The 101,770-nt window shown below is 51.9% G+C and overlaps 3 protein-coding genes across 3 annotated transcripts; 2 read left to right on the top strand and 1 right to left on the bottom strand.

Annotated features, from left to right (window-relative positions):
- The first annotated feature begins 18,606 nt into the window (after positions 1–18,606).
- ERBB2 (erb-b2 receptor tyrosine kinase 2) lies at positions 18,607–57,229 on the top strand. Its single transcript, XM_038753677.1, is given in 33 exon segments — positions 18,607–18,769; positions 30,441–30,592; positions 32,137–32,338; positions 34,653–34,787; positions 35,890–35,958; positions 36,132–36,247; positions 37,432–37,573; positions 38,738–38,857; positions 40,941–41,067; positions 41,272–41,345; positions 41,893–41,983; positions 42,718–42,917; positions 43,259–43,391; positions 43,580–43,670; positions 43,854–44,014; positions 44,132–44,179; positions 44,330–44,468; positions 45,141–45,263; positions 45,746–45,844; positions 46,090–46,275; positions 50,120–50,275; positions 51,918–51,993; positions 52,092–52,238; positions 54,879–54,976; positions 55,724–55,747; positions 55,750–55,812; positions 55,814–55,870; positions 55,872–55,907; positions 56,315–56,338; positions 56,341–56,437; positions 56,440–56,574; positions 56,804–56,943; positions 56,946–57,229. Coding segments are annotated over 33 exon segments (3,792 nt in total). The 5' UTR covers positions 18,607–18,672; the 3' UTR covers positions 57,180–57,229.
- A 2,147-nt stretch (positions 57,230–59,376) lies between these two features.
- MIEN1 (migration and invasion enhancer 1) lies at positions 59,377–80,545 on the bottom strand. Its single transcript, XM_038754400.1, is given in 7 exon segments — positions 59,377–59,706; positions 59,840–59,916; positions 60,954–60,996; positions 60,998–61,042; positions 61,044–61,056; positions 64,185–64,488; positions 80,413–80,545. Coding segments are annotated over 6 exon segments (336 nt in total). The 5' UTR covers positions 64,259–64,488; positions 80,413–80,545; the 3' UTR covers positions 59,377–59,622.
- A 3,976-nt stretch (positions 80,546–84,521) lies between these two features.
- Positions 84,522–97,159, top strand: GRB7 (growth factor receptor bound protein 7). Its single transcript, XM_038753738.1, is given in 16 exon segments — positions 84,522–84,569; positions 86,162–86,330; positions 86,472–86,580; positions 86,582–86,623; positions 86,989–87,145; positions 87,295–87,416; positions 87,516–87,593; positions 88,593–88,730; positions 89,867–89,977; positions 91,997–92,095; positions 92,576–92,656; positions 93,042–93,158; positions 94,152–94,212; positions 94,326–94,413; positions 95,369–95,462; positions 96,313–97,159. Coding segments are annotated over 16 exon segments (1,644 nt in total). The 5' UTR covers positions 84,522–84,538; the 3' UTR covers positions 96,460–97,159.
- The last annotated feature ends 4,611 nt before the right edge of the window (positions 97,160–101,770 follow it).

The following is a 101,770-nucleotide window of genomic DNA, read 5'->3' on the forward strand; positions in this document are numbered from 1 at the left end:
CGCATTTATTGAGCGCTTACCGTGTGCAGAGCACTGTACTAAGCGCTTGGGAAGGACAAGTTGGCAACATAGACGGTCCCTACCCAACAGTGGGCTCACTGGGAACAAATAAACACCATCCCTACCCAACAACGGGCCCAATCAATCAATCAATCGTATTGATTGAGCGCTTACTGTGTGCAGAGCACTGTACTAAGCGCTTGGGAAGTACAAATTGGCAACATCTAGAGACAGTCCCTACCCAACAGTGGGCTCACAGTCTAAAAGGGGGAGACAGAGAACAAAACCAAACATACTAACAAAATAAAATCAATCAATCGCATTTATTGAGCGCTTACCGTGTGCAGAGCAGTGTATTAAGCGCTTGGGAAGGACAAGTTGGCAACATAGACGGTCCCTACCCAACAGTGGGCTCACTGGGAACAAATAAACACCATCCCTACCCAACAACGGGCCCAATCAACCAATCAATCAATCGTATTGATTGAGCGCTTACTGTGTGCAGAGCACTGGACTAAGCGCTTGGGAAGGACAAGTTGGCCCACAGACTAGAAGTGGGGGGAGACAGGCAACAAAAAGCAAAACAAGTAGACAGGTGCCAATACCATCAGAGCAAATAATAATGACATTTATTAGGCGCTTACTATGTGCAAAGCACTGTTGTAAGCGCTGGGGAGGTTACAAGGGGATCAGGTTGTCCCACAAGGGGCTCACAGTCTTCATCCCCATTTAATAATAATGGCATTTATTAAGCGCTTACTATGTGCAAAGCAATCAGTCAATCAATCAATCGTATTTATTGAGCGCTTACTGTGTGCAGAGCACTGCACTAAGCGCTTGGGAAGTCCAAGTTGGCAACATATAGAGACGGTCCCTACCCAACAGTGGGCTCACAGTCTAAAAGGGGGAGACGGAGAACAAAACCAAACATACTAACAAAGTAAAATAAATAGGATAGATATGTACGAGTAAAATAAATAAATCAATAAGTAGAGTAATAAATATGTACACACATATATACATATATACAGGTGCTGTGGAGAAGGGAAGGAGGTAAGATGGGGGGGGTGGAGAGGGGGACGAGGGGGAGAGGAAGGAAGGGGCTCAGTCTGGGAAGGCCTCCTGGAGGAGGTGAGCTCTCAGTAGGGCCTTGAAGGGAGGAAGAGAGCTAGCTCGGCGGATGGGCAGAGGGAGGGCATTCCAGGCCCGGGGAATGATAATAATAATAACAATAATAATGGCATTTATTAAGCATTTACTATCAATCAATCAATCAATCAATCAATCGTATTTATTGAGCGCTTACTATGTGCAGAGCACTGTACTAAGCGCTTGGGAAGTACAAATTGGCATCACATAGAGACAGTCCCTACCCAACAGTGGGCTCACAGTCTAAAAGGGGGAGACAGAGAACAGAACCAAACATACCAACAAAATAAAATAAGTAGGATAGAAATGTACAAGTAAAATAAATAAATAAATAGATAAATAGAGTAATAAATATGTACAACCATATATACATATATATATATATATATATACATATATACTATGTGCAAAGCACTGTTCTAAGCGCTGGTGAGGTTACAAGGGGGTCGGTTGTCCCACAAGGGGCTCACAGTCTTCATCCCCATTTAACAATAATGGCATTTATTAAGCGCTTACTATGTGCAAAGCACTGTTCTAAGCACTGGGGAGGTTATAAGGGGATCAGGTTGTCCCACAAGGGGCGCTCAGCCTTCATCCCCATATAATAATAATAATAATAATGACATTTATTAAGCGCTTACTATGTGCAAAGCACTGTTCTAAGCGCTGGGGAGGTTACAAGGGGATCAGGTTGTCCCACGGGGGGGGTCACAGTCTTCATCCCCATTTTACAGATGAGGTAACTGAGGCCCAGAGAAGTGAAGTGACTTGCCCAAAGTCACACAGCTGACAATTGGTGGAGCTTGGATTTGAACCCCTGACCTCTGACTCCACAGTCTGGGCTGTTCCCACTGAGCCATGCTGTACTTCCCATTTGACAGATGAGGTAACTGAGGCATAGAGAAGTCAAGTGAGGTATAACAAATAATAATGACATTTATTGAGCGCTTACTATGTGCAAAGCACTGTTCTAAGCGCTGGGGAGGTTACAAGGTGATCAGGTTGTCCCACTGGGGGCTCACAGTCTTCATCCCCATTTGACAGATGAGGGAACTGAGACACAGAGAAGTCAAGTGTTAAAACAAATAATAATAATAATGGCATTTATTGAGTGCTTACTATGTGCATAGCACTGTTCTAAGCACTGGGGAGGTTACAATGTGATCCCAGGTTGTCCCACAAGGGTCTCACAGTCCTCATCCCCATTTGACAGATGAGGTAACTGAGGCACAGAGAAATCAAGTGCGTTATAGCTATATACACCTCATTAATAAGAGTGGTAAATATGTACAAATAACAGAGTAATAATAGACCGACTCTATATGTCTATATGTACTTCCCAAGCGCTTAGTACAGTGCTCTGCACACAGTAAGCGCTCAAATACGATTGAATGAATGAGTAGTAAATATGTACAAATAATAGAGTAAATATGTACAAATAATAGAGTAGTAATATGTATATGTATGAGTAGTAAATATGTATTATATGTATAGTAATAGAGTAGTAAATATGTGTAATATGTACACATTATTTGTACAAATAATAGCCTTTTTGAAGGCCTACCTCCTCCAAGAGGCCTTCCCAGAATAAACCCCACTTCTCCTCACCTCCCACTCCCTTCTGCATCGCCCTGACTTGCTCCCTTCGCTCTTCCCCGCTCCCAGCCCCACAGCACTTACGTAATTATATCTAATTTTATGTATTTGTATCGATTTCTGCCTCACCTCAAGACTGTGAGCCCATTATGGGCAGGGAATGTCACCTTTTATTGCTGTATTGTCCACCCCCAAGCGCTTAGTACAGTGCTCTGCACACAGAGAGCGCTCAATAAATGTGATTGAATGAATAAATGAAAGTAAATTAATTAATGATGGCATTTGTTAAGCACTTACTGTGTGCCAAGCACTGTTCTAAGCGTTAGGGTAAATGCAAAGTTATCAGGTTGTCCCACATGGAGCTCACAGTCTTAATCCCCATTTTACAGATGAGGTAACTGAGGCACAGAGAGCGCTCAATAAATATGATTGAGTGAATAAATGAAACTAAATAAATTAATGATGGCATTTGTTAAGCACTTACTATGTGCCAAGCACTGTTTTAAGCACTGGGGTAAATACAAGGTTATCAGGTTGTCCCACATGGAGCTCACAGTCTTAATCCCCATTTTACAGATGAGGTAACTGAGGCACAGAGAGAGCTCAATAAATATGATTGAGTGAATGAATAAATGAAAGTAAATAAATTAATGATGGTGTTTGTTAAGCAATTACTATGTGCTAAGCACTGTTTTAAGCGCTAGGGTAAATACAAGGTTATCAGGTTGTCCCACATGGAGCTCACAGTCTTAATCCCCACTTTACAGATGAGGTAACTGAGGCACAGAGAGAGCTCAATAAATATGATTGAGTGAATGAATAAATGAAAGTAAATAAATTAATGATGGCATTTGTTAAGCACTTACTATGTGCCAAGCACTGTTTTAAGCACTGGGGTAAATACAAGGTTATCAGGTTGTCCCACATGGAGCTCATAGTCTTAATCCCCATTTTACAGATGAGGTAACAGGCACAGAGAGCGCTCAATAAATATGATTGAGTGAATGAATAAATGAAAGTAAATAAATTAATGATGGCATTTGTTAAGCACTTACTATGTGCCAAGCACTGTTTTAAGCACTGGGGTAAATACAAGGTTATCAGGTTGTCCCACATGGAGCTCACAGTCTTAATCCCTGTTTTACAGATGAGGTAACTGAGGCACAGAGAGCGCTCAATAAATATGATTGAGTGAATAAATGAAAGTAAATAAATTAATGATGGCATTTGTTAAGCACTTACTATGTGCCAAGCACTGTTTTAAGCACTGGGGTAAATACAAGGTTATCAGGTTGTCCCACATGGAGCTCACAGTCTTAATCCCCACTTTACAGATGAGGTAACTGAGGCACAGAGAAGTGAAGTTGGGTAGGGACCATCTATATGTTGCCGATTTGTACTTCCCAAGCACTTAGTACAGTGCATTCAATAAATACAATTGAATGAATGACTTGCCCAAAGTCACACAGCTGACAAGTGGCGGAGCCGGGATTAGAACTCAAGACCTCTGACTCCCAAGCCCGGGCTCTTTCCACTAGAAGCAGCGTGGCTCAGTGGAAAGAGCCCGGGCTTTGGAGTCAGAGGTCATGGGTTCGAATCCCAGCTCTGCCACATGTCTGCTGTGTGACCTTGGGCAAGTCACTTCACTTCTCTGAGCCTCAGTTCCCTCATCTGTAAATGGGGATGAAGACTGGGAGCCCCTCGTGGGACAACCTGATCACTTTGTATCCCCCCAAGCGCTTAGAACAGCGCTTTGCACATAGTAAGCGCTTAACAAATGCCAACACTATTATTATTATTAAGCCATGCTGTTTCTCTAAGTGTTTACTACGAGGCAAGCACAATCTCTGTCTCACGGTCCGCATCTTTTAGACTGTGAGCCCACTGTTGGGTAGGGACTGTATATGTTGCCAACTTGGACTTCCCAAGCGTTTAGTACAGTGCTCTGCACACAGTAAGCGCTCAATAAATACGATTGATTGATTGATTGATAGTAAGCGCTTAACAAATGCCAACACTATTATTATTATTAAGCCATGCTGTTTCTCTAAGTGTTTACTACGAGGCAAGCACAATCCCTGTCTCACGGTCCGCATCTTTTAGACTGTGAGCCCACTGTTGGGTAGGGACTGTATATGTTGCCAACTTGTACTTCCCAAGCGCTTAGCACAGTGCTCTGCACACAGTAAGCGCTCAATAAATACGATTGATTGATTGATCAAACAGGACCTCTTCGCTTTCCCCCAATAGACCGTGAGCTCCTCGGGGGCGGGGAATATGTCGTTTGTTGTTGAATTTTGCTCTCCCAGGTGCTTCGCTCAGTGCTTTGCACACGGTAAGTGCTCAGTAAATACGATTGAATGAATGATTTGGATTGAAAGGCCTCCTCAATCACCTTACTCTGCTACTACAACGCAGCCCACACTCTTGGCTCCTCTAATGCCAACCTTCTCACTGTCCCTCGATCTCGTCCATCTCGCCACCGGCCTCTCGCCCACATCCCTCCTCAAATCCGACAGACAGTGATTCTCCTCCCCTTCAAAGCCTTATTGAAGGCCCACCTCCTCCAAGGGGCCCTCCCTGACTAAGCCCTCCATTCCTCTTCTCCCACTCCCGTCTGCGTCGCCCTGATTTGCTCCCTTTATTCGTCCCCCCCCCATCCCAGCCCCACGGCACTTAGGTTCATATCTGTCATTTATTTATTTATATTAATGCCCATCCCAGCCCCACGGCACTTACGTTCATATCTGTCATTTATTTATTTATATTAATGCTCATCCCAGCCCCACGGCACTTACGTTCATATCTGTCACTTATTTATTTTTATTAATGCCTGTCTCCCCCCTTTAATAATAATAATAATGGCGTTTGTTAAGTGCTTACTATGTGCAAAGCACTGTTCTAAGCACTGGGGGAGATACAATGTGATCAAGTTGTCCCACGTGGGGCTCACAGTCTTAATCCCCATTTTTACAGATGAGCGAACTGAGGCTCAGAGAAGTTAAGTGACTTGCCCAAGGTCACACAGCAGACTTGTGGTGGAGCCGGGATTCGAACCCACGACCTCTGACTCCAAAGCCCGTGCTCTTTCCACTGAGCCACGCTGCTTCTTTAGGCTATGAGCTCACCGTGGGCAGGGAATTTGTCTGTTTTTTGTTATATTGTACTCTCCCAAGTGCTTAGTACTCTGCTCCGGACACCATAAGGGCTCAATAAATATGACTGACTGAGTGAGGCACAAATAATAATACTTATGGCACTTAAGTGCTTACTATGTGCCAAGCACTGGGATAGATACAAGTGAATCATCAATCGTATTTATTGAGCGCTTACTGTGTGCAGAGCACTGTACTAAGCGCTTGGGAAGTCCAAGTTGGCAACATCTAGAGACAGTCCCTACCCAACAGTGGGCTCACAGTCTAAAAGGGGGAGACAGAGAACAAAACCAAACATACTAACAAAATAAAATAAATAGAATAGATATGTACAAGTAAAATAAATAAATAGAGCAATAAATATGCACAAACATATATACACACACACAGGTGCTGTGGGGAAGGGAAGGAGGCAAGATGGGGGGGATGGAGAGGGGGACGAGGGGGAGAGGAAGGAAGGGGCCCAGTCTGGGAAGGCCTCCCGGAGGAGGTGAGTCAGGTTAAACACAGTCCCTGTCCATCATAGGGCTCACACTCCTAATTCCCATTTTAAAGACAAGGTCACTGAGGCCCAGAGAAGTTCAGTGATTGTGTCCAACCCAATTATCTTGTATCTACCCTGGTGCTTAATACAGTACTTGGCCCGCAATACGCGTTTAACAAATTCCACAATTATTATCACTCCATGCCCAAGGTCACACAGCAGACGTGTGAGACATAGGAGAAGCAGCGTGGCTTGGAAAGAGTCCAGGCTTGGGAGTCAGAGATCAATCAATCAATAAATCGTATTTATTGAGCGCTTACTGTGTGCAGAGCACTGTACTAAGCGCTTGGGAAGTACAAGTTGGCAACCTAACTTGGTTGTGGGTTCTAATCCCGGCTACGCCATATGTCAGCTGCGTGACTCTGGGCAAGTCACTTCTCTGTGCCTCAGTTGCCTCATCTGTGAAATGGGAATTAAGACCGCGAGCCCCACTTGGGACAACCTGATTAGCTTGTATCTGCCCCAGTGCTTAGATCAGTGCTTGGCACATAGAAAGCGCTTAACAAATACCACCGTTATTGTTATGTGGCAGAGCCAGGTCCTTCTGACTCCCAAGCCTGTGCTCTCTCCACTAGGCCAGACTGCTTCTCTACCATTAAAGAAGCAGCGTGGCTCACTGGAAAAGGTCCGGGCTTTGGAGTCAGAGGTCATGGGTTCGAATCCCGGCTCTGCCAATTGTCAGCTGTGTGACTTTAGGCAAGTCACTTCACTTCTCGGGGCCTCAGTTCCCTCATCTGTAAAATGGGGATTAAGACTGTGAGCCCCCTGTGGGACAACCTGATCTCCTTGTAACCCCCCAGCGCTTAGAACAGTGCTTTGCACATAGTAAGCGCTTAATAAATGCCATTATTATTACTGTTAAAGAAAAAAAAGGGCTGTGGGGCTGAGGGTAGGGGGAATAAAAGGTGAAAATCCAAGTACCTGAAGAAGATGCCATTGACAGAGAAATTCCCCTGATGGTTTGTGCATGGCTGGAAAGCCCCATTGGGAACTACAGTTGCATGTGAACCCATCGTTGTTGGGATATCGTGCTTGCCGTTTGCAGCACTTGGGCAGTTTTCACTTTTGCCTCCTTGTCTCACAATCCCTGTGAAGCTCTAGCTTGGGAAGAGCCAATCCCTTCTTGATATTTTCATCATTATTAATAACAATAATAATAATAATTGTTTTGCACTTACTATACGGCAAGCACTGTTCTAGTCACTGGGGAAGATACAAGCTAATCAGGTTGGGCAAGGTCCACATTCCACATGGAGCTCGGTCTTAATCCCTATTTTACGGATGAGGTAACTGAGGCACAGAGAAGTTGTGACCTGCCCAAGGTCACACAGCAGACAAGTAGCAAAGCCGAGATTAGCCCCCAGGTCCTTCTGATTCCCAGGACTGTGCTCTAACCACTAGGCCATTACTTCTACTGGAGAAGTACTAAGTACGAAGAAGCACTTATTACAGTGCTCTGCACACAGTAAGCGCTCAGTAAATACAATTGAATGAATGAATGAGAAAGTACAGAGGCTGTGAGCCCACTGATGGGTAGGGACTGTCTCTATATGTTGCCGACTTGTACTTCCCAAGCGCTTAGTACAGTGCTCTGCACACAGTAAGCGCTCAATAAATACGATTGATTGATTGATTCAGGCCATTGGAATGATTGAAAAAGCTTCTGGGATAGGATAGATTGAAAAGGCTGGGGCAGGGTTGGAAATTTACAGATCCCCGACGAGTGTGGACAGAGCGAATACGGAATTGTTATTTTCCGTATAACGTATCAACAGAGTGAGGGCCACCAGCTGAAGCTTGAGGGCGGCAGGCTGGAGATGAGGAAAAGGAAAAAGCTTCTTTTCTTTTCCTCCGGAAGTTAGGGAGCTAAAAAATATCACCAGATTTGAGGGAGGTTGGGGTAGATCTGTGGGCGAGTGGTCCAAAGCAGGTCACCGGGGAAGGGTCTGGGGTGGACGGGGGAGAGTTAGGAGCGTTGAATGGTCCATTCTGGTCAATGACGGGACGGTCAGGGATCGACTAGCGGGTGATGGATGGTCCTGGATGGAGAGGAGAGGGTTAAAGAAGCAGCAGGCCCAGGAGTCAGAAAGTCATGGGTTCTAATCCCGGCTCCGCCACTTAATAATAATAATAATGGTATTTATTAAGCGCTTACTATGTGCAAAGCACTGTTCTAAGCGCTGGGGAGGTGACAAGGTGATCAGGCTGCCCCCGCGGGGCTCACAGTTTTAATCCCCATTTTACAGATCAGGGAACTGAGGCCCAGAGAAGTGAAGTGACTTGCCCGAAGTCACCCAGCTGCCAGTTGGCGGAGCCGGGATTTGAACCCATGACCTCTGGCTCCAAAGCCGGGGCTCTTTCCACTGAGCCACGCTGCTTCTCTTGCCTGCTTGACTTGCTCTTGACTTGCCTGCTGTGTGGCCTTGGGCAAGTCACTTCACTTCTCTGTGCCTCGGTTACCTTATCTGCAAAATGGGGATTAAGACTGTGAGCCCTATGTGGGACAGGGACTGTATCCAACTTGATTATCTTGTATCTCCCCCACCTCTTAGAACAGTGCCTGGCACATAGTAAGTGCTTAACGAATACCATAATTATGATTATTATTATTATTATTAATAAGGGTTTGGAAGAGACAAGCTGATTCCCGGGGGAGAGTTGGGAATGGAAAAGGGCATTAGGGCTAGAGGTAGTAGTAGTAGTAGTAGTAATAATAATAATAATGGCATTTATTAAGCGCTTACTGTGTGCAAGCACTGGAGAGATTACAAGGTGATCAGGTTGTCCTATGTGGGGCTCACAATCTTCATTCCCCATTTTACAGATGAGGGAACTGAGGCCCAGAGAAGTGAAGTGACTTGCCCAAAGTCACCCAGCTGACAGTTGGCGGAGCTGGGATTTGAACCCATGACCTCTGACTCCAAAGCCCGGGCTCTTTCCACTGAGCCACGCTGCTTCTCTTGCCTGCTTGACTTGCTCTTGACTTGCCTGCGGTGTGGCCTTGGGCAAGTCACTTCACTTCTCTGTGCCTCGGTTACCTTATCTGCAAAATGGGGATTAAGACTGTGAGCCCTATGTGGGACAGGGACTGTATCCAACTTGATTAGACTGTGAGCCCACTGTTGGGTAGGGACTGTCTCTATATGTTGCCAATTTGTACTTCCCAAGCGCTTAGTCCAGTGCTCTGCACACAGTAAGCGCTCAATAAATACGATTGATGATGATGATGATTATCTCGTATCTCCCCCACCTCTTAGAGCAGTGCCTGGCACATAGTAAGTGCTTAACAAATACCATAATTATGATGATGATGATTATTATTATTAATAAGGGTGTTGGAAGAGACAAGCTGGTTCCCGGGGGAGAGTTGGGGATGGAAAGGGGTATTAGGGCTAGAGGTGGTAGTAGTAGTAGTAGTAGTAGTAGTAATAATAATAATGGGATTTATTAAGCGCTTACTGTGTGCAAAGCACTAAGCACTGGAGAGATTACAAGGTGATCAGGTTGTCCCACGTGGGGCTCACAATCTTCATTCCCCATTTCCCAGATGAGGGAACTGAGGCCCAGAGAAGTGACGTGACTTGCCCAAAGTCCCCCAGCTGACAGTTGGCAGAGCTGGGATTTGAACCCATGACCTCTGACTCCAAAGCCCGGGCTCTTTCCACTGAGCCACGCTGCTTCTCTAGTAGCATATATTAAGTACCTAGTGATGGAGCGGCAGCGTGGCTCAGTGGAAAGAGCCCGGGCTTTGGAGTCAGAGGTCTGTGGGTTCGAATCCCGGCTCTGCCACACGCCTGCTGTGTGATCTTGGACAAGTCACTTAACTTCTCGGAGCCTCAGTTACCTCATCTGTAAAATGGGGATGATGACTTGTATCCCCCCCCACCCCCAGCGCTTAGAACAGTGCTTTTCACATAGTAAGCGCTTAACAAATGCCATCGTTATTATTATTATTATGGAGTGCACTGTACTAGGGCCTTGGGAAGCACAGAATAAAGAAGTGACATGTCTCCTGTCCACAAGGAGCTTGCATTCTCATTTGCGGGGGACAAGCACAAAGGCATTTAAAACTACAGCGATCAAATTAAATAAATTGAGAGGACACGTACAAATAGGTTTGCCGCGAGTAGGGAACATGTCTGCCGACTCTGATATACAGTACTCTCCCAAGCGCTTAGTACAGTAAAAGTTTAATGAATATTACTGATTGAGTGATATAGGGGAAGTGGCATGGCAGAGTGGCAGAGCACTGGTCTAAGGACCTGGAAGATCTGGTTTTGCGTGTGAGTCGTGCCGCTAACCTGCCGGGTGACCGTGGGCAAATGGCTTAACTACTTCATACCTCAGTTTCCTCATCTAGAGAAGCAGCGTGGCTCAGTGGACAAGATCCCGGGCTTTGGAGTCAGAGGTCATGGGTTCAAATCCCGGCGCCGCCAATTGTCAGCTGTGTGACTTTGGGCAAGTCACTTCTCTGGGCCTCAGTTACCTCATCTGTAAACCTGGGGATGAAGGCTGTGATCCCCAGGTGGGACAACCTAATCACCTTGTATCCGCCCCAGCGCTTAGAACAGTGCTTTGCACATAGTAAGCGCTTAATAAATGCCATTATTATTATTATTATCTACAAAATGGGGGTAATAATACCTACTTTTCCTACCTACCTCACAGGGTTGTTGTGAGGCTTAAAAAATGAGCTAACACAGGGGAACTGGGTGGCCTAGTGAAAAGAGCACAGCCTGGTTAGTCAGAAGACCTGAGTTCTAATCCCAGCTCTGCCACTTGTCTGCTGTGTGACCTTGGGCAAGTACTTCATTTTTCTGTGCCTCAGTTTCCTTGTCTGTAAAATGGGGACTCAATCCCTGTTCTCCCTCCTACTTAAACTGTGAGCCCCATGATGATGATGATGCTAGTATTTGTTAAGCGCTTACCATGTGCCAAGCACTGTTCTAAGCACTGGGGAGATACAAGGTTATCAGCTTGTCCCAGGTGGGGCTCACAGTCTTAATCCCCATTTTACAGATGAGGTAATGGAGGCACAGAGAAGTTGAGTGACTTGCCCAAAGTCACACAGCTGACAATTGGCGGAGCCGGGGTTAGAATACTAATACTAAGTACTTACTATGCCAAGCACTGTTCTAAGCACTGGGAGAGATAGAAGGTTATCAGGTTATCCCATTCTTAATCCCCATTTTACAGATGAGGGAACTGAGGCACAGAGAAGTTAAGCGACTTGAGCTGACAAGTGGCGGAGCCGGGATTAGAACCCACGACCTCTGACTCCTAAGCCCGTGCTCTTTCCACTAAGCCACGCTGTTTCTCATAATAAAAACAAAGATGGTATTTGTTAAGCGTTTACTAGGTGCCAAGCACTGTTCTAAGCACTGGGGCAGATACAAGGTCATCAGGTTGTCCCATGTGGGGCTCACAGTCTTAATCCCCATTTCACAGATGAGGTCACTGAGGCACAGAGAAGTGAAGTGACTTGCCCAGAGTCATACAGCTGACAAGTGGTGGAGCCGGAATTAGAACCCACGACCTCTGACTCCCAAGCCCAGACTCTGTCCACCAAGCCACGCTTCTTCTCCCATGTGGAAGACTTCTAGACTGCTTCTAGAGAAGCAGCGTGGCTCAGTGGAAAGAGCATGGGCTTTGGAGTCAGAGGTCATGGGTTCGAATCCTGACTCCGCCACATGTCTGCTGTGTGACCTCGGGCAAGTCACTTAACTTCTCTGAGTCTCAGTTACCTCATCTGTAAAATGGGGATGAAGACTGTGAGCCCCATGTGGGACAACCTGATCACTTTGTACCCCCCCAGCGCTTAGAACAGTGCTTTGCACATAGTAAGCGCTTAACAAATGCCAACATTATTATTATTATTAGACTGTGAGCCCGTTGTTGGGTAGGGACCGTCTCTAAATGTTGCCAACTTGCACTTCCCAAACGCTTAGTACAGTGCTCTGCACACAGTAAGCGCTCGATAAATACGATTGAATGAATGTGGGGCAGGGACTTGCAATTTGTATCTACCCCAGCACTTAGAATAGCGCTTGACACATAGTAAGAGCTTAACTAATACCACAATTATTACATAGGCGTGAGTTTAGCTAGAGTATAAATAAGCCTTTAAGTGACAGAATTGTCTGAAGGGACGACCTCAGGGTCGTGTGAAATTAATCAGGGAAGGCTCACTAGAGGAGGTGGGATTTTAGGAGGAATTTGGGCATTGATGTGGAGAGGGAGGGAAGTCCAGGCTTGGGGAACAGTTTGAGCAAGAGGACAAAGGTGGGAAAGTTGAGAGGGAGAAGCGGTGTCACCTGGAGACACGGGCCTGGGAATCAGAAGGACCTGGGTTCTAATCCCTGCTCCACCCCTTGTCTGCCGGGTGACCTCGGGCAAGTCATTTAACTTCTCTGAGTCTCGGTTACCTCATCGGGATAACGGGGGTTAGGACTGTGAGCCCCATGGAGGACAGGGACCGCGTCCAACCCGATAAGCTTGTATCTACGCCGGTACTTAGTACAATGCCTGGCACAGAGTAAGCCCTTGACAAATACCGTATAAAAAAAAACACAACTAGGTTGGCTGGGGAGGAACGAAGTGAGTCGGGGTATAGCGGATGAGGAAAGCAAGTGTGTAAGGTGAGATGGTGGAGAGCCTTGAAGCCAAGTGCGAGGAGATTTTGATGAATGCGAAGAGACCCAGGAAGCCAGTTGAGGGTTTTGAGGAGAGGAGGGACTTCAGGAAGATTCCAGGCGTGGGTATGGAGGATGGATCGGAGGGAAGGCTGGAAGATGAAAGATCGCCTTGACGAGACCCGGGCTCGTGGCGGCAGACAAGGCCGGCACCGAGGCTGAAGGCTTCTGGCACGGAGCGGGTGGCGGCGGTATCGACTGATGTGGGAAAGTCGTGGGAGGAGTGGGTTTAAGGGGAAAGATGAAGAGTTCCGTTTTAGACCTGTTGAGTTCGAAGTGCTGGCGGGACACCCCAATGAAGATTTTCCGGAGGCAAATGAGGATGCGGGGTTTGAGAGCTTGATTTGAAAGTTATCTGCCTAATCAACCAATCAATGGTATTTATTGAGGGCTTGCTATGTCGGAACACTGCACAGAGGTGATAGCCGAAGCCATACGAGTAGTTGGGCTCCCTGAGAGAATGAGTACAAAGGGAGAAAGTGAGAAGCAGCGTGGCCTTAATGGAAAGAGCACAGGCTTGGGAGTCAGAGGACCTGGGTTCTAAGCCCAGCTCCCCCACTTGTCTGCTGTGTGATCTTGGGTAAGTCACTTAACATTTCTGTGCCTCAGCTGTCTCATCTGTAAAATGGAGATTAAGATTTCAAGTGCCCCTGTCAGAGACGGCATCCTGGGCTGGACAGACCACAGCGTTTGACCCAGTAATGGCGGGGGGGAGGCCTTTTTTAAACACGCTCACTTCTTGCCAATCACAGACACACTTCCACACTCACAGAGAAGCTCCCTCGGGCTCAGACACGCTCAGCTCACAAACCCACACTCACCGATACCCTGATGGCCTCACGGTCACGTTTGCCCTCACCGCCTCACATCTGTGCTCTCATTCCCAGCCTAGGGCCCAGTGACTCTGGGGGCAACAGGGGGTCGGGAGGGAGGATTGGCAGCTTTTCCAGAACTCCAGGGTCCCTGTGCTCCAAGTCTTCTCCGTCCTATCCTTGGGAAAGGATCCAAGTTGAGGAGTAGGCCGGGCTCCTTGGGGAGAGAGAGCAGGGTTGGGTGGAGCGGGGGGGCCCTAGGGGAGGTGAGACTCTCTTTATCTGTCTGTTACTATCTCTGGTCTCTGTTTCTCTCACTGACTCTCCCACTGACTCTCTCTGGTCTTTCCATCTCTCCTCCCCCTCCGCCAGTGCACAATGCCCTGTTGTGTCCTTGGTCCCAGGAACCCTGTCTGCCTCTCGGAGGCCCCCGGGTTGATGATTGACAACCCCCCCCCAGCCCCCCCCACACTTCTTCCCATTCCTTCCCAGGCTAATTGAAGCAGGTGGCCCCACTCGACCTTAGCAGTCGCCCTGGTGAGGAGCCCGGGGTCCCCATCTCCACAGGCCCCTAGGCGTCTAGGGGACAGGGCAGTGGGAGAGACACTGCCTCGCCCCCCGGGATCCTGTCTTTCGGACAGCCCAGAGGCAGGGTGGGAAGCGGGGCTGGACCCCCGATCAGTCCTAAAGATCCTAAAGGGATCTTTTCTCTGGGCAGCTCAGTCTTCCTTCCAGGATGGGAGCTGGGAGTCTGCTCCACTCCCTCCTCCTCGAGGCCCGTGTCCTTATTCCCTCTGGAGCTGGGCGGGCTGGGGGAGGGAGGGCAAGGGCCCTTCTTTCCCCATCCTGCTGCAGCCCCCTAGACCCCTCCTGTAGGGACCCTCCAGGTTGTTCCACCCAGGGAAGGGAGGGGCTGGGAGGCGGAGGGGGTGCCTAAAGGATTAAAATCCTTTAATTTTGGAGTGCTGAGCTGGCCCAGGCTGGGCAGCTCTGGCCAGAGGCTACCCGAGACCTTTCCAGTCGGTGGGAGGGCGAGAAGGGGCAGGGATGGGGCTTCCAGGGGCATGGAAGGGCACAAACTGGAGGCTTTGAGGGGGTGAGGGATCAGGCAGAGGAGGGGGGACAAGATATAGTTGCACGGAGTGAATTTGCGGGGAGGGGAACAGTCAATCAATCAATGGTATTTATTGAGCACTTACTATGTGCAGATCACTGTACTGAGCACTTGGGAGAGTATACTATAACAGTAGGTAATAATAATAATTGTGATATATGTTAAGCACTTACTACGTGCCAGGCTCCGTACGAAGCGCCGGGGTGGATACAAGCAAATGGGGTTGGACACAGTCCCTGTCCCACGTCGGTCTCATCATCATCATCATCATCAATCGTATTTATTGAGCGCTTACTATGTGCAGAGCACTGTACTAAGCGCTTGGGAAGTACAAATTGGCAACATATAGAGACAGTCCCTACCCAACAGTGGGCTCCCAAACCTCATTTTACAGATGAGGGAACTGAGGCCCAGAGAAGTGAAGTGACTTGTCCAAGGCCACACAGCAGACAAGCGGTGGAGCCGGGATTAGAAGCCATGACGTTCCAAGTTCCAGGCCTGTGGTCTATCCACTACGCCGTGGTAGACACATTCCCTGCCCACAACAAGCTTACAGTCTAGAAGGGGGGATAGGGGCAGCTGGGGGGATGGATAGGGTCTAAGAGCACTGGGTGGTAAGCATGGGGAGGGGTAATTGGGTAGAAGGGACAGGGTCTCGGGGTGAAGGGGAGGAAATGATGGCAGGGTCCGGGGGCACCTGCAGGGAAAGGGGCAATGTCTACAGGAAGCTGCTTGGCATAATGGGTACAACACAAGCTTGGGAGTCATTAATTCTATTTATTTATATTGAAGTCTGTCTCCCTCCTCTAGACTGTAAGCTCGCAGTGGGCAGGGAATGTGCCTGTTTATTGTATTGTACTCTCCCAAGCGCTTAGTACAGCGCTCTGCACGCAGTAAGCACTCAATATGAATGAATGAATGATTGAAACGTCATGGGTTCTAATCCCAGCTCTGCCACTTGTCTGCAGTGCGGCCTTGGACAAGTCACTTCCCTTCTCTGGGCCTCAGTTCCCTCATCTGTGAAACGGGGATTGAGACAGTGAGCCCCACGTGGGACAGGGACTGTGTCCGACTTGAAGGGCTCGTATCCGCCCTAGCGCTTAATACAGTGCCTGGCGCGTAGTAAGAGCTTAACAAATACCACAGTTATTATTATTATTATTATCAGGGGCAACTGGAGGGAGGAGACGGGATCGAAGGGCACCTGAGGGGAAAGGGAGGGCGGGGTCTAGGGGTTCCAGATGGTGGGGGGGATGGGGTCTAGGGGTACCTGGGGGGCACGGTGGAAAGGGGGCAGGATCTGGGGACATGGGGGTGAGGGAAGGATCTGGGACAGAGGGGTAGGAGCAGTAGGCCCTGCTGAGGAAAAGCACAAGCAAACACAAAACCGGTGCTCTCCCCGCCTCCCCTGACAATTACCCTCATTCTGATGGTGTCATCTGCTCTCCACAACCTCCCTTTCTCTTTCCTGGAAACCACCACACAGCTTACCGGCTCTGACAGTAACACCCTCAGGGAACTTGAATGGGTGCTGCCCCGTTTCCCCCTACACCCTCCCCCTAAAATCGGGGCACTCCTGGGCCGGAGATAACGAACCTCGGCAAAAACTGCCCCTCCGGTGGGAAGCACAACTGTGTGTGTTTGTGTGTTGGGGGGTGGGGAAGAGGAGAGAGGCGTGGCCCAGGCAGAGGGACAATTCCTAGTTTGGAATTCAGCCCTGGCCCTGGCTATGAGGGGTTAAAGTTGAATGTTCCTCGGGGTCTCTGAATAGAGGCCTTCCCTTTTCATATCTCAGACAGTCGCTCTCCCCTCTTTCAAAGCCTTATTTAAGGCACCTCTCCTCTGACAGGCCTTCTCTGATTAGGCCTTCACTTCCTCCTCTCCCACTCCCTTCTTTGTCGCCCTAATACTTAGATTTGCCCCCCTCTTTCAGCCCAACAACACTTATATACATATCTGTAATTTATTTATATTACTGTGTAGACTCTAAGACTTTAAAGCGCGTTTTGGGCAGGGGACGTGTCTACCAACGCCTATATTGTACTCTCCCAAGGGCTTAGTGCAGTGCTCTGCACACAGTAAGCACTCACTAAATGTGATCGATCGATTGAGGTACCCAGAGCCTCCTTCCCTCCCCCAAAAGTCCCTCTGTGGCCCAGGCCACAGAGAAAGGACCCCCTCAATCAGAGGAGGAGCCCAACCCATAGAGACTCTCAGAGATATCTAGCCCACAAAGACCCTCACAGCCTCAGAGACCCCCAGAGAGGTCCAGGCCATAGCAGTCCCCAGAGAAGTCCAGGCCTCAGAGACCACCCCCTGCAAGATGGCCCAGACCTCAGAGACCTCCAGAGAGACCGAGGCCACAGAAACCCTCAGAGCCACAGAGACCACCCCCCCCCCGAAGGTCCCTCACTACAGAGACCCTCAGAGCCCCCCCCCACCCCAGCCCTTCAGGGGCCCAGGCTTCAGAGACCCTCAGTGACTCAGAGACCCCCTCCAAGAGGGACCCAGGCTTGAGACCCTTGGAGACCCCCCAAAGGGGACCCAGGCTTCAGAGACACCCCCAAGAGGGGCCCAGGCTTCAGATATCCTCAGACCCCCAGAGACTCACCAGAGGGGCTCAGGCTTGAGACCCTCGGAGACCCCTCAAAGGGACCCAGGCTTCAGAGACCCTCAGAGACACCCCCAAGAGGGGCCCAGGCTTCAGAGACCCTCAGACCCTCACCAGAGGAGCCCAGACTTGAGACCCTAAGAGACCCCCCCAGAGGGGCCCAGACTTCAGGGACGCTCAGAGACTCCCTGGGGGAGGTTTCAGAGACAGGCAGAGCCTGAGACCCCACCCCCAGGGGCCCAGACTTGAGACCCTCAGAGACACCCCCCCCAAGAAAGGCCCAGGCTTCGTGGACACTCAGAGATCCCTCGAGAAGTCCAGCCCTGTTGTCCCTAGCCCCCCAACCCCTATCTCTCTAGTACAAATGGGGGCCGGAGGCCTCCCCAAAAGCCGGGAATAGGGAATTGGGGAGGTGAGAGCTATCCCAGAAAGGAAGGAGATCTGGGCTGCAGGGACAGGATGGGGAATGAGGGGGAAATAAAGTATAAAATAAAGTATCCATCCCCCTGGGTTCTGGGGGTGGGGTGGGGGCGTGGGAAACAGGTGTCTGGTGGGAAGGCGGGGAGCACAATGTCTACAATAGGGGTTGGAGAATCAGAATTCCAGGGAAAGGGGAATTGTGGAATCCCCCAGGCTAGCTCCCACCGGGATTTGGGGCTGGGGAGGCCGGAGAGAAAGTGGTTGGGAGCTATGGCTCCCAGAGCCGCGCTGGAATGTGGCCGGAGGGTGGGTGGGAGGGGGAAAAGGGGAGGGGAGGGGGTGCGTTTAGGAGGAAGGGAGGAGGAGGAGGAAAAGGAGGAGGACAAGGAGGAGGGCGGTGCGTTGAGGAAGTGCAGGAATGAAGTTGTGAAGCTGAGATTGCCCCCAGCCCGGCCAGAGAGGGAGGGCGGAACTCCCACCCCCCACCCCCACCGGAGCCAGAAAATTAAAGCCCCCCGCCCCACCTCGCCCCCCAACTCCGGCCGGACCAAGCCATGGGGCCGGGCCCGCGGTGAGATCATGGATCTGCCCGGCGGTGGTGGTCTCTGCCGCCGCTGCTGCTACTTTTGGGGGCTCCTCCTGACCCTGCTGACCCCGGCCGTGGGCTGCACGCAAGGTGGGTCCTTCCCGGGGGTCGCAGGGGGGGAAGAGCGGGGCGGAATCGCAGCCTGGGCCCCCCGGGGGCGGGACCCCGGCGAGGGCCCAGTGGGGAGGGGGTTGAACTTTCCCCGGGGGTCGGTGGGGGGCTGGATTGGGGGGCCTGGCCTCGACTGGAGAGGTGTCAGAAAGTTGGCCGGACTCCTGGCCCGTGGCGAGTGGGGACTGGCCACACTCGTGGACAGGTGGATTAGGGGCTGGGTCCTGGGGGTCCCTCGGGGCACGGGGTGGCCGAGGTGGGGGTCCCCTGCTTTGTCCCCCGACCCCATCCGCCCCGTCCCCCCGGGGGTAATTCGCGAGAGGGCCTGGCAACCAGTTGGGCCAGCCGGGGAGACTGGAGAGAGGTAGTCAAACTGGCTGGTGGGATTGCCACACTGGGCCTGGGAGTGGCGGGCGGACTTCTACTCCGTTGTTGTTTTGAAAGAAGTTTCTTTGGTGCCCTAGCCAGAGTTCCTGGGCCCTTGGGTTCCCCAGAAGGGAGCAGGGAGAGAGGGTGGCAGAGAGAAGCCGTCCTGGGCAACTACAACTGGCAGCCAAGACAGGGCACTGCCCCGCAAGAGGGATTTGGGGGGCGGGTAAGGGAGGTTGGGGTTTGATGGGTGGGTGGGTGCCCAGTGGGAATGTAGTCACTTAACTTCTCTGGGCCTCAGTTACCTCATCTGTAAAATGAGGATGAAGACTGTGAGCCCCCCGTGGGACAACCTGATCACCTTGTAACCTCCCCAGCGCTTAGAACAGTGCTTTGCACATAGTAAGCGCTTAATAAATGCCATTATTATTATTCAGAGAGGCAGTGTGGCCTAATGGAAAGAGCACGGGCTTGAGAGTCCGAGGACCTGGCTTCTAATCCCAGGCTCTGCCGCTGGTCTTCAGGGTGACCACGGGCGAGTCGCCCAACTTCTCTGTGCCTCACTTTCCTCCTCTGTAAAATGGGGATTAACTACCTCTACTCCCTTCTACTTAGGCTGGGCGTCGCGTGAGGGAAAGGGATAATGTCCGATCTGATTAGTTTAGATCAAATCCGGCCCTTGGTCCACAGTAGGAGCTAACAAACACCCCAGTTTTTTATATTGCCATTATTCTTGTCCCATCCTACAGGGGAGAGGAAGGACGGGTAGACCCAAAGAAGGGGTGGGAAGAGATGGAGGGCTTGGGGGATGCTAGTGGGTGATGGGAACACGAGGGTCTGCCTGTCCGTCTGTCCGTGCTGTGTCTCTCTGGGTAGATGCCCCGGCCTGGAGGCTACAGGGGGTGGAGAGAAAACCAGAATTACAGAGGCGGTATGCCTGTCCAGGTTTGAGTTGTCTTGCGTGGGTGGCGTTTGTGTTTGTGCGTGTCCATGTGTGCGCTGGGGTGGTCTTCCCCTTGGTGTGTCTGTTGAGTGTCCTTGTTTCTCTAGTGGCTAGTGGCTTGTTTCTCTAGTAGCAGCGTGGCCCAGTGGAAAGAGCCCGGGCTTTGGAGTCAGAAGTCATGGGTTCGAATCCCAGCTCCACCACTTGTCGGCTGTGTGACTTTGGGCAAGTCACTTCACTTCTCTGCGCCTCAGTGACCTCATCTGGAAAATAGGGATGAAGACTGTGAGCCCCCCGTGGGACAACCTGATCACCCTGTAACCTCCCCAGCGCTTAGAACAGTGCTTTGCACATAGTAAGCGCTTAATAAATGCCATCGTTATTATTAGTGTTGTGCACCCCTGGGGTTCCTGGGGTGTCTGTATGTTCCCATGTGGAGCCCCGTTCTCTGCGTCTGCCTGAAGGACAGCCCGTTCATGTGGGCTTATGAATCCATGTGGGCCTGCGTTTTGATGTGCGTGTTTGTGTCTGATGTTTGTGTGGCTGATGTTAGCCTTGTTTCCTGGGGTCCAGTGCGGATCCCCGGGCCACCACCCTGGCTGGAGGGAGCCGTGTTGGGCCAGTGGCCGCATTGGCCCAGGAGGTATTGAGCAAGGGACCCCTGGGGTCATCTCATCCCTCCCTCTGCCTCTGTGCCAGGTAAACCCTTCCCGTTCTCTCTGAGGAAGAAGGCATGCTGAGCTCCCCCCCTCCAGCCTCCTGCCTGGAGTCTCCCACCCCTGGGAGGGGAGTCCGGAGAGGATTGATCCCCACCTTTGAGATCCAGAGACAGACAGGGGTACCGTGGGGGAATTACAGGCAGCCTTCGGTTCAAGCGCTTAGTACAGTGCTCTGCACACAGTGAGTGCTCATTGATTGATTCCGGGGACAGTGGGAGGGCCTGGGTTGGAGTTGGACGGTACAGTTTCTAGTTATCTCCCCGGCTGGCCTCGCGAGGGGTAGGGGTGAGCATCACCCGTGCCTCAGTTTCCTTTATGGCCTTGTGGAGTATCTGACTTCTGATGAGGCCGTAGCTAGGAGAGGTTGAGGTGCAGCTGGGAGAGATTAGCCCAGGAGGTGGAAGGGGAGAGGGGTTTTGGCACGTTATAAACAGGACTTTCATCTTCCATCTCTGTAAAAATCAGCCTGGGGATGGCCCCGGATCTCAGTCAATCAGTGGTATTTATCGAACACTTACTGTGAGCGGAGCACTGTACTAAGCGCTGAGGAGAGTACGGTATAACAAGAGTTGATAGACACGTTCTCTTCCCACAAGCATCTCACCAGGACCTTGGCTCCTATCCACTCTGGAGCGATACGGGGTTGGTGGAGGGAGGTTTTTTGGGAAGAGAGGCAGACTTCCACAGGGATGGGGGAATCTACATCATACCCCTGCAGGTAACTTGTTATTTGATGGTTTGTTGACAATCTCCTATCTTGGTTTGGGTTCAGCCAGATGTCTCTGAAATTTACAGTCCTGGATGGGGTTGACGGATGGGGGTGGGAAAAGCTGGGAGTCTTGGCCTGTGGCTTCCCTCTGTGGCCTTGGTATCAGAACTTCCCCCACCGCTCCTCTTTCTGACGCTCCCAGCTTCCCATGAAGAGCCCTTCTCAGACATTTTTTTTATGGCATTTGTTAAGCGCTTACTATGTGACAGGCACTGCACTAAGCGCTGGGGAAGATACAAGCCCATCAGGTTGGACACAGTCCGTGTCCCACGTGGGGTTCAAAGCCTTAATCCCTATTTTACAGATGAGGCAGAAAGGAGTGAAGTGACTTGCCCGAGGTCACACAACAGACAAGTGGTGGAGCCGGAATTATTCATTCATTCATTCATTCAGTCGTATTTATTGAGTGCTTACTGTGTGCAGAGCACTGTACTAAGCGCTTGGGAAGTACAAGTTGGCAGCATAATTAGAACCCTAGGCCTCTGACTCTCAGGGCCGGGCTCTTTCCACTACGTCGGGCTTGTAGGTCTGCAACCTTGGACCCTCAGGTTGGACCGCGGACCAGGCGGGAAGGAGCAGACAGATCCCAAGGGAAATCCCAAGGGAGAAGTAGGGGTCAAGAGAAGCAGCACTCATTCATTCAGTCGTATTTATTGAGTGCAGAGCGCTGTACTAAGCGCTTGGAAAGTACAATTCGGCAGCAAATAGAGACCATCCCTACCCAACGACGGGCTCACAGTCTAGAAGTGGGGAGACAAACGACAAAACAGATACAAGATAGTGGATAAAACACAAACCCGGGAGTCAGAGGGTCGTGTGTTCTAATCTCAGCCCTGCCCCTTGTCTACTCTGTGAACTTAGGCAAGTCACTTCACTTCCCCGTGCCTCAGTTCCCTCATCTGTAAAGTGGGGATCGAGGTGGTGAGCCCCACGTGGTCCAACCCGATTTGCTTGCGTCCACCCCAGTGCTTAGTACAGTGCCTGGCACGTAGTAAGTGCGTAAGGGGCCTGGGCCCCAGTGCGGGCAGGAGCAGAGGGAAGCAGCGTGGCTCAGTGGAAAGAGCCCGGGCTTTGGAGTCAGAGGTCATGGGTTCAAATGCCGGCTCTGCCAGTTGCCAGCTGGGTGACTTTGGGCAAGTCACTTCACTTCTCTGGGCTTCAGTTCCCTCATCTGGAAAATGGGGATGAAGATTGTGACCCCCCCGTGGGACAACCTGATCACCTTGTAACCTCCCCAGTGCTTAGAACAGTACTTTGCACATAGTAAGCACTTAATAACTGCTATTATTATTATTATAATTATTATTATTAACAAATTCCATAATTATTATTATAATAGAGGACCTGTGTTCTAATCATTCATGCATTTTATTGAGCACTTACTGTGTGCAGAGCACTGTACTAAGCGCTTGGGCCACTTGGCTGCTGTGTGACCTCGGTCCAGTGACAGAACTTCCTTGGGCCTCAGTTTTCTCGTCTGTAGTATGGCGTTTCGGTACCTGTTCTCCCTTCTACTTAGACTGGTGAGCTCCATGTGGGGCTTAACAAATACCACCATTAGTATTATTTATTGTTAATGGGGGGAAAGATCTCGGCAGCCTGGGTTTCTCGGGGGAGCTGAGTCCTTCGGGTTGGGGGCGGGTGGCTCTCGGGCCGGGCTTTTCTGGGGTGAGTCTTTCTGTAGTAGAGGCCTCTTTGGGGGGAGCCTCCCTTCTAGGATCTTTCCCCTTCCTTCTCCCTGAATTTTCCCAGTCACCTAGTGGTTCCCAGCTTGGATGCCTTTAAGTGGAGGCTGTGTCTCTGGGGAGGGCCACCCCCTCCCTCTTAATTGTAATAATAAAAACAAAGATGGCATTTGTTAAGGGCTTACTATGTGCGAGGCACTGTACTAAGCACTGGGGTGGATACAAGCAAATTGGGTTGGACACAGCCCCTGTCCCACATGGGGCTCGCACTCTCAATCCCCATTTTACGGATGAGGTAACTGAGGTCCGGAGAAGTGAAGTGACCCACCCGAGGTCACTCAGCAGACAAATGGTGGAGCTGGGTTTAGAACCCATGACCTGCTTACTCTCGGGTGCTCTACACCAGGCTGCTTCTCATTGTATTGGAAAGGGCACGGGCTTTGGAGTCAGAGGTCGTGGGTTCAAATCCTGCCGCCGCCACTTGTCAGCTGGGTGACTTTGGGCAAGTCGCTTCACTTCTCTGAACATCTCAGATGTTCCCTCGTCTGTAAAATGGGGTTGAAGACTGTGAGCCCCCGGTGGGACAGCCTGATCGTCTTGTCACCTCCCCAGTGCTTAGAACGGTGCTTTGCGCATAGTGAGCGCTTAATAAATGCCGTCGTTATTATTGTAATTATTAAAAGTCCCTGCTGTGTGCAAAGCATTGCTCCAAGCACTGGGAAAAGAATGCCCCAGGTGAGAAATTGAGCTGATCCCTGACCCCTGAGGGGTGAGGAACAGCAGCCAGGCTGGCCACTGCTATGGGAAGCGGGAAGTGTGTGCCATGGGCGGCCCCTGGCACAGGGAGGGAAAACCAGGCCCGTCCTGGGCTGTGGGCGGGAGGGACAGCTGGGCGGAAATGGGTGGCCTGGAGGGGGGCACCTTGGCACTCCATCCGCCCACCTCCATCTTGCTGTGGTGGTGGGGTGCTCTGTGCTGGTGGGGGTAGAGAAGGAGGCGGGATGGGGGGCTACGGGGAATCCAGGCTGGAGAAGAGACAAGTCTCGGGGCCCCCCCGCACGGGACAACTGTCCCAGAGAGAACATAAGTGAGGGACGAGTCCTACCCCCCGGGGCGGCCAGGGGCTGGAGCTGAGGACAGATCGGACGGTTCTGACTTTGGGAGCGGACCCCCAGTTGCCCCCCCAGATCCAGAGCCGCGGCTGGTGAAGAGCAGGAGAGCCCAGGGCACAGTGGGAGGACTCAAGCGACCGGATTCCCAACCCTTTCTCCCTGCCCCAGCTGGGACTTGGAGTTGGGAAGGGGCGTTGGGTGGGCGGGGGACGGGGAGCTAGGGCAGGGTGGGTAAGGCCTACCGAAACAAAGCCGAGACAGGACCAGAGGGACCTGGTGCAATGGGAAGGATGGAGGTTAGACCTTCAGAGGGACTAACTGCTGTTGAGATCTGGGGAGGGGGCGACCCAGGGGGACGGACCCCCACCCCTGTGCCGAAGATGGCTGAGGGGCGGCGATCTGAGTGGGTGCGGGCAGGCAGGGGGATGGATCCGGTGACCCCTAGGAATCCGGGTTTGACTTGGGTGGGGAGGGAGGTTTGGGACGTGGGGCGTGTTGAGAGCAGGTTCAGTCGGTGTGGGGGCATTCTGTGTGAGGGGTGCGGGTGGGGGTTCATTAAAGTGGGGGGCAGTCATCCCTGCAGCCTGGCAACCCTGGAGAGCAGCAGGCCGGGGCACCCGGGAGAGGCTGGTTAATGATTGTGGGAGTGGAGGGGGGCTTGGCCCCCAGAGTGGGGCTCTGTGTGTGTGTGGATGTTTGTGTGTGTGTGTATGTGTGTGTGTGTGTGTGTGTGATTGACCTGCCCCCAGTCAGTTGTAAGGAGACCCACCCCAGCCCTGCCCTAAGTCTCCAGTCCTCGCCCTGGTTTTGTGGCCTTCCCTCCTTGGCCACCCTCCCCCTTGTTGTGCAAACAGTCAATCTGGACCTCTGATCAGCTCCCGGGTGGCAAATTGGCGGACAAAGACCGGGCCCAGTGGTTATTTACCCGGGGCATTGACTGAGGTGCTTGGGGGTGTGTCTGTGAGTTGGGGTGTAGGAGCCTGTTTGTGTATGAGGGAGCTCCCAGGGGTGTGACCCTAGATACAGGGTGGGTGTGTTTCATCTGGGTGCCCGTGAGTATGTGTGCAAGGGGGCGTGAGCAGGCGTGTAAGAGTGTGTGTGTGTGTGTCTGGGTCTTTGTGTGCACCTCTGTGCACCTGTCTGTGTGTGTTTGCGTCTGTGTGTGTCTGTGTGTTGGCAGGGAGGAGCAGTGTGGCTTAGTGGAAAGAGCACGGGCTTGGGAGCCATTCATTCATTCCTTCATTCATTCATTCAATCGTATTTATTGAGCGCCTACTGTGTGCAGAGCACTGGACTAAGCCCTTGGGAAGTCCAAGTTGGCAACATCTAGAGACGGTCCCTACCCAACAGCGGGCTCACAGTCTAGAAGGGGGAGACAGAGAACAAAGCATATTGACAGAATAAAATAAATAGAATAAATATGTACAAGTAAAATAAATGAAGAAATAGAGTAATATTCATTCAATCGCATTTATTGAGCGCTTACTGTGTGCAGAGCACTGGACTAAGCGCTTGGGAAGTACAAGTTGGCAACACATAGAGACGGTCCCTACCCAACAGTGGGCTCACAGTCTAGAAGGGGGAGACAGAGAACAAAGCATATTGACAGAATAAAATAAATAGAATAAATATGTACAAGTAAAATAAATGAAGAAATAGAGTCATATTCATTCAATCGCATTTATTGAGCGCTTACTGTGTGCAGAGCACTGTACTAAGCGCTTGGGAAGTACAAGTTGGCAACACATAGAGACGGTCCCTACCCAACAGTGGGCTGGGTTCTAATCCCGGCTCCGCTGCTTGTCAGCTGTGTGACTTTGAGCGAGTCACTTAAATTCTCTGGGCTTCACTCATTCATTCATTCAATCGTATTTATTGAGCGCTTACTGTGTGCAGAGCACTGGACTAAGCGCTTGGGAAGTGCCAGTTGGCAACATACAGAGACAGTCCCTACCCAACAGTGGGCTGGCTTCTAATCCCGGCTCCGCTGCTTGTCAGCTGTGTGACTTTGAGCGAGTCACTTAAGTTCTCTGGGCTTCATTCATTCATTCAGTCGTATTTATTGAGCGCTTACAGTGTGCAGAGCACTGTACTAAGCGCTTGGGAAGTACAAGTTGGCAACACATAGAGAGGGTCCCTACCCAACAGTGGGCTGGCTTCTAATCCCGGCTCCGCTGCTTGTCAGCCGTGTGACTTTGAGCGAGTCACGTCACTTCTCTGGGCTTCAGTTCCCTCATCTGGAAAACGGGGATTAAGACTGTGGGCCCCATGTGGGACAACCTGATCACCTTGTATCCCCCCTCCAGCGCTTAGAACAGTGCTTTGCACATAGTAAGCGCTAAACAAATGCCATCGTTATTATTATCTCTGTGGGTCTGGGTGCCAGTGTTTCTTTGGGCCCTTCGGGGAGTGCGTTTGTGAGTTTGTGTGCGCCTGTGCTGGCGTTACGACGGGGTCTGTGCGACCGGGTGTGTGTGTGCGTGTTTCGGTCCGTGTTTCCCGGGGTGACGGTCCAGCTGTCCACTGACCCCGAGACCGTCAGGGAGGAGGGAAGGAGGGGGAGAGGGAGGCTCCAGGGCCTGGGGTGGGATTTCTGCACCTGCCCTTGCCCTCCGGCCCCAGCGCCAGGCGAGGAGACGGGGGGTAAAGAGCAGCTGAGGCTGCTGGAGGAGGGGGCACTGGGGGTAGGGGGGTGAGGAGGAGGGTGGTGGCCCAGGGGATGTTATTTTGGGCTCCACAGTCCCTGTGCCTGAGCCCCCTGGATCTAGTTTCTCCCTCTCCAGGCCCTGGAGCCCAGGCCAGGGGAGGGGCCGGCCTGTCCAAGCCTCATTTCGGCCGGGAAGCAGGCTGCCTGGGTCCCCCCACCCCCTCACAAGCCCCTGCTCAATCAATCAATCAATCGTATTTATTGAGCGCTTACCGTGTGCAGAGCACTGGACTAAGCGCTTGGGAAGTCCAAGTTGGCAACATCTAGAGACGGTCCCTACCCGACAGCGGACTCACAGTCTAAGGGAGGGAAGGTCAGGGGAAGGGGAGGCGGCGGAGGGGCCCAGAGGAGACCCCGGGACTTCTGCCTGGTGTCAGCCCCTGGCACCGAGACCCAGTGGGGAGGATTCCGGGGTGGGTGGCATGGGTCCGTGGAAAGAGCCCGGGCTTTGGAGTCAGAGGTCGTGGGTTCAAATCCCGGCTCCGCCACTTGTCAGCTATGTGACTTTGGGTAAGTCACTTCACTTCTCTGCGCCTCAGTTACCTCATCTGGAAAACGGGGATGAAGACTGTGAGCCCCATGAGGGACAACCTGATCACCTTGTAACCTCCCCGGCGTTTAGTAAGCACATAGTACACGCTTAATTAATGCTGTCATCATCACTTAACTTCTCTGGGCCTCAGTTCCCTCATCTGGAAAATGGAGATTAAGACTGTGTGCCCCCCGTGGGACAACCTGATCACCTTGTATCCCCCCCCCAGCGCTTAGAACAGTGTTTTACACATAGTAAGCGCTTAACAAATGCCATCGTTATTATTATTATTATTCCCTAGTGTCCCTCCTCCGGCCTCGCCCTCCCTTCTACCCCCACCGCCTCCATACACACCCCCCAGGCCAGACGCAGCAGGTGTGATTCATCTCTCACTGGAGCAGTTAAACGGGTCTGTCCAGAGGACTGCCCAAGCTTATTAACCTCCTCCCTGTCAGTCCCCCCCATGCCCACCACTACCCGTCAGTGCCCCCGTGCCCGCCGCTGCTTCCCCTCCCTGCCATCCCCCCAAATTCCGGCCACCACCAGTCAGCCAGTCATATTTATTGAGCGCTTACTGTGTGCCCCCTTTTTCCCAGACTGAGCCCCCTTTATCCTCTCCTCCCCCCCGCCTTACCTCCTTCCCCTCCCCACAGCACCTGTATAGATGTTTGTACAGATTTATTACTCTCTTTATTTTACTTGTACATATTTGCTATTCTATTTATTTTGTTAAGGATGTGCACCTAGCCTTATTTCTGTTTATCCTGATGACTTGACACCTGTCCACATGTTTTGTTTTGTTCTCTGTCTCCCCCCTCTAGACTGTGAGCCCATTGTTGGGTAGGGACCGTCACTATATGTTGCCAACTTGGACTTCCCAAGCGCTTAGTCCAGTGCTCTGCACACAGGAAGCATTCAATAAATACAATTGAATGAATGAATGAATGAATGAATGAAAGCAGTGCACTGTACTAAGTACTTGGGAGAGTACAATATAACAATAAACGGACACATTCCCGGCCCGTAGTGAGCTTACATTGTCGAGGGTATGTTATGCCCCACGGCTTCCCATCTGTTTTCCCTCCCCTTCCAGTTGCCACTCTTGGGTACCGGGCACCTTTTCTCCTGGCACCTCAGGGTGCCATCATCATTAATCATCAATCGTATTTATTGAGCGCTTACTGTGTGCAGAGCACTGTACTAAGCGCTTGGGAAGTACAATGTGGCAACATATAGAGACAGTCCCTACCCAATAGTGGGCTCACAGTCTAAAAGGGGGAGACAGAGAAGGGTGCCAGCCCACCCCGGGGCCACTCTCGCCAGCCAAAGTCCCTAAGGTTTGTCCTCCGGGTGGCATCTTCATGGCAGGGGAGTTGGGAACCGGCTCTGGACTTTGCCCCGTGGCCCAGGTGGAGCCGGGCGGGATGGAGGCCGTAGGCCAGGCTGGGTGCCCAAGGAGCAGCTCACGTCATCTCCATCTCTTCCCCGGGCTCCTCTGGGGATCGGGCCACGGGCCACACGTCTGGGTCCGTGTGCCACTTGGCACCTACGGGACGAATGCCCTGAAGGCTGAGCGTGGCCCGGGCCCAGTGATACCCAGAGCCCTGCCCCTCTCCCAGCGGCTCCCAACTCTGACCCTTTGTCCTCCCTCCCTGCCCGCTGGTTGGGTGGCATCAGGGGTGGGTGAGGAGCTCCTGCCAGGAGTTTGGCGTGTGGGCGATCCTGGAATGTGGCTCCCCAAACCGGGGGCTGTGGGAGGGTTAACTGTGCCTTTGGGGGGAAGGAGTGGAGGCAGTGATTCATCCCCACCCCCTAAAGGGGATTTTTGCCCCCCTGGCATCCAGCCAGGGCCTCTGGGCACAGCGTCGCAGACAATTGGGGACTTTCTCTGCCCGTATGTGGTCATAGAGATCGTCTTCCATGGTGGTGAGCGGGGTTGGGGGGCAGGCACTCAGGGTCAGGACTTACCCCCCGCCCACCCGGTGCCCCCCACATCCGCTCCAGATGGGCCCTGCTCACGCGGAATTAAACCAGAGTCACTGCTCACCCCATCCCCCCGAACCTGCTCTCCCATCCACCCTCCAGAGGGATTAGATCTTACCTCCTTCCCTTCCCCACAGCACCTGTATATATATCTATATATATATATCTATAGATCTATATCTATATATATACCTATATATAGATATATATCTATATATGTCTATATATATAGATATATATTGATATATATCGATATATATAGATATGCTTGTACATATTTATTACTCTATTTATTTATTTATTTATTTTACTTGTACATATCTATTCTATTTATTTTATCTTGTTAGTGTGTTTAGTTTGGTTCTCCGTCTCCCCCTTTTAGACTGTGAGCCCGCCGTTGGGTAGGGACCGTCCCTATACGTTGCCAACCTGTACTTCCCAAGCGCTTAGCACGGTGCTTTGCACCCGGCTCCGCCAACTGTCAGCCGCGTGACTTCGGGCAAGTGACTTCACTTCTCTGGGCCTCAGTGACCTCATCTGTCAAATGGGGATTAAGGCTGTGAGCCCCCCGTGGGACAACCTGATCACTCTGTCACCTCCCCAGCGCTTAGAACAGTGCTTTGCACATAGTAAGCGCTTAATAAATGCCATCATCATCATCACACAGTAAACGCTCAATAACTATGATTGATTGATTAGGATGGAGGGGCAGGGCAGGGGCTTGGCGAGACCCCACGGGCCGGACCCTGCTCTGCGGGTGGGTGGGTCCCCTGTCCCCCTCGGCCTCCGCCGGGCAGTGCCAACGCTGACCGCCCCATGTTTCCTCCCCAGTCTGCACAGGAACTGACATGAAGCTGCAGGCTCCGGCCAGCCCGGAGACTCACGTGGAGATGCTCCGACAACTGTACCAGCACTGCCACGTGGTACAGGGCAACCTGGAGATCACGTACCTCCCTGCCCACACTGATCTCTCCTTCCTTCAGGTGAGACTCCCCATGCCCACCTCCCTCGCCCTCCCCACTCCCCCTTACACCCCATCTCCTCCTCCTGCCTAGTGAGGCCAGGCAGGCCTCGTGGAAAAATCACAGCCCCGGAAGTCCGAGGATGTGGGTTCTAATCCTGCCTCCGCCACTTGTCCGCTGTGTGACCAGGGCCAAATAATAATAATAATAATGATGGTATTTGTTAAGCACTTACTATGTGCAAAGCACTGTTCTAAGCACTGGGGGATACAAGATGATGAGACTGACCCATGAGGGGCTCGCGGTGTTAATCCCCGTTTTACAGGTACTCACTTACCGTCTCTGTGCTTCAGTCACCTCACCTGTAAAATGGGAATGAAAACTGGGAGCTCCATGCGGGACAGAGACAGTGTTTGACCCGATTACCTTGTAACTACTCCAGTGCTTATAACAGTACTTGGCACCTAGTAAGTGCTTAACAAATGCCAAGATTATTATTAATTATAATAATCATTATTATGCCCACCATCCCCCTCCCCCTGAGAGAATACCCTCAGTAATAATAATAATAATAATGGGATTTGTTAAAGCGCTTACTGTGTGCCAGCCACTGTTATAAGTACTGGTGTAGATACCAGATAATTGGATTGGACACAGTCCACAGTCCATAGGGCTCACGGGCAGTGTGGCTCAGTGGAAAGAGCACGAGCTTTGGAGTCAGAAATCAGAGGTTCAAATCCCGGCTCGGCCAAGTGTCAGCTGTGTGACTTTGGGCCAGTCACTTCCCTGGGCCTCAGTTACCTCATCTGTAAAATGGGGATGAAGACTGTGAGCCCCCCGTGGGTCAACCTGATCAACTTGTAACCTCCCCAGCGCTTAGAACAGCGCTTTGCACATAGTAACTGCTTAATAAATGCCATTATTCTTATTAAGAGAAGCAGCGTGGCTCAAGTAGAAAGGGGCTTGGGAGTCAGAGGTCATGGGTTCGAATTCCGGCCCCACCACTTGTCAGCTGTGTGACCTTGGGCAAGCCACTTCACTTCTCTGGGCCTCCGTCCCCTCATCTGTCAAATGGGGGTGAAGACTGTGAGCCCCACGTGGGACAACCTGATCACCTCGTATCCCCCCCAGCGCTTAGAACAGTGCTTTGCACGTAGTAAGCGCTCAACAAATACCATCATTATTATTATTAATCCCCATTTTACAGATAAGGTAAACAGGGTACAGAGAAGTTAAGTGACTTACCCAAGGTCACCAGGCAGACAAGTGGTGGAGCCGGGATTAGAACCCAGGACCTTCTGACTCTCAGGCTCATCTTCTATCCGCTTGGCCACGTTGCTTCTCAGTGAGGTGGTGGTGGTGGAGCATTCATTCATTCAGTCGTATTTATTGAGCGCTCACTGTGTGCAGAGCACTTACTAAGCGCTTGGGAGGTACAGGTTGGCAACATATAGAGACGGTCCCTACCCAACAGTGGGCTCACAGTCTAGAAGTTCCCTGCCTTCCGGGGTCCCGGCTTCCAAACCAGAGGGCCCCCCGTAGCTCCTGTTTTCCCACCCCGACAGACCATCGAGGAGGTGCATGGCTACGTGCTGATCGCCCACAGCCTGGTGAGCTTTGTGCCGCTGCAGCGGCTTCGGGTGGTGCGGGGCACACAACTGTACGAGGAACGCTACGCTCTGGCCGTGCTGGAGAACGGCCCCCGCGGCCTCCCTGGGGCCCCCGACCACGCCGGCCTCCGCGAACTGCAGCTCCGCAGCCTCACGGGTAAGGGCCGAGAGGCCGGAGGGGAGGGTCGGGCGGCCCCCCTCGGGGTGGGGTGCGGGGGAGATAGACCCCCGCAGGGAGGGAACCCCAGAAGAGACGGCAGAGTTACGGAGGGGGGGGGCATCCAGTCGGACCGACAGAGAGACAGACTCGCCCAGCGGGAAGAAGGTCGGGCCAGGGGCTGGTTAGGGAGGGAGGGCGGCTCAAAGTGCCAATTTCAGGGGGCTCCGGCCGTGGTGACGTCACTTTCAATCAATCAATCAATCAATCAATCGTATTTATTGAGCGCTTACTTTTAGACTGTGAGCCCACTGTTGGGTAGGGACTGTCTCTATATGTTGCCAACTTGTACTTCCCAAGCGCTTAGTACGGTGCTCTGCGCACAGTAAGCGCTCAATAAATACGATTGATGATGATGATGATGTGCAGAGCACTGTACTAGAGAAGCAGCGTGGCTCAGTGGAAAGAGCCCGGGCTTTGGAGTCAGAGGTCACGGGTTCAAATCCCGGCTCTGCCAACTGTCAGCTGGGTGACTCTGGGCAAGTCACTTAACTTCTCTGTGCCTCAGTTACCTCATCTGTAAGATGGGGGATTAAGACTGTGAACCCCCCATGGGACAACCTGATCACCTTGTAACCTCCCCAGCGCTTAGAACAGTGCTTTGCACATAGTAAGCGCTTAATAAATGCCATCATTATTATTATTATTATTATTACTAAGCGCTTGGGAAGTACAAGATGGCAACATATAGAGACAGTCCCTACCCAACAATCAATCAATCAATCAATCAGTCGTATTTATTGAGCGCTTACTGTGTGCAGAGCACTGTACTAAGCGCTTGGGAAGTCCAAGTTGGCCACGTATAGAGATGGTCCCTACCCAACAGTGGGCTCACAGGCTAAAAGGGGGAGACAGAGAACAAAACCAAACATACCAACAAAATAAAATAAATAGAATAGATATGTACGAGTAAAATAAATAAATAAATAGAGTAATAAATATGTACAAACATATATACATATATACAGGTGCTGTGGGGAAGGGAAGGAGGTAAGATGGGGGGGATGGAGAGGGGGACGAGGGGGAGAGGAAGGAAGGGGCTCAGTCTGGGAAGGCCTCCTGGAGGAGGTGAGCTCTCTGGGCACCCCCCAACCCCAAAGCCGTCCTTTTCCCCGACCTCCCTGGGAGCTTCCGACAGGCTGATGTGGACCCCCCCCCTCCCTCCTCATGTCCAACAAACAGTGGCCCTCCCCTGCTTCAAAGCTTTATTGAAGACACATCTCCTCCAAGAAGCCTTCCCAGACTAAGCCCTCCATTCCTCTTCGCCCCCTCCCTTCTGCGTCACCCTGACTTACTTCCTTTATTCATCCCCCTTCCCAACACCTCAGCAGTTATGTCCGTATCTATCATTAGAAATAATTAATAATAATAATGATGGCATTTGTTAAGCGCTTACCATGTGCAAAGCACTGTTCAAAGCCCTGGGGGGGATGCAACGTGATCAGGTTGTCCCACGTGGGGCTCACAGTCAATCCCCATTTTACAGATGAGGTAACTGAGGCTCAGAGAATTTAAGTGACTTGCCCAAGGTCACACAGCAGACATGTGGCGGAGCCGGGATTCGAACCCAAGACCTCCGACTCCAAAGCCCGGGCTCTTTCCACTGAGCCACGCTGCAATCTACCTATATGATATATATCTATAATCTATAATATAATAGAAATAATTAAAGTCTGTCCCCCCCACTCCAGACTGTAAATTTGTTATGGGCAGGGAATCAATCAGTCAATCAATCAACCGTATTTATTGAGCGCTTACTGTGCTCAGAGCACTGTACTAAGCGCTTGGGAAGTCCAAGTTGGCAACATAGAGAGACGGTCCCTACCCAACAGTGGGTTCACAGTCTAGAATTATGTACAAGGAATAGTAAATATGTGCAAGGTTGACAGGCTCACATTGGACTCTTCCAAGCGCTTAGTACAGTGCTCTGCACACAGTAAGTGCTCCAAAAATATCACCGACCAACTGAGTGATTGGGAACAGCCCAGGCTGACCGGGCCTGGTTGAGTGGCAGCTCGGTGGAGGCCCTCTCGCTCCCATTCAGTCATATTTATTGAGCGCTTACTGTGTGCAAAGCACTGTACTAAGCACTTGAAGACCACTTTTAAGAGCTCTCCTGCTCCCCCAGATCCCACTGAAAAGTGGCGTGGGTGGAGCAGGGGGAAGTGAGGCAGGGGTAAGTTGAGGAGGAGGCGACGGCTCCCGGCAGCAGCCCCTTCCCTGCTCACGCCCACCCCCCCGCCCTCACCCGCAGAGATCCTGAAAGGAGGGGTCCTGATCCAGGGGAACCCCCAGCTGTGCCACCAGGACACGGTGCTGTGGGAAGACGTGATCCACCGGCACAATGAGCCAGCCGTCTTCGACATTGATAATAACCGCAGCCGCATCTGTGAGTGTTCCCCGGTAACCCTAGTTACCACTAACCCCTGTAACCCAGCTCCCCATAACCCTGGTAACCACTACCCTGTAAACCTACCTCCCTGTAGCCCCAGCTGTCCATAATGGTGGTAACTGGCACCCCGTAACCATGTTACCCACCAACCCAGGTAACCCTGGCTCCTCATAACCCTGGTGATCACTAACCCAGGTAATCCAGGTGTCCCATAACCCCGATAAACCGCTAACTCTGGTAACCCCACCTGGTAACCACCAACCCCGGTAAACCTGGCTCTCCAAACCCCAGTTCCCTGTAACTCTGATAACCACCAACCCAGGTAACCCCGATAAACCACTAACTCGAGTAACCCAGTCACGCCGTAACCCTCGAAACCACCAACCCGGGTAGCCTTGGCTCCCTAAACCCCAGCTCCCTGTAACCATGGTAACCACTAACCCTGACATCCCCGGTGCCCCATAACCCTGGTAACCACTGACCCTGATCATCAATCGTATTTATTGAGCGCTTACTGTGTGTAGAGCACTGTACCCTGACCCTGATGCCCCATACCCCGGCTTCCTGTAACCGTGGTAACCACTAATCCAGGTAACTTGGTGCCCGATAACTCAGACAACCGCATCTCCCTGAACCCAGATAATCCTGGCTTCCCGTAACCCAGGCAGCCTGGTGCCTGTAACCTTGGTACCTTGTAACCCCATTACCCAGTAACCCAGGTAACCCTGGTAACCACCAATCCAGGTAACCCCAGCATCCAGGTAACCCAGGAACTCCAAGAATCCTCTCTTAATCCCCCGTCTCCCAGCCCCCTTCTCAGCCCATGGTACCCCCATTCCAACCATCCTTGCCCCCCAACCCTCTCCTCAGAGGCCCAACTCTGAGTAGGGGGAGGCTCCTGCCCGCTCCCCAGTCTCTGTCTCATGAACTCTGTCCGTCCATCTGCCCCTACTTCTCATTCTCTACTTGTGTCTCACTTTGTGTCTCTGTTTCAGCCTCTCTCTGCCTCTCCCCCTCCGGCAGTCTGTCCCGCGTGTCTCTGCCTCTGCCCGCACCCCTCTGGCCCCGTCTGACTCTCTGTCTGTCTCTCACTGCCCAGGCGGTCCCTGCTCCTCATCCTGTAAGTTCCGGAAGTGCTGGGGAGAAGGTGCCCAGGATTGCCAGAGTTGTGAGTTCCGGGAAGGCCGAGGGGCCCGGGGTGGAGAGGGCTGGGAGGGAGGGAAGGGAAGGGGCAGTTTTCCGGTTTGGGGTCGGAGTGGGAGAAGGGGGGAGCTGGGGAGGGAGGGGTCAGCGGGCACAGGAGTCTCACCCACCGCCTCCCTTTCCCCCACCCGCCGACAGTGACCAGTACCATCTGCACCAGTGGCTGTGCCCGCTGCAAGGGACCCCTGCCAACCGACTGCTGTCATGAGCAGTGTGCGGCAGGCTGCACCGGTCCCAAACACTCCGACTGCTTGGTACGTACCCACCTGGTACTCGGCTGTCTCCGTACCAGGCTCTGAGATGGGAGTGGGGGACTATGTAACTCTGCTTCCAGGACCTCTCTGAGGGCAACTCCCTCAGTGACTTGCCCAAGTTCACTCAGCGGGCAGGTCGCAGGGCCGGGACTAGGACCCAGGTCTTCTGACTTCCAAGCCCAAGCTCTTTCCACGGGTCCAGGTTCATTCGTTCATTCATTCAGTCGTATTTATTGAGCGCTTACTGAGTGCAGAGCACTGTACTAATCAATCAATCAATTTATCGAGCGCTTACTGTGTGCAGAGCACTGTACTAAGCGCTTGGGAAGTCCAAGTTGGCAACATCTAGAGACGGTCCCTACCCAACGGTGGGCTCACGGTCTAGACGGGGGTGACAGGGAACAAAACAAAACGTATTAACAAAATAAAATCAATAGAATAAATCTGTACAAATAAAATAGAGTAATAAATCTGTGCAAACATATATACAGGTGCTGTGGGGAGGGGAAGGAGGTAAGGTGGTGACGAGGGGGCTCAGTCTGGGAAGGCCTCCTGGAGGAGGTGAGCTCTCAGTAGGGCCTTGTTTCCTGCACTCTCCCAACCACTTAGTACGCTGCTTTGCGCACAGGAAGCGCTCAGTAAATACCACTGCTTGCGCCATCGATTGATTGAGCAGCAGCGCAGGGGAGTGGAGGAGAGGGAGCGTTCCCGGGTGTGTGCCAGGCCGTGCCAGGTGGCCAGGAGCAACCCGGTGAATCCTGGGCCTGCCGGGCAGCGGTTCCCGTCGGGAGAGGGAGCGTTCCCGGGTGTGTGCCGTGTGCCAGGCCGTGCCAGGGGGCCAGAAGCAACCCGGTGAATCCTGGGCCTGCCGGACAGCGGTTCCCGTCGGGAGAGGGAGCGTTCCCGGGTGTGTGCCGTGTGCCAGGCCGTGCCAGGGGGCCAGAAGCAACCTGTTGAATCCTGGGCCTGCCGTGCAGCGGTTCCCGTCGGGAGAGGGAGCGTTCCCGGGTGTGTGCCGTGTGCCAGGCCGTGCCAGGGGGCCAGAAGCAACCCGGCGAATCCTGGGCCTGCCGGGCAGCGGTTCCCGTCGCCCGGATGACCCAGAGAGGGCTGGGCGGCTCTGCGACCTGGCAGGCGGGTGCCAGGAACCCCAGAGGTCCCTCTCCCTCTCTCCCCGCCTCCAGGCTTGCCTCAACTTCAACCACAGCGGCACCTGCGAGCTGCACTGCCCGCCTCTGGTCATCTACAACTCGGACATGTTTGAGTCGATCCCCAATCCCGGCGGCCGCTACACCTTCGGGGCCAGCTGTGTCACCGCATGCCCCTGTGAGCGCCCGTCCTGGGGAGTGAGGCCGGGGGGTGGGGGAAGTGTCCATCCCTGGCCTGGGCAGAGATCATTAGGGCGAGGGCAGGGGGAGAGGAGATTTGGTCCGTGCCCTCAAGAGCCTGACGGGGAGCACACATATGCCCACACACAAATACACAGACACACACACACACAATCACCCTGCCGCCTCCTATCTCACCTCGCTACTCTGCTACTACAACGCAGCCCACACTCTTGTCTCCTCTAATGCCAATCTTCTCACTGTCCCTCGATCTTGTCTATCTCACCACTGACCTCTCTCCCAAATCCTGCTTCTAGCCTGGAATGCCCTCCCTCCCCATATCCGACAGACAATGACTCTCCCCACTCTCGAAAGCCTTACTGACGGTACATCTCCTCCAAGAGGCCTTCCCTGATTCAGCCCTCTCTTCCTTTTCTTTCACTCCCTTCTACATCACCCTGATGGACTCCCTTTCTTCATCTCCCCCTCCCAGCCCCACAACACTTATGTCCATATCCGTCATTTATATTAATGTCCGTCTCCCCCTCTAGACTTTAAACTCGTTGTGGGCAGGGGATATGTTATATTGTACTCTCCCAAGCGCTTACTACAGTGCTGTGCACACAGTGAGTGCTCAATAAAGACGATTAACTGGCTGACCCACGGTCAGGCCCAGGGAGCTGGAGCGCTCAGAGCGTCTCGATTTGGCGGTGGGGGGGAGTGGCGTGTGGTACTTCATTTGTTCATTCATTCAGTTGTATTTATTGAACGCTTACTGTGTGTACTAAGCGCTTGGGAAGTACAAGTCGGCAACGTATAGAGATGGTCCCTACCCAACAACGGGCTCACAGTCTAGAAGGGGGGGGATGGACAACAAAACGAAACATGGTGACAGGTGTCAAAATCGTCAGAACAATTGGAGTTTGGAAGGAGGGGAGGGACATGACTCGGTGAAGAGGAGCTGGGGAGTGAAGTGTCCCGGGTGTGTGAGGTGGGCGGCGGGGGATGGAGGGTAGAAGGGGTATGGAGGACCCCCTGAAGGGCTGTGGAGAACACAGTGAGGCAGGGGGAGGGAGGGCACATCTGTGTGGAGCAGAAAGCACCATTCGAGTTGCGAGGGTGCGACACCCACCCACCCCCCGCCCCCCACTTCTCCCCACAGACAACTACCTGGCTACAGAAGTGGGCTCCTGCACCCTAGTGTGTCCCCTGGACAACCACGAAGTCACCACCGAGGATGGGACTCAGCGGTGTGAAAAGTGTAACAAGCCCTGTCCCAAAGGTGAGGCTGCCCCCATCCCCGGGCCGGGGCCTGTTCCGCCCCCACCCCAAATTAACTTTGCCTCTGGTTGTTTGGACCCCCAACTCACAGGCCCCTCCCCAGCTGGTCTCTCCTCTGTCCAGGTGTGGGGTGCAGGGAGCGGGGGTACCTTTCATTCAGTCGTATTTATTGAGCGCTTACTGTGTGCAGAGCACTGGACTAAGCGCTTGGGAAGGCCAAGTTGGGAACATATAGAGACGGTCCCTACCCAACAGTGGGCTCACAGTCTAGAAGGAGGGGCGGGCTTAGCTTCCGACCAGTTCCAGATGGCAGAGCCGTCATCATCAATCGTATTTATTGAGCGCTTACTATGTGCAGAGCACTGTACTAAGCGCTTGGGAAGTACAAATTGGCAACATATAGAGACAGTCCCTACCCAACAGTGGGCTCACAGTCTAAAAGAGCCATCCTGGGGTGCCCCGGGTTGGAGGGTGCCCTGGTAGGGGCGGGGGACTGGGCCATGGGGCAGTAGCGTGGCCCAGTGGTTAGCGCACTGGCCTGGCATTCAGAAGGACCTGGGTTCTAATTCTGGCTCTGCCACTTCATAGTAATAATTTATTATGATTGCGGTATTTGTGAAGTGCTTACTATAATAATAATAATAATGATGGTATTTGTTAAGCGCTTACTATGTGCAAAGCACTGCTGTAAGCACTGGGGAGGTTACAAGGTGATCAGGTTGTCCCATGGGGGCTCACGGTTTTAATCCCCATTTTACAGATGAGGCAACTGGGGCACAGGGAAGTTAAGTGACTTTCCCAAAGTCACACAGCTGACTGTTGGCAGAGCTAGGATTTGAACCCCTGACCTCTGACTCCAAAGCCCGGGCTCTTTCCACTGAGCCAAGCTGCTTCGCACTGTAATAAGTGCATTTAGCTTTAATTCTATTTGTTCTGATGACTTTAGGCCTGTCCACATGTTTTGTTTTGTTGTCTGTCTCCCCCTTCTAGACTGTGAGCCCATTGTTGGTAGGGACCGTCTCTAGATGTTGCTAACCTGTACTTCCCAAGCGCTTAGTACAGTGCTCTGCACACAGTAAGCGCTCAATAAATACGATTGTATAAGTGCTGGGGAGGATATAAGCAAATCGGTTTGAACACAGTCCCTGTCCCGCATGGGGCTCCCAGTCTTAAGCCCCGTTTTACAGATGAGGTAACTGAGGTCCAGAGATCATCATCATCAATCGTATTTATTGAGCGCTTACTATGTGCAGAGCACCGTACTAAGCGCTTGGGAAGTACAAGTTGACAACATATAGAGACAGTCCCTACCCAACAGTGGGCTCACAGTCTAAAAGAGATGTGAAGTGACTTGCCCAAGGTCACACCGCAGACAGGTGGTGGAGCCGGGATTAGAACCCATATCCTTCTGATTCCTAGACATGTTCTAGCCACTAGGCTATGCCACTTGTCTGATGTGTGACCTTGGGCAAGTCAGTTCACTTCTCGGTGCCTCAGTTACCTCATCTGGAAAATGGGGATTAAGACCGTGAGCCCCAAGTGGGACAGCGACTGTGTCCAATCTGATCAGCTCGTATCTACCTCGGCTCTTAGAACAGTGCTTGACACATAGTAAGCGCTTAACAAATTATTATTATTATTATTATTATTATTATTATTATTATTATTATTATTATTAGGGCAGCGTTTGCCCGTGGAGGGTGGGAAGGAGTCTCTGTTGCAAACCAGGGAGGGCGGGCGGGGACCTGAGGGCCAGGGCCAGGGCCAGTGCCCGGCTTGGCAGAGAAGGGCTGGTGACTGAGGTGGGCACCGTGATCTCTCCCTCATTCATTCATTCATTCAATCGTATTTATTGAGCGCTTACTGTGTGCAGAGCACTGTACTAAGCGCTTGGGAAGTCCGTGTTGGCAACACATAGAGACGGTCCCTACCCAACAGCGGGTTCACAGTCTAGAAGGGGGAGACAGACAAGAAAACGAAACATATTAACAAGATAAAATAAATAGAATAAATATGTACAAATCAAATAGAGTGCTATTTAATATAGTAATATAGAGTCTCCCTCCCACCCCCTTCACCTCCAGTGTGCTACGGATTGGGGAGGGAAGACCTGCGAGGAGTCCGGGCTGTCACCGCCAAAAACATTGAGAGCTTCAAGGGGTGCAGGAAGCTCTTCGGGAGCCTGGCCTTCCTGACTGAGAGCTTCGCTGGGTGAGGGGGCTCGAGGGGCGGGAAGCTTGGGGAGGGCTGGGCTCAGGCCTGGAGTGGAGCGGCGGGGGTCCCAGGAAAGGCAGGGGGCATGGGTTTGGGCCCCAAATGGGGAGTGGGATGGTGGGGGGCTAGGGGGAAGGGTCGGCAGCTCCGAGGGGGGCAGGCTGGAGGTAACTCTGGCCCTGCCCTCGGACCCCACTCCAGGGACCCCCTGACCAACACCCCCCCGCTGAAGCCCGACCAGCTCAAGGTCTTCGAGGACCTGGAGGAGATCACAGGTGGGTAATTTATCTGGGTGCCCCATCCGGCCTTGGCATCCTGCCCCTGGCTCTGTCCCCCCCCAGTTTCCTCCTCTTAGCCGCCATCCCAGCCCTGGCATCCTAGTCTCCTGGCCCTGCCACCCTAACCACCCCTCTGTGGCATCCCATCCTGGCCCTGGCTCCCCAAATCCCCAAACCCTAGCCATAGCACCCTGGTTGCTATGTTGCCCACTTGTACTTCCCAAGTGCTTAGTACAGTGCTCTGCACACAGTAAGCACTCAATAAATACGATTGATTGATTGATTGATTGGATCCCATGCCCTGGTCTGGCCTTCTGCCTCAGCCTCCCCGTCTTCTTGTCTTCAGCTCACCCAGCCCTCCCCACAGCCTCCCTTCCCTCTGTCCCCCAACCCACGTGCTTGTTCCCCGGCCCAGGGCTAGGGTCCTCCGCGATGACCCAGGTTCTGATGCCTTCCTTTGCCTGGAGGTGGAAGAGCGGGGTCTGGAGAGGGGGTGGCAGGGTCCCCTATCTGCCACTGGACCCCCTTTCCTTCCTTCCCCCAGGTTACCTGTTCATCTCAGCCTGGCCGGAGAGCTTATCAGACCTCAGCGTCTTCCAGAACCTGCGGCTCATCCGGGGGAGAGTGCTGTATAAGTGAGGATGCGGTGGGAGGAGCGGGGGAGTGTCGGGGGGCAGACGGGGGGTGCCTTGAATGCCCTCCTTCCTCAAATCCTAAAGACAGTGACCCTCCCCTCCTTCATTGAAGACACATCTCCTCCAAGAGGCCTCTTAAGCCCTCTTTCCCCGTCTCCCCCTCCCTTCTGCGTCACCCTGACTCGCTCCCTTTATTCATCCGCCCTCCCCACCCCGCAGCACTTACGTCCATATCTATCACTTATTTATGTCTATTAATGTCTGTCTGCCCCTCAAGACCGTAAGCTTGTTGTGGGCAGGGACTGAATCTGTTGATTGTGATACACAGATTACTCTCCCAAGCGCTTACTACAGTGCTCTGCACACAGTAGGCGCTCAGTAAATGCGATTGAATGAACGAATTAGGGCATGGGTGCTGCAGAAGCCAAGGGTGGAAAGGTTTGGTTGACCTAGTTGGGAGAACGGAGGGAATGGAACAGATCTTTTAGACTGTGAGCCCACTGTTGGGTAGGGACTGTCTCTATATGTTGCCAATTTGTACTTCCCAAGCGCTTAGTACAGTGCTGTGCACATAGTAAGCGCTCAATAAATAAGATTGATGATGATGATGATGATATCCGAGATTGGGCACTGGGGTATTGGAATGGGGGGGGCATCGGGAAGGAGCAGCGCTGGGGACTGCGGGTAGGGAAAGCAGTGCCCATTGCCTCAACTTCCTCTCCCATCCCCTCCAGTGGTGCCTACTCCCTGACTCTGCAGCACCTGGGCATCCGATGGCTAGGGCTGCGCTCGCTCCGTGAGGTGAGCAGTGGGCTGGCGCTGATCCATCACAACGCCCGCCTCTGCTTCATCGATACCGTGCCCTGGGACCTTCTCTTCCGCAATCCCCATCAGGCCCTGCTGTCCAGCGCCAATCGGCCCAAGAACGAGTGTGGTGAGGCGAACCCCCGCCGCCCCGACCCCTCCTCTGGACCACTGGGGGTTGGGGGAATGAGGACGGTGGGTACCGTAAAACCTTTAGAAGGGGGTGGCCCGTGAATGCCAGCTGAATTCCCCTAATCCGTGCCCCGGTGCTGGCACACGCCCACTGTGGCCTGCAGCCTTCTGGCCTTGCGGGGTGTGCCCGCTGATTCTGTCAGGATCGGAAGTCCGGGTGCCAGGGGAGGGTCCTGTTTGCCGTTTAGCACTCTGCCCCCCAGGGTGTGAGTCAGGTCTGGAGGTTGCCCTGAGATGGAGGGCCTCACGGTGCCTGCTTGCCCCCCGTCTCCCCTACAGTGAGCGAAGCGCAGTCTTGCAACCAGCTGTGTGCCCAGGGCAAGTGCTGGGGCCCTGGCCCTTCCCAGTGTGTCAGCTGCAGCCAGTTCCTCAGGGGTCAGGAGTGTGTGGAGGAATGCCGTGTCCACCATGGGTATGGCCCCTCGGTGCGGGATGTGGGGGTGCCGCGTCCACCGCGGTTGCGGCCCCTCCCTGTGGGAGTTGGGGGGTGGGGAAGGTGCCAACTCAAGGAACGGAGGTGCCCACTGAGCCGGGCCCCTGGGAGTCGGGGGTAGGGGCTGAGGTGTCCTGGGTTCTGACTTAGCCCTCTCTCCCAAACAGCTCCCCTCGAGAGTATGTGAGGGAGAGGCGCTGCCTGCAGTGCCACCACGAATGCCAGCCACAGAACGGCACAGAGACCTGCTTCGGATCGGTGAGACACGCGCGGGCACAGAAGGCGGCGGGTGGGATGGAAGCCGTGTTGAGCTGGGGGAGGGGAGTCCCTGCACCTGTCTCTCCCCCAAGTCTTGGCCCAGCCTGCCCGTGCTCCAGCCACCCACCCCCGGCCGCCCCATCCCTGCTTATGCCAGCCGCCCGACCCTCCCTACGCCCACAGGACGCGGATGAGTGCGTGGCTTGTGCCCACTATAAGGATCCGCCTTTCTGCGTGGAGACCTGCCCCAGCGGCCTGAAACCCGAATTCTCCTTGGTGCCCGTCTGGAAGTTCCCAGACGAGGACGGCGTCTGCCAGATCTGCCCCACCAACTGCACCCACTCGTGAGTGAGGGCGGCACGCTCCCCCTCCGCGCAGGCGGGAGGGGACGGGATGTGGTGTCCGGGGTCGGGAGTGGGGTTGTGGGGCTGACACCTCACCTCGGCTCATCTCCTCCTCAGCTGCGCCGTGCTGGATGCCCACGGATGCCCGGCGGAGCAGAAGCCCAGGTTTCCTCCAGGGCAGGGTGGAGTTGGGCCTGGTGTTTGGGGAGGGGTTGCCCCGGGCTCCCATCCACCCTGGCACTGCCTGCCCCTTGCCCCTTTCCCCCATCTGTGCCCCTTGGGGCTGCTCTCCTGACCCGACTCTTGCGCCGCCAGCCCAGTGCCGTCCATCATCGCGGGGGCGGTGGGCGTGCTGCTCGCGGTGGTCCTCATTCTGGCCACGGGCATTTGGATCAAGCGGCGGAGGCAGCAGGAGCGGAAACACACCATGCGGCGGCTGCTGCAGGAGACCGAGGTGGGCCGGACGGCGGGGACCGGCCGGGCCAGAGCGCGGCCCGCTCCGGGGCCACCGAGGCTGGGGGCGGGCGCTCAGAGGGTGGCCAGCTCTGGGCTCAGGGGACCAGGGATGTCAGAAAGTGGCCCGCTCTGGGCTGGGAAGACTGAGGGGTCAGGGGTCAGAGGGCAGGTCGCTCTTGGGCTGGGTGGGGCTGTGGGGGGTCAGAGGTCGGCCAGCTCTGGACCTGGGAAGGCTGGGTCCCTCAGAGGTGGCCAGTTCTGGGGTTGGGGGAGATGTGCGGGTGAGAGGGTGGGCAGCTCTGGGCTGGAGGGACTGAGGAGGTCAGAGGGTGGCCAGATTTGGGGCTGGGTGAAGGTTTGGGGGTCTGAGGGTGGCTAATTCTGGAAGCGAATGGGACTCTGGGGGTGAGAGGGTGGCCAGTTCTGGAACTGGGGAGGCTGGGGTGGGGGTCAGAGGTGGTCAGTTCTGGGCCTGGGTGGGGCTGTGGGGATGGAGGAAGGCCAGCTCCAGAGCCATGGCCGAGGGGGGCGGGTTGGAAGGTGGCCACCTCCAGGTCTGGAAGGGCTGTGGGGTAGGAGTGTGGCCAGCTGGGGGGCCGTTGGGGGAGTTGCAGAACTGGGGAGTGGGCTGCGGCCCCGGGATCTAACCTTGGGCCGTCCCTCCCGGCAGCTAGTGGAGCCACTGACGCCCAGCGGGGCGCTGCCCAACCAGGCCCAGATGCGCATTCTGAAAGAGACGGAGCTCAAGAAAGTGAAGGTCCTGGGCTCAGGTGCCTTTGGGACGGTCTACAAGGTGAGGGGGTGGGAGGGGTGGAGGAGGTGGGCGGCCAGGGCCCTGCGGGGCAGAATCCGGGAGCAGGATATGGGGGTTGAGAAGCCGTGTTGCCTAGTGGCTAGAGCACCATCCTGGGAGCCAGAAGGACCTGGGTTCTAATCCCTGCTCCACCGCTTGACTGCTGTGTTACTTGGGCAAGTTGCTTTGCTTCTCTGTGCCTCATTTACCTATCTGGAAAACAGGGGTAAAAACTGGGAGCCCTATGTAAGACAGGGACTGTGTCTGACCCGATTCACTTGTGTCTACCCCAGTGCTTAGTACAATGCCTGGCACATAGTAAGCGCTTAATACCGTAAAAAACAAAACAAGCCAATAAATAAAAAACACCCCCAGGGGTTGGGGGTGGGGCCTGGGAGTGGGTCAGAGGTCAGGGACTCTCCTCCCTCCCTGATGTTCTCCTAAAGCTTCTTCCCTCCCCTTGACCCCCACAACTCTTCCAGGGCATCTGGATCCCAGACGGGGAAAATGTGAAGATCCCGGTGGCTATTAAGGTGTTACGGGAAAACACATCTCCCAAGGCCAACAAGGAGATCCTGGACGTAAGGACGCCCCACCCGCCCGGCGACAAAGGGACGTTTGGATTATTAGTGGCCGTTGTTGATTACCTGTCATTATTGGGAGTGGGAGCCCTGCCACGGTGGCCCATCCTGGCTTTGAGCGGGGAAGGCATGGGGAAACATTCTGAGGCCGAGGTTCGGTGCCCATGGAGGGTGGTCTCTCTCCTGCCCTTCCCCTTGCTCCCTAACGCCGGACCCCTGCCACACCCTCCGGGTGGCCCTCACAGGAAGCGTACGTGATGGCCGGGGTGGGCAGCCCCTATGTCTCCCGACTCCTGGGCATCTGCCTGACGTCCACGGTGCAGCTGGTGACCCAGCTCATGCCCTACGGTTGCCTCCTGGACTACGTGAGAGAGAACAAGGAGCGCCTGGGTTCCCAGGACCTGCTCAACTGGTGTGTGCAGATCGCCAAGGTGAATGCCCCCTGCCCGACACCCCAACCGCCCCCACGGGCCTTGCCAACCTCCGGACGCCTGAGCACCTCATGAGCCACCAGGCTGGGAGGGGAAGTAGGACAAACATAAGTTTTAAGATTCATTGAGAAGAAAGTTGAAGTTTTTCAATCATAGCCCAAATGGGAGGTGTGTTAAATCGTAGTAGCTCTTTTTGGAGTTGATTGGAGGTGATGGGGATGCTAAACGTTGCTTCTGCTTGTAGGACAAACATAAGTTTTAAGATTTATTGATAAAGTTGAACTTTTTTCAGTCATAGCCCAAATGGGAGGTGTGTTAAATCGCAGTAGCTCTTTTTGGAGTTGAGTGGAGGTGATGGGGATGCTAAACGTTGCTTCTGCTTGTAGGACAAACACGTTTTAAGATTCATTGATAAAGTTGAAGTTTTTTCAGTCATAGCCCAAATGGGAGGTGTGTTAAATTGCAGTAGCTCTTTTTGGAGTTGATTGGAGGTGATGGGAATGGTAAACGTTGCTTCTGCTTGTAGGACAAACATAAGTTTTAAGATTCATTGATAAAGTTGAAGTTTTTTCCGTCATAGCCCAAATGGGAGGTGTGTTAAATCGTAGTAGCTCTTTTTGGAGTTGATTGGAGGTGATGGGGATGGTAAACGTTGCTTCTGCTTGTAGGACAAACATAAGTTTTAAGATTCATTGATAAAGTTGAAGTTTTTTCCGTCATAGCCCAAATGGGAGGTGTGTGAAATCGTAGTAGCTCTTTTTGGAGTTGATTGGAGGTGATGGGGTTGGTAAATGTTGTTTCTGCTTGTAGGACAAACATAAGTTTTAAGAGTCATTGAGAAGAAAGTTGAAGTTTTCTCAGTCATAGCCCAAATGGGAGGTGTGTTAAATCGTAGTAGCTCTTTTTGGAGTTGATTGGAGGTGATGGGGATGGTAAACGTTGCTTCTGCTTGTAGGACAAACATAAGTTTTAAGATTCATTGATAAAGTTGAAGTTTTTTCAGTCATAGCCCAAATGGGAGGTGTGTGAAATCGTAGTAGCTCTTTTTGGAGTTGACTGGAGGTGATGGGGATGGTAAACGTTGCTTCTGCTTGTAGGATAAACATAGCTTTTAAGATTCATTGATAAAGTTGAAGTTTTTTCCGTCATAGCCCAAATGGGAGGTGTGTTAAATCGTAGTAGCTCTTTTTGAGTTGATTGGAGGTGATGGGGATGGTAAAAGTTGTTTCTGCTTGTAGGACAAACGTAAGTTTTAAGATTCATTGAGAAGGAAGTTGGAGTTTTTTCAGTCATAGCCCAAATGGGAGGTGTGTTAAATCGTAGTAGCTCTTTTTGGAGTTGATTGGAGGTGATGGGGATGGTAAACGTTGCTTCTGCTTGTAGAACAAACATAAGTTTTAAGATTCATTGAGAAGAAAGCTGAAGTTTTTTCAGTCATAGCCCAAATGGGAGGTGTGTTAAATCGTAGTAGCTCTTTTTGAGTTGATTGGAGGTGATGGGGATGGTAAAAGTTGTTTCTGCTTGTAGGACAAACGTAAGTTTTAAGATTCATTGAGAAGGAAGTTGGAGTTTTTTCCGTCATAGCCCAAATAGGAGGTGTGTTAAATTGTAGTAGCTCTTTTTGAGTTGATTGGAGGTGATGGGGATGGTAAAAGTTGTTTCTGCTTGTAGGACAAACGTAAGTTTTAAGATTCATTGAGAAGGAAGTTGGAGTTTTTTCCGTCATAGCCCAAATAGGAGGTGTGTTAAATTGTAGTAGCTGTTTTCGGAGTTGATTGGAGGTGATGGGGATGGTCAACGTTGTTTCTGCTTAAAACGTCATTAAGTTGCTTTTGATAATTGTAATAATTAAAATGATGTAGCAGTTTAAATTCCATTAAGGTGATGTTATTGCCTTTTATGATTTTTAAGTCATACTAATATCACAGTGAAATATGGTAATAATTGCTATTTAAGCATTTTACTATGTGCCAAGCACTGGTCTAAGCAATAAGAGAGGCAGCGTGGCTCAGTGGAAAGAGCACGGGCTTTGGAGTCAGAGGCCATGGGTTCAAGTCCCGGCTCCGCCAATTGTCAGCTGTGTGACTTTGGGCAGGTCACTTCACTTCTCTGGGCCTCAGTTCCCTCATCTGTAAAATGAGGATTAAGATTGTGAGCCCCACGTGGGACAGCCTGATCACCTTGTATCCCCCCAGCGCTTAGAACAGTGCTTTGCACATAGTAAGCGCTTAACAAAGACCACCATTATTATTATTATTAAGTGCTTAGTACTGTGCTTTGCACACAGTAAGTGCTCGATAAATACAATTGAATGAGTGAATGAACGTAGAGACAGTGACCCACCACGTAGACACCGACAATCCCAAGCGGGACAGGAGTTAAGGCAGGGGGACGGGAGTCCGAAGGATGCGGATTCGAATCCTGGATCTTCCATTTGTCTGCTAAGTCACTTAATTTCTCTGTGCCTCAGTTACCACATCTGTAAAAATGGGGATTAAGACTGAGCCCCGTGCGGGACAGGGACTTTGTCCAACCTGATTAGCTTGTATCTATCCCGTTGCATAGAACAGTGCTTGACCCATTGTAAGCGTTTAACAAATATTATAAAGAAAAGAACAAATACTACTATTATTATTATTATTATTATTATTATTATTATTATTATTATAAGCCTAGGGGTAGAGCTTCTGGAAGGCAATTGGGCCGGGTTGGAGGGCTGTGTCCCTGTAGAGAAAATATGGGGTTGGATTTCTTCTCAGTTCAGAGGCTCCTCCGGGGAAAGGGAAGGAGAGAATCTGTATCTTTTAGACTGTGAGCCCACTGTTGGGTAGGGACCGTCTCTATATGTTGCCAGCTTGTACTTCCCAAGCGCTTAGTACAGTGCTCTGCACACAGTAAGCGCTCAATAAATACGATTGATTGATTGATTGATTGATTGTACCGCCCCTTCACTCCATAAACGCTTCCTCAAAGCAGGTCCCTTTCCGCCCAAGAGTGGCTACAAGCTGACACCTTGAATAGGCCATTCCTGCAGTGAGTGGGATTTGGGTTAGACAGTGAGAAGGAATGGCCACTGGGTGCCCCAGATAATAATGACGGCATTTATTAAGCACTTACTATGTGCTACTTACTAAGCGCTGGGGAGGTTACAAGGTGATCAGGTTGTCCCACGTGGGGCTCAGTCTTAATCCCCATTTTACAGATGAGGTAACTGAGGCCCAGAGAAGTTAAGTGACTTGCCCAAAGTCACACACCTGGCAATTGATGGAGCTGGGATTTGAACCCATGACCTCTGACTCTAAAGCCCGTGCTTGTTCCAGTGAGCCACACTACTTCTCAGATGAATGAGGGAACTTGTGAAAAGCGTGGTGGTTGGGTTGTAGAGAAGCAGCGTGGCTCAAGGGAAAGAGCCCGGGCTTAGGAGTCCGAGGTCATGGGTTCAAATCCCAGCTTTGCCACCTGTCAGCTGTGTGACTTTGGGCAAGTCACTTCTCTGTGCCTCAGATACCTCATCTGCAAAATGGGGATTAAGACTGTGAGCTCCGCGTGGGACAACCTGATCACCTTGTATGCTCCCCAGCGATTAGAACGGTGCTTGGCACGTAGTAAGCGCTTAACAAATGCCATCGTTATTATTAGTAGGAGGATCGCTTAACAAATACCCAAATTATTGTTATTATAAGGGGACCTGTTCAGAGGCAGGGGCTGAACCAGATGACCTCTTGACTCCTGAGATCCCTTGAGCCTTGCCCTACCCCGGTTATTATACCCCCTCCTCCTCCTCTGGACCTTCCAGGGTAGGGGGAGGCCTGCTGAGAGACCCCCGCCCCCCCCGTTCCTACAGGGGATGAGCTACCTGGAGGAGGTGCGACTAGTCCACCGGGATCTGGCCGCCCGCAATGTCCTGGTCAAGAGCCCCAACCACGTCAAGATCACTGACTTTGGCTTGGCCCGGTTGCTGGACATCGATGAGACGGAGTACCACGCGGATGGGGGCAAGGTGAGAAGCAGCGAGGCCCAGTGGACAGAGCCCGGGCCTGGGACTCAGAGGCCCTGGGTTCTAATCCCAGCTCTGCTGGGTGAACTTGGGCAAGTCGCTTCACTTCTCTGGGCCTCAGTTCCTTCATCTGCAAAAGGGGGATTCAGTACCTGCTCTCCCTCCTACTTAGGACTGTGAGCCCTATGTGGGATCTGATTATCTTGGATGTAACCCAGTGCTTACTTCAGTGCTTGACACATAGTAAAAGCGCCTAATGAGCATCGCAATTGAGGTGGGGTCCCCACAACCAGTGCAGGGCGCTGAGGGAGGGACAGAGAGGGATGGAAGAGACACAGTCCCTGCCCTTCAGGGGCTGCCAATCTCATTAGGGGGGAAAGTACACACACACACTCTATCTCTGCTGGATGCTGGGACAAGGTCATTCAGTCATTCATTCAATCATATTTACTGAGTGCTTACTGCATGCAGAGCACTGTACTAAACACTTGGGAGAGTACAGTACAACAATAACCAGACACATTACCTGCCCATAATGAGTTTATAGTCTAGAAAGTCAGAGACATGGTCCCCAACCTCAGGGGCTGCCGGTTTGACTCAATCTCACGGATTTATGCAGAGTCTTGTGACGCTCTGCCAGAACCTAAGGGGCACAGATGTTCACAGCTAGAGCGGCTGAGGTGGTCATCATCATCATCATCATCATCATCAATCGTATTTATTGAGCGCTTACAATGTGCAGAGCACTGTACTAAGCGCTTGGGAAGTACAAATTGGCAACATATAGAGACAGTCCCTACCCTAGAGGCTGGAGCGTGGAGGAGGATTTTCTGGGATATCAAGGAGAAGGAAGGACCGTGGCTCAGTGGAAAGAGCCCAGGCTTGGGAGTCAGAGGTTCTTCAGTTCTGATCCCAGCTCTGCCACTTGTCTGCTATGTGACTTTGGGCAAGTCACTTAACTTCTCTGTGCCTCAGTTCCCTCATCTGTAAAATGGGGATTAAGACTGTAAGCCCCACGTGAGCCAACCTGATTACCTTGCATCTCCCCCAGCGCTTAGAACAGTGCTTGGCACCTAATAAACGCTTAACAAATACTATCATCAGAAGCAGCGTGGCTCAGTGGCTTGGGAATCAGGGGTCATGGATTCTAATCCCAGCTCCCACTTGTCCGCTCTGTGACTTTGGGCAAGTCACTTCTCTGTGCCTCAGTGACCTCATCTGTAAAATGGGGATTAAGACTGTGAGCCCCACGTGCGACAACCTGATTACCTGTATCTACCCCAGGGCTTAGAACAGTGCTTGGCGCATAGTAAGCGCTTAACAAATACCATCATCGTCATCATCGTGAGGTTGTGAGAAGGAGGAAAGGAGTTTTGGGGATCCTCTGTCCACCCCAGCCCTTCCAGGGCTCCCAGAGATCACAGAGCAGGATGTTCTGTGTTGACCAGTGGGCACCCATGGTCGCCGCCCCTCAAACCCCCAGTGGCTCAGCCCACGTCCCCCTTCCCCCTGCCCAGTGGTTCAGACTGTGGTCTCCCTGGACCTCTCGTACCCAGGCCCAATGGTTCAGCCTAGGACCAATGCCCACTCCCCAAACCCCTCCACACTGCCCAGCGGCTCACCCTGTGGTCCTGCCCCACCCCAGGTTCCCATCAAGTGGATGGCCCTGGAGTCCATTCTCCGCCGGCGCTTCACCCATCAGAGCGACGTCTGGAGCTACGGTACGGAGACTCGCCCCCCGCCTTCCGGGAGGATGAAGCAGAGCGTGGGAGCAGGTAGGCCCGGAGAGACCCTCTAAAAACGTGGATCTCCCTCCCAGGCGTGACGGTATGGGAGCTGATGACGTTTGGGGCGAAGCCGTACGACGGGATCCCGGCCCGAGAGATCCCCGACCTGCTGGAGAAGGGAGAGCGCCTGCCCCAGCCCCCCATCTGCACCATCGACGTCTACATGATCATGGTCAAGTGTACGTTGGAGGGCCGGCCTGGGCCGTGGCGGGCAGACCCGGTTTGCCGCCTCAACTGGGCTAGGTGCCCAGTGGAGGGGATGGGGGTGGGCAGTAAGAAAAGTCTGGGCAGGACAGATCCTCCCTGTGGAAAGAGTCTTAGCAGAGGCTGAGAGAGGGGTGTAGGGAAAATGCTGCTCAGTCAGTCAATCAGTTGTATTTATTGCACAACAGTTGTATTTATTGAGCCCCTTCCTTCCTCTCCCCCTCGTCCCCCTCTCCATCCCCCCCATCTTACCTCCTTCCCTTCCCCACAGCATCTGTATATATATATATATGTTTGTACATATTTATTACTCTATTTATTTTACTTGTACATATCTATTTTATTTTGTTAGTATGTTTGGTTTTGTTCTCTGTCTCCCTCTTTTAGACTGTGAGCCCACTATTGGGTAGGGACTGTCTCTATACGTTGCCAACTTGTACTTCCCAAGCGCTTAGTGCAGTGCTCTGCACACAGTAAGCGCTCAGCAAATACGATTGATGATGATGATTGCACGCTTATTGTGTGCGGAGCACTGCATTAAGCCCTTGGGAGAGTACAATATAACAATAAACGGACACATTCCCTGCCCACAACAAGCTTACAGTCTAGAGCAAGTCACTTAACTTCTCTGTGCCTCAGTTACCGCATCTGTAAAATGGGGATTAAAACCGTGTGAGCCCCCCCGTGGGACAGCCTGATCACCTTGTAACCTCCCCCAGCGCTTAGAGCAGTGCTTGGCACATAGTAAGCGCTTATAAAATACCAACATTATTGTTATTAGAGCAGGAGCAGTGGCGACCCAAGCTGGAGGAAGGCAGAGAGGAGGGGACTGGGGGGTGAGGCTGGGGGTCAGGGGATCGCAAAACCAGCCAAGATCAAGCGTGTTGGACCCCGGACCTGTAATAGCCCCCTCCCCCACCCCTCCGTTTCAGGCTGGGCAGAGCAAGCCAGGGCTACAGCAGTGGGGTCAAGACTCCCTACTTTGTGTGAGTGGCAGCAGGCTCATCTTCCCCTCTGGTCAGTCCACCCTCCCTGGATTTTGGGACTCCCCTCAGGCAGGGATCGGCCACTGGAAGGGAGGAAGGAGCTCATTTCTAGACCGTAAACTCAATCAATCAATCAATCAATCGTATTTATTGAGCGCTTACTGTGTGCAGAGCACTGGACTAAGCGCTTGGGAAGTCCAAGTTGGCAACATATAGAGACGGTCCCTACCCAACAGTGGGCTCACAGTCTAAAAGGGGGAGACAGAGAACAAAACCCAACATCCTAACAAAATAAAATAAATAGGATATGTATCATCATCAATCGTATTTCATCATCAATCGTATTTATTGAGCGCTTACTATGTGCAGAGCACTGTACTAAGCGCTTGGGAAGTACAAATTGGCAACGTGTAGAGACAGTCCCTACCCAACAGTGGGCTCACAGTCTAAAAGGGGGAGACAGAGAACAAAATCAAACATACTAACAAAATAAAATAAATAGAATAGATATGTACAAGTAAAATAGAGTAATAAATATGTTCAAACATATATACATATATACAGGTGCTGTGAGGAAGGGAAGGAGGTAAGATGGGGGGGATGGAGAGGGGGAAGAGGGGGAGAGGAAGGAAGGGGCTCAGTGTGGGAAGGCCTCCTGGAGGAGGTGAGCACTCGGTAGGGCCTTGAAGGGAGGAAGCGCTTAGTAAGCATATAGTAAGTGCTTAATAAATGCCATTATTATTATTATTGTGGGCAGAGAATGTGTCAGCTTATTGTTGTACTGTACTCTCCCAAGCGCTTAGTACAGTGCTCTGCACACAGTAAGCATCAGTAAATATGAGTGAATGAAAGGAGGGCAAGTAGGGAGACTTGCTCGCTGGTCAGTCAGTCAGTCGTATTTATTGAGCGCTTACTGTGTGCAGAGCACTGTACTAAACGCTTGGGACCGTGCAATATAACAAACACATTCCCTGCCCACAGCGAGCTTACGGTCTAGAGGGGGAGACGGACATTAACGAAAATAAATAAAATTACAGACAGGTACATAAGTGTTGTGGGGCTGGGAGTCGGGGGGATCATCATCATCAATCGTATTTATTGAGCGCTTACTATGTGCAGAGCACTGTACTAAGTGCTTGGGAAGTACAAATTGGCAACATATAGAGACAGTCCCTACCCAACAGTGGGCTCACATTCTGAATAAAGGAAGCAAGTTAAGGCGACGCAGAGGGGGTGGGAGAAGAGGGAAGTATGGATTGGTCAGGGAAGGCCTCTTTATTTCTTTATTTATTATCTTACTTGTCCATATCTATTCTATTTATTTTATTTTGTTAGTACGTTTGGTTTTGTTCTCTGTCTCCCACTGTTGGGTAGGGACTGTCTCTATGTGTTGCCGCCTTGTACTTCCCAAGCGCTAAGTACAGTGCTCTGCACACAGTAAGCGCTTAATAAATACGATTGATTGATTGATTGATTGGAGAAGATGGGCCTTCAATAAGGCTTTGAAGGAGGGGAGAGGAATTGTCTGTCGGAAATGAAGAGGCAGGATGTGGGCGAGAGGTCGGCGGTGAGATAGACGAGATGTCCTCATGGGCATTGTCCTGTTGCCGTTGTCCCTGCACCCTGCAGGCTGGATGATCGACTCAGAGTGCCGCCCACGATTCCGGGAACTGGTGGCCGAGTTCTCCCGCATGGCTCGTGATCCCCAGCGTTTCGTCGTCATCCAGGTACACGGGGTCCCTCCGCCGCCCCGCCACTGCCTGTCCCTCCCTCCGACCTTCGGAAGTCACCCCCACCGAGACACAGACCTTAGTCCAGTGCTCTGCACGCAGTAAGCAGTCAGCCCTGGAACTCAGAAGGTCATGGGTTCTAATCCCAGCTTCACCACTTCTCAGCTGTGTGACCTTGGGCAAGTCATTTCCCTTCTCTGGGCCTCCTAATAATGATGGCGTTTATTAAGCGCTTACTGTGTGCAAAGCACTGCTCTAAGCGCTGGGGAGGTTACAAGGTGATCAGATTGCCTCATGGGGGGCTCACAATCTTAATCCCCACTTTATAGGTGAGGTAACTGAGGCACAGAGAAGTGACTTGCCCACAGTCACACAGCTGACAATTGGCGGAGCGGGATTTGAACCCATGACCTCTGACTCCAAAGCCCAGGCTCTTTTCCACTGAGCCACGCTGCTTCTCTGCTACCTCATCTGTTAAAAATGGGGATTAAGAGTGTAAGCCCAACGTGGGACAGGTTGAGTCCGACCCGATTCCCTCGTATCTGCCCCAGAGCTCAGAAAAGTGCTCGGCACGGAGTAAGCGCTTAATAAGTACCATTTTTATTATTGTTGTTATTGTTCAATACCGTTTATGGATCAATTGGCGGATTCCCCGTCTTTCCACCCTTCCTGTTCCCGGGCCGGGCCGCGGGCCCGGTGTCCAGCAATGTGCGTCGCAGCAAGAGTCCCCGTCTCCCCCGCCAGAACGAGGAGCTGTCAGGGCCCAGCCAGCCCCCATGGACAGCACCTTCTACGGCTCGTTGCTGGACGAAGACGAGATGCAGGACCTGGTGGGACGCGGAGGAGTACCTGGTCCCCCACCAGGGCTTCTTCAGTCCCGGGCCCCCGGCCCCCCACCTCTGGCCGCCGTCGCCCCTCGTCCATCACGGTCAGTACAGCACACCCCCCCCCTCACCCAACGTCCATTTCAGGTCCCCTGCTTCCAGTCCTCCACCCATTCCCTCCCCTACGGACGGCCTCAGTCTTCCAGCCCTCTTGCGGGGGCCCTCCCCCGACTCACCATGTCCCCCTCCACCTGGGGGGAACAGCTGCCAATCGCCCGTGTGCTCGGGGCAAAGCCCCTCTGCCTGTCCGTTCTCGGCCCCGCTGTCAGCATCCGGGCAACCCGGCCCTGCCCTGGCAATCAGACCCCAGGGCCCCATCCCAGGCATACTATCCCACGCTGCCCATCCCCCACCCCGGCCCGCCCGGCCCCTCCGCAGGTGTCATCTCCCCAACTGTCCACCCCCCGCCACCGTTCCCTGCCCCCGGCGACGCCTGTTCCGTGCCCCACAGAGCGGTGGGGAGCTGACGGTGGAGACGGAGAGGGGCCGGAGGAGCCCCCCCGCGGGTCCCCGTCGGACTGGTCGCAGGGCGCCGGCTCCGAGGGTCTTCGACGTGGAGGCCGTGACGGGGGGGGGCCAAGGGGCAGCAGGGTCCCCCCACCCGGGAAAACAGCCTCCTGCAGCGCTACAGCGAGGATCCCACCAGCCTCCCTGCCCCCGAGGCCGACGGCTACAGTGCCCCTCACGCCGGGGGACCCCCTGCCAGGTGCGGCCCCCGGTCCCGGGGGGGAGGGAGGCGGGGAGTCCCGGGGAGCGGTGGGCGGCCTCGCATCCCCTTCGAGGGCCGCCTCGTGGGGATCGGGACTCTCGGGTTCCCACGTTCTGGAGCCGGGGAGGGGTTGGCTTGTGCCCTTGGTCCTCCCGGGAGGGGTAGTAGGATAGGAGGGACGGCTCAGGTGGCAGCCCCTGAAGCTGGCACACCAACCCCTTCTCGTTTCAGAGTACGTGAACCAGCTGGACCCCCGGCCCCCACCCCCCTCGCCCCTGGAATGCCCCCCGGCGTCCCGGGCCCGCTGACGGCCGGCGACCTCCACCCTGGAGCGGCCCAAGGGCCCGGCCCCCGGGAGGAACGGGCTGGTCAAAAGACGCGTTTCGGCGGAGGCCCCTTCGCGGTGGGCCGTGGGAGAAACCCCGAGTACCTGGGCCCCCCGGCCCGCTCCCCCTCCCGGGCCTTCGACAACCTCTACTACTGGGACCAGGGGCCCCCCGAGCCCGGGGCACCCCCAAATGGCTTTGCGGCGACGCCAACGGCCGAGAACCCCGAGTACCTAGGCCTGGCCGAGTCTGTGAGCCACCCCAAGGACCTGGCAGTATGACAGCGGCACCCCTGGGGCGGGGAGAGGAGGGGCCGGAAAGCGGGCCATCAGCCCCCCCTGCCTTCCTCGGACTCCAGCCCTCGACTGAGGACGGCGGGCCGTGGGGAGACCCTCCCCGGGACTGCAACGTCTGGGCCGGGAAGAGCTGGGGCCATGAACACCTGGGTCCAGGCCTGTGGCCCAAGGGGCACCCTAGTTCGCCCCTTCCCAGGATAGCCCATCTGGCCGGGGGGCACCCGTCCGAGGCAGCCAGACTACCAGGGGAGTGGGCAGAGCCCCGGCCGGCCACGTGGATCCCCCCCGGGCGCATCAAGCCGTGCGGACTTCGGGGCCGGACAGGACTCGATCTCGGCCCTTCGGCCCCCTTCTGCCCTCGGACACCTGGGTCCAGGGGACAGCTTTCCAGGCCCAGGTCCGATTGGCCGTTCCCTCCTATGGAAGGGGCCCTTCAGCCCCCCAGGAGACGGGGGCCACGAGAGAGAGAGAGCCCTGACACGTGGGCCGAGGGAACCAGGCCCGTGGACAGCGTGTGCACAGCGAGTGTTCGTCTTTCTTTTTTTAACTTGTTTTTTTTTTTATGTTGAAACGGGGGGTCCCGGGGGGGAGGCCTGGGGAGGCCGGAAAAGCCGGTGGGCGGCCCCCGCGGCGTCCTCTGCGTTGGAAATACAATGTTTGGGAAAGAACCGGGCTGCTGCTTCATCGGTGGTATCCTCTGCTCCCGGGCAGCGGCAGAACAAATGCCCCTCTGCCCACCATCCAGCCCAGCCCAACCCAAGGACCGCGTTTCAGGCGGTGAAGGGAGAACCGGAGAGGAGGAGAGACAAGAGGGTGTGAGAGAGACAGAGAGCGTGAGAGATAAAGATGGAGAGAGGATGAGGCAGGAAGAGAGACAGAGAGCGTGTGAGAAAGAACGAACCTGTTTGTGCGCACAAGGACGAGGATGTCAGGAGTGGAAATCTGTGCCTGGCCACCTTACCTTGGCGTCCTGGAAAGAGCCTGGGCCTCAGAGGATCTGGATTCTAATCCCGGCTCTGCCATGTGCCTGCCTACCTTGGGGAAGTCACTTCGCTTACGAGAAGCACTGTGATCTAGTGGATAGAGCAGGGCCTGGGTTCTAATCCCAGCTCCGCCATTTATCTGCTGTGAGAACTTGGGTGAGTCGGGGCCTCAATTACCACAGTCAATCAACTGTATTTATTGAGCGCTTACAGCGTGCAGGGCACTGTGCTAAGCAATTGGGACAACACAACAATATCACAGTCCCTGACCAGTTCCTTCATCTGTAAAAATGGGGATTAAGACTGAGGGCCCCAATTTGCTTGTATCCTACCCAGCGCTCTAGTACAGTGCCCTGGCACATAGTAAGCATTTAAATACCACAACTACTATTATTACTCTCTGGGGTCTCCGTTTCTTCAACTCTAAAATGGGAATGTGATACTTGTTCTCCCTTCTCTTTAGACTGGGAGCCCGACATGTATAACAATTACCACGTATCTATCCCCAGCGCTTAGAACAGGGCTTGGCACACAGTAAGCGCTTAAACGAATGCCACTATTATTATTATACACAAGCTGATTAACTTGTATATGCCCCAGTGCATAGTACGGATAATAAGCACTTAACACATACCATTCTTATTATCCGTTTGACTGCAGCCCTCTGCCTCCGGATTCCAGGAAGCTGAGGGGGAGGAGCCCCTATTAGTCCCAGCCCCGACTCCCTTTTGAGAACAGCTGGGATTTAAAGACCTAATCAATCCATGGTATTTACTGAGCACTTACTATGTGCAGAGCACTGTAATAAGCACTTGGGAGAGTAACAACGGAATTAGCAGACACATTCTCTACCCATAACGAGCTCACAGCCTAGAGATGAAATTACAGTCTACGAAGAAGGATGGAGACGGGGCCGTGACGGGAGGGAAGAGGCAGGAGGTTGGGTCTCTGGGATTTAAGGAAGTGTTGAATACTCTTCCCAAGCGCTTAGTACATGTGCCTCTGCACCATAGTAAGTGCTCAATAAATACGATTGATGATGATGTTTGAAGAAGGGGGGAGACAGGTTGCCCCGGGTCTTTGCTTCTTCCTCTCAGGATAACGACCAGATAAAGCTCCCTTCCCTCCTCCCGGCTTGGACCCCCCCATCCCCTCCCTGTCCTAGGCTGGCGGGGGAGAGACTCCAGGCACCCAGGGTGGGGATCTGTAGTGTGACCTTTATTGCTGGGGTGCTCCAAAGAGGAAGGGGAGCATGGGGCATAAATTAAAGGTCAGGGGGCACCGTGGGAGGGCAGGCACTTCTGCAGGGGGTGTAAATTGGCTGAGGAGCCCTCTTACCCAAGTTCCCCCTTCAGAGGGCAGGGAGGCAGGCCTGGATCCCCCCCCGGGCCGGAGGGGAGCTACACGTTGTCAATCAGAAGGGCGGAAACACGCCCAGGGCCCCGTCACAGGATGCTGCAGGGAGGCCGGCTATTGGTGATCTTCTCCAAGGGCTCCCCGAGGCTGGCCCGGCGGATCGCCTCCATGAGCTGGGGACGGGGCGGGGGAAACAAGAGGGAAGGGGGAGGTCGGGGGTCGAGCCCAATGAGGACGGGAGGACCCGATCCCGCCCGAGCTCCCTGAGTCCTCCCCACCCGTCCGGCCGGCCGCCCGGTTACTCACATCCTTCTCGTATGGGAATCCTCCATTCTCCAGCTTGGAGAAGACCAACTGACCGTTGATTTCAATCTCAAAGGCCCCTGGAGGGAAGGGAGATGGGGAGAGGGGTGAGCAGGGGGCAGGAGGACCGCTGGAGTCTCCTTGCCGTCTTCAGCTCCGGTTTCCTGGGCAGAACAGAAGCTGGACATCGCCTTCCCTGGGTGGTCACCACGAAGGGGACTGGACCGCTATGTTCCCCCAGGCCCTCTCAGTGCCCTCAGTTTACCCTGGCTGATTCAGCGAGCCCCACCCCATTCCATGCTGGCGGGTCCCTGGCTGGGTGATGGATTTTTTTTTTTGACTCCTCCTCCTCCTTCTGCCTCTAATCAATCGACGGTATTTATTGAGCCCTTACTGTGCGCAGAACAGCGTACTATAACGGAACAGAGTCGGTAGTCACGTTCCCTGCCCACAAGGAGCTTACAGCCTGGAGGGGCTGATGAGACCATCCTAGATTCGGGGGAGGCTGGGAAACAGGGTCCCGGGGTCTTCTCCGGGTGTGGGCAGGCTGCGGGGGGAGAAGGCGACAGAGAAATAGAAATTTCAGGGACCTCACCGGGAGGGAATGGTTGTTTGGGGTGTGAAAAAGGCAAGGTCGCCTCTGGAACCCTCTGATTCCAGATGCAAAGACCCCTCCCTCCCTGGGCTGCAGGGACTGGGCTTGGGGCGAAGGGGAGAGGTAGGAAAACAGGGCTGCCCCCTTCAACGTATCGATAAAATAATAACTGTGGTACTTGTTAAGAGCTTAACGCCAAGCGCTGAAGTAGATACCAGCTAATCAGGTTGGACACAGTCCATGTCCCACATGAGGCTCACGTTTTACAGATGAGGCAACTGAGGCACAGAGAAGTGAAGTGACTTGCCCGAGGTCACTCTGTAGTCATGTGGCGGATTCGGAATTAGAACCCATTGTCCTCTGGCTCCCAGGTGTGTGGGGGTCTATTCACTAGGCCACGAGTGAAGGATAGGGGGCTTGGCGTGCCCAAATTGTTTAGGGAGCCTAGGGCCCCTGGAGCCTGAACTGGCCCTGCCCAGCCTGCCTTGGCCGTGCCCGGGGCCACCCCGAACCCCACGTCACCTGTGCCTCCTCCGGGACGGGGCTGGATGTCGATGTCCGGATTACTCTTCCTTCACGGCGCTGGCCAGCTCCAGGTACGTGGCCTCAAAAGCCGCAAGGTTCGCTGGCGGGCGGAAAAGATGGGGGGGTGGTCAGCCCGAGGGGGTGGGCAGTAGGGGCTGGGGATTGGGGGGTGGGTCAGCCAAAAGGGGTGGGCGGCTGGGGCTGGGGGGGGGTCCGCTGGGGATCGGAGGTGGCCAGCTGGAGGGGTGGTGGGGGGATGAGGATTGGGGAGGGTGGTCCAACCCGAGGGGGTGGGCGACCGGTGAATCAGGGGTGGCCAGGGCGAGGGAGGGCGTGAGAAGCGGGGCCTGGCCATTCATTCATTCATATTTATTGAGCGCTTACTGTGTGCAGAGCACTGGACTAAGCGCTTGGGAAGTCCCTAAGTCTGGCAACATAGAGAGACGGTCCCTACCCAACGGCGGGCTCACAGTCTAGAAGGGGGGGAGACGGGACCCACAAAACAAAAACATGCGGACAGGTGTCAAGTCGTCAGAATAAATGGAAGGAAAGCTCGATGCACATCATTAACAAAATAAATAGAATCGTAAATGTGTACCGGTAAAATAAACAGAGTAATAAAGATGGCGAAGCAGCGTGGCTCAGTGGAAATCAATCAATCAATCATATTTATTGAGCGCTTACTGTGTGCAGAGCACTGTACCAAGTGCTTGGGAAGTGCAAGTTGGCAACATATAGAGACGGTCCCTACCCAACAGTGGGCTCACAGTCTAGAAGGGGGAGACAGAGAACAAAACAAAACATATTAACAAAATAAAATAAACAAAATAAAATAAATAGAATAGATATGTACAAGTAAAATAAATAGAGTAATAAATACATACAAACATATATATATGTATATATGTTTGTATGTATTTATTACTCTATTTATTTTACTTGTACATATCTATATCTATCTATCTATCTATCTATCTATCTGTATACCTGACTCCCAGGCTTGGGAGTCAGAGGTCACAGGTTCCAATCCTGGCTCCGCCACTTAGCCGTGTGACTTTGGGCCAGTCACAACTTCTCTGGGGCCTCAGTCCCCTCATCTGTCAAATGGGGATGAAGACTGGGAGCCCCACATGGGACAACCAGATGACCTTGTAACCCCCCAGTGCTTAAAACAGTGCTTAGCACATAGTAAGCCGCAACATTGCCAAGATCTGCCCTTTCCTCTCCATCCAAACCGCTACCCTGCTCGTTCAAGCTCTCATCCTCTCCCGTCTGGACTACTGCATCAGCCTTCTCTCTGATCTCCCATCCTCGTGTCTCTCCCCACTTCAATCCATACTTCATGCCACTGCCCAGATTGTCTTTGTCCAGAAACGCCCTGGGCATGTTACTCCCCTCCTCAAAAATCTCCAGTGGCTACCAATCAATCTGCGCATCAGGCAGAAACTCCTCACCCTGGGCTTCAAGGCTGTCCATCACCTCGCCCCCCTCCTACCTCACCTCCCTTCTCTCCTTCTCCAGCCCAGCCCGCACCCTCCGCTCCTCCACCGCTAATCTCCTCACCATTAGGCCTCATTCTCGCCTGTCCTGCCATCGACCCCCAGCCCACATCCTCCCCCTGGCCTGGAATGCCCTCCCTCTGCCCACCTGCCAAGCTAGCTCTCTTCCTCCCTTCAAGGCCCTACTGAGAGCTCACCTCCTCCGGGAGGCCTTCCCACACTGAGCCCCTTCCTTCCTCTCCCCCTCGTCCCCCTCTCCATCCCCCCATCGTACCTCCTTCCCTTCCCCACAGCACGTGTATATATGTATATATATTTGTACATATTTATTACTCTATTTATTTTACTTGTATATATCTATTCTATTCTATTTTGTTAGTATGTTTGGTTTTGTTCTCTGTCTCCCCCTTTTAGACTGTGAGCCCACTGTTGGGTAGGGACTGTCTCTATATGTTGCCAACTTGGACTTCCCAAGCACTTAGTCCAGTGCTCTGCACACAGTAAGCGCTCAATAAACACGATTGATTGATTGATTGATTGATAGTAAGCGCTTAACAAATACCATCATCATTAGAAGCATTCTAGACTGTGAGCCCGCTGTTGGGTAGGGACTGTCTCTATATGTTGCCAACTTGTACTTCCCAAGTGTTTAGTCCAGTGCTCTGCACACAGTAAGCGCTCAATAAATACACTTGAATGAATGAATGAATAGAAGCAGTGTGGCTCAGTGGAAAAGAGCCTGGGCTTTGGAGTCGGAGGTCATGGGTTCAAATTCCGGCTCCGCCAATTGTCAGCTGGGTGACTTTGGGCAAGTCACTTCACGTTTCTGGGCCTGATTTACCTCATCTGTAAAATGGGGATAAAGACTGTGAGCCCCTGTGGGACAACCTGATCACCTTGTAACCTCCCCAGCACTTAGAACAGTGCTTCACACATAGTAAGCACTTCATTCATTCATTCATTCAATCGAATTTATTGAGCACTTACTGTGTGCACAGCACTGTACTAAGCGCTTGGGAAGTCCAAGTTGGCAACATCTAGAGACGGTCCCTACCCACCAGTGGGCTCACAGTCTAGAAGGGGGAGACAGACAACAAAACAAAACATATTAACAAAATAAAATAAATAGAATAAATATGTACAAATAAAATAAATAGAGTAATAAATCCGTACAAACATATATACATATATACAGGTGCTGTGGGGAGGGGAAGGAGGTAAGACAGGGAGAGGGGGCTAGCACGGGCTTTGGAGTCAGAGGTCATGGGTTCAAATCCCGGCTCCGCCAATTGTCAGCTGGGTGACTTTGGGCAAGTCACTTCACTTCTCTGGGCCTGACTTTGGGCAAGCCACTTCTCTAGGCCTGAGTTCCCTCATCTGTAAAATGGGGATAAAGACTGTGAGTCCCCCGTGGGACAGCCTGATCACCTTGTAACCTCCCCAGCGCTTAGAACAGCGCCTCGCACATAGTAAGCGCTTAATAAATGCCCTCATTATTATTCAGCGCTTAGAACAGTGCTTTGCACACAGTAAGCGCTTAATAAGTGCCATTGTAAAATAAAAATAAAATATGGAGAGGGTGGTCAGCCGCAGGGGGGGGTCAGCTGGAGGGGGTGGGGCACTGGGGAGAGGGAGGGGCTTCGGTTTGGGGCGTCTTTGGAGGATAGGATGGGAATTTGGGGGAGTTGAAGCCGGGCCCCCCAAATGAGGGACCGTCCCCCTTTCTTACCAATATTCCACCACCAGCCGCACGCCGCTGCCTGTCACCGCCCCGCCAGCAGGGGGCGCCGTCCCCGCGCTCATCCTGCTCCCGATCCTAATCCCGCTCCGGGTCTTCGCTCCGGACGCCGCTTCCGGGTCTGGCGCGCCTCCCTGGTCACGTGCCGGGGGACGCACGCACTGACGCACGCACGCACCGGGGGAGAGCGTGGAATGAAGGGGCGGGGCTTCGCCGGCGCTGCTCTCTGGGCGCCCTCTGCCGCCTCTGAGCGACCCCTCCGTCTGTCAAGCCCAAATTTCCTTCTCAGGCTTACCTGAATAATAATCATCATCATCATCATCATCATCAATCGTATTATTGAGCGCTTCTGTGTGCAGAGCACTGTACTAAGCGCTTGGGAAGTCCAAGTTGGCAACAATAGAGGACAGTCCCTGCCCAACAGTGGCTCACAGTCTAAAAGGGGGAGACAGGGGAACAAAACCAAACATACTAACAAAATAAAATAAATAGAATAGATATGTACAGAGCAAAATAAATAAATAAATAAATAGAGTAATAAATATGTACAAACATATATACTTATATACAGGTGCTATGGGGAAGGGAAGGAGGTAAGATGGGGGGATGGAGAGGGGCATGAGGGGGGAGAGGAAGGAAGGGGCTCAGTGTGGGAAGGCCTCCTGGAGGAGGTGAGCTCTCAGTAGGGCCCTTGAAGGGAGGAAGAGAGCTAGCTTGGAGGTATTAAGCGCTTACTATGTGCGAGGCACTGTTCTAAGCGCTGCGGAGGTTACAAGGTGACCAGGAATCCCCCCTCCTTCCCCATTTCCCTTCTCCTTAATCATCAATCGTATTTATTGAGCCCCCCCCCCAAACTGAGCCCGTGCTCTATCCATCATCATCATCAATCGTATTTATTGAGCGCTTACTGTGTGCAGAGCACTGTACTAAGCGCTTGGGAAGTCCAAGTTGGCAACATATAGAGACAGTCCCTACCCAACGGGTGGGCCCTCACAGTCTAACTAGGCTGCTTCTCCCTATTGGCAGCTTAGTCCCCCCCCCTTCTAGACTGTGAGCCCACTGTCTTTTAGACTGTGAGCCCACTGTTGGGTAGGGACTGTCTCTATATGTTTGCCAACTTGGACTTCCCAAGCGCTTAGTACAGTGCTCTGCACACAGTAAGCGCTCAATAAATACGATTGATTGATTGATTGATTGTCGGGTGGGGGACCATCTCTATATGTTGCCAACTTGGGACTTCCCGAAGCGCTTAGTACAGTGCTCTGCACACAGTAAGCGCTCAATAAATACGATTGATTTATTTCCTCTCCCTATATATGTTTGTACACATTTATTACTCTATTTATTTTACTTGTACATATCTATTCTATTTATTTTTATTTTGTTAGTATGTTTGGTGTTGTTCTCTGTCTCCCCCCTTTTAGACTGTGAGCCCACTGTTGCATAGGGACTGTCTCTATATGTTGCCAACTTGTACTTCGCAAGCGCTTAGTACAGTGCTCTGCACACAGTAAGTGCTCAATAAATACGATTGATTGATTTGATTGATTGATTGATGGATTATTCCCCCCCCTTCTAGACTGTGAGCCCACTGTTAGGTAGGGACCGTCTCTATAATGTTGCCAAGCGTTTAGTTACAGTGCTCTGCACACAGTAAGTGCTCAATAAATACGACTGATTGATTGATTGATTGATTTCCTCTCCCCATTCCTCTCCCCCAGCCCCTATCTCCTTCCCCTCCCACAGCGCCTTCATTCATTCATTCAATCGTATCTATTGAGTGTGCAGAGGCACTGTACTAAGCGCTTGGGAAGTCCAAGTTGGCAGCATATAGAGACCGTCCTATTCATTCATTCAATCGTATCTATTGAGCGCTCACTGTGTGCAGAGCAACTGTACTAAGCGCTTGGGAAGTCCAAGTTGGCCAGCATATAGAGACCGTCACCTATTCATTTCAATTCAATCGTATCTATTGAGCGCTCACTGTGTGCAGAGCACTGTACTAAGCGCTTGGGAAGGTCCAAGTTGGCAACATCTAGAGGACGGTCCCTACCCAATAGCGGGGCTCACAGTCTAGGAGGGGGAGACAGAGAACAAAACAAAACATATTAACAAAACAAAATAGATAGAATAAATATGTACAAATAAAATAGAGTAATAAATCCGTACAAACATATATACATATATACAGGTGCTGTGGGGAGGGGAAGGAGGGGGAGAGGAACTCCTTCCCCTTTCCTCTTCCTTCTCCTTAATCATCAATCTTATTTATTGAGCCCCCCCCAGACTGAGCCCCCTTTTTCCTCTTCCCATTCCCCCCCGCCCTACCTCCTTTTCCTCCCCAAAGCGCCTGCATATTCATTCATTCATTCATTCAATCGTACCTATTGAGCGCTTACTGTGTGCAGAGTACTGTACTAAGCGCTTGGGAAGTCCAAGTTGGCAACATCTAGAGACGGTCCCCTACCCAACAGCGGGCTTCACAGTCTAGAGGGGGGAGGACAGACAACAAAACACCAAATAAAATAAAGAGAATAAATATGTACAAGTAAAATAAATAGAGTAATAAATCTGTAAACATATATACATGCATATATATATATATCCTTCTCCTTAATCATCAATCATATTTATTGAGCCCCCCCAGACTGAGCCCCCTTTTCCCTCTCCCTCTCCTATACCCCCCGCCCTACCTCCTTCCCCTCCCCACAATGCCTGTATATATGTTTGTACAGATTTATTACTCTATTTTACTTGTACATATTTACCGTTCTATTTATTTTGGTCAATGCTCTGCATCTAGCTTGTACATATGCATCTTGTACATATTGACTATTCTATTTATTTTATTTTGTTAATATGTGTTGGTTTTGTTGCCTGTCTCTCCCCCTTCTAGACTGTTGAGCCCGCCTTTGGGTAGGGAACCGTCTCTATGTGTGTACCAACCCTGTACTTTCCTAAGCGCTTAGTAACAGTGGCTCTGGCACCCAGTAAGCGCTCAATTAATACAACTGAATGAGTGAATCTAGCTTTAACTTCTATTTATTCTGACGACTTGACACCTACCACAATGGTTTTGTTTGTTGTGTCTGTCTCCCCCTTCTAGACTGTGAGCCCCGTGTTGGGTAGGGGACCGTCCTCAATATGTTGCAACTTGTATCATTCATTCAATCGTATTTATTGAGCGCTTACAGTGTGCAGAGCACTGGGACTAAGCGCTTGGGAAGTTCAAGGTTGGCAACATATAGAGGAAGGTCCCTACCCCAACAGCGGGCTCACGGTCTAGAAGGGGGACAGACAATGAAACAAAACATATTTAACAAAATAGAAATAAATTAGAATAAATATGTACAAGTAAAATAGAGTAGATAAATATATACAGAACATATATACATGGATATACGTCCTTCTCCTTAATCATCATCGTATTTATTGAGCACTTTACGGTGTGCAGAGCACTGTACTAAGGCACTTGGGAAGTACAAGTTGGCAATCAGTATAGAGACGGTCCCCTACTCAACAGCAGGCTCACAGTCTAGAAGGGGGAGGACAGACAACACAACAAAACACATCAACTAAAATAAAATAAATAGGAATAAAATATGTACAAGGTAAAATAGAGTAGATAAATATATACAAACATATATACATGCATATATGTCCTTCTCCTTAATCATCAATCGTATTGTATAGTGAGGCCCCCCCAGACTGAGCCCCTTTTATCTCTCCCCCTCCCCATCCACCCCACCCTACCTCCTCCCCTCCCCACAGCACCTGTATATATGTTTGTACAGATTTATTACTCTATTTTACTTGTACATATTTACTATTCTCTTTTGTCAATGCTGTGCATCTAGCTTGTACATATGCATCTTGTACATATGCATCTTGTACAGTATTGACTATTCTATTTATTTTATTTCATTAATATTGTTGTTTTGTTTGTCCTTCTCCCCCCTTCCAGACTGTTAGCCCGTTGTTAGGTAGGGGACCGTCTTTATATTGTTGCCAACTTGTACTTCCCAAGCGCTTAGTCCAGTGCTTCTGCACAAAGTAAAGGCGCTCAGTAAATACGATTGAATGAAATGAACGAATTGGATGCGCCTCGTTCGTGCAGAGTGAACTGTACTAAACACTTGGTGGAGTACAATACAATCAATCATATATACTGAGCGCAGTGCTGGTGTGGCAGAGCATTGTTCTAATAATAATAATGGCATTTTGTTAAGCACTTACTATGTGCCAAGCACTGTTCTAGAGGCGCTGGGGCGGGGGGGTACAGAGGCAATGAGGGTTGTTCCCACCGGGGGGGGGTGGGGCCGGGGGCTGCACAGTCTTAATCCCCATTTTACAGATGAGGTAACCGGAGGCCCAGAGAAGTGAAGTGACTTGCTCAAAATCACCCAGCTGACAAGTAGCGGATCTGGGATTCGAACCCACAACCTCTGACTCCCAAGCCCGGGCTGTTGCCACTGAGTCAGGATAGGGAACGCTAAAAAAAAAAACCGATTGATTGGGCAGGGAATGTGTCTGTCACCTCTGCTACATTATACTCAACCAAGCGCTTAGTACAGTGCTCTGCACACAGAAAGCGTTCAATAAATACTATTAATTGATTGCTCATTCATTCATTCATTCAATCGTATTTATTGAGCGCTTACTGTATGCAGAGCACCATACACGGCAGCGTGGCTCAGCAGAAAAGAGGCCCGGGCTATGGAGTCAGAGGTCATGGGTTCAAATCCCGGCTCCTGCCCCTTGTCAGCTGGGTGGACTTTGGGCCAAATCATTTCACTTCTCTGTGCCTGAGGTCCCTTCATTTGTAAAATGGGGATGAAGACTGTGAGCCCCCCGTGGGACAACCTGATCAGCCTTGTATCTCCCCCAGCGCTTAGAACAGTGCCTTGCACATAGTAAGCGCTTAATAAATTGCCATTGATTATTACTATTACTAAGTGCTTGGAAGTACAAGTCAGGAAGCATATAGAGACGGGTCCCTACCCCACAACGGGCTCACAGTCTAGAAGGGGGAGACAGACAATAAAACAAAACACGTAGACGGGTGTTAAGAGATCGTCAGAGACAAATAGAGATTAAAGCTCTATGCACATCATTAACAAAATAAATAGAATAGTAAATATGTACAAGTAAAATACAGTAATAAATATGTACAAATATATATAAATGTTGTGGGGAGGGGGATCACACCCCAGCCTCTCTTTGGATGATGATGATAATGCTATGATGACCTCCCCCCCCCCCATTAGAGTCTTTTCCTTGTCAAGACCCAAAAGGCCTTTACACCTGGTCAGATCAATCAATCAATCAATCGTATTATTGAGCGGCTTACTGTGTGCAGAGCACTGTACTAAGCGCTTGGGGAAGTGACAAGTTGGCAACACACAGAGACAGTGGGCTCACAGTCTAAAAGGGGGGACCTTCCCAGGGTCCTCCTCCCGTCCCCTGCCTTAGCGCTTGGTAGAGTACAATACAATCAATTCAGTATTTATTTGAGCACATACCGTGTGCAGAGCATTGTTCTAAGCATTTGGTAGAGTACAATCAATCATATTTATTCATTATTCATTCAATCGTATTTACTGAGCGCTTACTGTGTGCAGAGCACTGTACTAAGGGGGCGCTTGGTAGAGTAAAATGCAATCAAGTCCATTATATTTACCTACATACTGTTTGCAGAGCACTTTATTAAGCACTTGGTGAGAATGCAAAACTATCAATAATATTTATGGAGCAAAGCATGTACGAAGAGTTCTGTAAAAAAAAGGAAACAAAAGAGAAAATTATGCCATTTGTTAAGCACTTGCTAGGTGCCTAGGCACTGTACAAAGCATTGGGGGTAGATCGGGTTGGACACAGTCTCTGTCCCACGGGGGGCTCACAGTCCAAATCCCCATTTTACAGATGAGGTAACTGAGGCCCAGAGAAGTGAAGTAGCTTGTCCAAAGTCACACAGCAGAGAAGTGGCTGAGCAGGGATTAGAAACCCATGACCGTCTTATTCCCAGGCCCGTGCTCTATCCACTTGTACATCCACTTGTACTTCCCAAGCGCTTAGTATAGTTTCCAGGAGAAGGGGTGTTGGTGGACAGTGTCGAAGACAGGCTGAGCGGTGAGAAGGAGTAGGATGGAGTAGAGGCTGTTGGATTTGTCAATCAATCAATCAATCAATCAATCGTATTTATTGAGCGCTTACTGTGTGCAGAGCACTGTACTAAGCGCTTGGGAAAGTACATAGCTGGCAACATATATAGACAGTCCCTACCCAACAGTGGGCTCACAGTCTAAAGGGGTGAGACAGAGAACAAAACCAAACATACTAACAAAAAAATTAAATAGGAATAGATAGGTACAAGTAAAATAAATAAATAGAGTAATAAATATGTACAAACTTGTATACATATATAATATATATATATTTGTCAAGAAGGAGATCGTTTATAACCTTAGGGAGGGCAGTTTCTGGGGAATGAAGAGGGTGGAAACTTGATTGGAAGGCATCAAGAAGAGAATCGGTAGAGGGGAATTTGACAGTGAGTATAGACAATTATCTCAAGGAGTTTGGGGGGGAATGGTAGGAGGGAGATGGGGCGATAAAACTGGAGAGAGGATTCCTCTGTTGGGTAGGGACTGTCTCTATATGTTGCCAGTTGTACTTCCCAAGCGCTTAGTACAGTGCTCTGCACATAGTAAGTGCTCAATAAATACGATTGATGATGATGATGATGCTGGCAGAGCAATTATTGTGTATGTAACACTGGCACGGGGCAGGGAACATGTCTGTTGTATTGTTGTGGTGTACTCTCCCAAGCGTTTAGTACAGTGCTCTGCATACAATAAGTACTCAGTGAAGACAACTGGTTGACATTGGGTGCAAAGTGCTCACTGGACCAGCACTTGGGGACATGGTGGCTAGAGCACGGGCCTGAGAGTTAGAAGGACCTGGGTTCTAGCCCCGGCTCTGCCACTTGTCTGCTGGTGTGACCTTTTCATTCATTCAGTCCGTATTTATTGAGCCGCTTACTGTGTGCAAAGCACTGTACTAAGCGCTAGGGACATATAGAGATGGTCCCTACCCAACAAGCGGGCTCACGGTCTAGCAGGGGGAAAGTCCCTTTACTTCTCTGTGTACACGATGTACTTATGTGCGCATCTGCAATTTATTTATATTAATGCCCGTCTCCCTTTCTAGGACTGTAAGCTCGTTGAGGGCAGGGAATGTGTCTGTAATACTAAATCCCTAGGATTTTAGGTATAATGCTCAGCACACAGTGAGTGCCCAATAAAACGCAATTGACTGATGATTGACTGAGTGACTCTGTGCTTGTTACCTGTAAAATGGGGATTAAGCGTGTGAGCCCCATGTGGGACAGGGACGTGTCCAACCTGATTATCAGTGCTTAGGTAAAGTGCCTGGCACATAGTAAGCGTTTAACAAATAGCATCAAAGAAATGCAATAGAAACAGGAGATGAGCGCCATGCCCTTAAGAAGCACGCGAGGACGGCAAGAACAAGAATGTGATGACTACAGCAGATATACGTCCCAGGCACAAGCACTGGAATCAATTATGTATCATTATTATTATTATTATTGTTATGCCTGAATAAATTATCAGTACTATTATTATATTATTGTTACATTCGTCGAGCACTTTCTAAGGGCTGAGCACTGTTCTAAGCACTGGATAGGTCATCAGGTCCCTGTCCCACATGGGGGCTCAGTCTAAATCGGAGGGGAGAACAGATATTGTATCCCCATTTTACAGTTGAGGAAACTAAAGCCTCAGAAAAGTTAAGTGATTTGCCCAAGGTCTCACAGTGGCATTTATTTATTGAGTGCATTTCCTGAGCACGTACTGGTGCCGAACATCGCACTAAATGCTCGGGAGCACAGGGTAGAGTTTGGGAGCCATGATCCCTGCTCTCCGGGAGTATGAATCGAGCAGGTGGGAGTCTGAAATAAATTACAGCGAGGAGGAAGGAGGAAAAGAGGATCTGTAAGTGAGTTAGTATTTAAGTAATTAGGGTATGAAAGATGTATGCATAAGGGCTAAGGAATGTTAAGAGTAAGTGTTGAGTTGGTTGCGGAAATGCTAAAGCGGCAGCTGGTTTGGGGGGGTGGATAGAAGCTGGGAAGATTAAATATTAACCAGAGAAGGCCTCTTGGAGGAGATGTGATTTCCAAAAGGGCTTTGAAGATGGGAAGATTTGTGTCCCGTGGATTGTGAAGGTTAGTGTTTTCAGGAGCAAAAGGCAGCCGAGAGGCCCAGGAGGATCGGGACAGGGCAGAGTGGGTTAGATTTTGGCAAGGTTCTTTGGTGGCCGAGGAGAAAGTGGTCTGAAAGACGGGAAACATAGACTAGAGAGGGTCAAGACCAGAGATGGAGGAGAATAATAATAATAATAATAATTACTATTATTATTATAATGGCATTTGTTAAGCGCTTACTATGTGCAAAGCACTGTTCTAAGCGCTGCGGGGGATACAAGGTTTAATATATTCTTAGACTGTGAGCTCACTCTTTTAGACTGTGAGCCCACTGTTGGGTAGGGACTGTCTCTATATGGTTGCCAGTTTGTACTTCCCAAGCGCTTAGTACGGTGCTCTGCACATAGTAAGCGCTCAGTAAATACGATTGATGATGATGATGATATTCTCAAGAGTGATACAAAACGTCTTTATTCATTCCTTCATTCAATCGTATTTATAATAATAATAAGAATGATGGCATTTGTTAAGCGCTTACTATGTGCAAAGCACGGTTTCTAAGGCGCAGGGGAGGGATACAAGGAGAAGGAGAGGTCCCTTCTAGACTGTGAGCCCACTGTTGGGTAGGGACCGCCTCTATAGGTTGCCAACTTGTACTTCCCAAGCGCTTAGTACAGTGCTCTGCACACAGTAAGCGCTCAATAAATACGACTGAGTGAATGAGTGAAAGAAGCAGAGGCAGCGGAGGTAGCCTACCCAGCTGAGAAGCAGTGTGGCCCAATGGGTAGAGCACGGGCTTGGGAGTTAGACGATCATGAGTTCTAATTCCGCCTCCACCACTTGTCTGTTGTCTGGCCATGGGCAAGTCACTTAACTTCTCCATGCCTCAGTTACCTCATCTGGAAAATGGGGATTAAGACTGTGAGCCCCAAAGAGGGCCAGGGACTGTGTCCAACCTAATTTGCTTGTATAAACCCCAGCGCTTAGTGCTTGGCACATAGTAAGTCCTCGACAAATACCACAGTTATTATGATTATTACGTAAGTCCTTAACAAACACCACAATTATTATTACCCCTGTTGGCACTGACCCTGGAACCCTTCCATGACCTTGCCCTTCAGCGTTGAGTGAGAAAGGTTATGGAGTTTCAGACACACCCTCCTGTGCAACCAATAGGATGGGGGTGAGCGTAGGGGGAAATAAACAGCAGCTCTTGTTTTTTGCTGTTTTTTAAAATAATAATAATATAATAATAATAATAATGGCAATTTATTAAGCGCTTACTATGTGCAAAGCGCTGTTCTAGAGCGCTGGAAGGTTACAAGGTGATCAGTTGTCCCACGGGGGGCTTGCAGGCTTCATCCCCATTTTGCAGATGACGTAACTGAGGCACAGAGAAGTGAAGTGACTTGCCCAAAGTCACACAGCTGACAATTGGCAGAGCGGGGATTTGAACCCATGACCTCTGACTCCAAAGTCCCTGCTCTTTCCACTGAGCCAGCTGCTTCTTAAAAAAGGTATTTGGTTAAGCTCTTATCATGTGCCATGGCACCGTACTAAGCGCTGGGGTAGATACAAGGCTCCGCCAATTGTCAGCTGTACGAATTTGGGCCAGCCACTTAACTTCTCTGGGCCTCAGTTACGTCATCTGTAAAATGGGGATTAAGACTGTGAGCCCCCCGTGGGACAACCTGATCACCTTTTAGCCTCCCCAGCACTTAGACCGGTGCTTTGCACATAGTAAGTGCTTAATAAATGCCATCATCATCATTATATTACAAGCTAATCAGGTTGCACACAATCCATGACCCAAATATGGAGCTCACAGTCTTAATCCTAATCCCCATTTTACGGATGAGGTAACTGAGGCCCAGAGAAGTGAAGCGACTTTCCCAGCGTCACACAGCAGGCAAGTGGCAGAGCTGGGATTACAACCCAGGTCCTTTCGGACTCTCCGGCCTGTGGTCTAACCACTAGGCCACACTGCTCGTCTTCCTACAGCATCTTCCCTGGGGATGCCAGGTCACCTGGGTCATCCGTGCCCTGGTTTCACTCCAGTAAGCCAGCATTTGGGGTTCCCTCTCCCCACCCCCCCCAAACATCATTCCAGCTCTGGGTGCCCCCTCCCTCCCTCGCGGGGTGCTGTTCTTGGCCCTGAGAACAATGTACCCACTTCCCTCAGGCCATGCCCAATGTAGTGCCAACAGTAATCATAATGATGGCATTTATAAAGCGCTTACTATGTACAAAGCACTGTTCTAAGCACTGGGAAGGTTACATGGTGATCAGGTAGTCCCACAGGGGGCTCACAGTCTTCATCCCCATTTTCCAGATGAGGGAACTAAGGCCCAGAGAAGTGAAGTGACTTGCTCAAAGTCACACAGCTGACAATTGGCGGAGCCGGGATTCGAACCCCTGACCTCTGACTCCAAAGCCCGGGCTCTTTCCCACTGAGCCACGCTGCTTCTCATAAAATGAGGGGGAAGGGGGTTGCAGAGATCAGGGTCAGACCTTCTCCCTTTCCCCTGCTGCCCCTCCCGGGCTCTGCCAGGCACCGGCCTTGCCCATACCTGCTGGGCCTGCTTCCGCTGCCCAAGGAAATCAGGCATCCAGGTGCACCCATGGGTGTCCCACCCCCCAACTCCAGAGTCCCGGCAGCCCCTCATTCATTCAATCGTATTTATTGAGCGCTTACTGTGTGCAGAGCACTGTACTAAGCGCTTGGGATGTACAAATAGGTAACATATCCGTCTCCCGGACAGAGGGGCAGCCTGGAAGCCTAGGGACCCTTCTCCCACTTGTCCAGCGTTGGGGGTGGCAGAGGGGGTGGCAGAGGGGGGCGGCTGGTTGCCCAGGGAGTGGGGTGCCCCGTGCTGGGAGTGGCGGGTGGGAGGCCGGACAGATAAGGCGCCTCCCTCCCGAGGCCCCGCTTGCCCGGGGCCGCCCGCTCTGCCCAACCTGAGCGGGGCTCAGGTCATCGCTGGTGCCAAGGGGCACCAGGACCTACCGCCGCAGTGCCCGGGGGCTCTGGAACCAATCCTCGCTCTCCTCTTTCTGTCTTTTTCTCCCTTTCTTTCTTCTCTCTCTTCTTCCCTCTCTCTTTTTCCCTCTTTCCCTCTTTTTCTCTCTCCTTTCCTCCCTTTCTTTCTCTCTCTCGTTCTCTCCTTTCTCTCTTCTTTCTCCCTCTCCTTCTCCTTCTCTTGTTCTCTCTCCTTTCTCCCTCTCTCTTCTTTCTCCCTCTTTCTCTCTCCTCCCTTTCTCTCTCCCTCTCCTTTTCTCCCTTTCTTTCTCTCTTTCTCTCCTTTCTCCCCTTTCTTTCTCTCTTTCTCTCCTTTCTCCCTCTCTCTCCTTTCTCCCTTTCTATCTTTCTCTCTCCTTTCTCCCTCTCTCCTTTCCCCCTTTCTTTCTTTCTCTCTCCTTTCTCCCTCTCTCCTTTCCCCCTTGCTCTCGTTCTCTCCCTTTCTTTCTCTGGTTCTCTCTCCTTTTCCCCCTCTCCTTTCTCCCTTTCTTTCTCTTTCTCTCGTTCTCTCTCCTTTCTTCCTCTCTCTCCTTTCTTTCTCTCGTTCTCTCTTTCTCCCTCTCCTTTCTTTTTCTCGTTCTCTCTCCTTACTCCCTCTCTCCATCCCTTCTCCGTTTCTTTTTCTTTCTCTCATTTTCTCTTTTCTCCCTCTTTCTCTGTCCTTTCTCGCTCTCTTTTCTCTCCTTTCTCCCTCTCTTTCACCTTCTCACTCCTTTCTCCCTTTCTTTCTCTCGTTCTCTCCTTTCTCTCTCTCCCTCTCTGTCGTTCTCACTTTCTCTTTTTCTCCCCCTCTTTCCTTTCTCCTTTTTCCCTCTCTCCTTTTTCCCTCTCTCCTTTCTCCCTCTTTCTCCTTTCTCCCCCCCACCCCCCTTTCTCCCTCTCTGTTTCTCTTTCTCTCTTCCCTCTTAACTTTATCCTCCTCTGAGGCTTCCTGCCACCCCCTCCTCTCTCTTCTTTCCCTTCCCTTTTCCTTTCCCCTTCCTCTCCCGGCACTCTGCAGGCCCCCCTACTCCCTCTTTGGATAAGTACTCCCGTCTTGTGCCTCAGTTTCTCCAGAGTTGGGGGTGAAGTCCCAAACCACTTCCTGTCTCTAACGGGGAGAAAAGTGTGTGTGTGTGGTGTGTTGTGTGTGTGTGTGTGTGTGTGTGTGTGTGTGTTGGAGGAGGGGCAATCAGCTCCCCTAATGGCTAGAGCAAGGGCTTGGGAGTCAGAAGGTCATGGGTTCTAATCCCGGCTGCCGCCACTTATCTGCTGGGTGACTTCGGATAAGTCACTTCGCTTCTCTGGGCCTCAGTTCCCTCATCTGGAAAATGGGGATTGAGAAACTATGAGCCCCACGTGGGACAGGTGACTGTGTCCAACCCCATTTGCTGTATCCACCCCAGGGCTTAGTGCAGTGCCTGGCACAAAGTAAGTGCTTAACAAATACCATCATTATTATTGTTGTTATTATTATTAAGAAACAGCTGCATGACTGGACTTGGAGGACTCCAGTTCCAATTTTTTTTGATGGCAATCATTAAGCGCTTACTATGTGCAAAGCACTGTTCTGAGCACTGGGGAGGTTCCAAAGTAATCAGGTTGTCCCAGAGGGGGGCTCACAGTCTTAATCCCCATTTTACAGATGAGGTAACTGAGGCATAGAGAAGTGCCCAAAGTCACACAGCTGACAATTGGCGGAGCTGGGATTTGAACCCAGGACCTCCGACTCCAAATCCCGTGCTCTTTCCATTGCATGCTTCTCTAATTGCTTCCAACTTCAGGAGCTTCACCTAGCCAGTGACCCCCGCCCCCCCCAAAGCCTGTCTGGATTTCAGACCAGCCTGCCTGGACTCTCTATTTTATTTTGTTTTAATATGTTTTGTTCTCTGACTCCCCCTTCTAGACCGTGAGCCCACTGTTGGGTAGGGCCCCGTCTCTAGATGTTGCCAACTTGGACTTCCCAAGCGCTTAGTACAGTGCTCTGCACACAGTAAGCGCTCAATAAATACGATTGGATGAATGAATGAATGACTCTGTTCCCCACCCCTGTAGACCCTCGACCCCTGTAGATTGGCAGGACCCCCCCCACCCTCTCCCTCTCCCCATCCACCTAAGGACAAACAGCCCCGTGAATGATTTAAACCGGGAGGTCAGCAGGGTGACCCCGCTGCATAGTTTCCAAATTAAACTTTAAAAGACCCTCTTGTCCCCCAGTTCCCTCCTCTTGGGATGAGGAGGGGCTTCGCACCTTGGACAGATGGGGATCCTCTCCCAACCCAGTTCAGTCCCCTCTTTGGCTAAGTCCTCCCGTCTTGTGCCCTCAGTTTCTCCAGAGTTGGGGGGTGAAGTCCCAAAGACAGTCAGACCCTCAGCTGAGGGAGCGGGGGCGGATGAACATTTGCAGAATTTTTGCATCTTATTTTGTAATAATAATAATAATCATGCTATTTAGGGGAAAACTCAGACTCAACCAGATCGTATGAACCCCCTACCTCTCTGCAGGCCAGAAAAAAATGGGTCCTGGGTCTCTTGGTCGGGATGAAAAACTGGAAATGGTAGGGTGGAGGGCAGACAGATCTCTTTCTGCCCCTGCCGGCCCCCTACCCCCTCTTTGGATAAGTCCTCCCGTCTAGTGCCTCAGTTTCTCCAGAGTTGGGGGGTGAAGTCCCAAAGACAGACAGACCCTTAGCTAAGGGAGCGGGGGGCGGATGAACATTTGCAGAATTTTTGCATCTCATTTGTAATAATAATCATCATCATGCTATTTATTAATAATATTTATAATAATAGAAAATAATATATAACAATATAAATAATGATATAAATATAAACAATAAATAATAATAATATAATATTTAATATTTATTAAGCGCTTACAGTGTGCCAAACCATGTTCTAAGCGCTGGGGTAGATACAAGGTAATCAGGTTGTCCCACGTGGGGCTCACAGTCGTGATCCTCATTTTACAGATGAGGTAACTGAGGCACAGAAAAAATAATAATCATGCTTTTTATTAAGCACTTACGATGTGCCAAGCCGTGTTCTAAGCGCTGGGGTAGATACAAGGTAATCAGGTTATCACACATGGGGCTCGCGGTCATAATCCCCATTTTACAAGATGAGGTAACTAAGGCACAGAAAAATAATAATTATGGTAGTTAAGGGCTTACTATGTGCCAAGCACTGTTCTAAGTACTGGGAGAGATACAAGGTAATCAGGTTATCCCACATGGGGCTCGCAGTCGTAATCCCCATTTTACAGATGAGGTAACTGAGGCACAGAAAAATAATAATTATGGTAGTTAAGTGCTTACTATGTGCCAAGCACTGTTCTAAGTGCTGGGAGAGATACAAGGTAATCAGGTTATCCCACATGGGGCTCACAGTCGTAATCCCCATTTTACAGATGAGGTAACTGAGGCACAGAAAAATAATAATTATGGTATTTAAGTGCTTACTATGTGCCAAGCACTGTTCTAAGTGCTGGGAGAGATACAGCCAATCAATTGTATTTATTGAATGCTTACTGTGTGCAGAGCATTGTACTAAGCGCTTGGGAAGTACAAGTGGTCAACATATAGGGACGGTCCCTACCCAACAGTGGGCTCAAGGTAATCAGATTATCCCACATAGGGCTCACAGTCGTAATCCCCATTTTACAGATGAGGTAACTGAGGCATAGAAAAATAATAATTATGGTATTAAGTGCTTACTATATGCCAAGCACTGTTCTAAGCGCTGGGAGAGATACAAGGTAATCAGGTTATACCACAAAGGGCTCACAGTCATAATCCCCATTTTACAGATGAGGTAAATGAGGCACAGAAAAATAATAATTACGGTAGTTAAGTGCTTACTATGTGCCAAGCACTGTTCTAAGCTCTGGGAGAGATACAAGGTAATCAGGTTACCCCACATAGGGCTCACAGTCGTAATCCCCATTTTACAGATGAGGTAACTGAGGCACAGAAAAATAATAATTATGGAGTTAAGTGCTTAATATGTGCCAAACACTGTTCCAAGCTCTGGGAGAGATAGAAGGTGATCAGGCTGTCCCACGTGGGGCTCACGGTCTCAATTCCTATTTTACAGATGAGGTAACTGAGGCACAGAAAAATAATAATTACGGTAGTTAAGTGCTTACTATGTGCCGAGCACTGTTCTAAGTGCTGGGAGAGATACAAGGTAATCAGGTTATACCACAAAGGGCTCACAGTCATAATCCCCATTTTACAGATGAGGTAACTGAGGCACAGAAAAATAATAATTATGGTAGTTAAGTGCTTACTATGTGCCAAACACTGTTCTAAGCTCTGGGAGAGATACAAGGTGATCAGGCTGTCCCACGTGGGGCTCACGGTCTCAATTCCTATTTTACAGATGAGGTAACTGAGGCACAGAAAAATAATAATTATGGTAGTTAAGTGCTTACTATGTGCCAAGCACTGTTCTAAGCTCTGGGAGAGATACAAGGTGATCAGGCTGTCCCACATGGGGCTCACGGTCTCAATTCCTATTTTACAGATGAGGTAACTGAGGCACAGAAAAATAATAATTACGGTAGTTAAGTGCTTACTATGTGCCGAGCACTGTTCTAAGTGCTGGGAGAGATACAAGGTAATCAGGTTATACCACAAAGGGCTCACAGTCATAATCCCCATTTTACAGATGAGGTAACTGAGGCACAGAAAAAATAATAATTACGGTAGTTAAGTGCTTACTATGTGCCAAAACACTGTTCCAAGCTCTGGGAGAGATAGAAGGTGATCAGGTTGTCCCACGTGGGGCTCACGGTCTCAATTTTACAGATGAGGCACAGAGAAGTTAAGTGGCTTTCCCAAGGTCACGCAGCAGATTAGAACCCATGTCCCCTGATTCCCAAGCCCGGGCTCTTTCCACTGAGCCACGCAGCTTCATTGGAATTGCTCTATTGCCCAGAAGGCCGGCCCGCCCTCCTACCCTCCCCATGGGGACACGTGGCCCTTCCCCACCTGTGGCCCCTGGCAGGCCCGGCTCCGTCTGGAGAAAATCCCAGTCGAGCTGCGCCAAGGCCCAAATCCGGGTGCTTTGAGGACTAAGGCCTCAGACGGGAGGGCACGGCCCCCCGGCCGGCCTCGCTCCTGCCCTCGTCTCGGACCCCCCGTCTCTTGGGACCCTTCGGTGTCTTTCTGGCGCTATCCCGCCTCTGACTCGGCAACTTCTCTCCCTCCCGCAACTCCTTCAGTTTTTCCGCTCCGGAGGGCCGGGGCCTGTGCCAGGAGCGGAGGAAATACAAGGAAAGGGAGAAGGGCCAAGAGGGCAAATCCAATATCATTCCCTCCAACGCCTCCCCAGGACCCTCCCGGACTGGTCCCTGTAGGCTCTGGGTGGAAAAAAAATAATAATTACGGTATTTAAGCGCTTACCATGTGCAAAGCACTGGGGTAGATACAAGGTGATCAGGTTGTCCCACGTGGGGCTCACAGTCTTCATCCCCATTTTCCAGATGAGGTCGCTGAGGCCCAGAGAAGTGCCCAAAGTCACACAGCTGACAAGTGTGGCTCAGTGGAAAGAGCGCTTAGTACAGTGCTCTGCACACAGTAAGCGCTCAATAAATACGATTGATGATGGAGTGGCGGAGCCGGGATTTAATAATAATAATGTTGGTATTTGTTAAGCACTTACTATGTACAAAGCACTGTACTAAGAGCGGGGGTAGATACAGGTGATCAGGTTGTCCCACGGGGGGCTCACAGTCTTCATCCCCATTGTACAGATGAGGGAACTGAGGCCCAGAGAAGTGAAGTGACTTGCCCAAAGTCGCACAGCTGACAAGTGGCGGAGCCGGGATTTAATAATAATAATGTTGGTATTTGTTAAGCGCTTACTAGGTACAAAGCACTGTACTAAGAGCTGGGGTAGATACAGGGTGATCAGGTTGTCCCATGGGGGGCTCACAGTCTTCATCCCCATTTTACAGATGAGGGAACTGAGGCCCAGAGAAGTGAAGTGACTTGCCCAAAGTCGCACAGCTGACAAGTGGCGGAGCCGGGATTTAATAATAATAATGTTGGTATTTGTTAAGCGCTTACTAGGTACAAAGCACTGTACTAAGAGCGGGGGTAGATACAGGGTGATCAGGTTGTCCCACGGGGGGGCTCACAGTCTTCATCCCCATTTTACAGATGAGGTCACTGAAGCTCAGAGAAGTGAAGTGACTTGCCCAAAGTCACACAGCTGACAAGCGGCGGAGCCGGGATTTGAACCCATGACCTCCGACTCCAAAGCCCGGGCTCTTTCCACTGAGCCACGCTGCTTCTAGCGGGATGTAGGGAGGCCTCTGTGCCCAGAACCCCTGCCGCATAGGACCCCTACCCACTGCGGGAAGAAGCGTGGCTCGGTGGAAAGGGCACAGGTTTGGGAGTCAGAGGATTCTAACCCCTGCTCCGCCACTTGTCTGCTGTGTGACTTTGGGTGAGTCACTTCACTTCTCTGTGCCTCAGTTACCTCACCGGTAAAATGGGAATTAAGACGGTGAGCCCCACGTGGGACAACCTGATTGCCTTGTATCTACCCCATCGCTTAGAACAGTGCTTGGCACATAGTAAGCAATTAATGGCACATAGTAAGCACTTAACAAATACTATTATTATTGTTATTATTATTATTATTATTATGTTGGTACTTCTACTTCTGCCAGGACAGTGAACCTGGGGGTGAGGGGAGGTTCGGGCTCTGACCCTGGGGTGAGGAGCACACACTGAGTGCTGAAAAAAAAAATATGATTCACTGAGAAGTAAGTACAGCCGGATCCCCTATAGCAAGTGGTGGTGGTGGCGGTAGTAGTAGTAGCGGCGATATTTATTGATTACCTACCGAATTCAGGGTCAGGCTGGAGGACAAGAAAGAGGGGAAGTGGGGGCTTAGGGGAGCAGCTTCGTAGAGCTGGGATGTCAATCTGTGGGTCTCTGTCATTCACTCATTCCTATAAAGAAATTTAAATTCTCTACAAAGAAGCAGCATGGCTCAGTGGAAAGAGCCCGGGCTTTGGAGTCAGAGGCCATGGGTTCAAATTCCGACTCCACCACTTGTCAGCCGGGTGACTTTGGGCAAGTCACTTCGCTTCTCTGGTCCTCATCTGTAAGATGGGGATTAAGACTGTGAGCCCCACGTGGGACAACCTGATCACCTTGTAACCTCCCCAGTGCTTAGAACAGTGCTTTGCACATAGTAAGCGCTTAATAAATGCCATTATTATTATTATTATTATTTATTGAGCACTGACTGTGTGCAGAGCACTGTACTAAGCCCTTGGAAAGTCCAATACAGCAATGAAGAGACAATCCCTGCCTACAACGGGCTCACAGTCTGGGGTGGGTGGGTGGGAGACAGACATTAAAACAAATAAACAGGCATCGATACAAATAAATAGAATTATAGATATATACCTATATACATAAGTGTTGGGTGGGGAAGAGCAAAGGGAGCGAGTCGAAGTGACGGGGAAGGAAGGGGGAGCTGAGGAAAAGGGGGCTTAGTCTGGGAAGGCCTCTTGGAGGAGGTGAGCCTTCAGTAGGGCTTTGAACTGTTTACTTTTTTTGATGCCCGTCTCCCCTTTTCTACACCGTGAGTCCCTTGTGGGCAGGGATTGCCTCTATTTGTTGTTGAATTGTACTTTCCAAGCGCTTAGTACAGTGCTCTGCACGCAGTAACAATAATAACAATAACAATGGCATTTATTAAGCGCTTACTATGTGCAAAGCACCGGCGCTCTATAAATTTGATGAACGAATGAATGAATGAAGGGGGTAAGAGCGATGCTTTGGCGGATTTGAATAATAATAGTAATAATAATAATGATGGCATTTATTAAGCGCTTACTATGTGCAAAGCACTGTTCTAAGCGCTGGGGAAATTACAAGGTGATCAGGTTGTCCCACGGGGGGCTCACGCTCTTAATCGTGGCTCAGTGGAAAGAGCCCGGGCTTTGGAGTCAGAGGTCATGGGTTCAAATCCTGACTCCGCCGCTTGTCAGCTGTGTGACTTTGGGCAAGCCACTTCACTTCTCTGCGCCTCAGTTACCTCATCTGTAAAATGGGGATGGATTGTGAGCCCCACATGGGACAACCTGATCACCTTGTATCCTCCCCAGGGCTTAGAACAGTGCTTGGCACATAGTAAGCGCTTCACAAATACCAAAATTATTAATCCCCATTTTACAGATGAAGTAACTGAGGCCCAGAGAAGTGAAGAAGAATAATACTTATGGTATTTAAGTGCTTACCATGTGCAGAGCACTGGTGTAGATACAAGGTGATCAGGTTGTCCCACGTGGGGCTCACAGTCTTCATCCCCATTTTACAGATGAAGTAACTGAGGCCCAGAGAAGTGAAGTGGCTCGCCCAAAGTCGCACAGCTGACAAGTGGCAGAGCCTGGTTCTGAACTCATGACCTCTGACTCTTTCCAGTCAATCAATCAATCAATCGTATTTATTGAGCGCTTACTGTGTGCAGAGCACTGGACTAAGTGCTTGGGAAGTACAAGTCGGCAACCCATAGAGACAGTCCCTACCCAACAGTGGGCTCACAGTCTAGAAGGGGGAAACTGAGCCATGCTGCTCCTCTAATCATCAATCGTATTCATTGAGCGCTTACTATGTGCAGAGCACTGTACTAAGCGCTGATGATCTAATGATGATGATGGCATTTTGTTAGCACTGTTCTAAGCGCTGGGGGTTTGGTTTTGTGCTCTGTCTCCCCCTTTTAGACTGTGAGCCCACTGTTGGGTAGGGACTGTCTCCACATGCTGCCAACTTGTACTTCCCAAGCGCTTAGTCCGGTGCTCTGCACACAGTAAGCGCTCAATAAATACGATTGATTGATCGATTGGGGGGGGAAAGAGTCACTCTCCTCCCCCATACCTGTTCCTCTGACTCTGCCAGCTCCTGTTATCTGACCTCACTTCCCTGCTGGACTGGGTAAGTGAGTTTGGAAAGCCCCCTCCCCTCCCCACCCCCGCCCTGTGTGGGAAGAACTGGGGGGGCTGAGTCGGGTTGGGCGGGGCACAGCCAGTGCCAGGGGCAGAGCCGGGCAGCTGGAAGGGCGAGCAGAGCGGCGAAAGGGCACAGAGCAGTCAGGATGGAGAATCTGGGAGCAGAATCCAATCCAGGTGGGTCCCAGCCTCCAACCGGGCCTTTCCCAGGACATTCCGGGGGATGGGGGAGAAGGGATCCGGGTGCCTGGGGGAAGGAGAGGCGGGCAAACCCAGCAGGATCCACCACTCACCTGGAACGAGGCTGGGGGACCCGAGGTGCTGAAAAGGCCGGAGGGACCTGAAGTTAGACAAGTCTGTCCTCCGGGGATAGCATCATCATCAATCGTATTTATTGAGCGCCTACTGTGTGCAGGGCACTGTACTAAGCGCTTGGGAAGTACAAGGTGGCAACGTATAGAGACGGTCCCTACCCAACGGTGGGCTCACAGTCGAAAAGATATAGTGGGGTGGGTGTGGAGGGGGGCCCTGGACCTCCAGGTTGTCTTCCAAAGGGGGCTGGGGGCCCCCAACTCTACGGGCCACGGGCCTTGTTTGTGTTTACAGAGGCAGGAAGTAGTTAGGGTGAGTCAAGTTTGAGTTCGAGTCCCAGGGCCCTGCCCAGCTCTGACTCACCTGTGTTTTCCCTCTTCTCTGTCTCCTCCTCCAAGAGACGGTAGAATGCGTGCCCTTGTGACCCAGTCCCTCCCCTCTCCCCCTTCGCCCATGGCCCGGGAGTCAAAGGAAAGGGGTGACCTCCCTTGGCCCTCCTCCTTGCCCCCCAAACCGTCACTTTCCACCCCCTCTTCCTCGCGTTGGCTCCCCACACTCGGTGCCCGCGGGTGACACTCCGGTGGGACAGGACCGGACCTGCCAGTCCCCGATGGCCCCCAGGGCAGGGAGTTCTGTTGCTCTGCCAGGCGGGCAAGGAGGGGGTGGCACAGGGGGCGGTGGGTACCGGCTGCCACCCAGCAGAAGGGGCGGGGGCTGGTGGTGATACCAAGAGGGATGCCTAGGTAGGAATGGCGAGGCACACGAGTCCCTGGGCACCATCCCCTTCGCCCCTTGGTGTTGAAGCGATTCGGGCATTAGACGGCCCTGCCCCACTCCCACTTCCCTGAGGCCTGCCACCTCGTCTCACCTGTCTTGCCTCACCTGCCTCGATTCACCTGTCTTGTCTCACCCTCCCTCGGCCCCCAGAACTGAGTCACGGACAGTGCCAGCTCCCTCTGTGCCCATCGCCGGCGTCACCACAACACACAACACACAACACACCACAACCCTGGCTCTGCCAGGGGCCCGGGCCCTTCCTTCCTGTGCCATCTGGATACCACTGGCCACCTGCTCCGTAGACTAACCAGGGGTGGCTGTTAAGAGGGTGGGGCTAGAGGGTCCTTTGTAAAAGGGGATTAATCAATCAATTAATCAATCGTATTAATTGAGCGCTTACTGTGTGCAGAGCACTGTACTAAGCGCTTGGGAAGTCCAAGTTGGCAACATATAGAGACAGTCCCTACCCAACAGTGGGCTCACAGTCTAACAGTCTAAAGATTAAGACTGTGAGCCCCCCGTGGGACAACCTGATCACCTTGTAACCTCCCCAGCACTTAGAACGGTGCTTTGCACATAGTAAGCGCTTAATAAATGCCATTATTATTATTCTGTTTTCAAGGTTCCTGGGGGAGGGGGGTCTAAACCCCTCTGCTTCTTTCCCCCTGTTCCTTTTATAGATAATGTCATGGAGTTGGCCATATCCCTATCCGAGCATGCCACCCCCCCGGACGAACTGGAGAAGGGTCTCTCTCTGGGACCCCCCCCAAGATCTCCCCCTGTGCCCCCTGTGCCTCCTGTGCCTGGGGAGTTGAAGAGATCCCAGCCCCTCTTCATTCAGTGTGGCAGGTACCGGGCTCGATGGGGGAGGGGAGGTGGGGTCTCCGTCGGGGGTTGGGTGGGCTGTCCGGGGAGCAGAAGCCCCCTTTTCCTTCACTCCCTTCCTCCACCTGACTGCTGGTGCCCTCCTCTCCTCCCCACCCCCTCCAGGAAGTCGAAGGAGGAGGAGCTCCGAGCCTCGTCTCTGCCATCCATCCCCAACCCCTTCCCCGAGCTGTGCCACCCCCCTGCCCACTCCCCCATCCTGGCCAGCTCATCGGGGGGGGCGGGGGCTCCTCTCCTACGATGCCAGCGGCCCCCACGTGAGTTGCTGCTGGGGGGACTGGGAGGGTGGAGGGAGGCAGAGGGTCAGGGAGTGATGGGGCAGTGCCATCAGCCGAGGGTGGGCCATCCTGAGTTTTGGAGGAAGGGAAGGAGTGGATCTAGCCCCTCTTCGTGGGCACCAGTGGGAGAGATGATCCCGGTTATGGGGGGGACCCGAGGGGCAGGGTAAGCCCCAGGCATGGAGGCCCCCCCCCAGAGTGGGGCAGGCCCAGGTTTGTGGGGCCCATGGGGTGTGAGACCAGATCCAGGAGCCCATGGGTTAGAGGAGTCCCATGGGGTGAGGTGGGAGGTGGTCCCAGAGTGGGACAGGGAAGACCCTTGAGTTCTCCGGTGCCCATGGCAGGTGGTGAAGGTGTACAGTGAGGATGGCTCATGCCGCTCAGTGGAGGTGGCAGCAGGAACCACCGCCCGGCGCGTCTGTGAGATGCTAGTGCAGAGGGCACACGCGTTGAGCGACGAGAGCTGGGGCCTGGTGGAGTGCCACCCGCACCTGGCACTGGGTAAGGAGGCCTGGGCAGTGGTTGGGGGAGGGCAGTCCCGTGGGCCCAAGGAGGTGGGTGGGGAAGCATATTGGCATATGGGCGGCTCACGCCCACCCCTTGTTTCTGGCCTTTGATGGTTCTGTGCCCCCTGGCTGCTGTGCCCTCAGAGCGGGGTCTGGAGGATCACGAGTCGGTGGTGGAGGTGCAGGCGGCTTGGCCCGTGGGCGGGGACAGCCGCTACGTTTTCCGCAAGAACTTCGCCAAGTACGAGCTCTTCAAGTGCTCACCTGTGAGTGGGGGCGAGGGGGCTGGTGGAAGAGGGACAGGAGGCTCCTGCCAGCCTCCCACCCACCCTTAACCCACCCTCCTTCCCCCTCTCCCCTTTCAGCACTCCCTCTTCCCTGAGGCCATGGTCTCCAGTTGCCTGGATGCCAACAAGGGCATGTCCCATGAGGAGCTCATACAGGTGAGGGACTCCCATCCCCATCCCAGTCACCCCTTCCCCATCCTGATTCCTCCATCTCCCCAGACTCCTGCTCCTGGGAAAGACCGGTCCATTTTGTCTCCCACTCCAGCCCTCTGCAGGATAATTATATTAATAATAATAATCGTGGTATTTGTTAAGTGCTTACTATTAGCTAGGCAATGTGCTAAGCACTGGGGTAGATGCAAAGTAACTGGGTTGGACACAGTCCCTGTCCCATAATAATAATAATAATGTTGGTATATGTTAAGCGCTTATTACGTGCAAAGCACTGTTCTAAGCTCCGGGGTAGATACAAGGTAATCAGGTTGTCCCATGAGGGGCTCACAGTCATCATCCCCATTTTACAGATGAGGGAACTGAGGCCCAGAGAAGTGAAGTGACTTGCCCACTGGAGCAAGTGGAGCCGGGATTTGAACCCATGACCTCTGACTCCAAAGCCCGTGTGCTTTCCACTGAGCCACGCTGCTTCCGTATAGAGCTCACGGTCTTAATCCCCACTTTACAGATGAGGGAGCTGAGGCACAGAGAATAATAATTATTATGGTATTTGTTAAGTGCTTACTATGTGCCAAGCACTGTTCCAAGCACTGGGATTGATACAGGGTAATCAAGCTGTCCCACATGGGGCTCACAATCTTAATCCCCATTTTACAGATGAGGTAACTGAGGCACAGAGAAGCAAAGTGACTTGCCCAGGGTCCCGTGGCAGGCAAGTGGCAGAGCCGGGATTAGAACCCAGGTCCTTCTGATTCCCAGGCCCGTGCTCTATCCACTAAGTCATGTGGCTTGGCCACCCCATCTCTCCCGTGCCCTCATTCATTCAATCGTATTTATTGAGTGCTTACTGTGTGCAAAGCACTGTACTAAGCACTTGGAAGAGTACAATATAATAATAAGCAGACACATTCCCTCCCAGACCTCTCCCTTCCCAAGTCCCCCGCTTCCCTTCCCTTCCCTGATCCTCCCACCCATCTGCAGAACTTCCTGAACGTGGGCAGCTGTCCGGAGATCCAGGGTTTCCTGCAGCTGCGGGAGGCGGGCCGCAAACTCTGGAAACGTTCCTACTTTTTCCTGCGCCGCTCGGGCCTCTACTTCTCCACCAAGGGCACCTCTAAGGTCAGTAACCTCCCCCTCCCCTGCAGTGGGCTTAAAATACCAGGGCCTGTGATAATAACAATAATAATAATAATAATAATAATAATAATGATAATGATAATGGTATAAAGCACTTACTAAGTGCCAAGCACTGTCCTAAGTGCTGGGGTAGATGCAAGGTAATCAGGTTGATGATGATGATGGTGGCATTTGTTAAGCGCTTACTATGTGCAAAGCACTGTTCTAAGCACTGAGGGGGGAGATACAATAATAACAATAATAATAATGATGGCATTTGTTAAGCGCTTACTATGTGCAAAGCACTGTTCTAAGCGCTGGGGTGGGATACAACGTGATCAGGTTGTCCCACATGGGGCTCACAGTCAATCTCCAATTTATAGATGAGGTAACTGAGGCTCCGAGAAGTGAAGTGACTTGCCCAAGGTCACGCAGCAGACGTGTGGTGGAGTCGGGATTCGAACCCATGACCTCTGATTCCAAAGCCCGGGCTCTTTCCACTGAGCCACGCTGCTTCTCTATTGGTTGGACAGGTTGGACACGGTCCCTGTCCCCCAAGGGGCTCACAATCTTAATTCCCATTTTACAGATGAGGTAGCTGAGGCCCAGAGAAGTGAAGTGACTTGCCCGAGGTCACACAGCAGACAAGTGGCAGAGCCGGGGTTCGAACCCACGTCCTCTGACTCCCAAGCCTGTGCTCTTGCAACTAGGCCAGGCTGCTTCCCCCCAGCTCCCGCTCCCCTTTCTCCATTTCCTTCTCCCAGTCCCCGCTTCCCTTTCTCCGGTCCTAGGAAACTCCCCCGGCTCGGCTCGGAGTTGTACAGCTTGGCTCAGTGGAAAGAGCTCGGGCTTTGGAGTCAGAGGTCAGGGGTTCAAATCCTGCCTCCGCCAATTGTCAGCTGTGTGACTTTGGGCCAGTCACTTCTCTGTGCCTCAATTACATCATCTGGAAAATAGGGATTAAGACTGTGATCCCCCCGTGGGACAACCTGATCACCTTGTCACCTCCCCAGCGCTTAGAACAGTGCTTTGCACATAGTAAGCGCTTAATAAATGCCATTATTATTATTATTGTACAGTAAAGGCCCCCCTGGCCAAGGCTCCCCACCTCCCCCATCCCCTCCGTTCTCTCCACGCAGGACCCCCGGCACCTGCAGTACCTCGCCGACGTGAACGAGACCAACGTATATGTGGTGACGCAGGGCCGGAAGCTGTATGGGACGCCCACGGATTTTGGCTTCTGCCTCAAGGTGAGGAGAACTACCCCTTCCCCTTCCCCACTTGGCTCCATCAGGCCCTCGGACCCTCTGGACCCCAGCACCTCCCCTACAATAGAAGGCCAGAGGAAGGGTCTCTGCAGATAATAATGATAATAATAGTGGTATTTTGTTAAAAGTGTTTACTACGTGCTAAGCTCTGGAGTAATGATAATAATAATGGCATTTATTAATCATCATCATCAATCGTATTTATTGAGCGCTTACTATGTGCAGAGCACTGTACTAAGCGCTTGGGAAGTACAAATTGGCAACATCTAGAGACAGTCCCTACCCAACAGTGGGCTCACGGTCTAAAAGGGGGAGACAGAGAACAAAACCAAACATACTAATAAAATAAAATAAATAGGATAGATATGTACAAGTAAAATAAATAAATAAATAAATAGAGTAATAAATATGTACAGCCATATATACATATATACAGGTGCTGTGGGGAAGGGAAGGAGGTAAGACGGGGGGGATGGAGAGGGGGACGAAGGGGAGAGGAAGGAAGGGGCTCAGTCTGGGAAGGCCTTCTGGAGGAGGTGAGCTCTCAGCAGGGCCTTGAAAGGAGGAAGAGAGCTAGCTTAATATTATTATATTATTATTATTATTATATTAATAATAATAATGGCATTTATTAAGCACTTACTATGTGCAGAGCACTGTTCTAAGCGCTGGGGAGGTTACAAGATGATCAGGTTGTCCCGCGGGGGGGCTCACAGTCTTCATCCCCATTTTACAGATGAGGGAACTGAGGCCCAGAGAAGTTAAGTGACTTGCCCAAAGTCACACAGCTAACTGGCGGAGCCGGGATTTGAACCCATGACCTCTGACTCCAAAGCCCGTGCTCTTTCCCACTGAGCCACGCTGCTTCTCTTGAGAAACCAAGCGCTTCTCTTAAGCGCTTACTATGTGCAAAGCACTGTTCTAAGCGCTGGGGAGTAGATGCCATCGGGTTGGACATAGTCCCTGGCTCATCCCGGCTCCACCGATTGTCAGCTGTGTGACTTTGGGCCAGTCACTTAACTTCTCTGTGCCTCAGTTCCCTCATCTGTAAAGTAGAGATTAAGACTGCGAGCCCCCCATGGGACAACCTGATCACCTTGTAACCTCCCCAGCGCTTCGAACAGTGCTTGGCACATAGAAAGCGCTTAATAAATGCCATCATTACTATTATTATTTGGGACTCACAGTCTGAATAGGAGGGAGCGCGGGTTTTTCATCTCCGTTTTACAGATGAGGAAACTGAGGCACAGGGAAGGTAAGCGCTTATGCTTAGAACAGTGCTTTGCACATAGTAAGTGCTTAACAAATACCATTATTATTATTATTATTAAGCGACTTGCCTAAGGTCGTATAGCCGGCAAGTGCAGAGTCAGGATTAGAACTCAGGTCCTCCGACTCCTAGGCCTTTGATCGTTCTATTGCACCATGCTGGCGTTGAGGGGTTCCCTCAGAAATGCATTCATTCAGTCGTATTTTTGAGCGCTTACTGTGTGCAGAGCACTGTACTAAGCGCTTGGAAAGGACAATTTCATCATCATCATCATCAATCGTATTTATTGAGCGCTTACTGTGTGCAGAGCACTGTACTAAGCGCTTGGGAAGTCCAAGTTGGCAACATATAGAGACAGTCCCTACCCAACAGCGGGCTCACAGTCTAGAAAGGGGGAGACAGACGACAAAACCAAACAAATAGACAGGCATCAATAGCATCAATATAAATCAAAAGAATTATAGATCTATACACATCATTAAAGAAATAAATAGAATAATAAATATGTACATATATGCACACGTGCTGTGGGGCAGGGAGGCGGGTAGAGCAGAGGGGTGATGGGGAGGAGGAGAAGAGGAAAAGGGGGCTCAGTCTGGGAAGGCCTCCCGGAGGAGGTGAGCTCTCAGTAGGGAAATTGACAGACGGACACACACAGAGCCAAGGGGAGCAGGGCTCGGGGGAGGGCTTGGCCTCCTCGCTCCTCGGGTGCCCACTTTTGGTCTCCATAGCCCAACAAGCTGCGTGGCGGGCACAAGGGACTGTGGGTGTTCTGCAGCGAGGATGAGCAGAGCCGGAGTTGCTGGGTGGCAGCTTTCCGCCTTTTCAAGGTACTGGGCACAGCGGGCACGGTGGACGGGGCAGAGAAAGCCGGGCAGGGCTTGCCTGCAAGGGGAGGAAGTCGGGGTCGTCCAGTCGCCCAGCCCTGATCTCCCCCCAATCCACCAGGTGGATTGCCCCGGGCCCTCCCCCGTGCCAGTCTGTCTGCCCGGCATTGACAGGGAAGGAGCTGCTCAGGTCCCTATGCTCCAGCACTGTCCTTTCCTGCGGTCTGGCCTCCATCTAGCACTGCTAAAATCTCCCTTCAGGAATGCCCAGCCCGGGATCCAGCCTGGCAGCTGCAGATGCCCGTTTGAGTCTCTCCAGTCACCCCCCGTGCCCCTCAACGTCCTGCCCCGGCAATCAGGGGGCCAGGGGCTGGAAGACTGGGCTTTGTAGGGGGGCTGGGTGGGAGACTGGGGCTGGGGGAAGGGGGTGGCTGGGCTGACCTAGCTGACCTCCCTTCACCCTGCCTCGCCCCGCCTGTATAGTATGGCGTCCAGCTCTACAAGAATTACCAGCAGGTCCAGTCCCGGCACAGCCAACTCGCCTGGTTCGGCCCCACCCCTCTGGTGAGTGACCTGGGCTCCCTCGAGGGCCAGCTTTCCCCCCACCCTCCACTCCTGCAACTCCCATCTCTCTGTCTCTCTATCTCTGCCTTGGCACAACCTGACACTTGGCCCCAAAGGAGCCCATCTTGCAATTTGACGGCGAAGGGACGGTCGCCGTGAGGGATCTTTTCAGCCCCGGCTGGAAAGTGTCCGGTGTCTTCGGACACTGGTGGGCAGCGAGGCTGGGAGTCCGGCCTGGCTCTGTGGGGGCCCTGGGTCCCAACCTTGGGTCCCCATTAGGGGAAGCAGGAGGGCTGGAGGGACCCCAGGGCCCTGGGTTCAGGTTCAACTCAGGGGAGGAGGTGGGGATGGGGGTGGCCCTCGCCCACCGCCACCTGACCCCCAGAGGAGCGTCTCCGACAACACGCTGGTCGCCATGGACTTCTCGGGCTGTGCGGGCCGCGTCATCAAGAACCCACGGGAGGCGCTGAGCGCCGCTCTGGAGGAGGCTCAGGCCTGGAGGGTGAGGGCGGGGGGCGGGGCAGGGGGCAGGGGGTGGGGGGGTCGGACCAAGGAAGAGCTGGGTGGGGGGGGGGGGCAGGGGGCAGGGGTGCGAGCTCACACTGTCCTCTCCCAAGCGCTTACTACAGAGCTTTGCACACAGTGGGTGCTCAATAAATACCATTGATTGACTGAGGAAGGGGGTGAAAGCGTTATATTGTCCTCTCCCAAGCTCTTAATACAGTAGCACGCAATCAGCACACATGATGGACTAAGGGAAGGGGGAGCCGGGAGGAGATGGGTGACCAAGTTATATAATCAATCAATCAATCGTATTTATTGAGCGCTTACTGTGTGCAGAGCACTGGACTAAGCGCTTGGGAAGTACAAGTCGGCAACACATAGAGACAGTCCCAACCCAACAGCGGGCTCACAGTCTAGAAGAGGGAGACAGAGAACAAAACCAAACGTACTAACAAAATAAAATAAAATAATACTTTCCCAGGCGCTTGGTACAGCGCTCTGCAAACAGTAAGCACTCAATAAGTACCGTTGATTGAGAGGAGGGGGAGTGGGGAGCGAGGGAGGTGTCATGGAGCTTGTCATTGATACTTGTGTGCTGATTCTGTGGTACTCTCCCAAGTGCTTAGTACAGTGCTCTGCACGTAGTAAGCGCTCAAATAAAGGGAGTGGGGCGGGGGGCGGTGGACAAGGTTGCTCACCAGGGTCCATTTCTAGGGTGTCTTGCATCTCCTTCGCATCTTCTACTGTGAGCCCGCTGTTGGGTAGGGACCGTCTCTATATGTTGCCAACTTATACTTCCCAAGCGCTTAGTCCAGTGCTCTGCACACAGTCAGCGCTCAATAAATACGACTGAAGGACTGAATGAATGAATATGCAATGCTTTTCATTTCCACCTGCCCAGATCTCCCCCCAACCCCGCTCTCCCTGGGCCCCCAGACTCCTGGGTCCCTCAGGGGACCACTGAGCCCCCATCCCTTCTTTCCCCCCGCAGAAGAAGACAACTCATCGCTACAGTCTGCCCACCCCCTGCCCGGGCACCCCGCTCAGCGTGGGTGAGTCCCAGGCAGGGGGGCAGTGGCAGAGAGAGGGTGGGCCGCGGGGGGCACGGGGGTGGGCTCGTCTCTCGGGGCCACGACCCTCATTTCCCACCCGCCTTCGCCCCCAGCCCTCCATCGCACTCAGCCCTGGTTCCACGGACGCCTCTCCCGCGAGGACACGCAGCGGCTCATCTGGCAGCAGGGCCTGGTGGATGGGTGAGGGCGCTGGGGTCGTGTCTGGGGTGGTGAGGGGTGAGGCTAGATGGCAGAGGCTGGGGTGGGCAGGGGTGGGGGGCACTGGGAAAACTGGAGGTGGGCCTGGAAGGGCTCCGGTGGGCCGGCATTGGAAAAAGGTGTCCCACATCCCTATCCCATGTGACTCTCAGCGACCTGAGTGCCTAATGATCCCTGTGGCTTCATTCATTCATTCAGTTGTATTTACTGAGCACTTACTATGAGCAGAGCACTGTACCAAGCGCTTGGGAAGCACAAGTCGGCAATCAGTAGGAAAGAGCCCGGTCATGGGTTCTAATCCCGGCTCCGCCAGATGTCAGCTGCGTGACTTTGGGCAAGTCACTTCAATCAATCAATCAATCAATCAATCGTATTTATTGAGCGCTTACTATGTGCAGAGCACTGTACTAAGCGCTTGGGAAGTACAAATTGGCAACACATAGAACACACTTCACTTCTCTGGGCCTCAGTTACCTCATCAGGAAAATAGGGATTGACTGTGAGCCCCACGGGGGATAACCCGATCACCTTGTAACCTCACCAGCACTTAGAACAGTGCTTTCACATAGTAAGCGCTTAATAAATGCCATCATCATTATTATTATTATTATTATAGAGAGACGGTCCCTACCCAACAACGGGCTTCACAGTCTAGAAGGGGGAGACGGACAACAAAACAGAACATGTAGACGGGTGTCAAAACCGTCAGATTAAATAAAATTATAGCTATGTGCAGATCCTTAATAAAATAGAGTAGTAAATATGTACAAGGAAAATAAATAGAGTAATAAATATGTACTAATATATACAAGTGCTTAGAACATAGTAAGTGTTTAATAAATGCCATTTTTTTTTTAAGTGCTGTGGGGTGTCCCGAGTGTCTGTCTGTGTTCCGTGTGATTGTCCGTGACCCGTGTGCCTATCTGTGTCCCGCTAGCGTGTTCCTGGTGCGGGAGAGCCAGCGTAATCCCAAGGGCTACGTGCTGTCCCTGTGCCACCTGCAGAAGGTCAAACACTATCTCATCTTGCCCGTAAGTCCGGCCGAGCGGCTCCCTCCGCCCCCCAAACCCTCCCTCCGACATCGCTTCTTCCCACATTGCCCCTGGCCTCTCCCTCCGCCGTCAACCCCCAGTCCCTCCCCTGGCCCCCACCCCTCTCTCTGCCATTGCATCCCACTTCTCAGTTGCTCCCTTCCCAACTGACACCCCCACCCAACTGCCCCTTCTCCAAATGATAATAAAAATAATAACGATGGCATTTATTAAGCGCTTACTATGTGCCAAGCACTGTTCTAAGCGCTGGGGAGGTCACAAGGTGATCAGGTTGTCCCACAGGGGGCTCACGGTCTTAATCCCCATTTTACAATTGAGGTAACTGAGGCCCAGAGAAGTGAAGTGACTTGCTCAAAGTCACACGGCTGACAGTTGGCAGAGCCGGGATTTGAACCCCTGACCTCTGATTCCAAAGCCCGAGCTCTTTCCACTGAGCCACGCTGCTTCTCATATGTCCCCTACCTCAATGGGGTCTCAAATGGGGTCCCCACCAACTGCTTCCAACTGTCCCCACCCCAAAGTTTAATGGGTTTCCCAGTTGGTCCCCCAGAGACACCACTCCCACCACCGCCAAAGCCATCACTATGTGTCAGGGGGCATCACTTTTAGACTGTGAGCCCACTGTTGGGTAGGGACTGTCTCTATATGTTGCCAATTTGTACTTCCCAAGCGCTTAGTACAGTGCTCTGCACACAGTAAGCGCTCAATAAATACGATTGATGGTGATGATCACTTTAGGTCAGTGACTCCCCCTGAGGCTGGTTCAGGTGTGAGGGTCCCAGCCCGACCCCTCCTCCGGCCCGCCCAAACTCCCTTCCCACGCCGGCAGAGTGAAGAGGACGGCCGCCTGTTCTACAGCATGGACGACGGGCAGACCCGCTTCACTGACCTCCTGCAGCTGGTCGAATTCCACCAGCTCAACCGGGGTATCCTGCCCTGCCCACTGCGCCACTGTGCCACCCGTGTGACTCTGTGAGGTGGGGGCCGGGCGCCAGGGCTCCCCGCCCCATCCGCCCGGCGCACGCACACAGAGACACACTCTGCCCCTTCCTTGCCACCCTCTGCCCCCCACAGGGACTAGGAACTGGGCCTGACACTGCCCACCCTGTTGCCCAGGGGCCAGGCCGAAGGAAGGGGGCATTTGATGCACTTTGGATCCTTTCACAAATATTTAACCCTCCTCCAGGCCTCCAGCTTTCTCCTCTCTCCCCTAACTGCCCCAGTCCGGCCCCCCACCTCCTCCCAGGCCTGAATTCTCGTCCGGGTGTATTTGGACGAGGGGCGGGGGGCTCTCGGGGGGAGAGACTGAGCAGTGGAGGGGGCAAGCAGGACCTGGCAGTGGACTCTTTTAGGGGCCAGTCCCTGCCCAGGCCCCAGGGAGCCCCCAACCAAGCTGGAGGGGGCCCGGCTATAGCGTGGTCCTCCTACGAGTCTATCAGTGGTCACGGGCTTGTTGCCTTTCCCTCTGCTCTTCCCCAAGGGAGAGGGGGCTGGTCCTCTTCTCCCCCTCCCCATCCCGCAGTAGGGGATCCTGGAGCAGAGTTTGGAGAGAGCCGGGAGCTAGAAACCCCCTCCTCCTCCTCCTTCTCCTCCTCTCCCACTCCATCCTGTACAGATTCAATGGCCAGTTAATGGGTTTTCTACCACTGACAATAAAGGTTATTTTGTGATACTCACCGGTTGTGTCTTGGGCCGGGGCAGCACTAGGGGAAAGGAGAGGAATTGAAATGGTTCCACCCAGAGAAGAGAAGAGAGGGGCTGTTCCTGAGGGGAGGTGGGACACCTGATTTCTAACCCCAGCTCTGTCATTTGGTGCTGTGTCACTTGAACCTTTCCATCCCCTCATCCCTTTCTGCATACAGTAAGTGCTTAATAAATAAGATTTAATGAAGTGATACTTGTTCCCTCCTCCACCTGCTTAGGAGAAGAGCCCCGTGTGGGACAAGGACTGGTTCTGAGCTGACTGGGTCTGGATTTATCCCAGCCGGTAGCTCAGTGCTTTCCACGCAGTAAGTGCTTTTTTAAAAAAAAATAAATAAAATGGTGTTAAGCGCTTGCTATGTGCCAGCCACTGTTGTAAGCGCTGAGGTAGATACAGGGTAATGAGGTTGGACACCGTCCATGCCCCACAGTGGGCTCGCAGTCTTAATCCCCATTTTACAGATGAGGTAACTGAGACACAGAGAAGTTAAGTGACTTTCCTAAGGTCAAACGGCAGATTAGAACGCAGGTCCTTCTGATTCTCAAGCCCGTGCTCTAACCACTGTGTATACTGCTTCTTGACAATTTTTATCAATTGAGCACAGGCTCTGGGCAGAGGAGTGTGGCTTAGTGGAAAGAGCATGGGACTGGGAGCTAGAGGACCTGGGTTCTAATCCTGACACAATCAATCAATCGTATTTATTGAGCGCTTACTGTGTGCAGAGCACTGTACTAAGTGCTCGGGAAGTCCAAGTTGGCAACATATAGAGACAGTCCCTACCCAACAGGGGGCTCACAGTCTAGAAGGGGGAGACAGAGAACAAAACCAAACATATTAACAAAATAAAATAAATAGAATAGATATGTACAAGTAAAATAAATAAATAAATAGAGTAAAAAATATGTACAAACGTATATACATATATACAGGTGCTGTGGGGAAGGGAAGGAGGTAAGACGGTGGGGACTCCACCACGTCACCTAGGGCAAGTTGCTTCACGTCTCTGTGCCTCAGTTCCTCCACCTGCAAAATTGAGATTTAATACCTGTTCTCTGGTACAGGGACTGTGTCCAGCCTAATAACTTGGATCTACCCCAGGTCTTGGAACAGTACTTCACACAGAGTAGGTACGTAACAAATACAATAGTAATTTAATTTAAGGCCGAGTACTGTACTAAGCACCTAGGAGTGTACAACACAATAGACTTGGTAGACACGTTTGCTGGTCACAACAAACTGACAGTCCAGAGGAGGGGGTAAAATAGGAGCAGAGGAAAGGGATGAGACCCAAAAGAAATCAATTAATTCATCGTATTGATTGAGTGCTTATTGGGTGCAGAACACACAGTATTGATTTACCGTGCTCTTGGAAGAGTACACTGTAATAGCATTCATTCAATCGTATTTACTGAGCGCTTACTGTGTGCTGAGCACTGTACTAAGCACTTCGAAAGTACAGTTCGGCAACAGATAGAGACAATCCCTACCCAATTGGTAGACGTGTTCTCTGCCCACAACGAGCTTACGGTGTAGAGGGGGAGACATTCATTCATTCATTCAATCGTATTTCTTGAGCGCTTACTGTGTGCAGAGCACTGTACTAAGCGCTTGGGAAGTACAAGTTGGCAACGTAGAGAGACGGTCCCTACCCAACAGTAGGTTCACAGTCTAGAAGGGGGGATACAGACATCAAAGCGCTTAATACACATAGTAAGCGCTTAATAAATGCCATTATTATTATTATTATTATTGGGAGTCAGAGGTCATGGGTTCAAATCCCGGCTCCGCCAACTGTCAGCTGGGTGACTTTGGTCAAGTCACTTCTCTGGGCCTCAGTGACCTCATCTGTAAAATGGGGATCAAGACTGGGAGCCCCATGTGGGACAGCCTGATCACCTTGTAACCTCCCCAGCGCTTAGAACAGTGTTTTGCACATAGTAAGCGCTTAATAAATACCATTATTATTATTATTATTTTATACCCAGATGGGCCATGCCAATCCAAGCCAATATGGCAGCGACACCCAGTGGCCCAGCTGGGAACTCCGGGCGGTCGCCTCGTTGCCACTGCCTGATCCCCTGAAATAATAATAATAATAATAATAATAATAATAATAATAATAATATTTGTTAAGCGCTTACTCTGTGCCAAGCACTGTCCTAAGCGCTGAGGGGGATACAAGGTGATCAGGTTGTCCCACGTGGGGCTCACAATCTTCCTCCCCATTTTACAGATGAGGCAACTGAGGCCCAGAGAAATGAAGTGACTTGCCCGAAGTCACACAGCCGATAAGTGATGGAGTCAGAATTAGAACCCATGATCTCTGACTCTCAAGCCCGGGCTCTTTCCACGGAGCCAAACTGTTTCTCTAAAATGGCTAATGACCTAAAAGCCTGAAATGGCTTTCTAATAATAATGACGGTTGTTATAATGACGGCATTTGTTAAGCGCTTTACTATGAGCGAAGCACTGTTCTAAGCGCCGGTATTTGTGAAGCGCTTTCTTTGGCTCAGTGGGAAGAGCACGGGCTTTGGAGTCAGAGGTCGTGGGTTCGAATCCCGTCCACCACAAGTCTGCTGTGTGACCTTGGGCAAGTCACTTAACTTCTCCGAGCCTCAGTTCCCTCATCTGTAAAAATGGGGATTAAGACTGTGAGCCCCACGTGGGACAACTTGATCACATTGTATCCCCCCCAGCGCTTAGAACAGTGCTTTGCACATTGTAAGCGCTTAACAAATGCCATTATTATTATTATTATTATTTGTGCCAGGCACTGGGGTGGATACAAGTAAACTGAGTTGAGAGCCCCTGTGGAGCTCACAGTCTTAATGCCCATTTTACAGAGGAGGGAACGGAGACACGAAGTGAAGTAATGATAATAATAATAATAATAATAATGATGATGGTATTTATTAAGCGCTTACTATGTGCCAAGCACTGTTCTCAGCGCCGGGGGAGTTGCAAGTTAGGCAGTCAGGTTGGACACAGTCCCTGTCCCACCTAGGGCTCACATTCTTCATCCCCGTTTTACAGATGAGGTAACTGAGGCCCAGAAAAGTGAGCTGACCTGCCCGAGGTCACACAGCAGACAGGTGGCATGGCGGAGTCGGGATTAGAACCCAAGACCCTCTGACTTCCAGTCCGTGCCCTATCCACATAGCCACGCTGCGTCTCATGAAGCAGTTTAATAATAATAATGATGGTATTTGTTAAGCACTTACTATGTGCCAGGCACTGTTCTAAGCACTGTTTATTTATTTATTATTTATTTATTTATTTATTTATTTATTTTATGGCATTTATTAAGTGCTTACTACGTGCAAAGCACTGTTCTAAGCGCTGGGGAGGTTACCTTGTAACCTTGTTACCTTGTAACCTCCCCAGCGCTTAGAACAGTGCTTTGCACATAGTAAGTGCTTAATAAAAATACCTTATTATTATTATTATTATTACAAGGTGATCAGGTTGTCCCCCGGGGGGCTCACAGTCTTAATCCCCATTTTACAGATGAGGTAACTGAGGCCCAGAGAAGTGAAGTGACTTGCCCAAAGTCACACAGCTGACAACTGGCAGTCGGGATTTGAACCCATGACTTCTGACTCCCAATAATAATAGTAATAATGATAATGGCATTTATTAAGCGCTTACTATGTGCAAAGCACTGTTCTAAGCGCTGTGGAGGTTACAAAGGTGATCAGGTTGTCCCCCGGGGGGCTCACAGTCTTAATCCCCATTTTACAGATGAGGTAACTGAGGCCCAGAGAAGTGAAGTGACTTGCCCAAAGTCACACAGCTGACAACTGGCAGTCGGGATTTGAACCCATGACCTCTGACTCCCAATAATAATAATAATAATAATGGCATTTATTAAGCGCTTACTATGTGCAAAGCACTGTTCTAAGCACTGGGGAGGTTACAAGGTGATCAGGTTGTCCCCGGGGGGCTCACAGTCTTTATCCCCATCTTACATATGAGGGAAACTGAGGCCCAGAGAAGTGAAGTGACTTGCCCAAAGTCACACAGCTGACAAGTGGCGGAGACGGGATTTGAACCCATGACCTCTGACTCCACAGCCCGAGCTCTTTCCACTGAGCCACGCTGCTTAAGTGACTCGCCCCCAGGTCACACACAGCGGACAAGTGGCAGAGGCGGGATTAGAACCCACGACCTTCTGACTCCCACTCCACCACGCTGCCTCTCTGTCTCGTCGCGGTTCTGGGGAGGCGCAGTAGAAAGCAGGGGCGACCAAACAGTAGGGCCGGGACTGCGGAAGGGTAGTCTTCCCCACCTCTCTCCCAGGTGCTTTGAGCTCCCAGGATGGAAAGACCGGGGAGGTGTCGAAGCACAGGGGAGCAGCATGGTCTAGTGGTTAGACCCTGGGAATCAGAAGGCTGTGGGTTCTAATCCCGCCCCTGCCACTCGTCTGCTGTGTGTGACCTTGGGCAAGTCGCTTCATTTCTCTTGCCTTAGTTTCCTCATCTGTAAAATGGGGATTAAGACTGCGAGCCCCCCGTGGGACAGGGGACCCTATTTGCCTGTGCCCACCCCAGCGCTTGGTACAGTGTCTGGTAAATAAGCAGCGCTT

The sequence above is a fragment of the Tachyglossus aculeatus genome, chromosome 11 (genome assembly GCF_015852505.1).
Source record: "Tachyglossus aculeatus isolate mTacAcu1 chromosome 11, mTacAcu1.pri, whole genome shotgun sequence".
Classification (NCBI taxonomy): Eukaryota; Metazoa; Chordata; class Mammalia; order Monotremata; family Tachyglossidae; genus Tachyglossus; species Tachyglossus aculeatus.